Source organism: Cupressus sempervirens, chromosome 1 (assembly GCF_028749045.1).
Source record: "Cupressus sempervirens isolate cs-2001-9-10 chromosome 1, ASM2874904v1, whole genome shotgun sequence".
NCBI lineage: Eukaryota > Viridiplantae > Streptophyta > Pinopsida > Cupressales > Cupressaceae > Cupressus > Cupressus sempervirens.
In genome coordinates, this window is record NC_143118.1 from 539,720,563 (window position 1) to 539,864,741 (window position 144,179).

Below are 144,179 nucleotides of genomic sequence, written 5' to 3' on the forward strand. Positions count from 1 at the left end.
TCATGACATGTCCCTAATGAATCTTTGAGATTAAAAATTTCACACACAAGAAAGCTTATATTTACAAAATAAAATACATCACAATGAAGCTTTTGAATCTTCCAAAGTTTTTCCTTGGCCAATGATGTTCACATAAGTTTGAAACTTATTTCCCCCAAAGATTTCCATGGTTCCACTTCCTACACACTAACTCAAGCATCATTAGTCCAAGGAGGTCATATAAAATACATATCATAAATGTATATGTTACGTAATCCATATTAACATAATTCAATAGAATTCCTTTACTTAGTCATTTCAAATAAGACATTCAAAATGCTAAAATATCAAACTATGCACATCACATTTAATCATAAATCATCATAATCAATTTAACATTACGCATCAGATCATAATCCATTTCCTATCATAATGATGAAATGTTGAATCTATATTGCTAAATTAGCCAACATGAAAATTAGTCTCGATTACATACCTTACATCAAAACCACCTAAATGTAATCATCACAACTAGTATACTTGATTTAATTAAATACAGTTTGATTACTAACACTATCTCATTATATTTATGAGATATTACATGATAAGGGACATGCCTCTAAAATCACTAATGTCAGGAAATTGAGATGTTTTCAAAATCATATCTACATAGGTTCAAAATTGGTCATAGAATAAATCCATTACATTTTATTGGGCCATATAATCTATCCTTATGAATATCAACATATCTGCCAAATGCTACTTGCACAACAATTGGATTATTGCATTACATCATACAAAGTTCTATTGTGTAGACCATTATCCAAACTCAATAACAACTTTCAGCTATGACTATCTGTAATATTCATATGTGTGGGTGCTGATTTATTCAATTATCCTAGTAGGCCATAAGATAACATGATTCTGTTGACATGATATCTTGAGCCTTTATTCCATAGGGTCTTAGCTTATCAAACTAATGCTATTTTGAATATGATACTTAGCACAAAAATTACTAGAATGTATATCACTCTTCATAAGATCTCAAGTTCATATTGGTAAAGAAAATGCCATTCATGGCATATCTAAATCTCAAAACCTATTGACCATAATTCTACCTAAAGGTTTATGGTAATAGTATACAATTCACATACCTTGCATGAGAGACAAACACATGACATATCACCTCCTTGTGTTTCCTAGTTTTGACCATATTCATGTTATTTAGGGTTTATAATATGGTATTGGGGAAAAGGCTTTTGATGCAAGAGCATCCTAGGTGCAAGGACAATCTTGCATCTCCCAATTTTATTTTATTTTAAAGTCTTTTCTATTTTAATATGGACTAGTAGATAGAGTGATTACTATTTATGGGAACTTACTATTTTTAGTAAGTTTTTCATAGGGGCTCAAAATGTTCTCATTTTCTACAGGAAGGTTCATTTTAGAGTTGTAAGCCTACCACAAAAATCTCCTTGCTCAAGCATTAGTATCAGAGAAGTTCTTGTAGATTTTTGGTGGAAAAATTTGTAGAAAAATCTTTAGGCTCACTATTGGAGGCCTTAGAGTGCCCAGATGAGGTCTAAAAACTTAATGGAAGGGCACTAACATGATTCCAAGACTATAGATCATGAGCTAGAATTTCCAAAAAGTCGCTATAATAGCCAATCAGAGCAATGATTTGTGAGTTATGGTCTTAAGAAGTTGGGCTACCAAAATTTCCAAAAAAAATTGGCAAAGATGTATTTGGCCGACTCTGTGTGTATTGTTAGGGTCTATCGGCCCAAGGTATTAAGTTTTAGCATCTAGAACCTTCCTAGGTGACATAAAACTACCTATTTAAGAAAGGTTCAAACATTGTCTAGGTTAGCTCTAGGTGATAGTTCACAACCTATCTTGTAGATTATTGTAATGAGGGCACCCATGTCGGTTAGCATATTGTATTTATGAATTCTATAATTCCACATTTGCAGTCAAAATAAGAAGTCCATATTTTATTCTCAAATTTTCTCTTGTTTCTATTTTTCTATTATGAAGGAAGCTCCCTACATCAAGTTCTATCATAGCTAGAGTTCTTAAGTGTGTGGACAGATTGCCAACTATGAGGCAGTTTGCACCAAGACCATGGTTTGGGCTAAGTGTCTAGATAGACTACCAATTGAGAGGTAGTCTACACTAGGGTTTCAGTGGAAGTGCAAAAATGCCTCCACAAAGAGAGTGTGGTAGAAGAGTTGTAGGTGTTACACTTGAGAGTTTTTTATCCCTCTAAAGAAAAATGCAAGCATTGAAAGAACAAATGTATAGGGGAATGAATTGTTTGATAAGAGATGAAAGTTAGGATGAGGATGAAGTAGAAGAAAATGCCAAAGTGGAGGTAGTTCTAAATCCAAAGGAAGAGAGGCTTTTTAGGGCCATCTCAAAGATTGGAAAAAGACCTAAGTTTGAGGTTCCCACATTTTTAAGAAATATTAATGTAGAGGAGCCGATCAATTGGATCAATGAACTAGAGAAATATTTTGAGTATGAAAATATATATGATCCTAATAGGATCAAGTTTGCAAAGGGAACACTAAAGGGACATGCAAAGATCTAGTGGTAGGAGGTTCAAATGGAGCAAAATAGAAAGGGAAGGGAAAAAATCACTTGATGGGATCAAATGAAAGATAAACTGAAGTGAGAATTCATTCACATGGATTATGCAAGTAGGAAAATCTGTTCAAGAGTATACAAAAGAGTTCTATCAAGTTCTCATTAGAACTGGACATGTGGAAGTTGATAAGGAGAAAGTCACTCATTATCTTAATGGGTTAAGGCCTAACATTCAAGATGAGCTAAGTCTAGTTGGAATGAGTAGTATAGAGGAGGTATATTAGTTTTTCCTAAGAGTTGAGGAGAAACTGAGCAAGAAGTTTGACAATAAGAATAGTGGAAGAGGTTGTGGTGGAAGATTTGGTGGACAATCTTATGGTGGTTGTAATGATGATTAAAAGAACAAGGATGAGGCTAGAAGTAGTAGTCAGAACTAGAGGGGAAACAATTTCAATCATTTCCATGATTAGAACAATAGAGATCAAAGAGGAAGAGGTAGAGGACAAGGATATGGAAGAGGAGGCTTCTATGAAAAATGTTTTCACTATGGAGAAGAAGGGAATAGAGCATTTGAATGTACCCAGTGCCAATGAAGGATAGATTGAAGAATAGAAGGTCATGCTAGAGCTACACATGTTGATGAAGATGCCAGATCCTCACATTCTAAATATGTTGAAAGAGGAGAAGTCATAGTTAACCAAAGAGTCCTGTTGAGTGGTGAGAATGAACCTAAGAAAAGAAGGAGCTTATTTTGTACAAGGTGCAAATGTGAAGATTAGTGTTGTGATGTGATCATTAATGGTAGAAGTACTAACAATCTGGTGTCAGAAATGATGGTCACCAAGTTGAAGTTGAAGAGGTAGAAACACTTGCATCCATATCATATTGCTTGGGTGCAAGATGACCATAAGGTCATGGTCAATGAGTAGTGCTTAATGAAGTTCAAGATTGGAAGCTATACGATGAGCTATGGAGATATGTCATATGTTGTTGGGTAGGCCATGGTAGTTTGACAGGCATGTTGTACATGATGGGTGAGAAAATACCTACACTCTAACTTAGGATGGAGTGAACCATAAGTTGAAGTCATTGAAGGATAAAGAAGAAAAGGTATGTAGTGTTGCTAGAATATGTTTTGTTGATGGAAAAGAGTTTCTTAAAGGTATGAAACATGAGCATATGTGTTTTGCTATTATTCATAAGGATAGTAAAGAAGAATTAGAGGAGGTCCCTATATATGTTATAGATATGTTAGAGTATCTTTTTGATATTGTATTAGATAATGTACTTTTTGGATTGCTCCCAATGAGGAAGATCAATCACCAGATGGATTTGGTTCCAAGAGCCAATTTTTCAAACAAGGCACTGCATAGAATGACACCAACAAAAAGTGAAGAGTTGAACAAAAAAGTTCATGAGTTGTTGCAAAAGGGGTTGATTTGAGAGAGTTTGAGTCCATGTGTTGTTCCAGCAATATTAGCACTAAAGATGAATGGAGAATGAAGGATGTGCATAGATTCTCATGCTATCAACAAGATCACAATAAAGTATAGATTTCCATTACCAAAGATGGATGATATTATGGATTATTTGAGTGGAGCTAAGTATTTCACAAAGATAGATCAGAAGAGTGGGTACCATCAAATTTGTATCAGAGAAGGTGATGAGTGGAAGACTACTTTCAAGACAAGGGAATGACTATATGAGTGGTTAGTCATGCCTTTTGGGCTAACAAATGCACCAAGTACTTTCATGAGGCTCATGAATGAGGTACTGAAGGAGTTTTAGGGTAAGTTTGTCATTGTTTACCTAGATGATATACTGATCTTTAGTAAGACATTAGAGGAGAATTTGATTCATATTCACAAGGTGTTTGATAAGTTGAGGGAAGAGAAGTTGCTGATAAACCTAACAAAGTGAAATTTTGTAGAGGAGTTGTGTACCTAGGATTTGTAGTCTCAAGAGAAGGTCTGAAAATGGACCCAGAGAAAGTGAAGGCTACCCTATAATGGCCTACTCCAAGGAGTGCAAAAAAGGTAAGATCTTTTCGTGGACTGGCTACATTTCACAAAAATTTCATAAGAAGTTTTAGCAATATTTGTGGACCCTTAACTAAAATAATTAGAGGGGATAGGAAAGAGTTTAAGTGGATTGTAGGAGCAGATAAGAGTTTCAATCTATTGAAACACAAAGTTACTGAGAAACCTATTTTAGCACTTCCTAATTTTAACAAGGTGTTTCAAGTAGACTATGATGCTAGTGGTACTACAATAGGAGCTGTTTTGAGCCAAAAAGGTAGACATGATGCTTATTTTAGTGAGAAGTTAAATGATTCAAAAAGAAAATATTTTTTTTATGATCAAAAATTTTATGCTATAGTTCAAGCATTGAAGAAGTGGAGAAACTATCTTCTTCCTAAAGAGTTTGTTTTGTATACTAATCATCAAGCTTTGTAATATTTGAATAGTCAAGGAAAATTGAACCAAAGGCATTTAAAGTGGGTTGAGTTTTTGTAGAGTTATACTTTTGTTTAGAAACATAGGAGTGGGAAGTCTAACAAAGTTGTAGATGCTCTTAGTAGAAGACAACTTTTGCTAATAGAAATGAAAATAGAGGTGGTTGGGTTCAAGGAACTCAGTACATTACATCCAGATGATCCTGATTTTGGTGAAGCATGGAAGACTTGTGCAATACTTGTTACACTTGATAGGAAAAAGTGGTTGGATTTCATGATCTGGGATTATATATTGTTCAAAGGAAGCCAATTGTACATTCCTAGAAGTTCAAGGAGAAGCATAGTGGAGGATTGGCTGGACATTTTAGCAGAGATAAAACCATAGCTTTTCTTGGTGAAAAACTATTGGCCACAATTACAACAAGATGTGATGAATTTTTTACAAAGTTGTAGAGTATGTAAGATGGCGTAAGGAGTGAAGCAAAATACAGGGTTATATCAGCCATTACCTGTACTAGGGAAGCTATGGGAGGATATTAGCATGGATTTTGTTCTTGGATTACTAAGGACACAATGTGGGAATGATTCTATTTTTGTGTTGGTCAATAAGTTTTCAAAGATGGCACATTTTATTCCTTGCAAGAAGACTAGTAATGTTGTTCATGTAGTAGAGTTGTTTTTCAAAGAAGTGGTGAGATTACATGGTTTGCCAAAGAGTATAACTTCAGATTGAGATACCAAATTTGTTGGATATTTCTAGCATACATTGTGGAAGAAGTTGAAGAAATATTTGAAATTCAGTTCATCACATCATCCACAGACTAATGGACAAATAGAAGTTGTGAATCGTAGTTTGTGAAATTTGCTAAGATGCTTCATTGGAGATAAACCAAAAGGATGGGATATGATTTTACCATTGGTAGAATTTTCATATAATAATTTTTTCAATAGGAGTACTGGTAAATCACCATTCCAAATCATATATGGGAGTAGTCCCAAAAATTCTTTCAAAACTGAGGTAGTTGGATAAAGGAGAGATAAGTAGTGCTGAAGAAAAAAAAATGCTAAACATTTAAGATCATCCATGAGGAGGTGAGGAAGCACATCATAAAGATGAATACATAATATAAGGCTAAGGTAGATGTGAAAAGGAGATATAAGGAATTTTAGATTGGAGATTAAGTCATGGTTCATTTGTGAAAAAAGCATTTTCTAGTGGGTACATATAATAAGTTGAAGATGAAGAAGTTTGGACCATGCAAGATAGTGAAGAAGCATGATTCTAGCAATGTGTATGAAGTGGAGTTGCTTGCTAAATTGAATATTTCACCAATATTCAATATTTCATATTTGATAGAGCATTATGAAGGAGGTTATAGAGATGAAGTTACAAATGCGTAGTGGAGAATTCCAGTAGCTAGTTTGGCTACAAAGGAGATTGAGGAGATACTAGATAGTCGTGTTGGAAAAAGTACCAAAAATAAAACTTAGGAGGAATATCTGGTCAAATGGAAAGGGAGACTAGTTGTGGATTCATCATGGTTACTAGAGGAGGAGTTTAACCATCTTGGTTTTCCTCTATACACCTAAGACATGACGAGGTCACTTCTCAAATTACCCTAGGTGTTTGATGCAGGAGCATCCTAGGTGCAAGGGAAATCTTGCATCATCCAAAAATATTTTATTTTTTGAGTCTTTTCTATTTTAATAAGGACTAGTAGACAGAGTGGTTACTATTTATGGGAACTTAGAATTTTTAGTAAGTTTTTCATATGAGCTTAGAATGTTCTCATTTTCTACTAGAAGGTTCATTTTAGAGTTGTAAGCTTTCCATAAAAATCACATTGCTCAAGCATTAGTATCAAAGAATTTATTGCAGATTTTTGGTGGAAAAATTTGTAGAAAAATCTTTAGGCTCACTATTGGAGGCCTTAGAGTGCCCAAATGATGTCTGAAAACTCAATTGAAGAGCACTAATGCAATTCCAAGCTTGTAGATCATGAGTTGGCATTTCTGAAAAGTGGTTATAATAGCCAACTGGAGCAACAGTTTGTGAGTTATGGTCTTCAAAAATTGGGCTAAAAAAAATTTTTAATTTTTTTTTGTCAAATATGTATCTAGCTGAATCTATGTGTATTGTTAGGGTCTGTCAATCCTAGGTATTAATTTGGAGCATCTAGAAACTTCCCGAGCAACATAAAATTACCTATTTAATAAAGGTCTGAACATTGTCTAGGGGAGCTCTAGGTGATAGTTCACAACCTATCAAGTAGATTATTGTAATGAAGGTGTCCATGTGGGTTAGCATAAGGGGTGCTATTAGATTTATATCAAAGATATATATGAAGAGTGGGTACCATTAGATTCATATCAAAGAAAATGATGAGTGGAAGACTGATTTCAAGACAAAAGAAGGATTGTACGAGTGGTTAGTCATGTCTTTTGGGCTAACCAATGCACTGAGCAGTTTCATGCAACTCATGAATGAGGTACTTAAGAATTTTTTGGGTAATTTAGTCATTATTTACCTAGAAAATATTTTAATCTTTAGTAAGACATTGGAAGAGAATTTGATCCATATTCGCAAGGTGTTTGATAAATTGAGGGAAGAAAAGTTGCTAATAAATCTAAAGAAATGCAGTTTTGTAAAGCCAGAGTTGGTGTTGTAGAACCAGAATCAGTGTGCAAAGAACATTAACAAATAAAGTAAACATTCACAAACCAAAAACTAAATTCACATATATGCTTAGACAAAGAAAGCAAACAAGAAGTGCAAACCTCACAAGAGAAAACAATCCATGCTTTCTTGATTCTGTAGATGTGTCCTTTTGCTGTGCATGTATGCTCAAGATGCTCAAAAGTTGCTTCAATGGAGATGGGTAATGGAAAATTGGTAGCTTTGTGAGCTCTCAATTTGGCATTATAAGGGTAATATTGATGGCTTTGGTTCTCAAAATAGCATGGTAACTTTAGCTCAAAGATTGTTGATGAAATGGCTTGGGATGGGATTCAATTTATAGGCTAAGGGGTAGAGGGATGGAGGGCTTAGATGCAAGGATGGATGAAGGCTTAAGGAGGGATAGGATGCACTCAAAGGAGAGCACATGGATTGTGCTTGTTTAGCACCAATGGGAAGGTGACACTTGTCACAAGGAGGATGAGTGTGAGAGGGTAGGGTTAAGGGTTGGTTAAAGTCATGATGAGTGGGGTTGAGTATGTAAGAGGGATGTAAGAGGAATGAGTGTGGAAGAGGGAAGAGTGTGGAAGATGGGTGTAAGAGTCATGAGTGGGCTTGTAAGAGTCTTTATGTTTTGTAAGAGCACTCATGACTTAGTGGTTGAGTTTTTTTGAGGGGAGACTTTGGTTTGGATTAGGAAAGTCTTAAACTTGTTTAAGGAATGTGACAACATTAGGGGGTGGATTAGGCTTGGGTTTAGGATTAGATTAGGGATGTTAGAGATGTTCAAGTGGATGGCATTAATGAGGGTGGGTGAGTTAGTGGCTAAGCTTGGTTAGTATGGGTGGATGGGGTGGATTAGGCTAAATGGAGGATTAGAGATAGGTTAGGGGTTTTTGAATTTGAGGATTTCATTTATCAAATAGATTTATTTAATAAATGGGGATTTTTGGAATTAGATAGAAGAATAGGATTTAATTGATAAATAATAGATTATTTGATTTATCAATTAGGACTATAGATGATTAATTAAATTAATCAACTAGGGGATGACAAAGGATTAATTAAATAGAAATTTAGTTAATAATGCCTTTTTAGATAACTAAATAGGATTACTAAAATAGTGTAATCAAATTTAGGTGTCTACAGGTGTCCCTAGGATTTGTAGTCTTAGAAGAAGGTCTAAAATTGGACCCAAAGAAAGTGAGGGCTATCCTTGAATGGCCTACTCCAAAGAGTGCAACTGAGGTAAGATATTTTCATGGACTGGCTAGTTTTTATAGAAAGTTCATAAGAGGTTTTAGTAATATTTGTAGACCCTTGACTAAAATAATGAGAGTGGATAGGAAAGAATTTAAGTGGACTATAGGAGAAGATAAGTGTTTTAATTTGTTAAAATAGAAAGTTACTGAGAAGCCTATTTTAGCACTTCCTGATTTTAAAAAGGTGTTTCAAGTAGACTCTGATGCTAGTGGTACTATAATAGGAGTTGTTTTGAGCCAAAAAGTTAGACCTATTGCTTATTTTAGTGAGAGTTTGAATGATGCAAAAAGAAAATATTATGTTTATGATCAGGAATTTTATTCTATAGTTCAAACATTGAAGAAGTGGAAACACTATTTTCTACATAAGGAGTTTGTTTTGTATATTGATAATCAAGCTTTGCAATATTTGAATAGTCATAGAAAATAAAACCAAAGGAATTTGAAGTGGGTTGAGTTTTTGTAGAGTTATACATTTATTTTGAAATATGGGAGTGGGAAGTCCAACAGAGTTGTAGATGCTCTTAGTAGAAGAAAACTTTTATTGATAGAAATATAGATAGAGGTAGTTGGGTTCAAGGAACTCAGTACTTTGTATCTAGATGATCTTGATTTTGGTGAAGTGTGTAAGGCTTGTACAAAACTTGTTACACTTAACAGGATAATGTGGTTGCATTTCATGATCCAAGATAGTATGTTGTTCAAAGGAAGCTACTTGTGCATTCTCAAAAGTTTTATGAGAGAGAATCTCATCAAGGAGAAGCATAGTGGAGTATTGGCTAGACATTTTGGTAGAGATAAAACTATAGCTTTAGTTTTTGATAATTATTACTGGCCAAAATTGTAGAGTATGTCATATAGCGAAAGGAGTGAAGTAGAATATAGGGTTGTATTAACCATTACCTATACCAAACAAGTCGTAGGAGGATGTTAACATAGATTTTGTTCTTGGATTACGAAGGACATAGCAAGGGCATGATTTTATTTTTTTGGTGGTAGAAAGGTTTTCAAAGATGGCACATTTTATTCCTTGCAAGAAGACTAGTGATGTTGTTCATGTGGTAGAGTTGTTTTTCAGAGAAGTGGTGAGACTACATGGTCTACTAAAGAGTACAATTTTGTATCGAGATACCAAATTTGTTGGGCATTTCTAGTGTACATTATAGAAGAAGTTGAAGATGGATTTGAAGTTTAGTTCATCACATCATCAACAAACTAATGGACAAATAGATGTTGTGAATCACAGTTTGGGAAACTTGCTAAGATGTTTGGTTGGAGACAAACCAAAAGGATGGAATCTGATTTTTCCACAAGAAAAATTTGCAAATAATAATTTTTTCAATAGGAATATTGGTAAATCACCATTCCATATTGTATATGGGAGTAGTCCTAGAAATGCTTCTAAATTGAGGTAATTGGATAATGGAGAGATAAGTAGTGTTGAAGCAAAAGAATTTGTTGAACATCCATAAGGAGGTGAGGAAACACATCATAAAGATAAATACATAGTACAAGGCTAAGGTAGATGTGAAAAGGAGGTATAAGGAATTTTAGATTGGAGATAAAGTCATGTTTCATTTGAGAAAAGAGCATTTTCTAGGGGTACATATAATAATCTAAAGATGAAGATGTTTGGATCGTGCAAGATAGTGAAAAGGCATCATTCTAGAAATTCTTATGAAGTGGAGTTGCCTACTGAATTGAATATTTCAATAGTATTTAATATTTTAGATTTGACAAAGTATTATGATAGAGGTTATGGACATGAAGTTTTAGAAGTGTAGTGGAGTATTCCAGCAACTAGTTTGGCTACAAAGGAAATTGAGTAGATACTGGACAATCATGTTTGCAAAATTACAAGGAACATAACTTATGAGGAATAGATGGTCATAGAAAGAGAGGCTAGTAGAGGATTCATCATGGCTAGCAAGGGAGGAGGTTACCCATCTTGGTTTTCCTCTAAACACCTAAGACGTAATAGAGTCACTTCTCAAATTAGATAGGGAGGTTACTATTTACGAGAACTTTCTTTTTTTAGTTAGCTTTTCATACAAGCTCAAAATGTTCTCATTTTCTACATGAAGGTTCGTTTCAGAATTATAATCATACCATAAAAATTTCATTGCTATAGCTTAAGGATCGAAGAAGTTATTGTAGATTTTTGGTGGAAAAAAATTGTAAAAAAAATCTTTAGGCTCACCATTGAGGTTTGAAAACTCAACGAAAGAGCACTTGCATAGTTCTGAGCCTATAGATCAAAAGCTAGTGTTTTCAAAAAGTGGTTATAACATCCAATTGGAGCAATGGTTTGAGAGTTATGTCCTTCCAAAGTTAGGCTACACAAAATTCCTAAAATAAAAGTCAAAGATGTATTTGGCAAACTCTATATGTATTGTTAGGGTCTGTTAGCCCTAGGTATCAAGTTTGAGCATCTAAAACCTTCTTAGGTGGCATAAAATTGCCTATTTAAGAAAGGCTCGTGGTAGTTTGTAGCTTGTCTTGTAGATTACTATAATGAAGACACCAATGTGGGTTAACATATTGTACTTGTGAATTTTGTAATTTTACATTTACGGTGATTAAGAAGTCCATATTTTGTTCTTGCATTTGTTGTTGTTTCTTTGCTTCTATTATGTGTTTATGGTATTAAGGGGAGCACTCTTCATCATTAACTCCTAATTACCTATAACTCCTAGAAATATTAGATTTTGATCCATTTCAAACATTTTACAAAATTTTAATCTTCTTTAACCATATTTCCTCCCAAAATCCTGAGACCTTATACTTTTAGATCTTATGGTACTTTTAGGACCATTAGGACAATTTTCTAGTACATTCAACCAGTTACATCTAAATACCATTATAGGATTTAACAAATCATAGTTGACTCCTTGTGATCTCTTGATGTTCATGATTTTCCAAGTTTTGTGATGCTTTGCTAGGTGCTCCTACACCACAACTTATACCACTATTAAGGATTAGAAAACAAGGTGGCTATCTTCTAGTTTAGGGGATATCATTAATCTACCCCATTTTCTATTGTCCAACTGCTCTCATTTTGAACTTGCATTTGGTGCTTTTGTTATCTTGTTCTTTGATACTCATGTATCTAGATAGATAGATTCTTTAATGATTTAATTATTGCATTGATTATTATGGTATCATTGAGTACTTATCTCCTTAATCTGTGTGTATTTGGTACTCTTTGGTGTAAAGGTTGCTTTACACATTTTTCTTCCATTGTAGTTTCCTTGTTTTGTATGGTATTTTACCACACCCTTGTTGAGCACCATATCACAAGATGAAATATTATTTTACATCTCATCATGTGTAGTTATCTCATTTCATGTCATACATTGAAAACATTTCATTGTATGATGATCCATTATATCACATCATTTACTAGAAAAAGATCTCACCACTCTTTAGCATCCTATTGCACAAGGAGATCTTGTATCATTCCCTTTTTTTTTATTGCATGATACCATGGGGAAATCATCACACATTAGAAAATGAGCACTTTTGGAAATCTTTCAAAGTTCACAAATTGGGTTTTTGGATTCCCATTTGGATGTTATATATTTTCATTTCCAAACTAATCTAATACTAGATAATTTGGGTTGGTTTGTACAAAGTTTTGTTTTATTCTCGTGTTTACTCAAAAAGGAACTTGTATGTTTAATTATTAGACATTGTTATTTAGGGTCTAAAATAAAGATTGTATATAATGCTAACTTTGATAATATAATTAACCTTGCATGCTTAATCACCTAGATAGAAATGTATTTATTTTGCAAATAGTGAAACACTGGGGAATCTTTAGTATGTTGGTTAAGTCTTTCACTGTCATCATTATGATCGATGTATGTATGTATTTATATTTTAGTTAATAATAAAATATGTTAGAGTATTATTTTATCCCATTTTCCAAGGATTCCTAGGTGGGGAATTACATTTTCTATCAAAGCCTATGTTCAAACATTGGGATCTCTCTATTATGCTCCCTTTATTTTTATGTGTGAGTGTGTGTGTGTGTGTGTACATATATAAATAAAAAAAATTTAATCACCTAAAAATGGTACAATCAAAAAAGTGCCCCTAATCTCAAAAATTAAAAAAAATCATCAAAAGTCCTACCACAAAAGGCAATCTATTTCTATCACTTAATTTGATCATTGTGTCAAATTGCATAGAGCCCTTAAAATGTATTAATCCTAAAAAAATCTATTATTTCCTAAATATACAATGATAATTAGCAATAAATCACTATGGACTATTTAATTTAATTCAAATTTCCTAGGACATTATTTAAATTAAACCCATTTGCTAATTACACATCAAAAATAAATTTAAATTGTTTAAATTGAATTAAATCTCAAAAAAATCAATTATTGAATTAAATATTCAATAAATTGTAAGAAATTGACTAAAAGATATAAATATAAAATTATCTATAATTATCCTCTCAAAAAATGGAAAATTGATTAAAATAAGGATTTGAGTTGAGTTCAAATATATAATTAAATTCAATTATCTTCTCAAAAAATAGAAAATTGATTAATAAGAAATTGAGTTGAGTTCTAATCTCATAACATAGAAATAAAAAATTAGATGAAATAGTTAACTTGGCCATGCAAGAAATTAAAGGAGACTCTCCCACCATTTTAGGAAGTTAATTGGGCAATCTAACCCAATCAACTCTCAATCACTCCCAATTAGGGATAGTGAACTAGTTTGTTATCTCTTACAAAGACTTTGTCTAACATAAGGCGTGTGGAGTTGAACTCAACTCTTCCTAATCTTGGAAATCTATATAAAATAAAACCTTCTAACCTTCATTTCTCATGGATGAGATATGTATGTGCAATTGAAGAGTAAGATTACAATGTTGGAATTTCTCTAGACATATTGTGCATCACAATTTGTCTAGATTATTGCTTTGTTAGATCATATAGATTCCATTAGCTTTCATCTGTCATTCATCTAGTTTTCATACATATTTGCATGCAAAAATACAAAAATATAGATTAGAATTGCATTCATACTAAAATCCTTCATTTCAATAGTGTTTATCACTGATACAACTTTAGATCTGAGAGCTACAAACTCCAATTGATTAGATGGCAATAAGTCACTTTTCCATGGTGTTTTCATATTGTTTATTTTTAGATTTGGGTAACCATGGATGTAATGACTTATTGAAGCATGGTGTTTATAGATGTAGGTACCATATTTCACACACATTTCTGGCACCCACCATGGGGCTAAACATGATATTTAGCTTTGAATTCTCACTTTTCAAATCACTTAGATTTATATGCTGATTAATTTTTACCTACAATTTCTTAAAGTTTTTTTCATATCTCCTAAAAAAAATGAAATGTGTTAATGAAATTTTTTTTATAGGTTTATCTCAATTTTACAACCTACAGGAAAAAAATCAGATTTTTTTGGATTGATTTTTTATTTTTTATTTTTTAATGAATTTTTCATTAAAAAAATCATGTTGGGCACAAATCATTAAATTGGAAAATGAATTTTTTTGTAGATTGATATACACATGCGTAGCTCAAAAATAAATCATTTTTTTTTGGATTGATTTTTAATATTTTTTATTTTTATGATATTTTTCATATAAAAAATCATTTTGGACACAAATCATTGACATGAATAATGAATTATTATTTCTATAGGGTGATATGGATATGCACAACTCATAGAAAAAATAGTCAATTTTTTTGGATAATAGTTTAGTTTTTTGTAAAAAAAATTTAATGATTTTCCATGCAAAAAATTCAATTTGGGAGAAAATAAAAGAATTTACTGATGACATGTGTTTTGTAGGTTTTTACTAATGTGCCTCATAGGTTAATTGGAAGCCTCATGTTTTCATTAGCTAAAAGGCTTGGACATGAACAACTCATGTCTATTGTGTTTGGAAGTTAAAAGTATTAGGGATATGCCCTCATTCTTCTTAGGGTGATCAGACTCTTGACCTTCTTTTGGTTTCATTCTCTTTCTTTCAAATAGGTAGATTAATTTGAGCTATAAGGGCATACTTCAGGTGAGATTTTCCTTAATAGAGCTGGTGAGAGGGAAAGCCCAAGGACCTTCATGCTTAATGGGGTAAATGAAAAATAAAATGTAATAGCCTTCCTATAGTAGTCCCCATAAATTGTGCAAAACCTCCTTGGCATTGTTGGGAAGCTCTCAAAAGAGAGGTAAAAACATGCTCTTTGGACGGTAAATTGACTAAATCCTTGTTAATTAGAAGCCACCTTTTTTAGACATGTGTAACCAACATTTACCTTAAGTATATTTATGCAAGATCTTTTTTTGTATTATACCAATGTAAATCTCTTAAACATACACATGATGTTCTATTGTTGAAAAGTTTGACATTCCCATGCGTGTATTCCATAAAGTTGCTTTGTCCCTTATAGAATTGTTTTGAGATCATTTCTTGTGTCGCATTCTTCTATTGAAAACTCTATTCTAGTATCTCAAAAATGGATTGACAAGAGGATTGTGTCGAAAATTATCTTGAAAACTAGGCAAACTAGAAACTAGTTTGAAAACTCCCTTGACCTTGTGAGAAAGCTCATACAAGACTATCTGAAAACTGCAAAATAAGGAGCTTCAAAATTCACTAGTTTGGTACTCTACCTAAACTAATCAATTTCTAAATAGCATATGTTTCCTTTGTTATCCTAAAAGATTACATGTAAATCTAAAATCATCAATCCAAAGTGGTTAAAATCTTGATCTACATAAAAAATGAGTCTCAAAATTTGTCATTTGCATACTGCTATCTATTGTATCATCACACTTGTTGTAAGAGTTTCCAAATCATCTATTTAGCCACTACTTTGACATCTCATGTCTTTTTTTTCTTCATCCTGCTATCTTTACACCAGCATCTAAAACTAAGATAAACTTTGGAATGCAATCTTGATCTACACCTATCTTATGATTTCTATCATACATCTTTATGTCTATTCAAACTAGAATCTCTCATTAACATTATGAAGAGAGAAATAAAATGGAAAAATTCACAATGATTGAAAATGAATGGACTCTATCCAATGTTTCTAGCAAGGAAGAAGAAATTCTAATTGCAAACATGAAAAAATAACTCCAATCTTTGAACTCTCAACTTTAAAACCTAAAGGAAGAACATGATACATCATTAAAAAAATGCTTGAGATAAATTCTCCCTTCCTCATATGACAACAAAAAATCAATTTCCTATGATCTTGAATCCAAGATATTCAAGAACACTTCACAAACACCCAAGAAATCTAGAAATGTCTTTAAGGAAAGACCTTGGGTGCCTAGACTAGAGTGTGATTTCACCCCTTTGGGACAATATTATAAATCAAATTTGGAAGATATTCTTAAAAAAAAAATCATTGTTCTACCTCAAACCACTTCATATGGAATTTGGTTTTTTAGCAACTATTGTGCCTATTATAGAAACAATGTGCATAAAACTTCACATTGCATAGACTTGAAAATAAAATCCAAGATCTAATTGATGATGGATTAATTCAAAATCCTAATGAATCATCTCATAAAGATACTACTCTCAAGATTGATCAACATCATGAACCCATGTATAGTAATGGTTTGAATCAAACTTCTACTTCTCCCAAAATGCAATCACCTTCTAAAGAATCTAAGTTATACAAAGGTCCTCCATTGAACAAAAAACCTAATGCTTTTCATATTTACTATGTCTATGCTCAAGGTTTGTCTCTAAAATAAATTCAAGCTAACTTACCTCTTGCTACAAATCTTCTCCATAATGATTCAACACCTATCAAAGCTATTCCAAATGATCCTTCATCATCCTTTCAAACATATTTCTCTTAGATTCAAAATTCTAACTCACCCTTACAAGTGGCTCCATGTCAAGAGGTTAATCCCAAAAATAAACCAAGTCTTAATAAATACCAAGATCAAGATATCCTTCCTTATTCAATTGTTGACACAAGTCTTATATCCCAAGAACTACATGGTAAACCAATTATAACCTCTAATTTATTCAAAGAACATATACCTGCATCTTGAGAGCCACATAACCCTCCATCTCTAATGCCTTAACCTTCTAAGAAAGATCAAGATATTTTATTTCATCACCCCTACTGAGAACATTTAAGATCAAGAGAAAAATAATTTTCATGTGCTATCCAAAGAAACATGTCTAGATCGAAGTGTCCCATCTTGTTATACTTCTTCATATCCACTTCAAAACTATGCTCAAGCTTTTAATATTCATACAAAAGGTATTTTTCCTATCAAAGATACTTGTGGTTCTATTGATGTTCTTGACCATGTTACTCACTCTAAAGATGTTGATATTCCTATCCACTATCCCTTTGCATCTCCTAAGTCTACCCTTGGTCCTTATCCATCTAAGCTAAAACATTCAAACCTATCTTCCATATTAGTACCTTATGCTCCTCCATCTCCTACTTCCACTCCTAGCATATCACCAACTTCTCTTATCATACCTCAAGATCAACAAAGATAGTCATCCTTGAACCTTTCATGTCCACCTTTCCATCTAAACTAGTCATATCAGCTTTATTCATCGACAAGTTCCAAGTTTTTTGTAAGCAATTTGGATGATCAAATTAAGAATAAAATCAAGAATCCAATTAAAAGTAAATATTGTTATGTCTTCTCTAATAGACATTTGAATACAAAGGGAAAGTAAAAATTTAAGAGACCACAAAGGTCCACTAAACAAAGAGAAAAATCAAAGAAAATAAGGGTTCCTAAATATGTCATTCAAAAAAATGCATTCTAAAGCATTCAAAGGAAAAGAAAAGTCAAAATCTATATGGATTCCCAAATCTCTTTTGAAAGACTTAAACTTTGAAAACAAATCAAAGTTGACATTCAGGCTTCAAAAGGCTTACACTTTGTCTTCTTCTAGTCATCTTCCTCAAAATATTCTAAAGCCTTCCACTCCATCTTCCTCCAAAATTATTCTACCACCTCATACATCTAAACCTAAAGCTCTTTCATCCATATTTCCTATGTCATCCTACTACCATTCAAAGTGTGTGTCAATGTTGATCTTTCCCACTTTTTCTTCTACTCTTGCACATCGCTTTCAATACCCTATCCACTCCACTTTCTATCCTCTAACCCTTTATCCTTACATCCCATTTATCTCATGCAAAGCCTAAAATCTTATACTCCGTATACCTTTCCCTCTATCTCCTTTTCTTTTCTTTTTTCTGACCATCTCCCTTCCATTGTCCTATCAATAATTTTGAACATATCTCTCTATGGCCTTGGCTTATTATAACTTATCCTTCCAATAGGAGTACTATTCAAATTGACAAAAGGCTTCAATTCTTTCCAAAAAATGAAAAAAGAAAGAAAAAAATGTACCTTGGTGAAAACCTCGAAATAGGCACCTTGGTAGAAAAATTAAAGATAAATAAAGCCATCCCATGGTGAAAACCACTTCTTATGGTTCCTTAGAAAATTACCATAATGAAAATCTATTAAACAGACATCATGTGTAATTCTTCCATCCATGCTACCCTATCATGATCTTTCTTATTCCTCAAACATGCTGAGTCCCAAAATCATGCAGTCATAGCCTCCATATTCTTTATTTTAATTGTGTTATCCTATCCATGTATCCTATCAAAATTGACCCCTTGGTCTTGATCAATTTTTTAAAAAAATAGGCAAAATGAGAAATTATTATCAAAAGTCTCTTGACATATCCCTATTGAAAACAAATTAATATAAGTATGAAAATGTGTTTCAATCATTTTTTTTTCACTAATGTCAAATGTCCTCCTTGCTAGTAAGATAATTGTTTAGTTTATTTGAGTAATTGATGAGGAAGTTTTGATCAAATGGCATAACAAAAGCACCTAGAAAAAAGGATGAATTATGGTATGTAAAAAGGAGTACAAAGATCAGTTAAGACAATGATGATATAGTGCATAGGTTGTCTACTTAAAGTTGCAAAGGTTGGATACACTAATTAGTCTAGAAGAACGAGTAAGTAAGAAGAATTGAGTCTGCCAAGCTTAACTGAGTGGACAGTAGGTGCCAAGAAAAGTTAGTGCAAGCCAAGTAGAAAAATAATTGGAGATGAACAAAGTCAAATTTCTATTGAAGTTGATGAAAGATCAACCCCACAGCTCCCAAGAATCACTTGTATGCAAACACCTATCATAGAAAGAGAAGGAAAAGCTATGGAGGTTGGAATTCCCAGATCCATAGATGAGACATTCTTGATGAGAAAAAAGAAGATTTATATTATCAAAATTAAATTAATAAAATTAAAAAGAGATCAATCCTTATAAAAGGACATCAAAACCCTAATAGGATAAAATCTAGGTTGCATGATAATAATTAATAAAATAATTAATTATTATATGCTTAAAGTTTAGCTTAAGTAAACTAGAGATAATAAGTGAATTAGTAATTAAATCAAAATGATTTAATTAATAAGGCTTTATCTTATTACTCTAACACCTCCCCTTAAGATAAACTTAGGGAGTAGCTAAAAACATAGAAACCACTACTGAAAGGAAATTGGGTCCCAGCAACAAGGCCTGATGGGGTACCTAGGACAACCAAATCTATGTAAAGAGGAGAAATAGAGAAAACCACATGGGAAAAACCCTACTCAAAAAAGAGATGGAAAGAATGTTTCAGAAGATAAGAACAAAAGATGATTCTGAAGAACACCACTAAAGCATGAATCAACAAACACTATCAAATTGTTAATCTAAAGAACCTCCACTAAATAGAACATAACTATGTAGAGAAGACTAACTTTGAAGAGTTGATCAATTAAAGATGGAAGGTATCTTCATGACCTCCAAAAATAGGAATGAAAGAATGTCCATATGGTAAATGATCCATCTGACTGAAATGTATAGGTATCCAACCACTGCAATCGTCTAGTACATAGGATCAAATACTAAATACATAGCTCACTCCATCAAACCAAGAAATCAATAGAACCAACGTAGCCTCCATATAATGCTGAGAGGTAAGACATGAACATTGAAATTGAATGCAACATATTTTTTAGAAAGAAGAACAAGGAACATCAAGAGTGCAAAAGAAGTACAAATACCTATAATGACACATGTCATCAACACATAATGGGGATAATGTTATGAAAGGAACACTCACTTGACAAAGGAAGTTGGAAAATATAACCAAAATGAAACCCTCCAAGGCACTTTATAATGTAGTGCAAGTACAATAAAACACAAAGATGTGCAAGATCCCAAAATGCAATAGAGTGGCACTTTATCTCAGTGTGTTTGCAAAAAAACTACAAAAGGATGTCAAAAAAGATCAAAAGAGACATAAAGCTGATATAACAAATAGTAAAATCCATGCAAAATCATCTAAAATAAAAAAATTGATCCTCAAACCTAAAACAATCAAGATATCCATCAGAATGCAGAAAAGCCAAAAAAATGAACAGGATGTGCCTGGAACATAATCTAGAAAGAATATCTCAAAATATGTCTCTTAGAGCGCAAAATATCACTAATCAAATTGAAAGAAAAAATAGGTCACCAAATAGGGTTATTAATTAAAATAAACTACACCATCATGATGGGCTCAGAATCATCTTTCTGGTGCTTCTTTCAGATTGAAAAACGGAGTCTGGATGAGTGAGTTATGGCAAAAAATCACATGCAAGTAAAAAAAGAGCTAGAAAAGAAAAAACCAAAAGTTACCACCTTAGGATCCATGTCAAAATATCTCAAAAAGTTTGTCTAAATAGCACCAAAAATTTCCTCAAGAAACATGTGAATTTTGTACCAAAATTGTCTCAATTTGCATACGCCAAAATCTCAATTTACATGCCCCAAAATCTTGATTTTCATAAAAAATACAAAATTATAGCCTTAGGAAACATGCCAAAATATCTCAATTTATGTGCCCCAAAATCTTGATTTGCATTCAAAATGTCTCAAAATTTGTGCTAAAATTCACAAAATTAATGCCTCGAGAAATGTGCAAAATTCTCAATTTTCTAAAAAAATCTCAATCTGTGTGCCAAAAAAATGAAAATTTTTGCCTCAAGAAACATGCCAAAAATTAGAAAACTTTCACCTCAGGAGACTTGTCCAATCTAGAAGCAAAATTTTTAGCCTCAAATTCCAATTGTGTCGAGATTGGACAAATTTTATATGAAAATAGGGATTTTTGGGTGCTTTAAGCTCAATAGTAATGTCTATTTGGGCTCAAAGTTCACTAAAAAATGATGACCCCCCAAATTCAATACAAAAAAAATCTAAAAAATGAAACCCTTTGAATAAAAAGTACAAATCTAAAAGCCAAGAGATACTTCTCATAAATAGAACAGGGGCATGAAGATCTAGAGCTCTGGTAACATGTTGAAGTTGATGAAAGATCGACCCCACAGCTCCCAAGAATCACTTACATGCAAAAACCTATCGCAGAAAGAGAGAAGCAAAAATTATGGAGGCTGAAATTCCTAGATCCATTGATGAGACATTCTTGATGAGAAAAAATAAGATTGCTATTATCAAAACTAAATGAATAAAATTACAAAGAGATCAATCCTTATAAAAGTAGATCAAAACCCTAACAAAGTAAAACCTAGGTTGCATGATAATAATTAATAAAAGAATTAATTATTATATTTCTAAAGTTTAGCTTAAGTAAACGAGAGATAACAAGTGAATTAATAATTAAATCAAAATTATTTAATTAATAAGGCAATATCTTATTACTCTAACAAGTTCAGTGTATGCCGAGTGATATAGTGTAAGCAGAATAAAGTTTAGTTGATGCCAAGTACCAGTAAACATTAATGTTTGATAAGTTATCTAGTTGATGTCAAGTGGAAGGCTACTATGGAGGTTGGGTGACAACATATTGATGCCAAGTGCCAATATTCATGTTAAATCATGGATTTGATGAATCTGAGCTGACTATTTTGTTTTCTTGAATTTTGTGAAGCATGTGGAAGATAACTATGATGATTTGGTGGCACAAAATTCATGGTAAACTATTTTGAGAAGAATTCAAAGAAGATTGAAGAAGAAGTTTCTAGAAGGGAGTAAAATGGAAAGGTGGGTAGATTCATTGAATGGGTGAATGAATTATCCAAGGTCTAAACATACAAATAAAAATTTTCACAACTTAGCAAACCCATATCCATAAAACATATTCATGCATGCATCCATTAGAGCATAGAATTTCTTAAACTTTGTAGGTTACTATCAAATCAACTTTGCATAAATGTAAACATGAAACATAATAGATTCAACAACATATCTGACACAATGATTTAGGAAAAACCACCAGTAACATGCTACTCATTCTCACTCTTCTAAAGTTATGCCCTATGAAAGGCCAACCCTATTAAAGGTTATAATACACACTATTAAATGTGACCTAGTTAGAGGATTTCAATCACCCTATTAGCAGTGAGACTTATTAGAGGACTTTAGATCATTCACTTGGAATTTCATCCAGTTAAAAGATTTACAAATGACTGTTAGGTCAAGATTAATCCAAAAGATTTAACCTAAACTGGTACAATGATTAGAGAGTAACAATAAGGCTTAATCTGATAATAACTTACAACTCACTTGTAGATTATGGATCTATGTTTTATCCTCTATTATTCTTGTCTTTCGCACACTTCAACTCTGATAGTTTGTTCACCCTTCAAGAATCCATACCCTTAAGCCTTCTTTCTTTGCTTGCCATTAGCAGTCTCTTTTGTTCGGTCTCTGAATAAAGAAATACCTTAGACCTCTTCTCTAACTTAGGTTATCACACATGAAAACCTTTGCTTCTGACCAACCATCTCTATAAATAGAAAATTAAGATATTTTTTTGTTCATCCTCTATTGTCCATTTTAGGGTTAGGTAGGATTATGTTGGATTCAATGAATCTACCCATCTTTTCATTTTAGTCCCTTCTAGAAATTACTTCTTCAATCCTCTTTAAATTTGCCTCAAAATTGTTTACCATAAGTTTTGTACCACCAACTCATCATAGTTATCTTCCAAACGCTTCACAAAATTCAAGAAAATAAAATAGTTGGCTCAGATTTTTCAAATCCATGATTTAACATTAATATTGGCACTCACCATCTATATGTTGTCACTTGGCTTCCATATTGGTCTTCCACTCAATATCAACTAGATAACTCAAAAAACACTAAAGTTTGCTATTGCTTGGCATCAACTAAGCTTTACTCATCTTACACTATATCACTCAACATACACTAAACTTTGACTTTTCTCAGCTCCAACTACTTTTTTGGTCATCTTGCACTAACTTTTTTTTTTGACACCTATTGTCCACTCTATCAAGCTTGGTGTAATGCCCTACCAAGGGATCCAAAAGAATTAACCTAAAGTTTTACTAAGTTTGCTAAAAAAAAATTTCTTTTTTTGAAACAAGAAAGATAAACCATACACATGAAACACTTAGTAGAGGAAACAATAACATACAATCAACCAAAAGCATACATAACAGGTTACATTCCTTAAGGATCCCAAGATGTTGAGTTACATTTAAATTAATTAATTCTAAGTTTAACAACTACCACATCCACATGAAAGAATAATTAAAATTCCAAAGTCCATAATATACATTTGTTCTGAATGCCTCTTGGAAAATTAATTTGGAATGCTCAATCATCCACTGTACATGCCACAGGGTATGAAAGGCTAAAAGAATATACATAGGTAGAAATAAAGATACATCATCCTCCTCAAATCCATGATATAAAGTACTATAAAATAAATGAAACCATCTACCATACATTATGCATCCCTCCATCATAAAAGATATAACATCCAACATGAAATACAACTATCCATCATAAAACATAACTAAGTGCATGGTTCCTCCCAACTGTCAATAGCATCATTAGACCATTGTGGGCCCTAGCCATCCCCCATACGTAACATCCCACGTCACCGATAAGATCATTGGTACTATAGTAATAGGGATGTCACTACTAAACATACTACAACATAATCATAAGGAAATCTAACATACAAGAATACAACATAAGATGATCCTACAAACAGATAACATCACCTATCACATGCTAATCATCAATATAAGAAAATGCATCAATAAATAACATCATCTAATCATGATAAACAAGCATCCCAAGAAGCTCTAGCCATAGTGACTACGAACGGATCTCAATGGTAAGAGTAAAAAGCACTACCACCCAATCACATGGAACCTAAATGACCCACTCCCACCAAGCTGAGGAGATAGGCTCAAGTCCCAAACATGATATCAAATCATTTTACACAAATACTCTCTAAGTCCATAAATCCTAAAAGTATACTAACTTAAAGGTTCCAAAATAGATTGACATCTTGACCTAGAGGCACACAAAGACATGTAGGAAACCTACTATGTAAGCGAGCAAGTGTCATTGCATGAATCATGTAGGAGTTACCCTAGTAGTTAGCTTAGGACTCCAGGGTCCCTAGTGATCCCTATGTAGCCACTATTATCCTCTCATACTGATGAGGCATGCTATGGAATGCAAGGTCATAACTAAGCATTCTCTCTACTCCCATCCTAGTCTGTACTAGCACTCGAGGCATGTGTGAGAACATACAATTATCTTATTAGGTTCATTTTAATCTCCATTTAGTGTATTATTTTCACTTATTAAAACAACTTACAATGAGTTCCCCTAGTAGCCACTTAGAGCCCTGTCCCCCATTGCAAGCCACTTCCCGACACTACATATAGATTACCTACCCTAGGCTCATAAATCACAAATCCATAATCATATAAAAATCACCTCAGCCCTATACAAGCGATTGATAAGCATCAAAAAATAATCCACATTATTCACATTAGTTCTCCATGAGCAACTGAAAAAGCATCAAATGATAAATCACAATATCCATCAGTTCTCAACGAGCAACCAAAAAGTATCCCAAAATAAATCACAATATCTATTGGTTCTCAATGAGCAACCGAAAAGCATCCCAAAATAATATTGATTGAAGACTCCAAAATGTTCAAGTCAAACATGTCACAACATGACATCATCAAGAAAAAATTATCTAAAACACCTCAGTCCTCTCAAAGTGACTGGAAAGAAAATCAAATATAATTGATTGATGACTCAAAAATGGTTAAGTCAAGTATCTCATAAACATACACCTCAACTTCACACTAGAAGACTAGAAAGCAAAAGCAATCAATAATCCACACACATCATAAAGCATGCCATTGCATTACCATGGTTGGGTTTTAAAAAGATCAAGATCAATACCTCATAACATCACATTCTCAAAACCCCCAAGCCTCTGGTAACAACCTAAGACTGGTCAAACTAGGTCAAACCCCAAAACCCAAAAACACAAACAAAAAGTAAAACAATATAGTTTCATAATTTGGGTTTGATTTGAAAGCACAAAGTTGAGTTAAATGTAAGGTTCCAGTTTCCAATTTAACGTATGTTTCAAGTATCTAAGTTTCACACTTTACCTTATAGGTTAACCCATTCGTCCCTTCAAATAGAATATAAAATTACTCCATCTATATTAAGCCATTTTTTGTGAAAATAATCAAAGGATAAATAATTATTAAAAGTAAGTTTTCGATTGCCTATGATTTACTATTTAACCCTTACAATTTTACCCAAATCTTAAATTAGAATAAAAGTTCAATTACCCTTATCAAATTTACATGTTCCAAATACTTTAAAAGCAATTGTTTATAAAATTATTAAAATATTAATTTTTGATTCAAAGATAATTTCTGTATTATTTAAAAATCAAATAACAATACTAATAATTAAGTAAATTTAGAATTTATTAATAATTAATTCAACTTAATTAAAAACTATATTCAATTAAATTAATTAATAATTATTAAACGAACTATATTATCATATATATATTATTAAGTGATAATTAATTAATATCATTACTAAATAATGATATATCTTTTAACAATTAAAAACACAATTTAATAAAATTCTTATATATATATATATATATATATATATAATTTATAAACAAATTTAATAAAATAAAATAATATATATATAACAAAGTTTAATTTAAAATATATTTTAAAAAGGCATTTTTTTTAATGGCCTGCTAACCATACTATTAACATAGATGTTGTGCAGCGACAGTCTACCTGCTGCCACATGCGGTAGTATTTAATACTATTGTTGTGGCAGCAGTACAGACTACACCGCAGGCAATAAGCCGCAGGAGGGAAGGAAGGGGGGTGGGGATGTGGTGGACCTCGCCCCCAATTTTATATATATATATATATATATATATATATATATATATATATATATATATATATATATATATATATATATATATATATATATATATATAATTGTATAAATCATTTTTTTTAAACTAAATTCATTTCATTAAATTTTATTAAATTAAAATTTTATTAAAGCAATTTCCATTTTTCACATTAAAACATATATATATATATATATATATATATATTTAAATGTATTTTTTTATAACATTTACAAAACTAGTCTAATAGGAAAAATAAGTTGAACCATTCAAATTCTTAATTTAAAAATTTCCTTTTATAAATCTCAAACCCTCCCCGATTTAATATCTAAATTCTTTACTTTACAAAATGAGGATCTTGATTACTTCTCTAATCTTCATGTATACAAAAGATATTGATGTGCATCTACTAATTACAATATTGAAATATTTAATTGTTCATCATAGAGAATTCAGATTTACCATCCACAGGCACGGAGAAGAAAGGAAAGGAAAATTGCGTAATTAATCAGTGATCAAAACACAAGACCCTACGTGAACCTGATGCTAATATGCAACCACCCAAAGATTGTGAGGGAATTCGCTTCCATCCAAAACTTCTCTCTAAAACTTTCCCAAAATTCCTTCCTAAAATTTGCTTCCAAAATTTGTGTCCAAATTCGTCTCCCTCCAAAATGAACCCTTCAATTTGAGATATGGAGTTTTCTCCTTAAATCGGGGTACTAATTGTGCATTCACCTGGGAGAACTCCATGCTCACAAGACTCCAACTCTAAATTAACTTTTATTAATCTTTTCTTTATCTCTTCCCATGCTCGTTAATTGCATTATTAATTATCTTTATTAAATTTTCACTTGACTTCTTTTTAATTAATTTATTAAATCTAATCTCATGCACATATCATGCGAACATAATCTTTTAATAAGTTAATATATTTTCACTTTTTAATTTATTTTTGAAACTTAGTTGATAAAATATTTATTAACTTAAATAATAATAATATTTAACATTTATTTAGAAATGAACTCTAAATATATTATTATTAAATTAAATAAATATTATCACATTCTAAAACTTAAACTTATAACTTTTATCTCTAAATTTAATTCTTTTTATTTAATTAATTTCCCAATTAATTAAATATAATTAAATATTAAAATGTCATAATAATTTTCCATTAAATTAAATCATTAATTTAATCTTTTAATTAGACTTAATTAATAGAAAATACACCAAAGACTCATAAAACAACATACAACCACCCATCATAGAAAAACATATACAAAATCAAACTAAAGGGCTATAATCATGAATTAACGTCATCTGACACATTCAGAGAGTACACAACTCAGATACTTGTCCCAATTTTCAATTAGGACAAATGGCTTAAAGGTTTAGGATCTGGACTTGAGAATTTATCTCATTGAGATAATGTGATAGGTATGGTCATCTTGGCAATTCAGGGAAGTCAATACTTGGTACCTGCAACCTGCATTAAAATCCACACATGTACAAACACAATATTCTAAACTAAATAGGCAATGGCAGGAAGTGATGCATCATGTAGATCCTGACTAGTAGGTGACTACGACTCCCTTCCTTAACCACATCAAAAATTACATACATAAAGAAAACAAACGCGCACAACATACACATGTAGTATGGGGTAAGTATCCATAAGAAATCATGTATGATGATCAATCTAACTAATCACCATTAATAACTGAAAATATTGTACTCATCATCATACATACATGAATTATAGAGTATAAAGTAATCTCATCATATAATCAACTAAATGTAAAAATAATATCTGATAATCTCAATATAATGCTACTAATCATCAGCATAAAACTAGCCTAAAAGAGTTTCACAATGATAACAAAAAGGAAAACTAGGGGAAGACACTACACTTGGAAGACTCAATTCTTCTTACTTATCCTTATAGACTAATCAGTATGTCTAACCTTTGCAACCTTAAGTAGATAATCTACGTACTATATCATCATTTTCTTAACTGATCTTTGTACTCCTGTTTACAAGCCATAACTCAACCTTTTCTCAAGGTTCTTTTGTTATCTCATTTGATCAAAACCTCCTTGTCAATCAAACAAATGATAGTACTCAAATCAACTAAACAATTGTCTTACTATCAAGTAGAAGGTTTGACATCAGGGACAAAATAATGATTGAAACACATTCTCATACTTATATCAATCTATTTTCAACAATCTCACTCTTTGACATTAATGGAAAACTAGTACAACCAAATCAACTAACAATAATACCAAAAATAAAATAATTCTTTGTATTGAAATCTCACCCTCTATCAACATCTTTCACTTAGGTTACAAATTTCTATTCTGATCAACAAACAATCAACTCATCCTTATGACTCCCACTTGATCACTTCTTATATTTCCCTCAACACTATCTCCCTCTTTACTAAGTAGATGTTATAATTTCTCACTCTATAGTAATCATGAGGTACACTATCTCCCTTTGAGTAGATATTCCATGTTTCTTCACTTTTGTATTTCTCCCTTTGTTGTATTTAATTGTTGGAATTCTTTAGAATAATTGAGAGGAGGTGAATCAGTTATCCAAGTTTCAGATGTACAAATAATTTTTTTTATAACTTGGTGAACCCATATCCTTAAAGTATATTCATGCATGCATCCATTAGATCATACAATCACTTAAACTTTATAGGTTACTATCAAATCAACTTTGTAGAAATCTAAGCATGAAACATATCAGATTCAATAAGACATTTGACAAAATGATTTAACGTGGAAACCCAATTTGAGAAAAAAACATCAATAACATGCTACTCATTCTCACTCTTTTGAAGTGATGCCCTATGAAATGCCAACCCTATTAATGGTTACAATACATGTTGTTAAATGTGACCTAGTTAGAGGATTTCAATCACCCTATTAGGAGTGAGCCTTGCTAGAGGATTGTAGATTATTTACTTGGAATGTCACCTAGTCAAAGGATTTACAAATGATTGTTAGGTCAACTTTAACTCAAAGGATGTATTGTAGGCTAGTACAATGATTAGAAAGTAATAGTAAGGTTTGATCTGATAAAAACTTGCACCTCACTTGTAGATTATAGATCTTTGTTTCAATCCTTCATTCTTCTTCACTTTCACACACTTCAACTCTGATATCTTGTTCACCCTTCAAGAATCTGTACCCTTAAGCCTTCTTTCTTTTCTTTGCAATAGCAGTCTCTGAATGAAGTAATACCTTAGACTTATTATCTAACTTAAGTTCTCACACATGACAACCTTTGCTTCTAATTAGCCATCTCTATTAATAGAAAATTAAGATCATTTTTTGTTCATCCTCTATCATCTATTTTAGGGTTAGGTAGGATTCAATGAATCTACCCATCTTTTTATTTTAGTCCCTTCTAGAAACTTGTTCTTCAATCCTCTTTGAATTCACCTCAAAATGGTTTACCATCAATTTTGTGCCACCAACTCATTATAGTTATCTTCCACACACTTCAAAAAAATTCAAGGAAAAAAATAGTTGGCTTAGATTTGTCAAATCCATGATTTAACATGAATATTGGAACTTAGCATCAATATGTAGTCACTTGGCTTCCATACTGTTATTCCACTTGGTATCAACTAGATATCTCAACAAACACTAAAGTTTACCAGTACTCGGCATCAACTAAACTTTACTCATCTTACACTGTATCCCTTGGCATACACTAAACTTTGACTTTTCTCAGCTCCAAATACTTTTCTACTTGGATTACACTAACTTTGATCAACACCTACTATATACTCGATCAATCTTTGCAGACTCAATTCTTCTTACTTATTCTTCTAGAGAAATCAATATATCCAACCTTTACAACCTTAAGTAGATAGTCAATGCTTTATATCATCATTTTCTTAATTGATCTTTGTACTCCTTTTTGCATACCATAACTAAACCTTTTCTATAGGTTATTTTTTTATCTCATTTGATCAAAACCTCCTCATCAATTAAACAAATGATATTACTCAAATCAACTAAATAATTGTCTTACCAACAAGTAGAAGGTTTGACATCAGTGACAAAATAATGATTGAAACACATTCTCATACTGATATCAATTTGTTTTCAATAATCTCCCTCTTTGGCATTGATGGAAAACTAGTACAACCAACAATAATAATAAAAAGAAAATAATTCTTTGTATTGAAATCTCTCCCTCTATCAACAACTTTCATCTTATGTATAGGTTACAAAATTATGTTCTAATCAACAAAAAATCAACTCATCCTTATGACTCCCTCTTGATCACATCTTATATCTCCATCAGCACTATCTCCCTATTTTTTAGGTAGATGTAATCATTTCTCACTCTGTAGTAATCATGAGGTACACTATCTCCCTCTGAATAGATATTCCATGTTTCTTCCTTTCTATATTTCTCCCTCTTTAAAAATAATGCCAACAATTTTTCATCATAGTATGCAGATATGAACATTTCTATTTCTCCCTCTGTCACCTAGCTTGTGATTTATTTGTAGCTCCAACTCTTTGATTACTTTAGGTAGCTCCTAAAGTAATATCCACTACATTAGTGTATAACATATGTCAATCATCTTAGTTTATGTAGGGTACTTCTAATGCTTCTTAAATAGCCTTGGATAGGGATATCACCCCTAGTTTATCTCTTGGATACTCATGAGCATCCTCAAGTAATTCTTTTGTGAAGATATCAGCTATTTCCTCTTTTGCATTCACGTACTCTATCTTTGCTTCTATATCTTGAACTAACTCTCTCAAGTAATGATACTTGATTTCAACGTGCTTAGTCTTTGTATACATAATAAGATTCTTTGATATATTTATAGCACTTGTATTATCACAATAAAGTATCATAGGTTTAGTTGTTTTCTCCTTCATACCTTTGAGTAGTTGTTTGATCCATACAATGTTTGTACAATTTATTGCAACAATAATATATTCAGCTTCAGCAATAGATTGAGATATGCATTTTTGTTTCTTGCTAGTCCATGTAACCAGACTTTTCCTAAGAAAAATGCTCCTTCACTAGTTCTCTTTCTATCATCAATATTTCCAACCCAATTAGCATCAATGTAGGCTCTTAACTCAAACTTCTCATTTTTCTTGTAGTAGAGACCATATTGTTCTGTTCCTTTTATATATCTCATTTTTCTCTTAACATCCATCAAATGATTCTCCCTAGGATTAACAAAGAATCTTGCAACTATTGGAAATATTCTTAACTAAGCTAAGTTACTGAGAGGGGAGGGGTGAATCAGTAACTTCTAAAACTTCAACAATCCAATTAGTATTTAATCATTCACATATAATCTGATCTAATTCTATGCATAAGAAACTAAAAACATGAAAGCATTCATAACACTGTGACACAAAGATTTGGTGACCCAAAAACCTTCCAAATAGAAAGAAAAACTAGGGTTGAGATGATACCCACAAGCTTTAGTACTATAGTATAAAGTTGGCTTGTTAAGGATTACATTGATCACTTCTGATGATCTGTCATGTTAAGAGCAATGAGGACTAGTAGGTCCACCTTGTGAAACGATTCACAAACATACAATGAAGTATGCACTCTGTAAATAGATTTACAAAAGACTATTAGGTCTACCTTGTTAAAGGATTTGACTGATCCACTTGTTAGGATGAAATAGTAGCTAATCCCTAATCTATAACTTGGTTTGTTGAATGAGATTCCTTTAAGTGTACAAATCACCTTACTATGATAGATGAATCTTTGCTACTCCTTTATACTATTGTAGCCTTTGTAATTTGCTCTTTTTTCTATTCTATAATGATCACATTACTTCCTTATTTATTCTATATATACTTTATATGTGATACAATACATTACATATATACCAATCCAATTATACAACTTACAAAGTTGGCCACAATACAAGCTTACATAGATATTTTAAAGTCAGCTCAAATAAAGACACTCAGGTTCTGAATACTTACTTGGTGAGGTTTTGATACTTGACATCCACTACCGATGCTCAAAATCATCATGCACTTAGTAGACATAGAAGCTTGGTCCATACTAATCACTAACAAGTAGTCTTGAACTTAGTCTACACTACTGACTTGGTGAATAATGTAAAAAATTTCATATATATTGAATCACTTGTTTACCATTGAATAGCTCATTAAACACTATCACCTCAAGCTCAGTATAAACTAAGTCACTTGGTTAACACAGAGTAGATTGGTTAAATCTGGACATGCATCACATAAACTACAAACTTGGTAAACACTAAACAACTTAGTTTTCTCTAGCAAAATTGGCATATACTGAGATGCACAGTTTACACTGTTGATCTTCATAGTAAATGTGTAACTTCTTGATAAACACTAGAATTTGTCCAAAAGACACAGTCCCAACTGTAGAACTCGATAACAACTGAAATGCTTGGCAAACATTATTATCTATATAATAAGCTTAGTAGCTATTTACAATTTGAATAAGTGTATTGTCATGCCCAAAAAACAAGGGCAAAAACACACAATTTTTTAAAAATAAATTTAATAATAATTAAATTTACTAAGTCTTAAGAGTTTGGTCCGCAAGTGAAAGTATAAGTTCACTACATTACATCTTAAGTTTTAGAATCATGCGAAGGGATAAGCCATTAAATTTAATCTCTCATTATAAAATTGATAAAGACATTAGCCTTGCTATTACATTACATGTACAACATTATAGTAAAAATTTTAGAACTAATTTAAATTAAATGACACATCTAACTTCCACGTAAACGTACTTTATGTAAATCACAATTTTTATTTAAATCCATGCTCTTTTTAAAATTAAAAAAGAAAAACAAATTAACCATTAACTATTAGTCTAACATAAACATAAAATTACTACTAAATCAAAACAATTTCTAAATTAATCTACAAACTAAAACACTTTAAACTAATATTAATTAACAATTTAAACTAACTTGAACTTAAAAAATTTATATAAATGAAACATATTGATACTAATATTTTAAAACATCTAAATTAACTACATACTAATACTATCCAAATCTTAATTCACCACTAATTAATACTAATAAACTAACCTCTTAAAGACATACAATAAGAAACTATATTACTAAACATAATAACTCTTGGCTAAAATTTAAAACTTTATCAAAATTAATAAAAACAAAAAGAAACAAAAAAAGAAACTATAATCTAAACTAATCTAACAAATTCATTAAAATCTAACCCCACTAATTCTAACCTACCTCCCCAAGCTCACATACTTCCCTCTAACTATCACATCTTCCCATATTAAGTCTATGCACTTTTCCAAGCACTTACCAAGGAGAGACCTTCTGATGCCACCACTGAAGTGCTGACCTTAGGGGCACCTACCAAGGGTGATGTGGCCAGGCATTTAAAAAGGTGTCCAAGACACTTAATACAAAAGCTTGCATGAAAGAAGATGTCGCCCATCCTAAAAAAAGATCACATGCATGGAAAGGACTACTCTACCAGAGCATATGGTACATGGATCCCAAGGACACCAACACTGGCAGTACAAAACAAGTGTAGGCATGGGAAGAATAAGGTAGGGTTTGAATTTAAAAACAATCTCCTACAAACTTATAACTACCTAGTGCTGCAACGGTGATGACACCCAATGAATGCATCTTGACTAAGGTTAACACTTACTCATACCTCTTTTAAAGAGTTGGCACCTATAAGGATGGAGGGAGAAGTAAAGGCAAAAAGTTAAATTGGTAGAGATAGATATTTGCTTCAGGCATTGATATTATATATATATATATATATATATATATGTATATATATTTATTTGCTTATTTATTTTTAGTTATTCAAAAGAAAATTTATTTATTTTATTCAAAGGGGAATATCTAAGAGATTCATTAAAGATTCTCTGTTACAAGGGGCATTAATCCTTTCCCCCATACAAAAACCAAATAGGATTTTTACTCTAAGAATAATTTGTTTTTTGAAGGCCACTTTTTTTTCTAAGTATAAATTTAATACAATCCATTTTTTTTGTAATTTCTAATAGAATGTACTAGCTACCTAGTTACACAAAGAACTTGAATAATTCATTTTACCAACATTACATGATTGATCTTATTTCCTTATAACTATGAAAGTGAATTAACATTCCACACATAACATAATTTTTCCTTAACATATTTGAAAATTAAAATTTACATAATTGTACATTACCATTTTATCTCTTTTTTTTTTGATACACATACATATAACTGAAAGTATGAAAACCTCAAAAGAAATGATATTACTCATTCATCATTTTATTGACCACCTGATTCAAAGGCTCCATCAGGAAAGAATCAGGAAGAAAACTCGACATTGTTGCCACTACAACAAAGGTTTAAATTACATTTCTACACAAGATTTTAATCTCGAACATAATTGAATTTCAACAATGAATTTAAATTTCCTTCATGGCCCTAATCAAGGGATCCATATCATTATCTACAATGCATCGCTAAGATTGTGGAGGGAACGAAAATTGACTAGGTGACAAACAAGCATAACAAGGAAAAAAATCAAACATTCATTTCCATATTGGGTGTTCACAACTGATTCGACATTGAAACAAAACTAGCGAGAAGGTGGATTTTTCCAATAGGAGATGTCAGACATAACACCAAAAGGGTGCCCAATCTGGGCTATATTTCAAGAACTTTCGTTCTTCCATTCTTTTATGCCAAATTTCATACGTGGTTTGTGTTGATAGGTAGTGGCCCATAACACCCTACCCTCTCTCCCTCTTCTCATCTTGAGAAGAGAATCTACACTATTGGAGTCCAACTCAAGACCTTTCTCTAGAAATGGCCACTTCTTCCCTATCCGAGGGTAAGTAATGCCAAACACCCACGAAAGAAAACTTTGAAATTCATAACAAACACAAAGGAAAAACATTGAAGTAAAAGTGACTCCAGTCCCTCTCAACATACTCAACACACATACAAACATACATAATTAACAAAACCAAAACATGGAGCACTACAAGAAACCAAAATGTGGTAAAGTATTCCTACCTTCAAAAAAAAAAGGTTATGGCAATGAAAATGTTTGAGAAGAGGTAGCTTTCCTCTCCTTCTCCTTCAATCTTGAAAATCCCTCTAAAACTAGAGGTTGGGTTTACAACCCAAACCTCCTAAGAAAAGCCTCTAAATAAGATCAAAACTCAACTACCTCTCTCAAAATCCAATAACTCCCCCCAACTTTCCTAAGGATCTAGAGGTTCCTAACTCAGCTAAACCTAAGGCTAACCTCAAGGTGGGGTTAGGGTCATTCAATCCATGGTGAAATCATTCTATTTTCGCACTAAAGAAAAAATGGACTTTTTGAGTGACCATAGAGTCAACAAAAGGGTCTAGGGGGCTAGAAAATGCCCCCATCCCATACCCATACCCCTTGGGTATTAAGATTTCATGATTTTAGGCCTTAGGGATCAATTTGGGACCTAACAAATGCTAGAAATTTTTAGGACTAACAAACAAATCCAAAATGCAGATTAAACACTAATCCAGATTAGGGGTAAATAATTGATTAAAAATTGATTAGCAAAAAGGTCACTAACTTAGTCTGACTTAGGTCCATAGGTTACTCAGTTAACTCTAACTAGCATGCTAGAATACATAACAATTCACAAGTGTCCAGCAACACTATAAAAAAACACTGTTACGAAACATTAACATTTACTGAATACAAAATAATACATTCATACATCTCACGATACAAGTAAAATACAAACAATAGGGTTTCCACAAATGGCACATAGGGTTCAAATTCATTTCCCCATTAAGTCCCTCGGCTAAAATACCCTACACACTCATTGCACACATTAGTAGCTCTAGCAAATCACATGCATATATGTATATAGAATATCAGGGAAATCTCATAAATTAAAATGTTCATCTTTCAAATAATTCAATTGTTTTATCTTGTTCTACTCATATTCTCAATCATTAAAATTTCACAATCAAAGTGTTAATTTTGTATTCACTTACTTTAGTACACAAGTTCATAAAGTGTTAAATAACTAAACCAAATATCTGAAAGTAAAACTTCACACAACATGAAATAATATAATCTGTTCAAAGTATTTGATAGTTTCTCGACATATCAAATCATGAGTATCAAAATAATAATGTATCACTATGCTATTATGGTTTGGGGCAAGGCCTCACATCCTCCCCCACTAGGCATGAACTTCCTCCTAGAGTTTGTCAAAAAGATAAGGGTACTGAGATTGCATCTATCCTACATCATCTCACGAAGCCATCACCTCATCGTAACAATCCCACTGGACCCTAACCTAGTCCAACTCTTGTCCTCGAAGAGCTAGGGTTTGTCAGGCAATAATATAGATAGGCTCCAGTCCTAGCTACCCATCTGACTCCACCTACAAAGCATCCCAATCTATAATATGAGTCTCATCATAAATGTATCCTCTAAGTACTGAAATGTGAAACACATCATGGATGCATGACAAGCTAGGTGGAAAAGCTTAATGGTATGCAATAGGTCCTATCCTCTCTAGGATCTCAAATGGTCCAATAAATTAGGGCACCAACTTAAAGCCCTTTTCGAATCGAATTAGACTCTTATGCAGTCACACCCTCAAGAACACTCTATCTCCAACATAATACTCTTGATCTATCCTCTTCACATTGGCATACTTCTTCTGCCTCTCATAGGCACTATCTAATCAAGGTCACTTATTGCTCCATCTCCTTTACTAATTAAGGACCAATAGATACTCGATCCTCGATCCTATCCCAACTCAAGGGCATTCTACATTGTCTTCCATAGAGGAATGGTGTCCATTATTATAGAAAAACTCAACAAGATGTAGGTATTCCTCCCATTTGACCTGAATTTCCATCACATACATACATAACATGTCCTCCATCACCTAATTCACTCACTTAGTCTAACCATCGATCTAAGGATGGTATGTTGTACTAAAATTAAGTCTAGTGCCCAAAGCTAGCTACAACTCTCTCCAAAATGATGAAGTGAACAAGGAATCTCTATCAGAGATGATCTTATGGGGAATGCCATGAAGTTTAACAGTGTCTCATAAGAACACCTAAGCTATGTCTCATGCTATGTATGTAGTGCGCACAGGTGAGAAATCAAAAACCTTGGTCAACATGTCAACTATCAAAAAGATGGAATCATGGTGGCAAGATGACATGGGAAGACAAAAAATAAAATCCATAGATATAGCATCCCACTTCCACACTACAATCTCATGAGGCTGAAGAAGCCCACCAAGATGGTGGTGCTCTACCTTCACCCTCTTACACTCGAGGCATCGTGTGACTATGTTAGCAATCTGTACTCTCATGCCTAGCCAATGATACAACTATCTCAGATCTGCATGTAACTTCTTAACACTGGGGTGCACTCCATAAGGTACTCTATGAGCCTCAAGTACAATAAGCTCATGCAAGCCCCCAATGGAAGGTACATACATACATCCTTTATGATGCAAAATTCTATCAGACTCTAAGGAAAACTCTAAATACTTTCCTTCCAAGGGTCTTTAAGAATGCATTATCTGACACACTTCTGCATAAAGCTCATCTATTGGTAAGTGTTGTAAGATCTTCTCTCTCAAGTCAGTGTAAGTAGTCATAGATGAAAGCTCATGGTGCCATATACTTAGGGCATCTGCAACCACACTCTCCTTTTTCTTGATGTAATGAACATCAAAATCATACTCACAAAGGAAATCCATCCACCTTCTTTGCCTAGCATTAAGGTTTGGCTGAGAAAAAATGTATTGCAAGCTCTAGTGGTCAGAAAGAAGTTCAAACCTATGACCTAGAAGGAAGTGTCACCACCTCACTAAAGCATGAACCACTACTGCAAGCTCTAGGTCATGAGTAGGATAATTGAGTTCATGAGTCTTCAACTTACTAGACTCAAAGGAAATAGGTCATCCATCCTACATAAGAACTACCCCTATACATCCAAAGATGCATTAATGCGCACCACAAAATTTGTAGAAGGATCTGGTACTACAAGAATCGGTGCACTCATGAGGGCTCTCTTGAGCTCTAGAAAAGCTCTATCACACTTCTCTATCCACTCATACTTCTTCCCCTTTTTCTAAAGAGATGTGATTGGATGTGCCAATTTAGAGAATCCTACAATGAAGCGTTGGTAATGTCCTACTAGCCCCATAGAGCTCCTCACTTTAGTGACACTAGTGGGTGTTGGCCAATCCATGATGGCCCTAATTTTTGATGGGTCTACTGAGACACCATCACCTAATATGACATTACCCAAATAATGTATCTCAGGTCTATAGAACATACACTTTGAAAAGCTACCAAACAATTGATTCTCTCTCAACTTCTACAATACCCGCTTTAGGTGCTCTTTATGCTCTTTCTCATCATGAAAATAAATTAGAATGTCATCAAGGAAAGCAACCACAAACTTATCCAAAAAAGTAAGAAATACTCCATTCTTGAGGCTCATGAATATAGCTGGAGCATTTGTGAGGCCAAATGGTACCACGATGAACTTGTAGTGACCATACCTTGTACGAAATGCACTCTTGGGGATATCACTATCCACAATCCTCAACTGATGATAACTTGACTTCAGATCAATTTTTGAAAATACTTGGGCACCTTGCAACTAGTTAAAGAGATCATCAATTCTAGGAAGAGGATATTGGTTCTTGATGGTCACCTTTTTCAATTATTGATAATTAATACACAACCTAAGTGACCCGTCCTTCTTCTTTACAAAGATCACTAGTGCACCCCAAGGTGACACACTAGGTCAAATATGCCCCTTCTCTAAGAGTTCCTCCAACTAAGCCTTTAGTTCACTAAGCTAATGAGTGGTCATCCTATATGGTGCTCTTGAAACTGGCTTGGCTCTTGGCACAAGATCTATATGAAAATTCACTGCTCTCGGTGGAGGCATACTAGGGAGCTCTGAAGGGAACACATCTGCAAACTCCTGTAGGATTGGAAAATCATCAAGGGATTGCTCCCCCTCTAAATCTTCCTCTTTGTTAGTAATGGTTATAGTGAACAACTGACAACCCTTTCGCATGCACCATCTAAGTTGCATAGCAAAAATCATATGAAGGGATACAGGTCTCTTCACTTTGAAGATCTCCCTAGAGATACCATCTTCATCGACACATTCCACCCTCCTCTGTCAACAATCCATCTTGGCACTATGGGCATAAAGCCAATCCATGCCAAGAACAACATCATAAGAACCTAAAGGGGTAATGTGTAGATTAGGCATCGTGGACATGTCTCTAATCTGCATTTGGCAATTATGCACCATGGAGCTAACTGACAGTCTGGTTCCTAAGGCTAACTCTGTAAGGAAACTCAGGTGCAGAGATAGCTTCCTACACTAATCTCATAAGAAAAGTATGGTGCAAATCCTTTTAAAATCTTCTACACTTACAGATTCAATATCATGTAAACACCAATATAGTAGCCAACCATGCATACAGAAAATAGACAGAGAAAGAAACACACAACACAAAGATTTTTCGGTGGGGAAAAACCTTGCGGTAAACAACCCCACCCCTCCAGAACCTACACAATGTATTATCTTCAACAGAAGATTACAATACACTTGCAATGCAAGTTCAATAGCAGCAATAGAAGACTCTAGCAACACTTCAGTACCTGCAAACTTTCATCTATCCTACTATTGCATTACAACATGCAATACTCATTTTATGAACATCTTAAGACCCAACAAAATGCCCACAAAGGAGTTGGGTGTTTTTCATGGCTCAACCACCAAGAAACATGCACAATGCCACATGTACATCCAATACCAAGAAAAGGGCATCCATCCCTTGAATAGACAATGATAGCTTGTCATAGAATCCGCCAAAAATAGCGGTCACAAGAGAAGTGTAAGGGAATCCTTCATACCAACCTATTTTTGGCATATTCTCTTACACACACCAACCACTTATTCTTGGGTGCCCAAATAGGCCTCATGTCATAAGATGCTCTTACACCTGTCATATCTTATTTCTTAAATAGCTCTTATGCATCATAGGAATCCATCATAACCATTTCAGCCATGATCTCCTTCACACACTTCAAGATGCCGACAAATGTAAGTGATCAACATGCCAAATAGACATGTAAATTCACATTTACATATTATTTGCAAAAATACATTTTACAAAACAAATAATAATAAGAATAGGAATTATACAAGGTTGAGACACCTTATTCCTAACATTCTCCCACTTGTCAAACACCTTGTAAGGGCAACAGGAACATAACAGGAACTAACCACTATAGGCTGAAAGGCCCATAAACTCCGAACACCATCTGAACTTCTCAGTGCCCACTAGTTTCGTTAATGCATCTGCAACATTCTTCACAGTATCTACCTTCTCCAAATTTACCTTTCCATCTTCCACCATATCTCTCACAAAGTGAAACTGTACATCAATGTGCTTTGTTCTGGCATGGAAAGTTGGATTCTTCGCAAGGAAAATAGCACTCTGACTGTCACACCAAATAGTAATCTATTCTGCATCAATACCAACATCAAAACACAATCTCTTAAGCCAAATGGCTTCCTTAAAAGCATGATTAGTAGCCATGTACTCAGCTTCTATAGTGGACAAAGCAACCACAGGTTATCGCTTACTCATCCAACTGATGGCACCACCAAACATAGTGAACACATAACCACTAGTGGATCTCCTACGATCAATATCACCTTCCCAATTTGAATCCACAAACCCATGAATACAAATTGAATGTGGAGATCCAAAAGAGTTACCATGATAACATATGGAGTAATCTGATGTACCCCTCAAATATTTGAATACTCGCTTAACTGCATCCCAATGTATCCATTTAGGATTAGCCATAAATCGACTCAGGACTCCCACTGCTTGGGCAATGTCTGGTCTAGTACAGACCATAGCATACATAATACTACCAATTGCACTAGCATAAGGTACTCTACTCATGTCCTCCACCTCACTAGGAGATTCTGGACAATCATCTACAAATAACTTTGTTCCCACTGAAATAGGAACACATAGTGGTCTACAATCTGCCATGCTGAACCTGTCCAACACAGACTTCACATACTTACTCTAACTCAACCAAAGTTTTCTATTAGACCTGTCTCTACTAATTTCCATACCCAAGATGTACCTAGCTTCCCCAAGATCTTTCATCTCAAACTATGCTGACAACTGAGATTTAAAATCAGAAATCATACCCTTACCCTTCCCAAATAGCAACATATAAACAACATATAATGCAACAATAAGAAGGCGATCATTTTCAACTCTGAAATAAACACAATGATCTGATTTCAATCTTACAAACCAATTGACAACACAAAGGCATCAAACTTAAGGTACCACATCCTAGGAGATTCCTTCAAACCATATAGAGATTTCTTCAATCTATAAACAAAGGATTCTTTACCTTTAATAATGTAGTGCTTAGGTTGTGACATATAAATCTCTTCCTCCAAATCATCAGGAAGGAAAGTTGTCTTCACATCCATCTGTTCTATCTCTAAATCATATGATGCAGCAAGAGATAACAAAAATCTAATGGATGTCAACTTTGCAACAGGAGAGAATATTTCACCATAATCTATTCTCTCTACCTGTGAATACCCCTTTGCAACCAATCTAGCTTTGTACCTTTCAACATTGCCATCTGCACAAAATTTCTTCTTGAACACCCATTTACAGCCAATAGATTTTCTCCCTTTAGGAAAAGGTACAAGGTCCCAAGTTCTATTTTTCTCTAATGAAGCCATCTCATCATCCATAGCCTCAATCCAAGAACCTGCATCTTCCATGCCCAAAGCCTCTTTCATAGATCTAGGCTCATCAGTGTTAGTAATCAAAGCAAAAGCACAACTAGAATCTAACATAGAATGACCAAACCTTTCTGGTTGCTTTCTTTCTCTTATGGATATCCTCAAGGGCTAAGGTTGAGGTTGTTCTTCCTCTTCTTCTGAACTATCAAAGTTGTTAGAGCTCTCCTCATCATTAGACCCAACATGGTCTCTCTATTTAGTCTTCTCAAGGGTAGGAGGCAACTGAAAAACATCTTTTTCCTTTTCTTTTTCATCTGGTTGTAGCACAATAGGAGAAGATGTTAGCTCTCTAAAAATAAAATTTTTGCTATACAACACCTTACTAGTCACAGGATCCCAAAGCTTGTATCCTTTCACACCAGCATTGTACCGAATGAAAATACATTTAACAACTTTTTTTTCCAACTTAGATCTTTTCTCCTTTGGAACATATGCATAAGCTTCACAACGAAAAACACAAAGATGTCTAATTGAAGGCTTTTTACCAGACCACACCTCCATGGGTGTCTTACCAACAAGGGCTAATGTAAGAGATCTATTAACCAGATAGCAAGCAATGGCCACAGCTTCGGCCCAAAACCTTTGTTCTAAACTAGCTCCACTAAGCATACTCCTAGCCTTCTCCATCAGTGTCATGTTCATTCTCTCTGCAACTCCATTTTTCTCTGAAGTATAAGGAGTTGTCTTATGCCTCTTGATACCTTGTTCTTTACATAACTATTCAAACTCTTCTGAGAAAAACTCACCACCATTGTCAGTTCTCACACACTTAATCTTCTTACTAGTCTGATTCTATACAAGGGCTTTAAATTCCTTGAATCGACTAAAGTCTTGTGTCTTACTTTTAAGGAAATAAATCCATGTCCTTCTACTATAATCATCTATGAAAGATACAAAAAATACAAACTTGGAGATCAAAAGAACTTTTACAGGACCAAATACATCAGAATGAATAAGATCCAAAACATCAGGAGATTTGTGAGAACTAGCATAAAATTGAACACGATTTTGTTTACCATATACACAGTGTTCATAGAAGTCGAACTCGAGATTGCAATCATTTAACCCCTCAATGAGATTTTTGTCTTTTAGGGTTATGAGACCCTTCTCACCAATGTGGCCAAATCTCATATGCCACAACATTGTCTTTTCTACAGGAAGCTTTCCTTCCAAAGTGTTTGCATTGCCATCAGAACCAATAACCATAGAATTCTTCACTGCTCGTTCAGATGGTGAGGATGAAGAACTATTACATAGAGGAATACATGCATCTAGCTGAAACAGAGTACCTCTCCTAGTACCCTTAGCAAGCACCATCGATCCTTTAATCATCTTACATCCTTCTTTCGAAAAAACAACTTGCACACCTACATCGTTCAGCATACTTACAGATAATAGGCTTCATGCTAGACCTGGAATGTGCATAACTCCATTGATTCCCTTTACTCATCCATCAAGAAATTTGATAGTGACCCTTCCACATCCAACTATCTTCAGGTGAGAATTACACCCAAGTACACCTTTCCACCATCAAACTCTTCATATCTTGAGAACCAGTTTCGATGAGAGGTCATGTGAAAAGATGCACCCGAGTCAACCAACCACACATCAATAGATGCATGGGCTTCCAAAGCTATGATGAATGGATCGCCATCTTCTTGAGATTTTTTAGAACCAAAATTTGAGACTTTCTTCTTCTTCTTAGGCTCTTTACAGTCTTTATGAAAGTGCCCAGTCTTATCACAGTTCCAACATTTTGCCTTGGACTTATTGGAAGTCTTTGAATTCCCATGGGATTTGGATCTACCCTTATTGTCAAACTTATTGTCATTTTTATTTCCTCTTTCCATAGATCTCCCATGAATAGCAAGGGGTTCTTTTTTCGAAATGGAAGCCTTTCTCCGCATCTCCTCTGATAGCAGCAAAGACAACACATCATCCATTTTGAAGGTGACTAATGTGCTTCCGAGAGCCATCACAAGATGGTCCCATGAATTTGGTAAAGAACACAGAAGTGTGTAGCAATGATCCTCCTCCTCTAACTTGACACCAATAGATGTCAACTGTGTAGCCAGCAGATTAAATGCATTTAAATGATCCATTAAGGATCCACCTTCCTCCATTCGCAGAGAATACAACTTCTTCCTCAGGAACAACTTGTTCACCAGAGATTTGGCCTGATACACGGCCCCAAGTCTTTCCCACAAACTATATGCAATTTTCTCATCTAGAACATTCAGAAGGACTACATCAGTTAAATAGAGTCTTATGAGACTCTTAGCTTTATGATCTTTGATATCCCAATCTGCTTGAGTTATAGTTTCTGGTCTTGTAGCACTTGTAGTCACTTCCCATAGGTCACGATCTTCCAACATGTCTTCCATCTTGAGTTTCCACAACTCAAAATTAGTGCCATTAAATTTCTCCACCTCCATTCTTCCATATGATGAACTCACCATCTCAATCTACAAATAAGATTTAGGATACTCTGCACAAGACTCCCACTCAACTTGAGATTAGCTCAAAAAACCCAACCCAACAACTAGGATCAAAAGTTGATTAAGCTTTGATACCACTTGTAAGGAAACTTAGGTGCGAAAATAGCTTCCTACACTAATCTCATAAGGAAAGTATGGTGCAAATCCTTTTAAAATCTTCTACACTTACAGATTTAATATCATGTAAACACCAATATAGCAGCCAACCATGCATACAGAAAATAGACAGAGAAAGAAACACATAACACAAAGATTTTTCGGTGGGGAAAAACCTTTCGGTAAAACAACCCCACCCCTCCAGAACCTCCATAATGTATTATCTTCAACACAATATTACAATACACTTGCAATGCAAGTTCAATAGCAGCAATAGAAGACTCCAGCAACACCTTAGTACCTGCAAACTTTCATCTATCCCACTATTGCATTACAACATGCAATACTCATTTTATGAACATCTTAAGACCCAAAAAAATGCCCACAAAGGAGTTGGGAATTTTTCATGGCTCAACCACCAAGAAACATGCGTAATGCCACATGTACATCCAATAACAAAAAAAGGGCGTGCATCCCTTGAATAGGCAATGACAGCTTGTCATAGAATCCGCCAAAAATAGCGGTCACAAGAGAAGTGTAAGGGAATCCGTCATACCAACCTATTTTTGGCATATTCTCTTACACACACCAACCACTTATTCTTGGGTGCCCAAATAGGCCTCATGTCATAAGATGCTCTTACAACTATCATAGCTTATTCCTTAAATAGCTCTTACGCGTCATAGGAATCCATCATAACCATTTCAGCCATGATCTCCTTCACACACTTCAAGATGCTGACACATGTAAGTGATCAACATGGCAACTAGACATGTACATTCACATTTACATATTATTTGCAAAAATAAATTTTACAAAACAAATAATAATAAGAATAGGAATTATACAAGGTTGAGACACCTTATTCCTAACAAACTCTACTTCCCAACTAACATCCTGTCTAACTACCACTAGCTCGCAATGCTCCACTACATATGGAGATATAAATGAGTTAGTAGCTCTAGAATCAAATAAAAATGCAACCATATGGCCCTGTATAATACCTATAGCCTCAATAACTATGGCTTGATGTTCAGCTTGGCAGTTGTCAACCACTGCAAAAACTTCGTGGGATCTGCCCAAGTCACCAACTGTCGGCTCTAAAAAAGGTCATCTCTGACCACCAAATGCTTATCCCTATGGACACTCTCTAGCTATATGACCCATGCCACCACAAGTATAGCATGGTCCTCAGGTATAAGATTGTACACCCTATGATCCAGACTATTGTGGGCCTCCTGACTTGCTAGATCCATTGTATCCACCCCTAGAAGACTGTTGAGTCTTCATTGACTATGACTATGGGGCCTATACCTTCTGATCCTACTTGGGACTTTGAGACTACCACTACTTGGGCTTGGAGCCCTGATAACCCTATCAAAGTTTTTGCTACTACTGCTACGGTCTCTACTGCTAAGACTATTGGCCCTTAGACAACCCTACTGTATAATTTTGATTCCCTTTCCAAGGGGGTTTCTGCTAGGTGGAGTTTCAATTCTGAGACCAATCCTATGATTCCTATCTACCTCAAGTATCCTCAGCAACTAGTGCTATCTCCACTACCTATCTAAAGGTGGTAGGGAAGGCCAAATGGACCAGACCCTAAAGTGAAAAATTTAGTCCCATGATGAAGCAATGCACTTGTAATTTCTCATCCTTCATGTATTCAACATAAGAAAGGAGCTTGAGAAACCTTCTCTCATACTAAGCTACTGTAAGACCCCTCTAATATAGAGAATGAAAATCCTCTATCTACTTTTGTCTGAAGTGCTCTGACAAGTACCTCTCCCAGAATCTCTCCAAGAATAACTCCCAAGTGAGGGTATCTGTCCTCACTCCTCCTATAGTCTCCTCATGATGCCACCAATTGGAGGCATCTCCTCTCAACTGATGGATTGCTAGACATTCCTTTAGATTACTCCCATAAATATGTAATCCAAAGCACCATTGTAGGCTTTGTAACCAGTCCTCTGCTATTGTTCCCTCAATGGAACTGGTAACAAATGGTGGCCTGAGTTGTATCAATTACCTGATATCATCTCCTATATGCATAGGAGGTCTGTCAAGAGGGGGTCCTCTCTAGTGTATTGACTCACCCTCATGCTCACCCTGTCCCTCTAACTACCTCAGTGGGGGACTCCTAGTCCTATCTCTGCTTCTGGGCCCGCCTCCTCTGGGTCGCTCTGCTTCCACTACGAGAATCTGTTGTCCTGGCTAAACTAAATGTAATACCCTCTACTGAACTACAACAATCAATGTCTGAAGGGCATCCAAAATGTCTTGGTTCGGGTTTGATGGTGGTGGAGGTGGTGGAGGTTGTGGTGGTCCATCCTCCTATCCTACTCCACCACCTCTCACCCTCCAACCTCTGCCTCATTGGTTGCTTTGAGTAATAGGAGGCATCCTATACAATTCAACGTTTTAGTATAATTTTCAGAAGCATAATGGTTTTAGGTTCCTAGTGTTGAAACACGGGCTCTGATACCAAAATGTCATGCCCAAAAAATGAGGGCAAAAACACACAATTTTTTTTTTAAAATAATAATTAAGTTTACTAAGTCTTAAGAGTTTGGACCGCAAGTGAAAGTATAGTTTCACTACATTACATCTTAAGTTTTAGAATCATGAGAAGGGATAAGTCATTAAATTTAATCTCTTGTTATAAAATTGATAAAGACATTAGTCTTGCTATTACATTACTTTTACAACATTATAATACAAATTTTAGAACTAATTTAAATTAAATGACACATCTAACTTCCACGTAAATGTACTTTATTTAAATCACAATTTTTATTTAAATCCATGCTCTTTTTAAAAATTTAAAAAAACAAACAAACAAATTAACCATTAACTATTAGTCTAACATAAACATAAAATTACTACTAAATTAAAACAATTTCTAAATTAATCTACAAACTAAAACACTTTAAACTAATACTAATTAACAATTTAAACTAACTTGAACTTAAAAACTTTATATAAATGAAACATACTAATACTAATAATTTAAAACATCTAAATTAACTACATACTAATACTATCCAAATCTTAATTCACCACTAATTAATACTAATAAACTAACCTCTTAAAGACATACAATAAGCAACTATATTACTAAACATAATAACTCTTGGCTAAAATTGAAAACTTTATCAAAATTAATAAAAACAAAAAAAACAAAAAAAGAAACTATAATCTAAACTAATCTAACAACTTCATTAAAATCTAAACCCACTAATTCTGACCTACCTCCCCAAGCCCACATACTTCCCTCTAAATATCACATCTTCCCATCTTAAGTCTATGTGTTTTTCCAAGTGCTTACCAAGGAGAGACTTGCTGACCCCATCACTAAAGCGCTGACCTCAGGGGTGCCTACCAAGGGTGATGTGGCCAGGCTTTTAAAAAGGTGTCCAAGACACTTAATAGAAAAGCTTGCATGAAAGAAGAATTCTCCCATCCTAAAAAAAAATCACATGCATGGAAAGGAGTGCTCTACCAGAACATAGGGTATGTGGATCCCAAGGCAACCAATGCTGGCAGGACAAAACAAGCACAAGCATGGGAAGAATAAGGTAGGGTTTGAATTTGAAAACAATCTCCTACAAACTTATAACTACCTAGGGCTACAAAAACCTATGGAAGGGTACAAGGGTAATGAAACCCAATGAATGTATCTTGACTAAGGTTAACACTTACTCATACCTCTTTTAAAGAGCTGGCACCTATAAGGATGGAGGGATCTAAGTAAAGGCAAAAAGTTAAATTGGTAGAGATAGATATTTCCTTTAGGCATTTATATTATATATATATTTTTTAATTTAGTTATTCAAAAGAAAATTTATTTAGTTTATTCAAAGGGGAATATCTAAGAGATTCATTAAAGATTCTTTGTTACAAGAGGGATTAATTCCTTCCCCCATACAAAAACCAGAGAGGATTTTTACTCTAAGAATACATTTTTTTTGAAGGCCACTTTTTTTTCTAAGTATAAATGTTTCAATACAATCCATTTTTTTTGAAATTTCTAATAGAATGTACTAGCTACATAGTTACACCAAGAACTTGAATAATTCATTTTAACAACATTGGACGATTGATCTTATTTCCTTATAACTACAAAAATGAATCAACGTTCCACACATAACATAATTTTTCCTTAACATATTTGAAAATTGAAATTTACATAATTGCACATCACCATTTTATCTCTCTCTTTTTTTCATACACATACATATAATCGAAAGTATGAAAACCCTAAAATAAATGATATTACTCATTCATCATTTTATTGACCACCTAATTCAAAGGCTCCACTGGGAAAGAATCAGGAAGAAAACCCAACATCATTGCCACTACAACAAAGGTTTAAATTACATTTCTACACATGATTTTAATCCCGAACATAATTGAATTTCAACAATAAATTTAGATTTCCTTCATGGCCCTAATCAAGGGATCCATATCATTATCTACAATGCATCACTGAGATTGTGGAGGGAATGAAAACTGAGCAGGTGATAAACAAGCATAACAAGGAACAGAATCAGACATTCATTTCCATACTGGGTTTTCACAACTGATTCAACATTGAAACAAAACTAGGGAGAAGGTGGATTTTTCCAATAAGAGATGCCAGACACAACACCAAAATAGGTGCCCAATCAAGGCTATATTTCAAGAACTTTCTTTCTTCCATTATTTTATGCCAAATTTCATACGTGATTTGTGCTGACAGATAGGGGCTCATAACACCCTACCCTCTCTCCCTCTTCTCATCCTAAGAAGAGACTCTACACTGTTGGAGTCCAACTGAAGAGCTTTCCATGCAAATGGCCACTTCTACCCTATCCAAGGGTGAGTAATGCCAAACACCCATGAAAGAAAACTTCAAAATTCATAACAAACACAAAGGAAAAACATTGAAATAAAACTAACTCCAATCCCTCTCAGCATACTCAACACACATACAAACATACATAAGTAACAAAATCGAAACATGAAGCACTACAAGAAACCAAAATGAGGTAAAGTATTCCTACCTTCAAAAAAAATAGGTTATGGTAATGAATGAGTTTGAGAAGAGCTAGCTTTCCTCTCCTTCTCCTTCAATCCTGAAAATCCCTATAAAACTAGAAGTTGGGTGAACAACCCAAACCTCCTCAAAAAAGCCTCTAAATAAGATCAAACTCAACTACCTCTCCCAAAATCCAATAACTCTCCCCCACTTTCCTAAAGATCTAGAGGTTTCTACCTCAACTAAAACTAAGGCTAACCTCAAGGCGGGGTTAGGGTCATTCAACCCATGGTGAAATCATTATATTTTAGCACTAAAGTAAAAATGGACTTTTGGAGTGACCATAAAAGTCAAAAAAAAGGGCTAGGGGGGTGGAAAATACCCCCAACCCATACCCATACCCCTTGGGTATTAAGATTTCATGATTTTAGGCCTTAGGGATCAATTTGGGACCTAACAAATGCTAGAAATTTTTAGGACTAACAAACAACTCCAAAATGCAAATTAAACACAAATCTAGATTAGGGGTAAATAATTGATGAAAATTTGATTAGCAAAAAGGTCACTAACTTAGTCTGACTTAGGTCCATTGGTTACTCAATTAACCCTAACTAGCATGCTGGAATGCATAACAATTCACAAGTGTCCAGCAACACTATAAGAAAAAACACTATTACAAAACATTAACATTTACTAAATATAGAATGATACATTCATACATCTCATGGTACAAGTAAAATATGAACAACATGGTTTCCACAAATGGCACATAGGGTTTAGTTTCATTTCCCCATTAAGTCTCTCAACTAAAATACCCTACACACTCATTGCACACATTAGTAGCTCTAGAAAATCACATGCATATATGTATATAGCATATCAAGGAAATCTCATAAATTAAAACGTTCGTCTTTTAGATAATTCAATTATTTTATCTTGTTCTACTCATATACTCAATCATTAACATTTCATAATCAAAGTGTTAATTTTGCATTCACCTACTTTAGTACACATGTTCATAAAGCGTTAAATAACTAAACCAAATATCTGAAAGTAAAACTTCACACAACATGAAAGAATATAATATGTTCAATGTATTTGATAGTTTCTCAACATATCGAGTCATGAGTATCAAAATAATAATGTATCACTTTGCTATGATGGGTTGGGGCGAGGCCTCACATGTATATCACTAATAAAAAACTTTGCTGATATGTCAACAATCTCCCCCTTTGGCATTTGTGACAACAAGACTTATCATCCAAAGTTGAATTCAAAAAGTTTCTTGATTACCTTTTATCCATCACCTTGTGATACTAGCTCAATAGCGTATACTATTTTTGAGACTTTTCAAAATTGATTTTGTAAGATATATATATCTATACATGGTAAGGTTCTTTTATACAGTATACTATACATCTTTTTTCTATATACAACATATACTTACTATACATATTTTTCTCCCCCATTTCTTTTACAATTTATTACATTTTCTCCATTATAACTCTTTACATCTTTGTCCATCTGTCTCCACCTATACATCTTTCTTATATCTTTTTATATATAGTATATACTCCTCGATAAATATATCTTTCTCGCCCCTTTTGACATTAATGTCAAAAATTTATTCTATTTATTTACATGTTAATACCAAAGTTAGATTAAAAATTTGAATGTGCCTTGAGTATGATTGCCAAGGTCTTGGCCCAATCCTTTTGCAAGACCTTACTTTGGTGTAGTGCAATTTGCACTTTTGCAGACAACTCTATCATATGGTCTACTATGGAGAAGTTGTTGTCATGGATGAGAGTTTTAGAATGTGCAATGTGTTTCTACAGTGCATCCATGTTGGGAAGAATCATATTTTTTATATCTACTAATGTAGATCTGATCCTTGCTTCTTTTCTAAGTAGTTCAGCTTGCATATCTATCAAAACCCTTATATTCTTGAAGTGTGTAGAAGTTGAACTAGAGTGTTGCAACTATTGAGCACTTGCCTTAAGGTCTTCATTGATCTTGGATAGTTTTTCCTATTTTTCCTTGGTAAAATTAGAAACATCACATAGCTTACCAAAAAGTGATGATACATTTATACAAGATGTTTCCAGAGAACCCAAAATTCTAGAAAGTTCTACTTGATAGATAGCTATTTGTTGAGTAATGTGCTCCAATACTTTGTTTTCAAATTTCTTCTCTACCTTCTATAATAACTTATCCTACCCATTAGTATCTTTATTGAAATTTAGAACTACCTCTGCTAATTGATATAAAATTGGTTGTGAAGGATCAATGTCTACACCTATAGCATATGCAAAAATATTCTTTGCATCCTTAATAATTTCAAATTCTTTATTCCTTTCTTCTCTTAATCTCTATTGTTTGGCTTTCTTCTAGAGGAGTTCACCAAATGTTTGAACTTGGTCTAGATTAAGCTTCAAGATGTCCTAATAAGGGATTACAATTTCCTCATCCAATTCTATTTCTTCCTCCATCTTTTTTCCTTTTCTTAGAAGTTTTTGTGCTCAATTGAGACTTGGTCTCAACTATCATTGCACTTATTGCTTGTGTGTTGCAATAGAAATAATTGTAGACATACTAGGACTAGCTATAAAAAATGATACTACACTTATTAAAGGAATACTAACAAAAATACCCGAAGAATCCAAAATTGATGTGGCAATCATAAATGTGTCCAAAATTATTGTCCTCAAAACTAATGTATTCAAAATTTATGTAGCCAACTCGGTAGAAGAGGGAAGAGTCTGCAACTTGGTAGGTGAAGTGGAGGTCACTTTAGTCAATGATGTGCTGAGCTAAATTGGAGAAAGGATTTATTGGACATTTTTATTCACAATGGTAGTTACAATCAATCCTATTGAGGTTGTCTCTATGCTTGGTTTTGTCAATAACTTTCTTGGAGAGTGAGGAAGTGAAGCAATAATTGGTACAACAATCTTGACTAGATTAGTTTCCTCATCTTTTTCATCATCTTCTTGCTTTTCTTCCTTGGTAGCCTCTTGCTCCTATTCCTCTTCATCATCAATGTTATCAAAATGAGTTGCTTCTTCAACATTTTCTTCTCCATCTTTCTCTTCTTTATCATCATCATCATCATCTTTTACATCAATAGGAAAATCACTTAGTTTATGTAAAAGATATACATTTTTCCATGTGTTTGTTGCATTCCTTACAACATGCTCAATGTCTTTCATGAGAACCAAGCAAGTGTTGAATTTGAGAGTTAATTTTTCTTCATTTTTCTTTAGAGATTCTGCAATCTCTTTATCTGTTAAGCTCGGTAAAAGCTACCTCAGGGTTTTCCCATAGATGTCTTTCATAGTTTGCATGGAAAACTCCCATCTTGGCTTGATCTTATCTAATAAAATGTTAGGGAGCTAACAAGTAAGCTGGCCTGGTGAGTATTTCCACTTACCCATTTTGTCCATTACCAAGTCTTCAATCTGCTTCTTTTCTTTCTCAGTCCTAGTTTCATACCTTAATGCCTTAAAAAAAACTATATCTACTCCTTCTTGCAGTTCTTTCAGTCTATCTTGGAAGGTGGGTGTAGGTTTCCTAAATATTATATCTCCTCCTTCCTTATCAACTTTCTTGCTTGATCTCCTGGTAAATAGAGTAATGGATGACTTGGTTGTCTTGGTAATAATTGCCTTGCCCTTTTTCTTTAGTGGCTCCTCTTCCTCTGATTCTTCTTCATCCTCTACATCTTTATCCTTACCTTTGCCCTTGGTCAACAAGAGAGTAGAACTTTTTTTCAATTTAGTAATTCTTTTCTTTTCTTTGTTAAATGCCTAAGGAAGCTTGATCTCAAGTTCTATCCTAGCTTTAGTTTCATCATAGGTGCTAAAATATGTAGCCTTAGGATCAACTAGTTCATTAACAAGTGCCTCAATGATGTCTTTGCTTTCATCAATATTAACCTCATATCCAAGAGGTTTCACCCATGCTATTCTAGGCATGACTGCCTGAATGTATACTTTTTCACTATCCACCATGAAACACACATCATCCTTATAATCTTCAACAAGTTTCTTGGGAATTTTATACCTATTATTCATTTTCTCCTTAAATGCAACAAAATAGTTGTCCATAATACTATTATAATTCTCACCTATCTTAGCAATAAACTCATTGATTTGATATAGCATTAGCACATTGTTTCTCCACACAAAAAATCCTTTTGAAGGGAATAAATTTTTAACATAAAAGAATACGCATGTTAATAGGGAGCCAAACTTACACGAGTTATTCGTTGATGTAATGATTCTTTCCATGTTCTTGTTTAACTATCTCAAAAATAGCTTAGAAAGGTCAAAAGATAGACTGTTCTTCACTTCCTTGTATGCAAGGTCAACTACTTCACATGACACACTATTTAACCTGCTTGAGCTGTAAATATTGTGTGCAATGTTATGGATGCCAAACTTTAGTTACACATCGATGACACTGCTTATTTTCATGCCTTTATTATCCCATTCTGCTAGGGTTTTCTTTTTAAGTCCCACCCAACCTAGGGTTTTTGTCATTTTAGCTTTGGCCAACATTGGGAGACCAATAATTTGATGAATCATCTTCTTTGTGATCAATACTAGTTGCTACAACCAAAACTACCCATTGTGCACCTGACTAAGGATAAACCTAATCTAGTTTACTTGAAATTCATAGGGCATGTGAGCAATGTGAGTTAACCCTTTAGTTTCTAGGTGTTGGTGTTCAGGTTTCAAAACTCCATTTACACGTTATTTTTCTAGGGAATTATCCATTTCTAAAGTGCCAATTTCTTGAATAACACATTTAAAGTGATTTTGGATATTATTGATCAATAGTACCTTTGGAGGGATTTGTGACTGTGCTCCACTTGGATCTAGGTCTTCCACGATTGTAGGGGTGAGCTTGAAGTCTAGTGCCTTCCATTCACCATGAACTAGCATATATGAACCTAGCTTTTCCTTTCTATTTGTAGATGCCATCTTCACTCTATAGGGTTTGAGAGAATTTGAAAACTTTTGCTAACATGCTCTAAAGATTGCACTTCACAATAGCTCTCAAAAATTTTATGGTAAAAATGACTTCAATTCCATCCTTTTATCAAATTTCACCATAAATGATCAGTATGAAAGGTAGAGTGATTGATATCATGTTGATAGACTATCATCCTCTTTTCTTGCATTGATTACTTGGTAGAGTCTTTCATTACTTGGCAACCATATAAAATTTAGTTACTCTCATCCTTGCTCGATAAAGTCTGTGACCTGACCTCACTCGGTAAGGAAAATAACTTGGTAGTACATAGTACCCCTTTTTACTTGGTGATCCCTTTGTATCTTGAATATAGATAGTGACCTTTTTTACTTTTCAACTAGAACTAATTTGGATGTCTTCTTTGATAGCCTAGTTCTAGTTCTCCCTTGAGAACTTAAGTAGAAATGGTAGAGTCACCCAATTCTTGAGCGACTTGATCACCATTGCTTGGACTTGTATTCTCAATATACTCTGGAACCCATTGTTGTCTCATTTATTTTTAGATGTTATCAACTCTAGCCTTCTTCTCGTCTTCTATTCTTCTAGTATTCATACAATTCTTGGCAAGATGACCAAGTTCTATACAAGTAAAACTTGTTTTAGTGGTATCTCTTTTCCTCATATGATGTTTTACACAATTTATTCCAATTTGTCCAAATTATCCATAGTAATGACATCTACACCAGGTTTTGTAGTCCCAACCAAATATTACTTTCACAATTTTCTTTGTTGGATTCAATATCTTGGTTCTGCATTCTGATGACTTGTGTCTATGTTTCTTACATTTATGACATTTTCCTTCAAATATTGGTTTCTCTTTGCATTAATTAGCCTTATAACCATGCTGATTGCAATTGTAGCATTTCCCATTGAATTTTTCTTTTCCATTGCTCCAACATTTATTTGATGTATGACCTATCTTACTGCAGTGATTGCAAGTAGGTTTTTTATTCTTTTCAACTCCTTGCTTGGATGATTCTCCTTCTTTTGTACATCCAATTCCTACTTTTTCTTTTTTTATATAGAGATTTTTCTCATTCAATTAATTCATGTCTATTTGGGATTTTATCATTAATTCATTGATTTTCCTTTCAGAGTTTAGATCATTTCACAATCTTTCATTTTTAGATCTTAGGCTCATGATTTCTTCATTTGTGTTGGAGAGCTGATTAATAAGGTCTACTTGTTGAAGGGATTGGTTCTAGATTTCATTTCTTTTTCCTTCTATATCTTCTTTTATCTTATTCTTCTACTCGATGATTTCACATAGCCTTACTGACTAAATTTCTTGTTTTCTTCTTAGTTTTCTTACTTCTTCTTGTAGGGAACCATTCTTTTCTAGGAGTTCTTTGATTGCTTCATTGGCTTCATCTTGATTACTTGAATGAAGATATTCAACCTTTTCTTCAATGTAGAGATGATCATTCATTTGAATTGCAAGTTCTTTTCTTCTTTTCAAGGATTGGGAGAGTTTCTCTTTTGCTTTCTTGAGTTGGGAAATAGCTATTTCTAAATCTAGCTTTTCATTATCAATGGCTTTGTCAAGTTTGATTATCTCCATTGCTTTGATCTTTGCTCAAGTTGTTAAGCTTTCCTTATGAGAACCACAATGCTCTGATACAAATTATTGGAAATATTCTTAATTAGGATATGTTACTAAGAGGGGAGGGGTGAATCAGTAACTTCTAAAACGTCAACAATCCAATTAGCATTTAATCCTTCACATATAATCTGATCTAATTGTATGCATAAGAAACCTAAAACATGAAAACATTCATAACACTATGACACAAAGATTCGGTAACCCATAAATCTTCCAAATAGAAAGTAAAACTAGGGTGGGGATGATACCCACAAGCTTGAGTACTACAGTATAAAGTTAGCCTCTTGAGGCTTACATTGATCACTTCTGACTATCTGCCTTATTAGGAGCAATGAGGACTGCTAGATCCACCTTGTGAAAGGATTTACAAACATATAATAAAATATGCACTTAGTAAAGAGATTTACAAAAGACTATTAGGTCTACCTTGTTAAAGGATTTGACTAATCCACCTATTAAGATAAAACAATAGCTGATATCTAATCTGCAACTTGGTTTGCTAAATGAGATTCCTTTAAGTGTACAAATCACCTTGCTTTAATAGATGAATCTTTGCTTCTCCTTTATACTATTGTAGCCTTTGTAATTTGCACTTTCAACTCTTCTATGATGATCACATTACTTTCTTATTGATTCCATGCATACTTTTTGGATGTGATACAATAGATTACATATATACCAATCCAATTATACAAATTATAAAGTCATCCACAATACAAGTTTACACAGATATTCCAAAGTTGGCTCAAATAAAGACACTCAAGTTCTAAAGACTAACTCGATGAGGTTTTGATACTTGACATCCACTATCAATTCTCAACATCATCATGCACTTAGTAGATGTAGAAGCTTGGTCCATACTGATCACTTTCAAGTAGTCTTGAACTTGGTCTACACTAGTGACTTAGTGAATACTATGAAACTTGTCATATAAATTGAATCACTTGTTTACCACTACATAGCTTGATAAACACTATCACCTTGAGCTTAGTATAAATTGAGTCACTTGGTTAACACAAAGTAGCTCAATTAACATCATGCACTTAGTAGATGTATAAGCTTGGTCCATACTGATCACTTTCAAGTAGTCTTGAACTCGGTCTACACTAGTGACTTAGTGAATACTACGAAACTTGTCATATAAATTGAATCACTTGTTTACCACTACATAGCTTGATAAACACTATCACCTTGAGATTAGTATAAATTGAGTCACTTGGTTAACACAAAGTAGCTCAATTAACACTAGACTTCCATCACATAAACTACAAACTCAGTAAACACTACACAGCTTGGTTTGTACTAGTAAACTCAGCATACACTAAGATGCATGGTTTACATTTTTTATCTTCATAGTAACTGTAACTACTTGGTAAACACTAGAATTTGTCCAAAGGACTTGATAGCAACTGTAGAACTTGGTAACAACTAAAATGTTTGGCAAACACTATTATCTATACAATAAGCTTGGTAGCTATTTACAATTTGAATAAGTATATGTCAACAGCAACTATCCCAATAGATAATGCAATATTAGGTCTTCTATGTACTACATATTGCAATTTTTGAATCATAGACCTATACAATGTTTGATTCACTTCAGCTGAATCATCATTCTTTAACAATTTGTGTCCTATCACCATAGGTGTGCTTAGTGGCTTGGAATCTTCCAATCCAAAAAAAATTAGTATCTCATTTACATATATTGATTGAGTGATGTATATACCATATTTCATCTATTGTACTTGCAAACCCACAAAGAACATGACCTCTCCAGACATAGACATCTCAAATTGTTTCTTCATTTCATTTGCAAAAGCATTACATGAAGTGTCCTGACCTCCAAATATGATATCATCAACAGAAATTTTAGATAATAAAATACCTTTGCCTTTTTCTATCTTCAAGTATAAATTTATGTTATCATTAGTCCTCTCAAATCCAATCTTCACAAGGTTATTATGAAGCCTTTCATACCATGCTCTCGGTGCTTGCTTCAAACCATATAAAGCTTTGTGTAGTCTACATACCATGTTTTTGTTGTTAGCATCAACAAATCCTTCTGACTATTCTATATAGACCTCTTCTTCCAGTATGGAATTTAAAAATGCAGGATTAACACCCATTTGATAAAATTTGAAACCTTTGTATGTAAAGTAAGAAAGCAGAGTTCTTACTCCTTCCAATCTTGCAACAAGAGTGAATGTTTCTCCATAGTCTATCCCTTCTTCTTGTGCATACCCATTGCAAACTAATATTTCTTTATTCCTTGTGACTTCACCATTTTCATCTAACTTGTTTCTGTACACCCACTTGGTACCAATCACATTTTTATCTTCTAGTCTAGGAACTAGAGTCCATATCTTGTTCTTTTCAATCTGTTCAATCTTGTCTTTCGTGGCTTTACTCTAGTCCACATCTTCTAAGGCATCTTTCACTATTTTAGGTTCATGCATGCTAAGATGACATGTATCATTTTTCAACTGATTCCTTTTCATTGGTCTTGTATCTTTATCTCTAATAATTTGTGCAATAGGGTGATATCTTTTGACATACTTTGACAATCTTGGTTCTACTCTATTTTCCTTATTTGTTCTATCAACTTTTGAATCACTATATACTTATCTATTAGGTAATTCAACAACTCTTTCATGTATAGTAACCTCAAAATCATAATGTGCCTCAACTTCATTCTGTAACTTGGCACCTGATTGTAGCTTGATTCCTGAATGCAACTCGATATGCATTGTGTATGACTTAGTAGTCATTGAAACTTGTTGTTGATTGTAACTTGATTTACAAAATCTTCATCAATAGGCATACCTTCATAAAAGTATGCAAATTATTTGTATTCATCTGGTTCCTTCATAGGTTTAGCCTCATGTACTTTTGTATATTCATCAAATTTCACATTTTTACTTTCTACAACTTTATTAATGTTAGTATTTAAACATTTATAAGATTTACTTCTTGTGGAATAGCCAAGCAATATACCTTCTTCACCTTTTGAATCTAATTTACCATTCCTTAAATCTTTGAAAACATAACATTTTCATCCAAATACCTTAAAATATTTTACATTGGGTAAGTATCCATACCATAGTTGAAAAGGTCTTGGGTAATACCCCGCCAAGGGATCCAAAAGAATTAACCTAAAGTTTTACTAAGTTTGCAAAACATTTTTTTTTTTTTTTAAAGTAAGAAAGTATAACATACACATCAAACACATAGTAGCAGAAGCAATAACATGTAATCATCAACAAACATTCATAACAGGTTACATTCCTTAAGGATCCCAAGACAATGAGTCACATTTAAATTTAATTAATTCTAAGTCTAACAACTACCATATCCACATAAAAGAATAATTAGAAAGTCCAATGTCCATATAATATACATTTGTTCTGAATGCCTCTTGGCAACTTAATTCAGAATGCTCAATCATCCACTGTACATGTCACAGGGTATGAAAGGCTTAAAAGAATATAAGTATGTAGAAATAAAGATACATCATCCTAAAATCCATGATACAAAGTAGAGTAAAAATAAATGAAACCATTCACCATACATGATACATCCATACATCCATAATGATAAAACATCCATCATAAAATCTAACCATCCATCATAATAATCCATAAACAGAATGAAGGTAAATGCCAACTAAGAAAGCTCCGACCATGGAGACCACGGACGGATCTCAATGGTAAGAGTAAAAAGCACTACCACCCGACCACGTGGAACCTAAATGGTCCACTCCCACCATGATAAGGAGATAGTCTCAAGTCCCAAACAAGATATCAAAACACAAAACACAAGTACTCTCTGAGTTTGGTAAATGCTAAAAGTATTCTAACTCAAGGGTTCTAGCACACATAGATTGACATCTAGACCCAGAGCCACCACAAAGACATGTAGAAAACCTACTATGCAAGCGGGAAAGTGTCATCACATGAATCACATTGGAAGTTACCCGAGCAATGCCTCAGGAATCTTGGGTCCCTAGTAATCCTGCAGCCACTAGTATCCTCTTGTATTGACGAGGCATACTATAGAATGCAAAGGCCAAAACCAAGAATTCTCTCTACCCCATCCCAGTCTGTACTAGCACTCAAGGCATGGGAGAGAACATACAATTATCTTATTAGGTTCATTTAATTCAGTATTTAGGTGAGATGTTTTCACTTATTAAAACAAACAACTTACAATGAGTCATCCCCAGAGCCACTTCGGGTCTCTCGTCCCTCATTGCAAACCACTTCCCAACACTACACATAGATAACCTACCCTAGGTTCATGAAATTACAAATCACAAAATCACCTTAGTCCAATACAAGCAACTAAAAAGTATCATAAATATAATCCACAATAATCACATAAGTTCTCCACGATAAACTGGAAAGCATCAAATAATAATCATAATGATCACAATAGTTCTCTCTTAGCAACTGAAGGCATCCATGATAAATCACAATATCTAATGGTTCTCAATGAGAAACTAGGAAATATCCCAAAATAATAGATCATAATACTGATCAAAGACTCCAGAATGGTCAAGTCAAACATGTCACATCATGACATCATCAAGAGCAAATCACTTAAAAGACCTCAGCTTCACACAAGGAAACTAGAAAGCAACAACAACTAGTAAAATACATCCATCATAGAGCATTATCAACACATCACCATGGTTGGGTTAAGAAAGATCGAGACCAAATCATCATAACATCACATTTCGCAAATCCCCCGAGCCTCTGGTAACAACCCAAACTGGTCAACACTAAATCACCCCAAAACTCCCAAAGCATAGATAGTACAAACTAAATAGTATAGTTCAAGTCTGAATTTGATTTGAAAGCATACAATTGAGTTAAAGGTAAGGTGTATGTTTCATGTAAATAATTCTCATAGTTCACCCTTTCAATTAACCCATTCTTCCTTTTTAAATAACATATAAATTTACCACATTTATATTTAAAGTCAAATAAATCAAATTTAATAAAGCTAATTATTAGTTATTTATAAAATAACTAGATGATCAACATTTAATTAATCATTATAATTTAAATCTTTTAATAAATTTAATTATAACCTACAACTATATTAATATTTTATTAATTATTAATTACTTAATAATTAACATACTATTTAATAAGAATTATTAATAACTAAATTAAAATAAACTATATTAAATTTTATTAATATTAATTAATTTAACACTTATTTAAATAAGTATTATTAAAATCAATATTAATAAATTTATTTTTAATATAACATAATATAATTTAATTAAATATAATAATAAAACAAAAAAATTAAAAAAAACCTAAATACCTACCACGCGTTTAGGGCCCGCTGGCTAAATAAAGCCTTGCGGCCCTTTATATATATATATATATAACAAATTTAAAACTAACACCCCTTCCAAACATGTATAATTAAATTCAATCCCCTTTCAAATCGAATAATATATGTAAATCATTTTATTTATTTTTAAATCGATTTTAATTAAATTAGTTCTACTAAATCCTTTTAGCAATTATAAAATTTAAATACAACAAAATTCTCAATTAATATAATAATTTTTATATACGTATTTTCCATCCTTACTCTGATAGAGAAGATATTACTAGCTATCTAAATTTTTAATTTAGAATTTATATTTTTTATTTTATTATTTTTTTTATTTTTTATTTTTTTTAAATTCAACCCCTCACAAATTCCATCATATTTTCTTTGAGCTAGAAGATGAGGGTTCCTAACTGATTTATTTTTCTTCTAAACATATTTTTAACAATACCCTATCATAGATTCAGAACCAAAGAACAAGAGATTCATGCGATGAAACCTAGAGACTTGATTTTATCAATCACGAAGAAGATAGGAATCTCAAATTGCATAATTTAACCAGTGATCAAAGCACAAGACCCTATTTGATCCTTATGCTTATACGAAGTCCCCCAAAAAAAATTGTGAGAGGATTCGCTTCTCTTCAATATCTTTCCTCTGAAAATCTTTCCTAAAATTCTCTTTCTTAAATTCGCTTCCAACAATTGTCTCCCAAAATTCTTGTCTCCAAAATTTGCGGTTTTCCAAAAATGAACCCCAAAGTTGTGATAAGGAGTTTTCTCCTCAAATCGGGGCACTAATTGTGCGTTCACCCGAGAGGACTCCCTGCTCACAAGACTCAAATCAAAATTAATTTTTTATTAATCTTTCTTTATCCTGCATTAATCTTTTCATGCACATTAAATTGAATTATTAAATTACTTTATTTAATTTTCCTCTTGACTTCTATTTTTAATCTTTATTACTTTTAAACCCATGCGCACTTTATGAAATTAAAATAACATTATTATTTTCACTTATTTTATCTTTTAATTAATTTCTTTTATTTTCAACTCATGCTCGCATCATGCAATCTAGAAACTTTTAATAATTTAATATCTTTCCACTTTTAATTTATTTTAGAAACTTAATTGAAAAAATGTTTAATTAACTTAAATAACAATAATATTTAGAATTTATTTAAAAATAAACTCTAAATATATTATTATTAATTAAATAAATATTATCACGTTCTAAATTTATACTTAAACTTTTATCTCCAAATCCAATTCTTTTATTTAATTAATTTCTCAATTAATTAAATACCATTAAATATTAAAGTGTCATAATAATTTTCATTAAATTAAATCATTAATTAAGTCTTTTTCAATTAAACTTAATTAATAGAAATTCATTAAGGACTCATAAACAACATATGAAAACCCATCATAGCAAAACACATACAAAAACAAACTAAAGGGTTATAATCATGAATTAACATCATCTAACACATTCGGAGGGTACTCAACTCAAATACTTGTCCTAATTATCAACTAGGACAAATGGCTAAAGGGTTTAGGATTTGGACTTAAGATTTATCTTCCCTCTCTTACCATTGAGATAATACAATAGGGTATGCTCATCCTGGCAATTTAGGGAAGTCGATACCTGGTACCTACAACCTACATAAAATCCATGCATGTACAGACACAATATTCTAAGCTAAACAAGCCATGACAGGAAGTGGTGCATCGTGTAGATCCCGACTAGCAGGTGACAACGACTCCCTTCCTTAATCATATCAGAAACACCATACATAAAGTAAACAAACACGCAAACCATACACATGTAGTATGGGGTAAGTATCCATAAGAAAACACATGTGATAATAAACCATCTAACTAATCATCATCAATAAGTGAAAACATTGAATAATCATCATACATGCATGAAATATAGAGTACCAAGTAATCTCATCATATAATCAACTAAATCTGAAACAATATCTAAAAATTTGAAAGTAATGCTACTAAACATCAAGTATAAAACTGGCCTAAAAGTGTTTGGCAATGATAACTGAAATACGACTTAGGGGCAGGCACTACATCCACCCCCCCTAGACTTAGGCTTACTCCTGGAAGCCTAAAAGAAAAGAAAAGCTAAGGACTCACTGTATGGGCCCCATTGGACCCTTTCCCCCTGTAGGAGGATATGACTCCACTGAGTACACTCTTTGAGCTCTACCCATGTCACCAACTGTAGGTTCAGAAGCTGTGGGTCCCTGGCCTAAGAACTGTGGTTTCTTTAGAGCATAATGAGATGATTTGTGTCCACATTATCCACATGTGAAACACTCTCCATCAAAGCTCCTCTGAACTCTAGGTGCACTAGACTGCTAAGAACTACCCCCACTAGGATAAGACTAAACACTCCGAGATGGCCAATCATACTGGTTGGGCTTGTTGCGATGAGCCTTGGGATAGTTCTTAGCATTGGAACCACCGCCACCACTCTGTGCTGGAGGATAAGTTCCTTCTTGCCGCTGATTAGCCCTAAAAAGAGGTTTCCTATTACCACCTGCTCCCTAACCACCCTTCAACCCTGATGCTAAAGGTGCTCCTACAAAACCCCCATGTCCTAGGTTTACACTATGCTCTACAAGGATAGCTCAATGTACCGCATCCTTGAGGGTTTTAGGTTCAAACACCTTAACACCCCCAAGTAAACGTTTGTTCAAACCTCTGATGAAATGTTGTACCAACTCTGCTCAGTTGTCACTGAATCCTGAAAAGGGCATGAGCTCAAAGAACTTGTGCACATACTCTATAATGGTCATAGTGTACTGTCTCAAGTTATGAAACTCATCTGCTCTATGTTGCTTCCATTCCTCTAGTAGGAATCACTGACGAAAGCTCTCTAAGAATAACTCCCATGTGACATTGTTCATGGTTAAGCCCAACTTCTTTTCCTCGATTGTCCACCAAGTGGCCCCAAAGAACTCTAGGTTGGTGATAGCAAACCTTGCTTTGACATTGCACTCAAAGTCCTGCATAGCAAAAATACTGTCAAGGGCAATAAGCCACTGCTCAGCTACATATCCAGAACCCTACCCATCAAAGGGCTTGACCTTGGACCTCTAAAGGTCCTTCATCTGAGCAGATACAATGGATCTATGTCGATCCCTCGGAGGGCTCATAGACCGAGGTCTATGCTCATGTCCTACCCGATGTGCTCTATCTTGATCATGAACAGGAGGTAGGTGATAAATGATGGTTCACATCATTTGCCTCATATCAACCTCCTCTAAATCAGCATGTTCCTCTCTATGGGGGTGAGTGCAAGAAGTTGGGTCTCACTTTTGGCTAAAAAGTGGAAGTGTTTTTCCTGTTTTTGAAATATTTTGTCAATTGATGCCAAAATTTGAGCCATTTAGAGATTAAATATAAAAAAAATTTAGGAATAAAAATTGTAGTGCCTAGAATATTCTTTTTGAATATGTAATTTTTTTGTATACCCATATGATAGATTATTTTTTTGGTATGGATCTTTAAAAACCACTTTTTCAAAATGCATGTTTCAGGACCATACCATGCTCGTGTATGGACACCATAATTTGACACAAATGAATGAAATTTTGTGAATCCTTTTAAATGGAGTTACCTAACACACCAAAGATTGATGAGAATATTTTTCTTGAATTTTTTAATGAATTTTTTTTTTTTATTAATTTTTAATTGGCTATAAAGGAAAATTTTAAAACCTCTCATGTACGGACACCATAATTTGATCAAAATTTCACTGTTTTCAAATTTTTTTTTTTTTAACTTCAAAAGAATTGAATGTAGATTGATTTCATATAAATTAATTTAAGGAAAAATATAAAATAAAAAAGTTATTAAAGTTTTAGTGAATGTTGCTATTTTACAATTAGGTACCACCTTTGATTAAATTTTTTTTTAAAAAATAGTAAATAAAATCATAACTCTATAAAATTTATATTTTTGAAATTAGGACAGTAAGAGCTCTAATGGGTTTTTTTTTCGTAAAAACATTTGATCAGGAAGACCCTCTAAAAATTATAGCAAGGTATGAATTTGTCAGTGCCTTAGCCAAATCTTGAGAGGCCAAGGCATAGGCTTGGTTTCACCAAGCCTGTCCCAAACCAAATTCTGAGGCAGAAAAAAAAATCTCGCCTCATGTTGTAAGAAATGGGCACCTGTTATTTGAATTTCAAAAAATGGGTACCCGTTTTGAAAAGCTAAAAGCGGCATGTAAAATCCATTGAAAACTTTAAAAAAAGAATTTTTAAGAAACAGATACCCGTTTTTTACTTTTAAAAAATGGATAACCATTTTTTATTTTTAAAAAATGGTTGCTCGTTTCTTAAAAACTCAATTTTTTTATTTTTTTAGAAATGGGTACCCATTTTTTGAAAATAAAAAATGAGTACCCGATTTTTAAAAATAACAGGTGCCCGTTTTTTAAATTTAGGGTTGGGCACCCGAGCCAAAAATGGGTGCCCATTTTTTAAAATTGGGTACCCATTTCTAAGAGTCTCATTTCACGGATTTGACTTTTGCAGAATTACAATCCAACTTTGTGCATTCACCCATGGTTCTCTTCCTGATAATCACTGACATGCTCTACCCTATCCTCTTCCTGATTAAGGTCTTCGTGGATAGACTCATGGACACTGATAGCTCTACCTCATCCATGGCCCCTACCACAACCTCTAATGGAAGACCTCATCCTAGATACCATCCTACAACAAGATACAAGATACTATAATAACCATAAAACATACTACTGAAAAGCATAGATAAAAGACACATGTTTTGCAAACAGAATAGTTTCAATTTTCAGTTTGCCTATAATTTTGGTTTAAGGATAATTTCAGTTTTAAAATCTAAGTGTTGAAGTAGGAAAAATATGCAACTAACAGTTTAAGTTATGTTTCAATTCAACTAGTTTCAAATTTCAGTTCGAAAGAGATACACATAATAGTTTAAAGTTTTCATTTCTATTCAACTAGTTAACACTAGTGGCATTCCAATATACCCAGAGCTCCCAATGTAGAAACTCGAGCTCTGATACTAGATGTAACGCCCTGCCAAGGGATCCAAAAGAATTAACCTAAAGTTTTACTAAGTTTGCAAAACATTTTTATTTTTTTTAAAGTAAGAAAGTATAACATACCCATCAAACACATAGTAGCGGAAGCAATAACATGTAATCATCAACAAACATTCATAATAGATTACATTCCTTAAGGATCTCAAGGCGATGAGTCACATTTAAATTTAATTAATCCTAAGTCTAACAACTACCATATCCACATAAAAGAATAATTAGAAAGTCCAATGTCCATATAATATACATTTGTTCTGAATGCCTCTTGGCAAATTAATTTGGAATGCCTAATCATCCACTGTACATGTCACAGGGTATGAAAGGCTAAAAGAATATACATGCGTAGAAATAAAGATACATCATCCTAAAATCCATGATACAAAGTAGAGTAAAAATAAATGAAACCATTCACCATACATGATACATCCATACATCCATAATGATAAAACATCCATCATAAAATCTAACTATCCATCATAATAATCCATAAACAGAATGAAGGTAAATGCCAACTAAGAAAGCTCCGGCCATGGTGACTATAGACAGATCTCAATGGTAAGAGTAAAAAGCACTACCACCTGACTACATGGAACCTAAATGGTCTACTCCCACTGCGTTGAGGAGATAGTCTCAACTCCCAAATAGGATATCAAAACATGAAACACAAGTACTCTCTAAGTCTAGGAAATGCTAAAAGTATTCTAACTCAAGGGTTCCAGCACACATAGATTGTCATCTAGACCCAGAGGCACCACAAAGACACGTAGGAAACCTACTATGCAAGTGGGAAAGTATCATCACATGAATCACATTGGAAGTTATAGACACCTAAATTTGATTACACCACTTTGGTAATCCTATTTAGTTATCTCTAAAGGCATCATTAATTAAATTCCTATTTAATTAATCCTTTGCCATCCCCTAGCTGATTAATTTAATTAATCATCTATAGTCCTAATTGATAAATCAAATAACCTATTATTTATCAATTAATCCTATTCTTCTATCTAATTCCAAAATCCCCATTTATCAAATAAATCTATTTGATAAATAAAGCCCTCAAATCTAATAAGCCCCTAACTTATCCCTAAATCCCCCTTTTTAGCCTAATCCACCCCATCCACCCATACTAACCTAGCTTAGCCACTAACTCACCCACCCTCATGAATGCCATCCACTTGCAAATCTCTAACATCTCTAATATAATCCTAAACCCAAGCCTAATCCACCCCCTAATGTTGTCACAATCCCTAAGCAAGCTTAAGACTTTCCTAAGCCAAGGAAAGTCAACAATCTCAACTCCCCTCAAAATATCCCAACCACTAAGCTTTGAATGCTCTTACAAAAGCCATAAAGACTCTTACAAGCTCTTACAAGCCATAATGAAGGGTCTTTATGAAGATATTATCCTTTGAGCCTCCTTTGTTGACTCATCCTTCCCCTTTCCTCCATCCACTCACCTTGTGACATGTGTCACTCCCTGATTGGTGCTAAAAAAGAACAATCCATGTGCTCCCCTTTGAGTGCATCCTAGCCCTCCTTAAGCTTTCATCTTTCCTTCCATCTTAGCCCTCCATCCCTTAAGCCCTTACCCTATAAATTGGATCCCCTCCTAAGCCTTTTTAATCACAATCCATCAAGTAAAGTTATAATGTCATTTTGAAGCCAAATCCATACTTTTGCATGCATCCACACCAAAAATCCCAAAAATCTCCATTGAAGCTAGTTTGAAGCTTGAGCATACATCTCAAATTCTATCAAATAGACTCATCCCTAAATCAAGTGACCATCCTCATTGGGAGAGCCATTCCATAGCTCATATTCTCATTTGAGGGTTTCACTTTATCTCTCATATATGTTATGGTTTTTATGCTAGTTAATGCTTTTGTTCTTTTAATAGATTAGTATTACTTGCTAACATATTTATCATATACATTTTGGCATGCCTGGTGGGACCCCACTATGGGTCATTTAATCATCCATTTTCATCTATATGTTTTTTTTTCTAACCATCTAATGTTTGTTATTGTTTGAGTGTGTTGTAGGGTGTTTTGCTTGTTTTTGCAGGTTAAAGAATGCACTTAGGAAGAAGAAATACCATCTAAAAATTTGAAAATAGCAAAAAATTAAAAAATTTCTGGAAAAAAATTTGCGTTTTTCAGCTTTTTTTGCACAGTGTCGTCTCTGCAGTTTGGCGTCTGCGCCTGCAAACTATCATCTCCGCTAGCTACTTTGTCATTTGCACAACCAAATCGATGTCTTCATAGTTCGGCGTCTCCGCCTAGTTTTCTGCTGTCGGTGTTTCCACTAGACTATCGTCTGCGCATTCTCAACTATCGTCTCCGCAGATCAGCATCTCCGCTAGCTACTCTATTGTCTCTGCAACCTGAACTGTCATCTTCACCGTCGCCAACCTAGACTGTCATCTTCCCAAATCAGCATCTCCGCTTGTCTCCTTTTTTTTTTTGGTGCCGCAAAACTGATCGGTCATCTCCGCTTCTTTCTCTTTCGTCTCTGTAGATTGGCGTCTCTGCAGATCAGCATCTCCACATTTTGGCGTCTTCGCTTTTTGAACTATCGTCTCCGCCTATTCATATTGCATTTCTACTTTAAAATCTTTATTTCTGCACTTTGTAGTTAATAATTTTTTTTTTTTTTTTTTAAAAGAGTATAAATCAAAATTTGACTTTTAGTGGTTCCATAGGATTTAGACCATTTTAAGCATTTTTACGCATAGGAAAAACAACAACAAAAAGTTAAAATGTTTTTTCCCATAGTTAAGCTTTCCTTTTGGAAGATTTTGGGTGACTAATCAATTTTCTTTTTTTGTCTTATTGTAGGTTGGAGCAACAAACTTAATCATGTCTTTTAGGTTATTCATGGAATGAACTTGCATGTTTAAACACATTTTTTCCTTTGAATGTATGTTGCTCAAACACAATCTTGAATGCAATGGTTTAAAATCAATCTTTCTTGGAATGCATGCTTAAAACAAACAAACACAATCTTGAATGCAAAAAATCAATTAACCATTGCAATATCATCACACTTCAAGTTTGGGCACTAACATTGAACAACTATTGACGTGGAGGGCCTCCGGGCGCGCGCTTGAAATCGAATCACACACCTTTGTTTTGGGCTTACAAAATCACACCAACTCTTGAATGCTTTAAAGGAAATTAATCGATACTTGACGTGGAGGGCCTCTGGGCACGCAGGTTTACTTTTTTGTTGACCCTAACTCCTCTTCTTGTATTCATTCTTTGCTTGATTTTTCTTTTTTGGTGCATTTCAAAGTTGGAATTGAACATTGTCTCTTAAACATGAGTGCTTGCAAAGTCTAGATCAGCACACATAAGAGTCAGTTGGTAAAAAGAACAAGCATGTTTTTTAGCCCAAGGTCATCCAAGTCTTCTCTCCCCTTGTCATCTTTCGAGGCCATCTTGGGTGCATAAGAGTAGGATCCAAAACCTTGTTTTTAGTTTTAGGAGGCCTACTTGAGGATTTCATCACCCCTTGGGATGACCTCAACTCCAACGTTCTGGCGGAGTATAAGAATCGGGAGGTGAATCGAAAGACACCTCTCTTGGGATCAAGATTTTGTCACTCAGGCTAAGCCTCAAGGAACTTTATACCCTTGAGAAGTGAAAGAGGAGAAGTGGGTTACCGCTCCTCTCAGCTGTGTGACATCTTTTTGGTTTCATCTATGGATATGGGCCTCATGTACCTTGGGTATATCGAGGACTCCCTAGTTATAACAAATTTCATCCTTGTAGAAAGCTTCCTAGGATGTTGGTGTGTTTGACATGCTTGCTCCAAAATTTTGTCTCCTTGTTTATTCATAGCCTTTGAATGAATGTTTGCTAACTTTGGTCAAAATCTCAAAAAAGCAGAAATCTCCCAGCTCAAGGCATACTTAGCGTAGTCACTGCCTCATCAAAAAATCATCCAAGCTCCCTTAGTTCTTTGCTTTAGAAAAATCTCAAATCCAAAGTCCATCCAAGTCATCCCCCCCAGCCAACTAGCAACCCAATCCAAAATCACACCCAAGCCTTTAAAGAGATGTTGTCACTTTGCTAGAATTTGCTATCCAATCAAATCCTACCAATCAACCAATCTCACCAAGGTTATCCCTCTGACAGAGCATTGTCTAGGGTAACCCAGCTTTTTTACTTGTATCCCTCATCACCTTCAGCTAAAGGTTGGGATCCACAAGTGGTCAATCTCGTGTCATGCCCATAGGATCATTAGTCTATCCTTAAGTTGACACAATCTCCACCAATCCAGCGCATAGGAAAACAAAACTCTCACTTTTTGATAGCATGCCCTTCAAGTCTTCCATCCACAAGAAAGCCAAAAATCTCTAGCCAATCCTCCTTAGGTTTGTCATACAGCTTTGACTCTCCCTAGGAAATCTTTCATTAGCCAATCCAAAATCTGAGCTTAATCCAAATCCGACCATGAGCTTCCGTGTTCATCCATATGCAAGACCCCATCCCCATCAAACTCATCGTCAAAGCATGAAGTACCAATCCTATCATGATGTGTTTGGTCATATTGTCCTTGCTCCTACCACCTCCTATTCCAATGATGATGAAAATCTTGTTGACTATGAATGGTATCTTGAGAGCCTTAGAAACATTCCACCAACCATCCCCCAAAATCCAAGAGTTATTCCAAACTATCTAGTCATGCCATCTGATATTCCAGCTTCTCCTCCATCACCCAATCAACCAAGCTTCCAATCTCCCACCCCCATCACACTAGCTATTCCTGTCAATTCACCTCCACCTCTGACACACAAGTCTCCAAAGAATCTCCCAGAGGAAATACAAAAAAAGTAGCCTCCAGTAATCGATAAGACATGTCATCTAATCCAACCATGTGAAGTAGTCAGTAATGAAGCTTCCCCATCCATAATGTCGTCTCCATCTCCCATTGCTATCATCCCTATACAATCCATCAAATTGCTTAAAATCCTTCCACTTCCCACAAGCATCAAAATCCCACCATCTGTCAAAACCCTCCAAATCCTATCCACATCACCTCCAAGAATTTCCCAAATCTCCCATAATGACCCTTATGCATCCATCTTCTACTCACCCATCTCGACTACTGAATCTCCCATCTATCCATACGCTACCTTTGAAGAGTCCATCCCTTCACCTCCTATCGCACCATCCACTCCAAACCAATCCTATCAAGATCCTACCCAAAAGCATGTTGACATCCCTCAAAGCATAAATGAAGATATCATAATACCATGTCTTCCATCCATAGTATAGTCACTATCCCCTCCATCTCCAAAACCTCAAGCCATACCTCCTCTACTGCAGGATATCTTTTCATCCCATCAGCTAAATCAAGATCCTATCTTACCATCTCCTCCACTCCATGCTTCCATCTTACCACCTATCCAAGCTATTTCACCATCTATAATCTACCCTCTTGGTTCACTTACATTTATCCATGGTCATCTCCTCTCAGCAGAAGAATTAATAACAGTATCTCCCTGTTGCTGTACATTTGATAAAGTACTTCCACCATTTTCTATAAGCAAAAAGTATCCTCAACTAGTTCAAATGCTCAATCGATGGCATTATCAAGGTCAAGGTTTAGGACCACAAGAGCAAGGAATCAGAAAGCCTATTATTGCACAAAAAAATCTAGGATTTCATGGTCTTGGATATGTATCCAAAGGATCACCATCTAAAGGTGTTGGTACACCACACCCCCAAACCAAGCCTATCTCTAAGCCCACCATGCCAGCCTCCCATCACTCCTTCAAGAAATCTTATTTCATCCCCCCTCCACCATCTTTGCAACCTAAAACAACCTACCATATCCCCCCTTCATCCACTAAATCCATTTTGGGTCCCTATGTCCCAAAATCTACCATCCTCCATCCTCCTATCAGCCATCATTCAAATCCTATTCCCTCCATTCCTATGCAAGATCAGCAAAGGAACATATTGAGGCACATCATCCATCATCATCACCCTACACGCTCTCCCATATCCTCTCCATCTCACAAAGCTTCTCCTAACCATCTTCCCAAAGCTTACCATAGCAATATAAATGTCAACTTCAAAATGCATAAAGCTAAAAATCCACATCCTAGACAATCATATGTCTATTCTAAAAGACATACTCCAAAAAGGAAAAATCCAATCCAAGAATGCAAAATAATGCAAAAGCCCATGAAAAGAAAATCCAAAACCATGTGGATCCCAAAGAAAAAAGTTGAAACCAAATGCATAATGGCATCCACCATTGCTAATCCCCCATCTAGTGACTCATTTCCCCCATCTCCTTACTCCATCTTGGGTGCCTATATCCCCAAGCAAACTTCCACAAATCCTCCATCACGCCCACATCTACCATATATCCCCCATATGCTCTTTTCACACATGTCCCAACATGTGCCAATGTTGATCCTGCAAGCATCCCCATCTCATGCTCCTTTTCAACCTTTTCATCCCTCCATCTCCTACCATCAATCCCATCTAATCCAATCTATTGCATAAATCACACATCCGGTGTACCAACAGCTAGCAACAAAATTGAACATTCCAACAGCCAGTGAAAAATCCCAAAAAAAAAAAATGTCAAAATAGCTGAAGAAAGCCAAAATCATTCTAGCTAAGTCCAAAGTCAAAAAGTCAAAATAAAATAAAATAAATAAAGCATCCACTGGTGAAAACTTGGCAATTCAAGCACCTTGGACAAGTACCATGATGAAAACTTCGCAAACAAGCATCATGCATAATCTAGCCATCCCCAGCTTAGCCTATCATCCTCATGCTTTTGGTCACCTCTTGACATCCAACTCCATCTTTGAATCTATCCACCTATCCTCCACCCTCCATCTTCCATCTCACACCATCCGCTTATCTTTTGTAGCTTCAGCCAACCATCCCTAGCTATCATCCATCTCCCTAGCATCTTCAGCTTTTCCATCCTAGCTTCAATCCTATCACATCCATTATAAGACCTCCTTCTGCATGTCATCTTCTAACTGGGGGTACTGTATTCCTTGGAGATCTTGTCTTGTCCATCCTCCTTTGTCATTGGTATCTAGCTCTAGGCTATCCTCATGCAAACCCAATGTCATCTCTTTATATCCATCATAATCCTAGCTATATACCATCCTATCCAGCCATCTCATCCTACTCCTCTAGCTATCCTTGGTCACAAAATCTCTCATCATCATTGGATACATCCTGCCAAATCCATATCTTTTGCTATCACCCCACCCTTAGCTTTCACATCTTGCACAACATCGAACCATCCCGCTATCCTATCATCCTGAGCTTTTGCCTGCTTGTAAATATCTTGATCAGCTTCATCTTGTAAATATCTTGGTCAATCAGCTTGTACATCCTCTTTAGCTTAGTACCATTGTATCTATCCAACTTTTTTGTCAGTTCCTCCTTGATTAGCATCTTGCACACATCGCACATCTTGGTTAGCTATTCCAAAGTGTTATCCTTCTTAGTTCAGCTTGCCAGACGCATCACTCATCTAGATCCATCAGCTTAGGTGCTCTCCGATAGATCCTTGTAGGATATAGCTTTTCTCATGTCTGATCTTGGTCTATTAGTACCTCGTCCTACCCATCTTGTTGGCAAACGGTTCTCTTTTGGATTTTCGCTTTCTTTTGATTTGGAATCTTCCCTTTTGGGTCTTGAAATATCTTTTCCAAGCAATCTTTTTGTTCCCTCCTCAAAGTTGCCACGATTTTCCATATCATGGTATGCTGTGAATGGGGCAATCTAAGTGTAAGGTCTTGATCATGTCTTTTTCTTATTTTTCTTTTCTGCTTGTGGGTTACCCAGTGTCGGTTCCATGCTGCTTCCTCTGGGATTCAGGTGTGATGCTGGGGCAACCCTTGCGTGTTTGTTTTGAGTCAGTTTGTCAGTACTCTGGACGGTTGGTGAAAAGGCCTTGATGTTCTTGGCAACCTTGGCAATTAACCAACAGTCCTATAGAAAATCTAGTGCTCAACTACATGGTGGTACTTCTCTTTGAAGTATCCCCCCGCTCAAAAAGCTTCAATGGACTCCCTTCATCTCCATTATCCCCCATCCATATCCAACATTTGTCTCTCCTACCCCAGCTTGTGCAACTGTATCTCTTTGAATCAACCATCACTCTTAGCTTTAGGGATCCACAATCCTAGTCTTAGGGATCCACCAATCCAAATCAATCCACCAAGCCTCATCTTTCGAGATCCACAATCCTAGTCCTAGGGATCTTTGAAATCCATCTTTCGCCAATCTGATTCTTTGAAATCCTATTGCATCAGCTTTTTCCATCCCATCATCCATCTCCCCATCCTAGATTCCTTTTATAGCACTCCACTCCTTCATCCTCTGCAATCCCTGAGATCTTAAGCTTGCTTTACTCTTGTGCCTCTGATTTCCCTTTATCATTCTCCCATAGTGAGAATTTGAGCTAATTCAGCCCCTTCGCCAATCTGTGTCTCTGCTCATCTCGATTTCTTGTACTTTTCAAGAAGCCGTCGAGCCTCATTTCTCTTTTCGCTGCCTTCTTGAGGGGGCATCATCTAAGTCTAGTCTCTCCTCTTCTTATCCGAGACTAGGGAAACATTGTTACTAAAACATCTTCCTTGTGTCATCTTTATTCGAACTTATTTGAAATAATGTTGTCTCAACACTATGTCAAAGACGGGCAAAATCATCTAAGTCTAGTCTCTCCTCTTCTTATCCGAGACTAGGGCAACCTTGTTGCTAAAACATCTTCCTCATGTCATCTTCATTTGAACTTCTTTGAAATAATGTTGTCTCAACACTATGTCAAAGAGGGGCAAAATGTAGACACCTAAATTTGATTACACTGCTTTGGTAATCCTATTTAGTTATCTCTAAAGGCATCATTAATTAAATTCCTATTTAATTAATCCTTTGCCATCCCCTAGCTGATTAATTTAATTAATCATCTATAGTCCTAATTGATAAATCAAATAACCTATTATTTATCAATTAATCCTATTCTTCTATCTAATTCCAAAATCCCAATCTATCAAATAAATCTATTCGATAAATAAAGCCCTCAAATCTAATAAGCCCCTAACTTATCCCTAAATCCCCCTTTTTAGCCTAATCCACCCCATCCACCCATACTAACCTAGCTTAGCCACTAACTCACCCACCCTCATGAATGCCATCCACTTGCAAATCTCTAACATCCCTAATCTAATCCTAAACCCAAGCCTAATCCACCCCCTAATGTTATCACATTCCCTAAGCAAGCTTAAGACTTTCCTAAGCCAAGGAAAGTCAACAATCTCAACTCCCCTCAAAATATCCCAACCACTAAGCTTTGAATGCTCTTACAAAAGCCATAAAGACTCTTACAAGCTCTTACAAGCCATAATGAAGGGTCTTTATGAAGATATTATCCTTTGAGCCTCCTTTGTTGACTCATCCTTCCCCTTTCTTCCGTCCACTCACCCTGTGACATGTGTCACTCCCTGATTGGTGCTAAACAAGCACAATCCATGTGCTCCCCTTTGAGTGCATCCTAGCCCTCCTTAAGCTTTCATCTTTCCTTCCATCTTAGCCCTCCATCCCTTAAGCCCTTAGCCTATAAATTGGATCCCCTCCCAAGCCTTTTTAATCACAATCCATCAAGTAAAGTTATAATGCCATTTTGAACCCAAATCTATACTTTTGCATGCATCCACACCAAAAATCCCAAAAATCTCCATTGAAGCTAGTTTGAAGCTTGAGCATACATCCCAAATCCTATCAAAAAAACTGATCCCTAAATCAAGTGACCATCCTCATTCGGAGAACCATTCCATGGCTCATATTCTCATTTGAGGGTTTCACTTTGTCTCTCATATATGTTATGGTTTTTATGCTAGTTAATGCTTTTGTTCTTTTAATAGATTAGTATTACTTGCTAACATATTTCTCATATATAGAAGTTACCTGAGCAATCCCTTAGGAATCTCGGGTCCCCAGTAATCCTGCGGCCACTAGTATCTTCTCGTACTGAAGAGGCATACTATGGAATGCAAAGGTCACAACAAAGCGTTCTCTCTACCCCATCCCAGTCTGTACTAGGACTCAAGGCATGAGAGAGAACATACAATTATTTTATTAGGTTCATTTAAGTCAGTATTTAGGCAAGATGTTTTCACTTATTAAAACAAACAACTTATAATGAGTCATCCCCAGAGCCACTTTGGGTCTCCCGTCCCTCATTACAAGCCACTTCCCGACACTACACATAGATAACCTACCCTAGGTTCATGAAATTACAAATCACAAAATCACCTTAGTCCTGTACAAGAAACTAAAAAGAATCATAAATATAATCCACAATAATCACATCAGTTCTCCATGAGAAACTAGAAAGCATCAAATAATAATCATAATGATCACAACAGTTCTCTATCAGCAACTGAAGGCATCCATGATAAATCACAATATCCAATGGTTCTCAACGAGCAACCAGGAAATATCCCAAAATAATAGATCACAATACTGATTAAAGACTCCAAAATGGTCAAGTCAAACATGTCACATCATGACATCATCAAGAGAAAATCACTTAAAAGACCTCAGCTTCACACAAGGAAACTAGAAAGCAACAACAACCAGTAAAATACATCCATCATAGAGCATTATCAACACATCACCATGGTGGGGTTAAGAAAGATCGAGACTAAATCATCATAACATCACATTTTGCAAATCTCCCGAGCCTCTGGTAACAACCCAAATTTGTCAACACTAAATCACCCCAAAACCCCCAAAGCATAGATAGTACAAACTAAACAGTATAGTTCAAATCTGAATTTGATTTGAAAGCATACAGTTGAGTTAAAGGTAAGGTGTATGTTTCATGTAAATAATTCTCGTAGTTCACCCTTTCAATTAACACATTCTTCCTTTTTAAATAACATATAAATTTACCACATTTATATTTAAAGTTAAATAAATCGAATTTAATAAAGCTAATTATTAGTTATATATAAAATAACTAGATGATCAACATTTAATTAATCATTATAATTTAAATCTTTTAATAAATTTAATTATAACCTACAACTATATTAATATTTTATTAATTATTAATTACTTAATAATTAGCATACTATTTAATAAGAATTATTAATAACTAAATTAAAATAAAATATATTAAATTTAATTAATATTAATTAATTTAACACTTATTTAAATAAGTATTATTAAAATAAATATTAATAAATTTATTTGTAATATAACTTAATTAAATATAATAATAAAACAAAATTTTAAAAAAACCTAAATACCTACCACACATTTAGGGCCCGCCAGCCAAATAAAGCCTTGCGGCCCTTTTTAGAAAGGATGCCACAGGCTTAAAAGTCGTGCGGCCCCTGTACATTTGCAGGTACACTACGAATTGTACAAACCGCAGGTTTGTAATATATTGCCCCCCCCCGCCTCTTTTCTTTTTAAATACGTTTTCCCAAAGAGTGATATATATATATATATATAAACAAATTTAAAACTAATGCCCCTTCCAAACATCTATAATTAAATACAATCCCCTTTCAAATTGCATAATATATGTAATACATTTTATTTATTTTTAAGTCGATTTTAATTAAATTAGTTCTACTAAATCCTTTTATCAATTATAAAATTTAAATACAACAAAATTCTCAATTAATATAATAATTTATATATATGTATTTTCCATCCTTACTCTAATAGACAAGATATTACCAGCTATCTAAATTTTTAATTTAGAATTTTTATTTTTTATTTTTTTATTTTTTTTATTTTATATATTTTTAAAATTCAACCCCTCCCAAATTCCATCGTATTTTCTTTAATCTAGAAGATGAAGGTTCCTAACTGATTTATTTTTCTTCTAAACATATTTTAAAAATACGCTATCATAGATTCAGAACCAAAGAACAAGAGATTCATGCGATGAAACCCAGAGACTTGATTTTAACAATCATGAAGAAGACAGGAATCTCAAATTGCATAATTTAACCAGTGATCAAAGCACAAGACCCTACCTAATCCTAATGCTAATACGAAGTCCCCAAAAAAAACTATGAGAGGATTCGCTCCTCTTCAATATCTTTCCTCTGAAAATCTTTCCTAAAATTCTCTTTCTTAAATTTGCTTCCAAAAATTGTCTCTCAAAATTCTTGTCTCCAAAATTTGTGATTTTCCAAAAATGAACCCCAAAGTTGTGATAAGGAGTTTTCTACTCAAATCAGGGCACTAATTGTGCATTCACCCGAGAGGAATCCCTGCTCACAACACTGAACTCAAAATTAACTTTTTATTATTATTTCTTTATCCTGCATTAATCTTTTCATGCACATTAAATTGAATTATTAAATTAGTTTATTTAATTTTCCTCTTGACTTCTATTTTTAATCTTTATTACTTTTAAACCCATGCGCACTTTATGAAATTAAAATAACATTATTATTTTCACTTATTCTATCTTTTAATTAATTTCTTTTATTTTCAACTCATGCTCGCATCATGCAATCTAGAAACTTTTAATAATTTAATATCTTTCCACTTTTAATTTATTTTAGAAACTTAATTGATAAAATATTTAATTAACTTAAATAACAATAATATTTAGCATTTATTTAAAAATAAACTCTAAATATATTATTATTAATTAAATAAATATTATCACGTTCTAAATTTATACTTAAACTTTTATCTCCAAATCCAATTCTTTTATTTAATTAATTTCTCAATTAATTTAATACCATTAAATATTAAAGTGTCATAATAATTTCCATTAAATTAAATCTATTTCAATTAAACTTAATTAATAGAAATTCATTAAGGACTCATAAACAACATATGAAAACCCATCATAGCAAAACACATATGAAAACAAACTAAAGGGTTATAATCATGAATTAACGTCATCTAATGCATTCAGAGGGTACTCAGCTCGGATAGTTGTCCTAATTATCAATTAGGACAAATGGCTAAAGGGTTTAGGATTTGGACTTAAGATTTATCTCCCCTCTCTTACCATTGAGATAATGCAATAGGGTATGCTCATCCTGGCAATTCAGGGAAGTTGATACCTAGTACCTGCAACCTACATAAAATCCATGCATGTACAGACACAATATTCAAAGTTAAACAAGCAATGGCAGGAAGTGGTGCATCGTGTAGATCCCAACTAGTAGGTGACTATGACTCCCTTCCTTAACCATATCAGAAACACCATACATAAAGTAAACAAACACACACACCATACACATGCAGTATGGGGTAAGTATCCATAAGAAAACACATGTGATAATAAACCATCTAACTAATCATCATCGATAACTGAAAACATTGAATAATCATCATACATGCATGAAATATAGAGTACCAAGTAATCTCATCATATAATCAACTAAATTTGAAACAATATCCAGAAATTTTAAAGTAATTCTACTAAACATCAAGTATAAAATTGGCCTAAAATAGTTTGGCAATGATAACTAAAATGTGACTTAGGGACAGGCACTACATGTTGAATGAGTACATTTCTTGAATAGCACATGGTTCAAGGTATAGACAATTGTACTTATAGCCTCTCTCCATTATTTCAAAGAAACATTCTTCTCCATCATGAGTATCCTAGCACAATCCATTATAGATATGTTACTCCTTTCAGCAGTCTCATTTTGTGGAGGGTTCCTAGGGGTAGATGTTTGTCTTTTGATTCCTCTATCATTAGAAAACATATCAAATTCATTTGATGTAAATTCTCCTCCTTTGTTAGATCTCAAACATTTTAGAATATTATGTGTTTCCTTCTCAAATCTTGCTAAGTACAACTTAAACATTTGGAAAGCATTAGATTTCTATTTCATAAACATAACTATCATCATCCTAGAATAATCATCAACAATTATCATAATGTAATTATCACTTTTGTAGCTTTTCACATCAATTGGTCCACACAAGTTAGTATGAACAATCTCCAAAATTATTTTAGAGTTGTGAGTCTTACTCTTAAAACTAGACTTTTTCATTTTGCCTAATTGACATTATTTGTAGATTATATTGTTAGGTTTCTTTAGCTTAGGAAAACTTTTGACTCTTCTCATGTTTTTAATACTAACCAAGTTATCAAAATTAACATGAGATAACCTCTTGTGCCATAACCACACATCATCAAATTCTACAACTAGACAAGTAGCATTATCCATATCAACGTAGAATATATTACCTCTAGTTTGATCACCTTATCCCATTAGTTTTCCATTAGTATCATATATCTTAGCAATTTTATTCTCAAGCTCAACCTTGTAACCTAAACTATTTAGTTGTGACATAGTCAACAAGTTATAGTAAAGTCCTTCAACATAATAAGCATTGTCTTCATCTCTTTTGCTTTTGTACTTGTCTCCACCTATATAGTTCTTCTTCTTTGGATATCTAGTAGTAATATGACCAACCTCATTGCAATTAAAATACATGATAGATAACTTACCTTTAAATTTTCCTTTACCTCTGTGAAATCTCCTTGCTATTAATGCTTCAATTTGTTCTACATCTTCCTCATTTGTATCGCTATCACTATAAACATATTTTACCTTTTCCTTTTTCTTCTCATTAGGTTCCTTCAATGATAGCTTAGCTTTAAAAGAATATTCAAAAGCAGCAAGCCTTCCTACCATAACTTCAAGAGTTAAATTAGAACCTGGTATGCATCTTAGTTCTTGTATTGCAAAAACTCTAATAACATAGATGGGAAACATTGTTCTCAAAACTTTTCTTAAAATAGTCTCATCATCTATCTTACCAATAGATCCTCTTATAGCATTAACACCATCTTTTATCTTAGAGAAATATTGAGGAACATTCTCATATTCTTGCATTCTCATATCATCGAACTGACCTCTAAGACTTTCAAATTTAGCTCTCAAAACATTTGCATCACCTCCATAGATGGTGTGAAGAGCATTCTACATTTTATTTTCACTGTCACAACCCTTGATGTCATCAAACTCAGGATAACTTAGGGCAAAGGCAATCTCCAACATTTCCTAATTGTGTTTTTCTTCTTTTTTAGATCTTTAGCAATTAGGGCTCCAACAGGATCAACATGCTCATTGGTGATGGTAGATTGTGCATGGTCTCCAAGACCTCCTAGGTGTAATACCCCAAAATTGGCTCATTGCCATGATATCAATTCTGGTCTATCTAAATCAGTTCTAAAGTCCTATTTCACTAGGCAAATCTTTGTTCTGACATTCGCTACTTGAATTAATTGTCAAATGCTTAAAACCCTAATCTACATTAATCAAACTCTTTATTTAATTCCTATAGTATTGACTCATATTAGTCACATTAAACCTATTGATTAAGATTTAATTTAATTATTAAATATTTATACTTTAATTAAATTAAATCGCCACCTAAGGCTAATGTACTATAGAATTAAATTTATTTAATATAATAAATATGCCTATTTTAATTAATTAAATAAAATTATTTAATTAAATAGAAAAGGTATTTATGATAGCATATCTCATTTTATTAAATAAATATTCTTTCTAATTCTTCTCTTCAGTTCAAAAATGGAAATTCTAAGTTCATTGCCGATCAAATTAGAAGTGACCCAGATCACTTGTTTTTACACTAAAGTCTATCTAAGCTAACTAACTCTTACACTCAGATCTGAGTTGGCTAACTCCCTTTAATTTGAGAATCTTCCACCTTAACTGATCCTCATCTTCAATCTTGACCGCTGATTGAAATCGATCTCAACCGTTGATGGATTCCAGAAAATTCTATTTAAGAGACCCTCATTTCTTCATTTTGGGGAGAATGAATTGAATTTCTATTGAAGTGCTATTTAAATTCATACTCACATTTTCTCACATTTGCTCATATTTTGCATACATTTGCATCCTTAGTTTAATTTCATTTAGTATAATATGTATATGATTAATCTAGTTTCTTTTACTTGTTCTTAGATTAAATGCATCTCATAATAGATTACTTTGCATTCTCACATAGATTAGTTGCATATAAAATCCTTCATTCTTAGAGGGTCTGGTTGCTTGCACCTTGATTCTGAGGATATTAACAAGAAAAATCCCTTTAGATAGAAGGCAACAGGTTGCTTTGCAGGGAAAATCTTGGGTGAACAATCTCATGTTCATTCGAGGATGAATCTGCATACAATGACCGTGTTGAAGTGTGTGCATTAATAGAGGCCACATATTCACACATACATTTCTGGTGCCCACTGTGGGGCCAAGAAAATCAATTTCTCAGGCCTTTTCTACACTTTTTAAATAAGTTTTCAAGCTCTTTGTCTGTACAATTCTGTGTAGGTTCAAGAATCTTCGCATGAGATAATCCATTTTTGCACAAGGATTCTGAATCTTCGCACAAAGATTCTTTTCGGTTCATGCAAGAAAGTTCCCGAGTACATGAAATTTTGCATGACACCTTGTTTCTTCGCACAGGCTATAAAAAGATTTCACATGGCTCTGCTAGAAATTTCATGCGAGATCTTGTAACAGCAGATTTTGTTTCAAGCATTTTTATTTCGCAATTTATTCAATCTTCTTAACGTACTTTTCTTGGAATTTCTGTTGCTCTATTTCTTTAATTTTTTGCAGCTTAACTATTGTCTACAAGACAATTTGTCGAAGATTCCTTATACAACCCACTCAAACATGGACTAATGGTTTTTTTGTAGGACGCTATCAAAGACACGTTTGTCGAAGACCAATTTTCAAACCCACAAAATAGAGTGTCTTATTTTCTTGCTTTCCAAACTAGATTAATTAGGGCTTGTGAACTTCTTAGGGTGCAAGACAGAAGAATAGGGTATTATGTTCTTCACCACTTGGAGGTCATAACCAAGAGTGAATCAAAAACCTAGATGCTTCCGAAAGACAACATTCTAACAGAGGTAAGCAACTTAGTGGTTCTCCCAAATGAAGCCTTTAATGAAGGGATGATGATTTCCTTTTAAGGAATCAAAGTCTAGGAATAGGCCAAGGTGGGATTGATTAAGATAAGTTGGTAATTAACTTGTTTTGTGTTTTTGGGCGAGAAAGTAAGGTAGAGGAGTATGCTCTTTCCCCTTGAGGGAAATCAGAAACTTTGACCCTTATGATCAAATCACCAGTCTAAGTCAATCCTTTAGAGGGCCTGTCGGAGTGATCCAACCTCTGGGAATGACCCAAGTGAGCACACTCCTTTTTCTAGAGATTCCAACTCACTATAATCAAGATTCTTTGTAGAGCGAAAGACTCCAAAGCTGGATTAATTTCTTCCCCTTAATTCTTGATATCGCATATCAAGGGGAAGCTCTATCTATACCCTAGTTAGTATTGGCCCCTGGCTTGCTAAGAAAGTAGTGTGTACTTTCAGATGTTGATGTGGGCTACTAGCCTCAACTCCACTTGCAGAGCCACCAGAGATTAATTTGAATAGAAGCCAAGTAAAAACCTCTTAGTTAGAAGTCACCTGGTTCACCTTCAAAAGGAGGCATAATCTTTCTGCAAGGAGGGGGAAGAATCTCTCCTGTAGAACTCACCATAGGCATGCTACTAGACATTTGAAGGTGGTATACATGCTCGCCCCCTACCACAAGGGCACTTTTTTAGTGTATACTATTGAGTCCTTTGAATATACCAAAAAAATGGGTGCCCTCTAGGGGTGACACAGCTGTGTGAGGTACAAGCATGCACATAAGATGTGGGACAAAGGTTTTACCTTCTCTACAAATTTTTGTTTCTAGGGATAAAGAATGTTTGTTATCGAGTCCTAAACATGTCCAAACTTGCTCAAACAGACTGAAAGTCAAGACTCCCCTATCCCTCTAAGTTGCTTTGCCTTCAGTTGGATTGTATTCAACTACTGCTTGCTTCTCGTGTCTTGTTGAAAAACACTTGCCTTGTTCAAAATCAAATATTGTTTAAATACTTGAAAATCAACCTTGCTATTTGTCTAAAATTTGCCAAATGAATCAACAATCTGTCTGAATTGTCTGAAAATCTCTTCAAAATCCAACGCTATTGTTAATTTGGTCCTAATTTTTGTGCATACTTGTACTTTTTCATACAAGAATTCATCTTTTCAAGTGAGCCCATTCAGTCTTCATGTGAGATCTTGCATATACTCACACAAAATTAAACCACTATCATTAGTCTTTGCGCGACCTATAAAACTTTCTCGCGCAAAATTAAACCACTGTCATGAGTCTTCGCACAACCTAGTGAACTTCTTTGCATGACTTGTAGAGAATATTCACACAAAATTCTACTCTAAAATTGTCAAAACAGTCAGTTTGACCAATCTGTGATCTTAGTCTTGTCAATTTCCTACACTGAGTTATCCTTTTCTATCTGAAAATAGTCTTGAAATAGCGACACTTTTCCTAGCTGAATAGTTGTGTCTCATACTTTGACTGGTCTCATCTCTTGAGTTATCTTTTTTCTTCATCTCTTAAATGCTTTACATACTTCGTGTTATGATAGTCATAACCATTCACTTTTCTAGCCTTCAAATCAGACTACTCATGCCTTAGTATACAACATTCTTGTCCTACCCTATTGAGACTCAGTTCTAGTGCAGTACTTGTCTAAGTTTTTTCTCTTTGCCCTTGTCTATGACTGTAGTGAAAAGGAGTGGAAATGTGTTTTATCCCCATAACCTTAGATGTGATCATGCTAGGGGTCATAATCATGGTAGAGGTCACTTACCTTTCATTACACAATCTGTATCTAGTTTGGCTAGAGAGGCATCTTCACGATCTCCCTCATCTACTAGGTCACCTCAAATTCGGCAAAATTTTTCCATAAACTTGCAAAAAATTAGGAATCCTTTGTATCAAGAGGACATTGAGACAGTTAGAGGTCCCACATCACCAAACACGATGTTTGATTCCTTTTTTAGAGGACCTTTTGAAACACAACACACTGAAACTGAACAAGTTCCTACAAATCATGAACCTAAACATGGTGGTCATAATAGACATAAAGAACCACCTAGGAATGACAAAGATAAAGAGAAAGACTATGACAATGATGAGGAACAGGAAGAGGTGGAAATACTCCCTAAACATATAGCAAAATTTTGAAGAGACAAAAACTTTCAAAAGGTCATGGGAATCCTACTCAATGAAGAAAAAGAAAAGTAATTTGTCAAACTTGTCCAAGAGGGAGCTAAGCTACCCTCTCATTTTGATGTGGAAACCATTATCACACCTGAAGAAGAAACTAAGACTTCTAAACTCCAAAAATGATTGAAAATTATGCAAGATCAACTAGCTTAGATGATGCATGAGAAGGAAAACCCATGAAGACATACACATTGGACACTCTTTGTCCATTTCCATTTGACAAAAACATAAACATGTCGCCTTTCCCATGAGGCATAGAACTACCCAAGTATGACAAGTACTTTGGTACTACAGATCCCCAAGATCACTTATAGGAATTTGGTGCTTTGTCTATGGATTTTATACACAACCAAACATACCTCATGCATTTATTCCCTAGAAGCCTAGGTTGTCAAGCTTTGGTGTGGTTCTCACATTTACCTCCTAGTATCAAGATGTTTGACAAAATTGCCAATCTATTTGTTTAGCAATATTCTCATAACATACAACACCCTATCAATATTCAAGATCTATGAAACCTTCAAAAAAAATTTGGAGAACCTTTTCTCACATTCCTCCAATGGTGGAGACAACTATACACTAAGTATTCTCACAAAATTCTAGAAATAGAAAAGCTTGATATTTTCACTGATAACCTCCTACCTAATTTTAGATATAAAGTCCAACTTCAAGGTCCATGTACCTTTGAAGAGATGATCATGCAAGCTATTCATATCAAAGAATTTATGGTCAAGAAAGGTGAAATTACTCTTTAGGAGGACATAAAACAAGGTTCCACTTCCAATAGGGATAAAACCAAGCATGTCAACAAGAATTGAGAAATTGTACATGATGGATTTGTTGACAATGTCACACCCAAACCTACTAAAGCAAAATTTAATCTCATAGATGGCCTTAAAGTGGCCAAAAATACTGAGAAACCTCCTCTTGACAACAAAACATCTAGGAAAAAACCAAGAAATTCTTGGAACACACACCCCAATCGAGAGTATATACCCTTGGGAGAACCTTTGGATGTGGTTTACAAAACATTGCTACAACATAAGCTTATTTCACCAATGGATAATCCTCGTCCCTATGATCCGCAACCACATCCACCATGGTGGAATGAAAGCTCATTCTGTGAGTATCACCAAAATAAGGGACACAAAACTAGCCACTATATAAACTTGCACCATAAAGTCCAGGACATGATTGATGCTGGTGATCTTGTGGTAGATGGACATAACAAAAACTCGGATCACAAGGCGTTCAAAGAACCTTTCCTAGCTTATAAAGAAGGAGAGACTTCGAAACCATAACCCTACAACAAAGTCAACTATACATATTCTAATGATGACAATGTTATTCACATGGTTGAACCTATGGATTCTAAATACTATGATGTTATTACCATTAAGGGAAAACAAGATAATGAAAAACCCAAGATACCATTTTTTTAAAGGGGCCCTACTCTCAACACAATGGATAATACACCCTCACAACACTATGCTAGTGCTATCACACGTTCTCGTGCCAAGTTGGTGCTCAAAGGCTCTACGCCTCCTACTTCATATCCTGAACAACACAAATACAAAGCCCTTGTTGGTCCATCTGGTAAAGATGCAAAACCCACAAAAAACTTGATAGCAACCAGTTATTGTGTTCTCAATCAATTGAAACAAACTAATGCTCAGATTTCCATATTTGAGCTACTTCAAATCTCACCTGCTCATAGGCAGATTTTGGACAAAGCCCTTGCAGAGGGAAATGTTCCTCAAGATCTTGATCTTGAGTGATTTCAATCCATGGTAGGTCACCTGAACTCGCCTTATCTCATGACTTTCTCCAAGGAGGATGATAACTTGCTAAGTCACCCATAAAATCAACCCTTACATATCGAGGTTATGATTCATTAGACACGTGTTCATTGGGTACTCATCAATAATGGTCCTAGCCTAAATATTGTCTCTACTTCTCTCCTTAGATAATTGAATTATTCTGAGGACTCTATTGATCCTCAACATAAGATCACTATCAAAGCATATGACGAAGTGGAACAAAAATCTCTAGGTCTTGTGGTTTTTTCCATTCGCGTCAGTCCTGTAGAAAGGGATGTCACCTATCAAGTGCTTGACATTCCTTTGGCTTATAACATTTTGTTAGGACAGCCATGGATACATGAGATGCATGTTGTGCCATCCACATATCACCAATGCATCAAGTTTCCATTTCATGGCTCCGAACTTACTATTCCTACCACTACTAGCTATACTTGCAATATGCTCAAGGCTACTAAAACTTTCATCCTTGCTAACCGTGAGTCCACTAATTATCACGATAATAAGTTGAAACAAATTGAGTAGTCATGAAAATTGAAAGAAACTAGCATGGGAGAGTGTCACATTGAACCAGTGTTGGTATTAACATCTCTCCTAGAGTCTCCTCAACATTATGGGAGACCCTCAGAGACAAAGAAGCCATTCATGCTGATGCCCCAGACCAAGTACAATAACACTTTTGTCAAGGCTACAATTCCCTTAGAAGATGAAAGTGAAAACAAAGCCATTGTTGCATGGCTTTATAGAGAAGAGGCTCCAGTGGATCTAACAGAGCAAGCTTGAGAAATCACTCTTGAGAAATATGGGCCTGGTCTTAGGCTTATGAAGTGTTTTGGTTACAAGGGAACTAACCCTATTGGGTGCAATAACAATGGCCTAATTGATCCTATCAAAGCAAGAGCTCGAAGCAACCATGATACAATTGGCCTAGGGTTTAAGAAGGTTCCTTTTCATTTGGGACCAAATAAATTCATACCAACACCTAAGAGTTCATCTAAAAATGAGTCACAAGATGAGTTAGATACTCAAGAGGAAGAATCTGATGATAAGGATTCTTATCCTCATCCTATCCCTTATGATCTCGCTAAATTCTTTGTTGAGCCAGATGACTTTGTGCCATGTGTTAGCACTATGGATGATACCAGTAACTCTTCTGAGGACAATACTGAGTGACTCAAATATCAATCTAAAAAGGGAGAATCTAGTCAGTCATGCCATGTTGATTATTTGTGTAAGAACCCGGAGGATGAAGGTGACTATGTCCCTATCACACTAGTACATTTGATCCCATTTTTAGACCAAAATTTTTTACCATCTAATAGAATGGGGTCAAATTGGTCATTTTATGCAAGGCAACGTATATAATTTTTTAAACTAGAAGCCCATGTTGGTCAAAATTTTGACCAACACGAACTTACACTATGTCAAAATCCAAATAAAGCTCTTTTTTGCGCCCTAATTTCAATCTTGCTACGCAACCGAAAGAAAGGCTGTGGATGTGCAGTTAATATTTATCATTTACTGCATTTTGTGGTGCCAGCAGAGGAAGGGTTTGAAGATTACGTGCCAACAACATTTTACTGCCAGTGCCAACAGCGTTTGATAAATTTAGTGCAACCTCCGTCAAAATAGTAAGGAAGCTTTCAATAATCAAAACTATATTTGCATTGCTTAATGTGTATGTTTCATATTGCTTCCGCATTGTGTACCATAGCATTGTATAAAATTTTAAGGAAAAAAATAGTTATAACTTAATAGATTAATTTCTGTCAGCTACTTGAGAGAGGTGTCACAATAGCTAGATCATAGTGTTGCTTAGTTTCAATACATTATGTGCAAATATGAACAGTGGCGTGCTTATCAAGAAGACATAGTGTAAATTCTTCCTCATAAATTTTGAGTCAATGTGAATCAATAATCATAAGAAAAGTGTTGATTGAAGTGATAACTGAGTGTAGATCATACTATGCTAAGCTACTTCAGAAAATGATATCTTTTTCAGTATGTAGCTAGAGAAGCTTCATAAATGAAGGGAAGAGAACAATAGAATGCACATTTATTTGGGTATTCTCATTATCTTCAAGGCGATATTCATGCATAATCCATTCTAATTTCTGGCCATGAGGGGCTCTCCTAGTGTAGAAGACTAAGGTCTTTCTCATTCCAATCCTCTTGAAGTTCATATAAATGGCCTTATCATGGCCAGTTGCCTTCCAAAACCCTATAGTTGTTTCTCTATTTGTGCAGGTGCCTGTTGGGTACTTCTTGTCTTTATGACTGAAAAAGTACCACTCATTTTGTGGAGAAGAACCTATCTTGCATCTCTCTGGTTCATTTCAAAATAACAATTAGGGGAAAAAGTCACAAAGATAACAAGTCTTAAAGAAAATTCTATTAAGAAGAAATCAATCCATACCATGGAGGTCCTAAGGTTCAAGCTCGTTAAGATCAACATCAAGGTCAATGATCTCATAGGACACATTTTTCTTCAAATAATAGTGTAAAAGTTCTTCATTCATTGGATGAAACCTGAACCCTAGTGGTACGCATGAGGATTGCCCATTGTTGATAAACCCATCCTTGTAGTACAAGAAAACATACATATGTGCATCAATCATACACTTTATTGCACCTCCAAGAGTCATAACAATTAGCAATACCAAGAAGGAAAAGAGAAGAATCAATAAGTCCATTCAAACGACAGAAGAACATATATTTCATCTTCTCAAACTACTTAGTGTTCTTTTTTCAAAAGTCCTACAATGAAATTTTGTTTTTCTCAGAACTATTTTGAAATGAACAATATAAATTCATCTTTCTTATCTTGGTCTGATGGAGTATGATACAAAATATCCTGAAATATAATTCAAGATATCAAAAGTATCATGAAATATAATCCAAAAGATATTTAAATATATTCTAAATATCATGAAATATGATCCAAAATCCTCAATATTCTGAGGAATTATCTAAATATATATATATATAAATTGAAGTTATCATGGATAGTAAAAATGTCATATTAGGGTCTACTATGTTTGGTGGTGCCTACACCCAGCTCTACTATAAGAGTTAGGTAGCTCACATACTAGTAGACCACCAGACACACCAGTATGTTGTAACATAATACATATATATAGCAATAGAAAACTCTACACTCTGCTATATGTTTTCTTCTTGGAAGAGGAAAGAAACTACTACAATCTTTTTAGAAAGAAAAAAGAATGATACATCAAGCAAACAGAGCTTGATTACATGATAAGCTTATAGTTCTAAAGCAGTCCCCAAAAGGACAAGCCTCTTCCAAGCCAACATGAAGACCCTGGAATATGTGTTATACAAAAATTGGCTGCTCAAAGAAACACAACCATGTGGCCTGAAGATGAAAAACTAAAATCAATTCCAAAACACAAAATTATACAAGTTTGAATCTTTCTTCTACATAATTCCATGCCCATGATTCTGATCCTACAAATTAATATCAAAACCAATTCCACTAACCCCAAATTTAGGCTCATATCTAATCAACACTTAAACCCAAACCCAAACCCTACAAATACAAACATCTCAACTCTAAAAAACATGAAATCTACTTATAAATCTTGATGACTACCTACAAAGTTTTAGTTTTCTCAACTCTGTACACTTTGAATAGATCAGATCAGCATGTGGGTATCAGCCAAAAGTGGTGAATTTGAGCTCCTCCCTCTAGATTCTCTATATCAAGAAACCCAATCGATATGAATCTACCTAGTCAACAATAGAGTGGAGTCTTTTAGACCTTTCTGAAGAAGAAAAAAGGCCAAAAGACTACAAGATTAGCACATCAAGGTTACAAGGTGCTGCAGATTGTATAGAAAAAATGAATGTTATAAAAAGCTAGCACATCTGAAAATGAAAATAGAGCTATTAAAACTGATGGTTGCAAGATTTAGATTTTCAGAAGATGAATGATTGAGATAATAAAATTACTATTAGGCTACCATAGCTACTTTATGACTTGCTGAATCAATATTTGAGATCACTTTGTAACATCGCTCACAAAGTGTGGGATGATCCACAAATGAGCCAACTACCTGAGAGTAGATCCAACATCTTTTGCATTTGGCACCATCTACATGAGATACCCCAATCCACAATTCACCAACTCTTGGTGAAGAATAGATTCTAGTGTAAGCTACACTAGTACTAGATGTGTGTTCCATTGAAGCTAGAACTTCAACCTGAGAAGTTATAAAAATCCTATCTGTGTCATCACCTTGCATAGACATCTCATGGAATCTTTGAAGTAGGTTTACATTAGAGATACATAAATAAACCTTAGCATCTAAACTTGCACCTATTAGCCTTGCACCTTTGGCCATCTCCAAGACTTTGATTACTTCTGTTCTCATCTCAAGACTTTTTCCCAGTACTCAACATTAGGTTTCATTAGCATTAGCCATTCATCACTAATCCTTGGCCATTGTGCTTCAAAAATAAACTCTGATGCTGAGCCATCTTCCTTGAAATGTGTATATGGCATATGCTGCCATGTATCCTTGGCCATGTGACGTAGAATTGGAGCTATAGCCCACACAATGCAAAGTAGATGAGCTGCACGAATAGTTTGACAACCCCTCCTTGTTTGGCTCACTACTACATTTGACCTTATTTTTTAACCAAAATTTTTGACAATCAATTAAAAAGGTTTACGTTGGTCGGATTGGAGAAGGAAAAAATCCTCTTTTTAAAAATCTAAGCCCGTCTTGGTCAAAATTTTGACCAACATAGGCTTAACTTCAATATGAAAAAATATTTTTGATTTCATTGATGTTTGAGTGTGAGAAGGAGCTAGAGCTGTGTAAGGGTTTTCTTCTGGATTGTTTTCTTTTGTGTAACACTTGAATCCTCAGTCAGTGCTTGGGCCAATGATTTCTCTAAGTATAAAAATGCTTTGTGGATTGAAATTTTCTTTCCCTCTCTCCTCACACTGATTTTGGGAGGTTCCTTTACTTGGATTGCATGGGTGGTGTTCGACAGTGACAAGTTAAAGGAGTGGGGAAAAGCTAAATACACATGGCCACGAGTAGCCCTTGTAATAATTGTGTGGACTCTAACAAAGTCAAAAATGGGCATTTCAAAGCCTGTAAGTACTCAACTAATGTAGTACGTGACATTCTCAGGTCATACAAAAAAATATATCCAAGTTTCCATGTTGAAGGGAAGAGTAAATATTGTTGGTGGCACACCAAGAAAGTATTATGGTAATCATAACTCTGATGCAATTATATTGGAGTTTGGGTTATGAGCAGACTTTCTGAGTCTTGATAGTAAGATTCAGCTAGGAAAAATGAGCAGGAGACAGGAAAAAAATTAAAAAACTAAAGCCAAAAGGCTAAGACACTAAAAGGCACCTTTACAACTCTAATTTGCCATTTAAGGATACTTCTGCTTTTTGTTTTAATGCCATGGATTTTATACTCCACAAGCTTTTATACCTAAACACTCGCGAGAGTATATATAGGAAAATGTTGTTTCCCGAAACTCAAATCTTCTTTGGTACTGATTCAATGTAGCTTCTATTTGATTATTTTATTATGTCTTTAAAGTTGGTTAAATGAGGGTTGCATAGTAAAAGACTCAATTTCTTATAAAATATTTTTATTTCAATGTTTTATCAATATATTGAGTTTGAGTGCCAAGCCCGAGTCTTGTAACTAAGCTTTGATGCTTTTTTTGTAGAAAAAAAGACAAGGAAAAATGGAAATACATTACTCAAAGACCAGGTTACAATATATGATGACCCACTAGGCCAATTCAATAGTTAAAAGACTAATTTGCCAAAAGTTCAATACAAAGAGAAGAGCTTATGCTAGAAAGAATCCACCACGGGAATCACCACAAAAGGCCCAGGGGATAAAGAGACAACAAAAAAAATCTGCATCATTGACTGTCCATGTTCACAAAGTTTTAATTTAAGCTGCATACAAATTAAATTCTATGTGCCTAAGCCGATATTGCTAAATGATTATAAATATTCTAGTCCACCCTGTAGTTCTGATCCATTCTGAATGTGTCCTCCAAACCTAATGCCAACCCTAGAATGGAGTGATGCCACCCTGGATGAGGTACAACTAGCCGTGGAAGCTAAGGGAAAGTCTAAAACTTTCTCCTTTGATCACTGATCTGCATACTAGAGTACTCATTCTGCCTGATATAATCCAACTCAATGATTGACCCATTTGAACTTCCTATCTGAGCTCATGCACTTGTGATTGTTGTCCACTATGGTCCATGTAGCCATTATCAAACATTGATTTATTTTCTATCTAGTTGGAGGCATTGTCCTAGGTTACTGTAGTGTTGTAGAGGATAAAAGTGCATACTTAGCACTTCTTTCAACTTCTCTTATACACCCTTCAGCCATTTCATTAAATGTGCCATTCTATTTGATTCAATGGATTTTAGCATTTAATTGTATTCAACCTTATCCTAATCCTTTTATTTATTTTTCCACTGTGGTTGAAAATGTGGATATGATTAATATTGTAGGCACAAATTTGTGCAACTAATCCACATTCTAGTTGAACTTTGCTTGAGTTGGCTTTCCTCCAAAATTGGTTTGTTGCTTGTTTGCTTACCTCTATAATCTGAGAAGACCACCTTTTTTAATAGATCTAGTTGAAGAAAATGGGGAACATGTTAATGAGGAATAGCCTTCAATCTTTCAAGTAAATACTGATTTGGTTTTTGCAAGTGTCCATGTTTTTCTTATGTATGGAAATTGACATAGTTTCTTTCTCTTTTGTTTTTAGGAGGCTCTATTTGGAGGTTCTGATTGGAGCACATCTGGTGGGAGGTGGTGTAAATGCAGCTATTGAGTTAATGCAGTGGATGAATATGGAAGTTGGCATTGAAGTCAAATCAGTAGACATTGCATCCCAACACTCTTTCAACTATCCCAGTGTCTTGGACACAAATTTGGATGAATTGGAATCGTACCTAAATTACCACTTCGTTAATCGATGTCTTTTAGTAGAAGCACTCACACATGGTTCACTTACTGAAGCTGAGGGACCTTCCTATCAGGTACATTTTGTTTCACCTTACCTTGAAAAATCCATATATTACTTTGGTAGTAGTTAATTTAAAATTCTTTTTGTGTGCTGATTTTAAATGTGTAAATTATAATTATGAGGTTCAAATCTTACCTACACCACCACTCACACCTTTGCAATATGAAAAAATCAAACAAATGGGTACCATTTGCAATCGAACATTAAATCTCTCCTTACAACAAGGTTGTCTAGATTATTATTGAAGAAGACAATAAAAAGTTTGTGTGGTGCTTAATTTATGCTCCCATTGCACATTACGAGAGAAATGAGCTGTGGAAATAGATATATGGGCTTCAATACATCCCTTGGATTGTAGGAGCTGACTTTAACATGGTTGAGAGTAGGGAGGAAAAATCTATAGGAAGTTAACAATAATTGACTTAACAATGGCAATAAGAGTTCAAAACTCTTCTTCAGATGTATGAAAGTTAAGAATGTCTGAGAACAAGTTGACTATATATGAGCTGATAATAAATTGCTAAGTGATCTTAAAGAGATAGATAAGAACTTTTGCTGTTCTATAAGATACTTTTCTCATTTCAAGGACATAGTGCAAGAGATCTAAGCAAAAATATAATTCACAGTAAGATTACAGATAATATTGTAGAAATAATTAATATTTAAACTGTATCAGAATAAGAAATAGTAAATGCAATTCAAAAGCTGAATGATGAAAAGACCCCAGCATCAGATAGTCTCCCAATTGAATTCTATAAAGAGAACTTAGATTGGTTTGGAGATGACCTGCTTCAAGCCTCTACTGAAGCCATTAGATAAAGGTTGTAATTTATTTATTTGCCTGATGTTTTCATATTTCTAATCATTTCCTTGTTTTCTTCTACAAGGTTGATGAATTATATGAATGAATGTAATCTTTTATGACTGAAGTGTGTGTGGTGTGTGTGTGGATGCAAGCCATACATCGATGATCTTGTAAACAGGAATGAGTGGAATCCAATGAGCTTCAATGAAATTCAACATGCATGAAGAGGATGATATCAAGCACTTTGTGAACTATGAGTTGTTGTCCATATATGTAAGGCAGTAAGACATTTTTTTAATTGAGCAGTGAGCTCTAGGCATTGTGCCTAAATGCAAGTGCATCCCTATTTGTAATAAGTTAATACTTTTAATAGAGTATAATTTATTGTAGGTTTCAGCCCCATCGTCATCCCTTTTCCCCTCCTAACATGGTTTCCATGATATACTAGAATCTTTTTTGAATCACTAGAACATGATATTAGATCTTACTGGGCTCTTGTGTCAAATGATTTTCTTTTGGACGAGGCTGCTACTAGTTTTGAGGCTATTGTGATATGTAATGATATAACCAAAGATAATAAGAAGACTTCTATCATTTTTAGTAACTCTCATCCTTAGACATTTGATGTGTGCCATATAAGGGTAGGTTGGTTGGGGTTGAATGTCATGAAATCTGATCTAAAGTACTTTGATTATAGTTCCAAGGATGTTTGCGAGGTGCTTGTTCAACACCCTAGGATAGAGAGGGAAGTTATTGATTACTCTTATTTTGTTAAGAATGTTCATGCTAATGGTGTGAAGGTTGTCATGGCCTCTGATTTTTCTACACTAACAATATTGAAGCCTCCTGAGGAATTTGGGGTGGATATCATCTTTGGGTCTTCTCAAAGATTTGGTGTCCCCCTGGACTATGGGGGCCCCTCATTTATATTGCTTGGTTACATCTTAAGAGTAAAAATGAATGATGCCTAGTAGGATTATTGGAGTTAATGTGGATTCCCATAGGAATCCTGTGCTAAGGATGGAAATGTAGACAAGGGAGCAACACATTAGGCAAGATAATGCCACTAGAAATATCTACATGATACAGGCATTAATTACAATATATCTTCTATGTATGCAATCTATCATGGTTTGGCAGGATTGAAAAAAATGTAGAATGTGTACATGGTTTGGCGGGAGCATTTATTAGTGGATTAAAGAAATTAGGCACTATTAATGTTGAGGATGCTCCATTCCTTGATATTGTAAAGGTTATATTCTTATTGTTAAGCAAGGGGAGATGGGCATTAAAAATTCTATCATTACTATCTCAACTCATGGAATGAATCCTGCAAGTGCTACAATGTGTGGAATGAAAATTGTTGTTTGAATTGTTGCTAAAGAAAATGAAGGATGTAGAGGAAAATAAGGAAACCTTGTAGCACTTATGATTACCTATCCTTCAATGCATGGTGTGTATGAGGAGGGTATTAAATAAGATATGTTAAATCATTCATGACAATGATAGTCAAGTGTACATGGATGGTGCAAACATGAATGTGCAGGTTGGACTAACTAGCTCGAGTTGAATTGGAGTGGATGTATGCCATCTCAATCTTTAGAAGACATTCTAAATTCTACATTTTGGTATGGGGCCTATAGGAGTAAAGAAGCATTTGGCACCATTTTTACCATCACAACCTCTGGTACCAATAAATGGAATTACTACTCTTGAATGGAATCCACAACCGCTTGATATGATATCAACAGCACCATGGGGCTCAACCATGATTCTACCAATATCAATAAAAAGGGAGATTACAGAAATTGAGAATGGGAAAATGGACATTAAACATACTAGTTTGATGGAAGATAATGTGTATAGAGAAAAAATTATAAATCCTTATGTTTTGGAATGACAAGCAGGGTAGATAGAGTTGAATGAAGGCTTTGACAGGAATACAAAGAAACACAAGGCAATCAATAGTTGTAGATAGTTCAAGAATTGACTTATTCCTAATATAGAAAATAGTGCAAAACTTAAAGAGAGATTAACATTTATCAAGTGGATTTGATCATCTCAGGGTCAGATAAAGTTCTATTAGTCAGGAATAAAATACAAGATACAACTCCATTGTAAAATAAACAATTTGTAAGACAATATTATCAGACTCCAATTCTTGAGTAAATTAGGAACCAAATGCTGACAAAATATCCTCACAACCCTATTCAAGAGAAAATTTTGACTAACAACCATTGATATGATCCCACAACTTAATTTTGGAGTTACCTGTAGATATTTCAAATGCACTGTCAGGGGAGCTTCCACAAATTAGAGTGGACAGTCCATTTCATGTCTGTCTGTTTCTTTTATTGGAAAATATCTAGAATCATAGAATGACTTCTCTGTCTTGGGTTTAACTGTAGCACTAATTATATTTTTATTAAAAAAATAATTTTTTCTTTCAAATGATTTCATCCCTTTGACTTGAAGAAAATAATAGCCTAGTTCCAAACACTGCATGGTTTTCTTAGCCTTTGATGAGTAGTTGCTAATGCATAATGAATTATGGAAAATAGATGTCTGACACCAACCACAATTTCATTCTGAAAAGTGAAAATTATTAGTTGGGCATGTATAATAAAGTTTCTTGTCTGTTCATTTACTCTTTTATTTTTGATTAATAACTTACTCATTAAAAATTATGCAGATCTTTCACCTCCACATTTTAGCCCTCTTGTGATCTGTGTCTTGCAAAAGTGCCTTCGAGTTGTCGAGTCAAGTTCCAAAAGTTAGAAGCTTGACCACCGGACAATGATTGCATGCATGTCTACCAGGACAATCACAACTTAAACATATATTTGTCCTAGTAGACATGCATGAAAAATTAACAATATCAGATTTCCACAATCCATTTGTAATGCAAGTTCATTTTGGATTTGATTGTGTGTGTTTTTTAGCATCATGGTTTCAGATCACTCTCTGTAATCCATCATTAGCTGGATGAGAGAGTGTAGGATGCATGCAAAATGCCATATCATATGCAAGGCATGTGACTTTTTTATAGAATGCCTGAAAAAAAATTTACACCTACCTGTTGGTAGAAATTTCTACCTTCATTGGTCAAAATTTCTACCTTCATTGGTCAAAATTTTTGACCTTCATTGGTCAAAATTTCTACCTTCATTGGTCAAAATTTTTGACCTTCATTGGACAAAATTTTTGACCTTCATTGGTCAAAATTTCTACCTTTATTGGTCGAAATTTTTGACCTTCATTCATCAAAATTTTGACCAATTCCTGGCAGAACTTGCACCATGGCTATGGAGGTTTTTCGACCAACGTATTGGTCAAAATTTTGACCAAAAAAATTTTGACCAATGGGTCGGTCAAAGTTGGTCAAAGTTTGGTCAAAAATTGGGTTGAATTTTTGACCAATAATGGTCGAAAAATGGTCTCAAATGTACTAGTGTCACTATTGGGGAGTTTTATAATCTCTTGCTATGTAGCATTGATTCTAAGGAATATGAGTTTGACTCTCTTTTAGAACCAACTATTGATAAAGACATTGACCAAGTGCATGTCTATGAAAACCAAATTGAAGTGGGTGAAATGTCTAGGGTTAGGTCACATGGGTCAGATCCAACTAGTTTCCTAGAGTTTTCAATTACTAGCGTTTGAACACACCTGTGGACGAGGTCACCATAGGTCTCAAATTGTTGGTCCAAGCACTTAATGACTATGCTATGAATGCAATTGAACTAGCCACTACTCTCTCACTCACACATGCCAAGCTTATAGAATAGAACCCCAATGCATCTAGCAAAGTCCCCACATTCCAGAATGACTATGCTCTCACCTGTTACCTAAACACTATCGAACCTGTAACATCTTCCACCAATGAGCAGAGTATCAACATGACTGAAGCTGACATCAAATATCTCAGTCATACAATTAAAAAGAAAAAATGCAAAAGGTCCAATGGTGAAAACCACATTGTGGCAGTGTCAGAACCCAAAAAAGTAAAAACAAAAGACATATCCAAGGGTAAAAACCTCTCTGAGGTGCCTGCAGATGAGATATTTGATGCACTTCCTAGTCACTTATAGGAGAGATCATCAGTGTTGATAGAGCCAACACAACCAATTAAGCTAGGCATAGAAGAACATCCTCATATGATACATCTGCAACAATCACTATCACCTGAAGAAAAGGAAGAATTCATTGCCTTTTTCAAAGAAAAGAAAATAAATTTTGCTTGGACATACTCTGACATACTAGGCATCAAACAGTTAAATAGAAGCTTCAAAAAATGCATCCTCATGTTGCATTGCTTGTCAAAGTAGAATTGGAGAAACTTCTAAAAGCTGGTTTCATCCATGCAATTGATTATGCTAAATGGATATCCAATATTGTTCCATTTTCCAAACATGATAAGTCTATTAGGGTTTGTACAGACTTCCATGATCTTAACTTGGCATGTCCTAAAGATGACTTTCTGCTCCCTAATATTGATATGATCATGGACATGATGGTTGGCTATGAGATGTACTCACTTATGGATGGTTTTTCTGGATACAATCAGATAAAAATTGCACCAGAGGACTAGGAGAAAATATCTTTCACATGTGCATGGGGAACCTTTTGTTGGAATGTGATGCCATTTGGGTTGAAGAACACTGGTGCTATGTATCATCGAGCTGTTACTACAATTTTCTATGACATGATGCATAGAACCATGGAGGACTATGTTGATGATACCTTGGTCAAAAGTGCTAAATGCAATTCTCATTTGCAAGATTTGGGGCCCATCCTAGATTGTATGGAAAAATTTAGTCTTCGACTCAATCCTAAGAAATGTGCATTTGGTGTCACATCAGGAAAGTTACTAGGATACATTGTTTCTACAAAAGGAATTGAGGTAGATCCAGAGAAAGTAAAAGTAATAATGGACATGCCACCACCTCAGAATATCAGTAAGATGAGAGGACTATAGGGAAGGCTTCAATCTATTCACAGGTTTATTTCACAATTGGCGGATAGATCACAACCCTTCACAAAGACCTTAGATAAGGGTGTGAAATTCAATTCTAGCTAGGATTGTGAGCAAAGCTTAACACAGATCAAACAATATCTTGTCAATTTGCCAATCCTGATGCCTCCCATCCATGGGAAGCCTTTGCTTTTATACATCTCGACAACTGAAACATCTTTGGGAATCCTTTTTGCTCAAGAAGCTAATGACAACAAAGAAAGAGCTATTTACTAGTTGAGCTAAACACTGGTCTCTTATGAGAAGAACTACAACATTATTGAGAAAGCTTGCTTGACAGTTATCTTTTCTTCCTAGAAGTTGAGACACTACATGCTTGCCCACACTACGAGGCTCGTGGCTAAGATAGACCCACTAAAGTACTTGCTCAGTAAAGTCACTCTCACAGGAAGATTGGCTAAATGGTTTATGATACTTAGTGAGTTTGACATCCAATACGTTGAACTCAAGGCTATCAAGGGACAGGTAATTGTAGATCAGCTGGCCGATGCACCCATACAAAGTCTTCTTCCAATGAACATTGATTTCCTAGATGAGTTGATTCTAACACTCACACATCACACATGGGTTATGTTCTTTGATGGGTCCTTCACACAACAAGGATTAGGTGCTAGATTACTCTTCATTACACCACAGAGATACTCACTACCCAAAGTGTACAAGTTTTTGTTTCCTTGTACAAACAACATTTCTGAATACGAGGCTTTGATCAATGGCATGAAAATTGTAGCTAAATGGAGAGTAGATCAGTTATATATCTTTGGTGACTCTCAGCTTGTCATCAACTAGGCTAATGATGTGTACCAAACAAAGGATGAGAAACTAATTCCTTACAAGTGCATGGTTAATGACTTAAAGAAGTATTTTGCACACATCACCTTCCAGCAAGTTCCACGAATAGATAATAAAGCGATTGATGCCATGGCCACTCTGGCCTCCCTACTAAAAATGCTTGAAAATGATCTAAAACATGAGTTCTTGGTGGAAGTGTTACACTACCTAGCCTATGACACCCCTGATTCTAAGATGATCTATTCTATTATAGGACAAGAATCATCTTGCTACCATCACATTTATTCCTACCTTCACAATCAAACCATTTCAGAAGGTCTAACCTCGAATGAGAAACGTTACCTAATCTATAATGCTTCGTATTATGTCATTATTGTGTATGATCTGTATAGGAGAGGTATCGACGGAATGCTCCTTAGGTGTTTAGAACCCAAAGAGTCCAAACGCGTACTAATTGACATTCACGAGGGCATTTGCAAATCTCATTCTAATGGCCTGACACTAGCTTGCAAACTCCTTTGCACTGGTTACTACTGGCCCAAAATGGAGCAAGAAGCTATCAAGTATGCTAGATCCTACAAGTAGTGTCAACTACATGGGAATCTCATCCATGCTCCAACCATGGAGTTGATGCCCTCCACTACAACATGGCCATTCCAACAATGGGCCTTTGACTTGGTGGGACAGATCCACCCAACCTCCTCTAATGGACATAAGTTCATTATCACGGCTACAAATTATTTCACAAAGTGGGTAGAGGTAGTACCTCTCACAGTTTCTAATTACAAAACTATAGAACTTTTCATCACAAACTACATCATCTGTAGATATGGTGTACCATCCTCAATCATTACTAAAATTGGAGGACAATTCAAGAATAAAGACCTCAAGGAATTATGCAAGAAATTCAAAATCACACAACATTGGTCTTCCATTTATTACCCCCAAGGTAATGGCTAGGCTGAGGCATCCAATAAGGCGATCCTCAAAATTCTTCATCGCATAGTCAACAAATCAGGGAGAGACTAGCATCTCTAGATCAATCCAGCCCTGTGGGCGTATAGGACAAGCATAAAAACTCCAATGGACATGACTCCCTTTGCGTTGGTGTATGGTATGGATGTTGTGCTTCCAATAGAGGTTGAGATTCCTACCTTGAGAATCTCTATGAAGGTCCTTATCACTAATGATGACTATAGGATAGCTCAGCTTCAAGAGCTTGTGTTACTAGATGAACGATGACAAGTGGCATGTGATCATCTACGAGCATATCAACAATGAATGGCAAGAAGCTACAATCAGAGGGTCAAGCCATGTGACTTCTAGCTGGGTGATCTTGTCCTGAGAGAGAACCCTAAGAATCAACAATAGCAAGTCCAAAAAGGAAAGTTTGAACCAAACTAGCTCGGTCCATACATCATTACTACAGTATATGGATCTAGCGTCTATTAGCTTTCCATAACCAAAGGAGAAGTGCTTAAAGAACCTATCAACACTCTTCGCCTTAAGCAGTTTTACAGTTGATCTGATATCAGTAAGCTCTTTGTACATATCTATATGTCCTAAAAAAATCATAAAAATTGAAAAAGTCCTGAAAAAATTGTTACCCTAGTGAAAACCTAGCAATTGTATGCGTGAAAATGTGGGCTTTTGTACCTCACAAATGCTTCAACATAGTCTTTATATGAGGATTCATCCTGGAATGAACATTTGATTGTCCATCCAAAAATAATCCAACAAGCCAACTTGTTACCTTCTATCTAAAGGGATTTTGCCTATTCAATATCCTCAAAATCGAGGTGTGAGCAACCAGACCCTCTAAGAATGAAGGATTTTAAATGAGATGCAACTAATCTATGTGAATATGCAAAATAATCTAAAATGAGATATGCAAACTAGTCTAAGAACATATAAAAGAAACTATGCTATAGATGTATCCATATTAGATCTAGATGAGAATTAAGCTAACAATGAAAATCTATTAGAATGTAATAAGCTTAAATGAGTATGCAATTTGGCAGCAATTCGATGCAAATTCTAATTCATTCTCTAAAATGAAGAGATGAGGGTCTCTTAAACAGATTTTCCTAGAATCCATCAATGGTTGAGATCGATTTCAATCAATGGTTAGGATTAAAGGTGACATTTAATCATAAAGGAAGATTCCCAAATTAAAGGGAGTTAAGTAACTCATATCTAAGTGTGAGAGTTAGTCAGCTTAGATAGACTTTAGTGTAAAAGCAAGTGATCTGGGTCACTTCTAATTTGATCAGCAGTGAATTGGGAATTTCTATTCTTGAACTGAAGAGAAATTAGGAGAGATATTTAATTTAATAAAATGAGATATGCTCTCATAATTACCTTTTTCTATTTAATTTAAATAATTCTATTTAATTAATTAGAGAGACTTTTCTTATTTAATTAAATAACTTTGCTTAATTAATTAGAAATAACTTTCCATTTAATTAAATAATTTTGTTTAATTAATTAAAAATAGGCATATTTATTAAATTAAATTAATTTAATTCCTTAGTACATTAGCCTTAGGACATAATTTAATTTAATTAAAGTGTAAATACTTTAAATTAAATTAAATTGTAATTAGTAGGTTTAATGCGGCTAATATGAATCAATACTTTAGAAATTAAATAAAGAGTATGATGAATGCAGATTTAGGTTTTCTGCATTTGACAATTAAGTCAAGTAGTGAGTAGCAAAATAGGAATTGCGTAGTGACATAGGACTTTAGAATCAATCAGAAATAGACCAGAATTGGTGATCATGGAAATAAGCCAATTTTGGGGTATTACATTTTGCCCCTCTTTGAATGAATGTGTGTACAACACGTTCAATTCAAAGAAAATCAGAAATCATGATGTGAGGATCAAGAAATGAGATTGGTTCCGAAATTGATGATACAAAGACCAATTGATAAGCTTTTAAGGACTATCTCTAGAATAGAGCTTAATCCCAGGGAATCCAAGAAGAATGCCTAGATACCTAAAATTGATAAGCATTTAAAAGGTTTCTTCAGAACAAAGTTTGACCTTTAAGGATCTAGATAGAACACCTAGATACCTGAGATTGAAAGCATTTAGAAGATTATCTTTAGAATAGAGCTTAACCTTCAAGGATCTAGATAAAACACCTACATACCTAAGATTGAAAGCATTTAGAAGATTATCTCCAGAACGGAGCTTAACCTTCAAGGATCTAGATAGAACACCTAGATACCTGAGATTGATAAAAGATAACAAGGTCCAATCATGAGTGGTAGAATCATCCCCAGAAAAAGGCTTGATCCTTAGGAGTCAGGGTTTAGACTATCCCAATACCTGTCCATTGAACTCTGAGAAGAGCTATTATAAGGTTGATCAATTTGATGAAAATATAAGATAGATGGACAAGATGCTAGATAAGAGGGAGCAAGATGCCTTGAGTGATGAGATGCCCCAAGTGATAAGGACATAAGATGGGAACCAGATGCCCCAAGTAATGAGATTCAGATTGAGTTGAATTTTAGTTCAATGATGTAGGGTTGCCTCTAAAAGAAACCCAAGCTAATCTTGACTTGGCTACAAGCCTCTCCCATAATACTCAAACTAAAGATCCAAAACCTTCATTCGTTGCTACTCCCATTATTCCCACTCCAACTAGCACTACACTATCTCTTCAAGAGCCTATCATGCAAACTTTGCATCCTACCTTATCCTTAGAAGTGGATCCATGTCAAGAGGATTTAAAAAAATCTAAAGATCAAGATCAAGAACCCTCGCCTATCCCTCAAGATATCATCCCTCCATCTCAAGAACCATGTAGTCCTCCATCTCCCATATCATACCCCTCTACTAGGCAAGATCATGATATTCCTTCCACCATCCCTAATAAGATTATTGAAGATCATGAGAAAAATACTCCCACAGTGGGCACTAGAAATGTATGTGTGAAAATGTGGGCCTCTGTACCTCACACACACTTCAACATAGTTTTTATATGAGGATTCATCCCAAAATGAACATTGGATTGTCCATCCAAAAATCATCCAACAAGCTAACCTATTGCCTTCTATCTAAAGAGATTTTGCCTATTTAATATCTTTAGAATCAAGGTGTGAGCAACCAGACCCTCTAAGAATGAAGGATTTGAAATGAGATGCAACTAATCTATGTGAATATGCAAAATAATCTAAAATGAGATATGAAAACTAGTCTAAGAACATATAAAAGAAACTATGCTAAAGATGTATGCATATTAGATCTAGATGAGAATTGAGCTAATAGTGAAAATCTATGACAATGCAATAAGCTTAAATGAGTATGCAATTCGGTAGCAATTCAATGCAAATTCTAATTCATTCTCTAAAATGAAGAGATGAGGATCTCTTAAATAGATTTTTCTGGAATCCATCAATGGTTGAGATCAATTTCAATCAACGATCAGGATTAAAGGTGAGATTCAATCATAAAGGAAGATTCCCAAATTAAAGGGAGTTAACTAACTCGGATCTGAGTGTAAGAGTTAGTCAACTCAGATAGACTTTAGTGTAAAAGGAAGTGATCTAGGTCACTTATAATTTGATCAGCAATGAATTGGGGATTTCCATTCTTGAACTGAAGAGAAATTAGGAGAGATTTTTAATTTAATAAAATGAGATATGCTCTCATAATTACCTTTTTTCATTTAATTTAAATAATTCCATTTAATTAATTAGAGACACTTTTCTTATTTAATTAAATAACTTCATTTAATTAATTAGGAAGGGCTTCCTATTTAATTAAATAACTTTTCTTAATTAATTAGAAATAACTTTCCATTTAATTAAATAATTTTATTTAATTAATTAAAAATAGGCGTATTTTTTAAATTAAATTAATTTAATTCCTTAGTACATTAGCCTTAGGACATAATTTAATTTAATTAAAGTGTAAATACTTTAAATTAAATTAAATTGTAATAAGTAGGTTTAATGCAACTAATATGAATCAATATTTTAGGAATTAAATAAAGAGTATGATGAATTCAGATTTAGGTTTTTTGCATTTGACAATTAAGTCAAGTAGCGAGTAGCAGAATAAGAATTGTCGAGTGACATAGGACGTTAGAATCGATCAGAAATAGACCAGAATTGGTGATCATGGAAATAAGCCAATTTTGGGGTATTATAGCAATAGGCACCTTGGTAACACCAAAAATATTGAAAAAATAAAAAATACAAAAAAATCAAAAAAAGAAAAATACAAAAAATTGAAAAACAGGAAAAGTGCCATTGGTGTAAACCTGGAAACAGGCATCATGGTAGCAAAAAAATTAAACTCCTACCAAGAAGGTGAAAACCTAGTAAACAGGTGCCTCTTGTTCCCAACACTCCATCTTGCAGTGCATCTTCTGGATATTCTGTACAATCACTTTCATGCTTTCTCTTTCCTGCTTTTCTTGCTTTCCACTCATGTATCCATGGATTGAGTCTTGTCACAACTCGAGGGCATTCCCCTTCAGTGTCACTACTTTTGAGATTCTCCTCATAGAATCTCCTTCGCAACAGTCACCAGTGGTCCTCACTATGTCTTCCTACTATCACTAGTGTCACTATTTTTGAGATTCTCCTCATAGAATCTCCTTTGTGATAGTCACCAGTGGTCCTCACTACATCTACCTACTGTCACCACTATACCTCATTTTCAAGATTCTCCTCAAAGAATCTCTTTCGCAACAGTCACCAGTTGTTTCAACTATGTTTGCCTACTATTGCTTGGGTTATGTCTCTAGAATCCTTTATGGAAGATCTCTCTTATGTCAATCACCAGTCATCTGGGCTATGTCTATCTACTCTCACTCAGTCCTTCTTAGGTTCTTCATCATAAAGATTCCCCTTTGATGTCAATCACCAGTCATTCTGACTGTGTCTGCTTACTGTCATCATCCTACTAAAGAGATTTCTTTCAAACATGTTATGGACACTGACACTTGACATCAATCCCAAAAAGCATTGAACTCAAAAATGATATACTTGTTTGGATATGCTGAGCATTTTCTTTGTTTGCCTTATTTTTCTTTATCATATCTCCTCGAGCAACTTGATGATGTCATCTTTGACTAGAGAAGTAATGACTGGGGGCATGATCTTTTCTTTGCTTTTTGTCTGTGGTTTAGTTCCAATAAGTTGATATATTCCTATAAAAGGGGTCTCCACTATAAGAGCCTCCATCTTTTATTGGATGGCCATGTGTACCTTGACTCCTTTTATTAGGATACGTCAATAACATTGGTTCTTTTCCTTGTTTTTTGGAGTGAACTCTTCATGCTATAGTAAATACTGATACTCGTCCTATTAAGTGAACATACAAGCCACTGCGAGTGTCTCTAGCACACTTCTATCTCAAGTTGCGAATGCAAGGGTCATTGCAAAAAGAATAAATATTGAATACTTAGCATAAGATGGATCTCCCATGTGTTTGGTGTGTTTTTCATGCAAGAAAATTTCTTGTTATCCTAGCGTTTATACTTTGATGCTTATGTTAACTTGCTCTATTAAAAGGGACAAATGTTTTGGTCATTCTGGCTTCTTGTGCCTCGAATGCTTACATTTAATCCCGACAAACCTATAACATATGTTCTATTCATATTCCCATGATTGCAATGTCAGTGGGAATTTTAGAAAATTTACAAGCTTTAATCTATATCCAGTGATGATAAATTGTCGAGGCTTGGTAACCAGACCTAGGGTTACATTTAATATAGTCTTGCATTACATAATTCACATGCATAAGCACACAATTCGGTTGTGATTCCATTTCTCCCTTGTGTGATGAAGGATTGGGGGAATCTTCAAACATATCAAGTTTCTCCATAGTTGCACAAGCATTTGATTTATCAATTCATGCTCCTCGATGGACTACCTATCACTGTCAGGCAAAAATGCGCAACACTACATGAGATGTCAGTCCATTTCCATATGCATTGTATCCATATACTCAAAATATCTACTCTACATGCTCATAATCACATCACATCACATCACATAAAAATACATTTGCACTCATATCAAAGTATAACATACATCTCATAATCATCATATTGACATCTCATGTACATCAAAGTGAAACAAACTCAAACAATGACATGTACACACTGATATTCGGCTCAAAAATCTCGTATGTATATCTCAAAAGAATGGGTCTATACAAAAATGGGCACCACTCGAGTGCTATCAATCAAAATGATACAAAATGGTTCTGGCACACCAATCAATACATAGCCAGAGGTCAAAAATCAAGAACCAAACACACAACATCTAACTCTGCCCTGTGCTCTCATCTCCAAAAGGAGTAGGAGTAGGAGCTATAGGCAGAGGAAGAGGTGGTGGCATGTTAGGTCTAGTAGGTGGTCATGCACCTCCTGACTCTCAAGCATATTATGAAAATCACTGCACCTATAGAGCCTCATCAAGCACCATCGTCAAATATGTAGCAAAGTAGTAAGCTGCCCGAGCCAACTGAAGGCGGATCTCCTCCTGCACAATCTCCAATATTTGCTTAGCAGTCTTGGTGCACTCTCTCCACCGATCAATCTCTTGCTACCAGTCCACCAACTATGATTCTCGAATAGCTACTTGTATTTGCAAATCTCCCAACTACCGAGAGGCTTGACAAATCTACTCTCAGTAGCGTCCTACTATGTCCTGCACCCCAACTGTAGGATGATCTAGCATATCCTCATCAAGCATCTTAGGTGCCTACCACTATGGTGGTGCCTACTATTGTGGTGGTTCTTGTTGCTATGGTGGCACGTGCTGCTCTCGAGCCTCTTGATATGGGGCCTGCTCCTCTGTCCTCTACCTCCACCGTCCACCATGTCCTATCCCACTACCCCTGGCACCTATATCTGATCCCATATGATGTGGAGGAATCTACATCTACTACACCCGATGCTGGACTTATGGCTAAATCTATGGTTGCACCTATGGCTATGACTGTACCTCCTACTGCTGAGGCACCTATCTCTATGCCTGACCTGCCATCCCTAGTAGATCAGTAAATCTTAGGAATGGATGGCTGATCAAATGAGCCTGATAAGTAGGTGTCATCCCTGCATCTGCTACCTCCAAAAGGTAGTCCCACTGAACTACAACTAGGCTATGCATTTCTATCATGGATCATCCTGGATCCATACATGGAGGCTACCCCCACCCTACATCTCTTGCTAGTCTGGCGTATGCACAGTACTCCTAAGAAATATCCTATGGTCGATTATACTGCCGCCACACCCGTGAAATTCCAAATTTCTCTATGATCTACATAGTCCTGCCTAAGAGTGGCCATGAGTAGAACATCCATGGCAGCTCTCTCTGAGCATCATCCCACTCCTCTATCTCTCACCAGGGCCACCATACGACAAAGACTAGGTCATCAAGATGTGTCCTCCAGTGCTCTATCTTACCTAGGAAGACCTAGGTAATGTGCCCTTGATATCTATAGCTATATGGCTCCATTGTCTCTCGAGCATCCTCATGAATGGGCCTACATATGGGAAGATGCTCCCATGCCTAGATCTATAACACATAAACACTAGTGGCCATAGTATTCTTCTCATGGAAGACTATCTCATTCATCTCATGGAATAGGTGGGATAGCATACACTGACCCTATCAAAAAATCTCAGGCACCTCTACCATCTAGCACAACATCACCCCCCATCCACACTCCAAATTATGTTGTCCTCTATCAAGACACAAGAAACAACTCAAGAATATGGCTAGCACAGATGCCAACCTATGTGTCAGCCCGTATGTATGCATCAGCTCATCCCAGCTAATGGCTCTACCTCGCTACAACTCCCTCTCAAACACAACAGAAAGTGCCTTTGTACCTGCTCAGGGTAATATGTCATAGACAACTCTGGCTCCATGGAAAGCATTCTAGAATATCCTCAAGATGTCCTCTGGGGTGATCGTCATCTCCCCCACTGGTAGATGAAAGGTGTTCATCTCCAAATGGAAATGCTCCACCAAAGTTATGAGCCACCATGATTCACCATCGCAGTTGGGATCTAGCATAAAGAAGATAAACCCAATCGAGTGATATGTGCCCGATTAGCATCATTTAGACTCTGTAATAACTCTCCATATGGTGGGTAATGTGATCTAAATGAAACGTCATCAAAGACCTCCTACATACACAAACAACAATGACAAGAAAATGATCAGTACCAGAACAAAATGGCAAAACAAAGCTAATAAAAATGAAAATTTCGTGTACAAAACTAAACATTTTAACCTCTATTGTCATGAGTTTTCACACGAATATCTACAAATCTCGTGCGAAGATCTCCAGATCTCGCACGAAATTTCCCTCTTCCACACAAAGAATCTCCTTGTCGTGTAAGAAATGAAGTCCTCACGTGAGAAATGAAGTTCTTGCATGTGAAGAATATCTTTCTTTGCATTCAAGAGGTGGGTATCTCTTGTGTGAGAATCCTCACTGACACGTTCGAAGAAATAATGCATCCTATTTCTTCATGGGAGAAGAGAAAATCTTCGCATGAGAAAGGATAGTCTCATGTGAAGACCATTTGGACAACTCTAAAACATCCTAAAAAATGCAATAAATGACCTTGTAAAGCATGAAAGTGAAAGTATGAAGGTGGGAAATTGATGACTCATCGGTGGTCCATAGTCTGCTAGCCGACTATGTCATCTAGAGTGCTCAAAAAGATGATATCTCATGTTCACTACCATGTCTCTCTCAAAGCTCAATTCACTAAAAGAAAAAAAACACAAATGAATTGAAAATGACCCCTTGGGCCCTTATATAGATGTTGACCTAATTTTTCAAAGTGCTTCAATTTGTGCAAAAATCACCTACCTGGCCAATTTGATTATTTTGAATCTATTTTCGAGACCAAATTCAAAATCTGACATACCTAAGTGCCTCAAAAATGTGTTTTAAAATTTTGGGGATTAACACGATCGAACGCTTGTGCAACCCAAATCTTTTTGATAATTTTCGATTCTTAGAATCCTTTCAACTCTATATTCTTCATGCTTTCAAAACTCATTTTGGATATAGTCAACTCAAGTCAACTATGCTCAATTCTAGTCATCTCCTTGGTCAAACTTGGTCTTTTGAACCTTGAAATCACTTTGGATCGACTTCCAATTTTTTGAAGATCGTTCTAATCTCTTCAATTTTTCTCCTAATCATTTTGATCTCTTCTATATTCTTCTAAACCTTGGATTTCTTCTATATCTTTCATTATTCTCCTTACATCATACTTCTTGGGTGTCATCTTTTGATTTCACTCCCGAGGGGGCAGGATGATTACATCATCAAACTTGCATTTCAAATAGATCTGAATCTTCATCGCTTGGGACATCTTGTTCCTATCCTATGTCCTCATCATTCAGGGCATCTCACCACTAGGGGCATCTTGTTTCCCCCTTTCTGGCATCTTTGTCATCTTTTTCATCCTGTCATCATTTGATTACAAGTACTGGGATAGTCTAAACCTTGACTCCTAAGGATCAAGCCTCATTTTGGGGATGATTCTATGACTCATGATTGGATCTTGTTATCTTTTATTAATCTTCTGTATCTAGGTGTTCTATCTGGATCCTTAAAGGTTAAGCTCCATTATGGGGATAATCTTTTAAATGCTTTCAATTTCAGGTATCTAGGTGTTCTATTTGGATCCTTAAAGGTTAAGCTCCATTCTAGGGATAATCTTTTAAATGCTTTCAATTTTAGGTATCTAGGTGTTCTATCTAGATCCTTAAAGGTTAAGCTCCATTTTGGGGATAATCTTTTAAATGCTTTCAATTTCAGGTATCTAGGTGTTCTATCTAGATCCTTAAAGGTTAAGCTTCATTCTGGGGATAATCTTTTAAATGCTTTCAATTTTGGGTATCTAGGTGTTCTATCTGGATCCTTAAAGGATAAGCTCCGTTCTGGAGATAATCTTTTAAATGCTTTCAATTTAAAGTATCTAGGTGTTTTATCTAGATCCTTAAAGGTTAAGCTCTGTTCTAGGGATAATCTTTTAAATGCTTTCAATTTTAGGTATCTAGGTGTTCTATCTAGATCCTTAAAGGTTAAGCTCCATTCTAGAGATGATCTTTTAAATGCTATCAATCTCGATTATCTAGACGTTTTGTTTGGATCCTTAAAGGTTAAACTTTGTTCTGAAGGAAAATTTTAAAATGCTTATCAATTTTGGGTATCTAGGTATTCTGCTTGGATTCCTTGGGATTAAGCTATGTTTTAGAGATGGTCCTTAAAAGCTTATCAATTGGTCTCCATATCATCAATTTTGAAACCAATCTCATCTTCACATCATGCTTTCTAACTTTCTTTGAATTGAATGCACTGCTCGCACATTCATTCAAAGAGAGGCAAAATGTAATACCCCAAAATTGGCTCATTGCCATGATACCAATTCTGGTCTATCTAAATCAATTCTAAAGTCCTATTTCACTAGGAAAATCCTTGTTCTAACATTTTCTACTTGACTTAATTATCAAATGCTTAAAACCCTAATTTGCATTAATAAAACTCTTTATTTAATTCCTATAGTATTGACTCATATTAGTCACATTAAACCTATTGATTAAGATTTAATTTAATTATTAAGTATTTATACTTTAATTAAATTAAATCGTCACCTAAGACTAATGTACTATGGAATTAAATTTATTTAATTTAATAAATATGTCTATTTTAATTACTTAAACAAAATTATTTAATTAAATAGAAAATCTATTTCTAATTAATTAAGCAAAGTTATTTAATTAAATAGGAAGCCATTCCTAATTAATTAAATGAAGTTATTTAATTAAATAAGAAAAGTGTCTCTAATTAATTAAATAAAATTATTTAATTAAATAGAAATGGTATTTATGAGAGCATATCTCATTTTATTAAATAAATATTCTTTCTAATTCTTCTCTTCAGTTCAAAAATGGAAATTCCCAGTTCACTTGCTTTTACACTAAAGTCTATCTGAGCTGACTGACTCTTACACTCAGATCTAAGTTAGTTAACTCCCTTTAATTTGGGAATCTTCCACCTTAACTGAACCTCATCTTCAATCCTTATCATTGATTGAAATCGATCTCAACCGTTGATGGATTCCAGGAAAAGCTATTTAAGAGACCCTCATTTCTTCATCTTGGGGAGGATGAATTGAATTGCTATCGAAGTTCTGTTGAAATTCATGCTCACATTTGCTCACATTTTCTCATATTTTGCATACATTTGCATCCTTACTTTAATTTCATTTAGTATAATATGCATATGATTAATCTAGTTTCCTTTACTTGTTCTTAGATTAAATGCATATCTCATCATAGATTACTTTGCATTCTCACATAGATTAGTTGCATATCAAATTCTTCATTCTTAGAGGGTCTGGTTGCCTACACCTTGATTCTAAGGATATTAACAATCAAGATCCCTTTAGATAGAAGGCAACAGGTCACTTTGTAGGGAAAATCTTGGGTGAACAATCTCATGTTCATTCCAGGATGAATTCGCATACAATGACCGTGTTGAAGTGTGTGTGTTCACAGAGGCCACATATTCATGCCTACACTAGGTGTATCTTCATCAGACTTTTTCATGTAGGAAAGTTTTCTCTATTAAGCTTGGGTACCTCTCTTTTTAACATCTTGATCTTTTTCTTCTAGTACCTTCAAACTAATCCTCTTAAGAAGATGGGTTTGATGTCAATTGTTGGAACGCTTTAGAATAAATGAGAAGGGGTTGAATCAGTTATTCTAAAGAATTCAAATAGTCCCTTCTCGTAGAGTTCTTACTTTTTATGACATCAGGTCATTATCCTACATGCTACCTACCACTACACCATGATCTTATATTCATTTATCCTTTTCCCTAGCTTGGGTAATCTTAAGGAGACTTTTGTTGAGGGTCACATTCACTACGTCATCGAGTATGACATATCCATTTCTACTCCATTAGCTTGCACATTCATTTGTTTTTTCATATCCCTTACTAGACATTGGGAGAAAACCAATGTGATACTAGTTGAGAGAAACTAATGTATAAAAAGTACTAAAAATTGCAAAAGGTCCTAAAAAAATCTATTATCCTAGTGTAAACCTAGCAATAGGCACATTGATAATACCAAAAAATCTGAAAAAATACAAAATACAAAAGAAATATCAAAAAAGGAGAAAAGAATCAAAAAAGAAAAAAAGAAAAAGAGGAAAGAAAAATCTCTTGATGAAAACCTATTAAATAAGCCCTTCTTGTTTCAAATGCCCCATCTAGTAGCACACCTAGCTTATGTACATTGGCTTTCCTACGTTAAGTTCTTTTCTTTCTACTTTAGTTTTCTTCTCTCACCACTCTTAGTTATCTTCGAGACTCTGGTCATACCTAAATGGATTGAAATAAGTCATAGTCTAAGGGAAACCTACCTAGTCTAAGGGACAACACTCTATGTTCTTAAAGGATCTCTCTTGCGTTAGTCACAAGTTGTCCTAACTATGTCTACTTACTATCACTTACTCTACTAATGAGATTCCTCTTAAAGAATATCTCTCTAGGGTTACTCACCAATTGTCGTAACTATGCCTATCTAATGCCACCTTACTACTAATGAGATTTCTCATAAATACTCTAAAATACCAACTTGACATCAATCCACTAAAACTAAAAATGAAATTAAGAAGTTAAAATATTTGAGCTATGCTATGATTTTCTTTGTGTGCTTTTCTTTTTCTTTGTCATTCCCCTTTGAGTAACTCTGGCATGCCTATATCAACTAAGAAGTGAAAGGACTAGGGGCATGAACTTTTCTTTTCTTTCTATTTGTTGGTTTAATTCCAAAGATCTGAGACATTCAAATCAAAGGGGTGTCTATAATGAGATCCTCTATCAAGTGTTGCATGGCCATGTGTACCTCAAATCTTTTTATTTGGAAACTTTATTGAGGTTGGGTTTCTCCCTGTCTATTTGAGTACTTTTTATCATAATTGTAATTTAGATGACTACCCTAAGATGTGAACATATGGGTCACTATGGGTAAATAATGGGCATTCTATCTTGGGTTATGAATGAAAAAGGTTCATTATGGATAGAATAATCATAATTCCATCACATTGAAAGAGATCTAGCATGTTTTATGTGCTTATACACAAGAAACATTCTGGTCATCCTAGCACTTATGCTTTGATGCTTATATTCACCTACTATATCAAAAGGAACAAGTGTTCCAGTCATTCTAGCTTCTTATGTCTTAATACTTACATCTAATTCTGATAAATTATTACTAATGTTATATTCATATTCTCATGATATTTCTATGAGTGAGGCTTATATAACATATTGTGGCCTTACCAAAAAATGATTAATGATGAAATATAAGTTGTGGTTTAGTGATTAAAGTCCTAGACTTGAATTTATTTTAGACTTGCACTTTTATATCCAACATTGTTATTATACTCATTCCATGAAAATGTGAGAAATGAACATAAGAATCCCTAAGCACTATGTTATTGCTCATCATTTTTGGGATCAAAATCACATTATGATATCATTAAACAACTCAAAATTGTACTTTAAAGTTCTAGTACCATACAATCTTCTTCTTTTGTAAGCATCATTATGACACAACTAGAGTCCAAATTGCTTGATATTTTTTTTTCATCAATATTCAAATCATCCTAAAAGAATTCCTCATTTTGGTCAACCCTGATAAAACTAGGTAAAAAGTGCTCAATCTAGCTTAACAAAATTCATCAACTTTCTTCATATACTACTTCACTTCTTCTCAATTGAATCTACCAAATCTCATTGTTCTATACTTTGATTCATCTTTAAAAAAACAATTAATGATATGATTATCTAATTTCACTCCGAAGGGGGTAGGATGAATCCACAACTATAATCTAGCTATTATCTCAAGTCCTCATCACTAGGGGCATTCTTACTTGCAAACTCAAGTCCTCATCACTAGGGGAATTCTTATAATTAGAGGAATCTTAGTTCACTAGACCCATATCAAAGTGAATGTCCTAATCTACATCATCAAATACTAATCACTCTTCAACTTTAGTGATCTTTGACCATTCTGAGTTGAGGTCAACCTATATATAAATCTCAATATGAATTTTGACCATTCTAAATCATAAATTCAAAATCTCTTTCACAATTGACCATTCTAAGCCAAATAATTTATAAATTAAAACTATTTGACCATTCTAAGTTATAAGTTTAAAATATCCAATAGAGCTTTGACTATTCTATGTCAAAGTCAATGCTCAATCAACTTTAGTTTGATCAAGTTCAAATTTATTTGTAATCAATTTCATATCCAACAAACCTTTGACCATTATAAGTCAAAGTCTATGCTTAACCAACTTTAGTTTGATCAAGTTCAAAGCTGTCTTCTTGATAATCTTACCTCAATAGACCTATGCCCCTTTTATGTCAAAGTCGATAGACCTTTGGCAATTCTAAGTCAAAGCTTATGCCTAATGAAACTTTGAACCTCATAAGTTAGAGGTGATTCTCAATGGATCTTTGATCATTCTAAGACAAAGATGATACTTACATCAACCAAACTCCATCCAATCAAGCTCACAGTCGACTCCTTTACTCTCTTTAGAAAAATCTTCATCAAGACCCATATCAAGCTATCATGAACCTCTAAACATCAAAGCTTCTTAGAACAGATGTGTTGGTTGCACATCCATTCAAAGAGGGACAAATATAATCACATAAAAATGGTACAATCAAATAGGTGCCCCTAATCTCAAAAAGTAAACAAAAATTATCAAAAGTCCTAACACAATAGGCATTCTATTTCTATCACTTACTTTGATCAGTGTATCAAATTGCACAAAATCCTTAAAATGGAATAATCCTTAAAAAAATCAATTATTTCCTAAATATACAATGATAATTAGCAATAAATCACCATGGGCTATTAATTTGATTCAAATGTCCTAGCACATTAATTAAATTGAACCCATTTTCTAATTAAACATCGAAAAGGAATTTAAATTGATTAAATTGAATTAAATCTCCAAAAAAATAATTATTGAATTAAATATTCAATAAATTGAGAGAAATTTACAAAATGATATAAATATTCAATTATATTCAATTATCTCTAATTATTCTCTCAAAAATGGAAAATTGATTAAAATGAGTTGAGTTGAGTTCAAATATTCAATTAAATTTTATTATCTTTAATTATTTTCTCAAAAATGGAAAATTAGTTAAAATAAGGAATTGAGCTGAGTTCTAATTTCATAACAAATTAATCAAAAATTAGATGAAATAGTTAACTTGGTCATGCAGGAAAGTCAAGGAGACTCTCCCACCATTTTAGAAAGTTAACTATGCAATCTAACCCAGTCAACTCTCAATCACTCCCAATCAGGGGTTGTGATCTAATCGGTTATCTCCTACAAAGATTGTGTCTAAAAGAAGGTGTGTAGAGTTGAACTCAACTCTCCCTCATCCTAGAAATCTCAATAAAAGAGGGCTTTCTAACCTTCATTTCTCGTGGATGAGATATGTATGTACAATTGAAGAGTAAGATACCAATGTAGAATTTCTCTAGAGATATTGTGCATCACAATTTGTGCATCACAATTTGTCTAGATTATTTCTTTGTTAGATCATACAGATTCAATTAACTTTTATTTGTCATTCATCTAATTTTCATACATATTTGCATGCAAAAATATAAAAATATAGCTTAGACCTGCATTCATACTAAAATCCTAAGTTTCAATAGTGTCTAGCCACTGATACAACTTTGGAACCTGTGTCACCTTTTATAAAGAAAAGGGATATTAGAATGTGATAGTTCAACATTAATGACAAAAAAATGGTATCTGTATTTAGAATTTGAAGATGATGTAAACTGATGAAATGTGTAGAATTGGTTGAATTTTATGCGTATAATTGTTATAATTTTTTTGAGTAAGAATTTATTCATTTTCTTTTATTTTGAAGTCCCTTTTTTAACTATAAAAATACAGGGTATAGTTCCCATCAAACAAGTATATTAAAATTTTCTTTTTATGTTCTAATTTAAAATTATCCTATAGATGGCATGTATAGCTAGGGAACAAAAAAAAAAAAAAAACTATTTTTTATGTATACTCTCCTTTTTATAAGTAGTCAAGATCAACCTTGTCAGAATCTAATAGTTATTTCCTCCCATCAAAACTTCCCTATCAAATCTACACCTTCTTGAAAAAAACTTACATATTCATAAAAAGGACTCTCTCCTCTAGAGATCAATATAATTTTAAAAAAATTTTGGTATGATTTACATTTTTTTTCCTTTTTTCAGGGAGCATCTTCTGAAATATTGAAATATCATCTTATAATATTTTGAAATTATAACATATCATAACTAGTCAAAACACTCAAAAATTTATATAATGATGATATTGAATCTGATATCTATAAAAGGGTATTTTTAGTTTTTGAGAAAAATTGAGTTTTAATATAGAAAAGAGATTTCACCAAAATAGGTTTTGGTATCCTAAACGATGACACAAATCTATGCTTTTACGAATTAATGGAAGGAAATAGGTCACTTTTGCATGGTTTTTTTATATTATTTTTTTAAAGATTTGGCTAACTATGGATGTAATAACTTATTGAAGTGTGATGTTAATAGCTACAGGTACCATCTTTCTCGCACATAATATGTATGTATTTATATATACATATATGCATGTATGTATATATGTCTATACACACACACATACATACATACATACATATGCATGCATGCATACATACATACATACATACATACATACATATATATATTGTTGAAAATGTAAGAGGAGTAACTGAGAGGCAAGGGGTGAATCAATTACCACAAAAACAAATCCAAGTCCCTTATCTATGTCAACACAAACTTTTACCTCTTAAACCAAATACTTTCACTGCTCAGTTAGAACTAGTTGTTCATTATAACTCAGTTAAAAAAGAAATCTTAAGATATTAATGAGTATTAACCTTTAGTAACTTAGTTGTAGAAACATAAACCATTAAGCACATAACATGAACATATGAAACACCAATATTTAATGTGGAAACCCAATTTGGAGAATACCACCAATGCAACTACTTAAAAAATTTCAGTCTTCAAAAGTGAGCCCTATTAGGAGCCAACCTTGTTAAAGGTTACAAAACACATAGTTAAGTGTGACCCTATTAGAGGATTTGAATCACCTTTTTAGGAGTGGCATTTTTAGAGTTGTTTAGACACTTCAATCAATAAATGCTACCTTATTAGAGGATTTGCAAAATGACTATTAAGTGAACTTTATTAAGAGATTTCTTTACTACTACAATGGTTAGAAAGCAATAGTAGTTTGATCTAATTGACGAAGCAACTGAATTTGCAAATTCATACCATTGTTATGGCTTAACCTTTGGATCCTTCTTGATCAAATGTTTCCTTGTAGCTTAACCTTCACACTTTATGCTCTGCCTTTTCTTCACTCACATATCCATCTTTTTATTCAACTTCCATACATCCTTTAATCCCTACAACTTGACCTTTCTTATATATCATATGACAGCAAAAGTTGGCTTGTAAACCCTTCCAAAACATCAATAAGAATGTATTTATTTGACTTGTATTAACCAAATAATTAACAAAAGAAATCTTATGTCATTCAACTAACACTAGACTGAACATTTTGTTAATACTAAACTTCCTTCAATGAACAACCTAACTTGATTAACATTAACTTTTTCTTAGCTAACTAAACAAGATTGCTTAACACTAACTTTCTTCGTTGACTGACCTAACTCTATTTATACTAACTTATTCTTGGCTAATAGTGGAATTTCCTTTGGTGCTTGACTAAAATTTGTGTAATAGTAATGACAATATACAATTGGATAATTCCATTCAACACTCTCCCTCTTTGGCATTGATGGCAATACAACATGTCATTATGCAAAGAGAATTTAGAGCAATATAATGATTCATAAGATTTTATAATATCCTTAGTTTGATTCTTATTCTTTACCATGAGAACTCCCTCTGAGATTCTCCCTCTGACATATTATCATCAAACTCTGTCTAAATCAACTCTCCCTCTTTCTCTTGTACAAATCTCTTCCTCAAATACTTTACTTTGACATGACTAACATCAATGTCTCCCTCTTTGACATCAAATCTCAAAGACTTTATTCAATGAATTTATAATGTTCCTAATGTACCAATTTGTATGCAATGTGTTCTAAAAATCTCACATCAACTTGATAAATCTTCAATACAACATGGTCGATGCATCACTGATCTATACTCTAGCAAGCATCAGATAGGGAAATCACCCTTAGCTTACCTCTTAGATACAAAAATTAATCCTTAGATAATGCCTTCATAAATATCTCATCTATTTGCTCATTGGGTTTCACATATTCCAATCTCACCTCTTTGTCTTGAACCAATTCCCTTAGGAAATAATATTTGATTGCAATGTATTTTGTCTTACAGTGCATCATTGGATTTTTGGATATATTGATTGCACTTTTGTTGTCACAATAGATAACTACTAGTTCCTTGACGTCTTCCTTCATTCCTGACATAAACTACTTGATCCACACTATGTTAGAAAAATTAACTAATGCAGCAACATATTTTTCTTCTATTGTGGATTAAGAAATACAATTATGCTTCTTACTTATGCATGGTAGTAGCCTTTTTCCAAGAAAGAATGCTCCTCCACTAGTACATTTTCTGCCATAAATGCTTCCTACCCAATATACATTAATGAAGGCTCTTAATTCAATATTTCCTTCTTTCTTGTACTATAACCCATAATCCTTAGTTCCTTTTAGATATCTCAGAATTCTTTTGACTGCCATCATGTGATTTTCTTTATTATTAGCAAAGAATCTTGCAACTATGTCAACTACTAAGTCTATGTCATGCCCAAAATATAAAGGCAAACTGCACACAATTTATTTATTTAATTTAATTTAAATTTATTTTTAAAGAACTATGATTCAAAAGATAATATGGTCAACAAGGGTTTAGATGTTTAACTACAATGGAATTAATTGTTCAAGTAGTTTTTAAATTCAGATAACCATAGGTACTTTGAAGATAGGTACAATGACCTAGGCAAGTACCTTGCCTTCTCAAGAAGAATGGATTTAATGCTAAAGTTTTGTTGTTGAGAGATGTCAATAGGATATTCATTTAAATTATTTTAATTAAAAATGCTCTAATTCCAAATTAAAACCTTTAAATTAGAACTACTTTAATGTTCAAACAACAAACACACTATTATATACTAACATCTAAACTAACATGAAAAAGAAAAAATACTACACTTAATTTAAAACCTTAACTTCTAATATTATATGCCCCCCCCCACCCCCCATAACTCGCCCACTTTATGCGCTGACCTCCCACTTGGACAAGACTCACGCAAGGGGGATAATCTGCATTGAGGCAGACCTTGGGGGTAGTATATAGCTGCATAGGGAAGCGGGGGTTATGATGAGGGGAGCCAAGTGGTGGCTAGGCCACTTGGCAAGGGGAGAGAATAGGTAGGTAGTCTAGGATTAGAAATGTTATTTTTATTTTTGTGAAGTGTAGTTGTTAGTTAGTGGATAGATATTTGATTAGTAGTTTAGTATTTTTTTTTTGTTAGTATAAGTTGTTAGTGTTAGTAGTATATAGTTTTAGAATAGTTTACTAAAATGTTAGTTAGGATTTAGAGGTATGTTTAATTTTAAATTAAGTGTAGTATTTTTTTTTTTTTTCATGTTAGTTTAGATGTTAGTATATAATAGTGTGTTTTTTGTTTGAATATTAAAGTAGTTCTAATTTAAAGGTTTTAATTTTAAATTAGAGCATTTTTAATTAAAATAATTTTAGTGTTCTATTAACTAGTTTTATAATATTGTGAGTTAAATTAGATTGATCTCAATATTTGCATTTTAATGTTGAACTTAAATTTTGTAATAGTTTTAAATAAGGTTTAGACTAACTTATAGATTATTGAATTAATTCTAGACTTCAATTTTAATTGTAAAGGATAAATCAATAAATAAGATTGTTATAAGTATGTTGGAGGAAATTATAAATTAAAATATAGATAGTATAACCTATAACAAGTTTACCTACATTGTATGCATACACCTAAAGTTAGATTAGATTTTGGATTAAAGTTTTAAACATAGTTAACATGCGTTAAATAGTTAAATTTTTATTGATCTTCTGGAGTTTCAAATTTTCTTAATGTTAAATGATTAAAATCATAATGACATTCAAGTTATCAAGTTAATGAAAGGATCTAGTTAATTAAATCATTTTTAGGGTTAGTGGTATATTACTCGTAATTAAATTATATCTAAAATGAGATTATGTAATTAAGAGATAGATGACATTCAGTTAGCATGATAGTTTAAACATGTCGAATAAGTGTGGTGATAATCTAGTGTTTTTCCTTAGGAGGTAATAACTTAAAGAATCATTAAAACAATTGTAGGGGTTAGGACTATAGTTTCTTGGAATTTTAATTTCCTAGGAAACATTCAGTTCATCCAAACTATCTATTATACGTAATGTTCCAAACTAAGTTGTGACCTCTTTTTCATTGGCAAACATATACCTATCTTCAAAGTACCTATGGTTATCTGAATTTAAAAATTACTCGAACAATTAATTCCATTGTAGTTAAACATCTAAACCCTTGTCAACCATATTATCTTTTGAATCATAGTTCTTTTTTAAAAAAGATAAAAAAATTGTGCCCGTTTTGCCTTTATATTTTGGGCATGACAGTCTATATTAGGTCTTTTGTGAACAACAAACTGAAGTTTCCCAATAATTAATCTATAAGAACTTTGGTTTACCTCTTTTGAATCATCATCATTTGAGAGCTTATGTCTAGTAGACATGGGTGTACCAACTAGTTTGGAATCTTCCATTCCAAATACTTTCAATGTTTCCCTGATGTATTTTGATTGAGTGATAAATATCCCATCCTTCATTCAATTAACTTGTAGACCCACAAAGAATTTTATTTCACCAAGCATAGACATTTCAAATTCTTTCCTCATTTCTTCAAAGAATGATTTGCATAAGTTATCATGTCCTATAAATAAGATATCATCTACAAATATTTTTGTAAGTAATATCTTATCTTTAGGTCCTTCCTTGATATACAAATTGCTATTATCATTTGTCTTCTCAAAACCAATTTTTACTAGATATCCATGAAGTATTTCATACCATGCTCTAGGAGCTTTCTTTAAACCATATAGGGCTTTATGAAGTTTACATATCATCTCTCTTTGGCTTGGATCTATGAAACCTTTAGGCTGATCAATGTAGACTTCCTCCTCCAAGACTCCATTCAAGAAAGCTGATTTGACATCCATCTAATATATTTTGAATCCCTTTTTTGTTTCATATGCTAGAAGTGATCTGATTCCTCCAAGTCTTGCAACAGGGGCAAATGTTTCCCCATAATCAATACCTTCTTCTTGAGCATAAACTTTGTAGACAAATCTTTCATTGTTTCTTGTCACTTCATCTTTCTCATTCAATTTATTTCTAAATATCCATTTTTACCAATTACATTTTTATCCTTGGGTCTAGGAATAAGAGACTGGGTTTTATTCTTTTCTATATTCTCAATCTCTTCATTCATTGCTTCTATCCAATTTTCATCTTCTAAAGAATCTTTTACAAATCTAGTTTCAACTTCACTAAGTAAACATGTACCTTTTAGTTGGTTCCTTCTCAATTTCCTTTTGACTCCCCTTCAATTATTTGATTATGTGCATGATGCCTCCTGACATATTTGGCAAGCATTGGATCTTTCCTTCTTGGTTCTTGAAGGTCTTCCTCCTTTTTCTTAGGTCCCTTTGGCAGATCTAGTTGTATCCCAGGTGGTACTACATGTGACTCAGGTTGCACTACCTAGGACTACAATTCAGGTTGAACTAACTGTGACTTAGGTTGAACTGCCAGTGTTTTGCTAGATGTACTTTGTTGCTAATTGGCTTCAACCTTCTGAGTTAAGGTTCTAGGTTCTTTATAGTATTAAAAACTTATGTAATCATTAGGCTCTTTGTCATTCTATTCTTCACTTCTTTCAACAAACTCATCAATTTTCACATGTGCACTTTCTATGACTTTGCAAGTAGAAAGATTTAGAGATTTGTATGCTTTGCTTTTATTTGAGTACCCTAAGAATATTCCTTCATCACTCTTTGTATCAAGCTTTCCTTTTCTTACATCTTTTAAGACAAAAAATTTTCTTCCAAATACTCTAAGATAACAAAAATTAGGCTTATATCCATACCATAATTCATAAGGTATTTTGTTTTTACCTTTCTTCAATTGTACTCAGTTTAGTGTGTGAACTGTTGAGCTGATTGCTTCTCTCCAGTACTTTGGTGCAACATTCTTTTTTGATAATAATGTTTTTACACATTACATGATGGATATGTTCCTTCTCTCTATTATTCCATTTGGTTCTAGAGTTCTAGGTGTTGATACCTATCTTTTGATTCCTCTTTCATTGTAGAACCCATTAAATTCATTTGAGATGAATTCTCCTCTTTCGTCTAATCTCAGGCATTTCATAATTTTATCTATTTCTTTCTCAACTCTAGCCAAATACCATTTGAAATTTTGAAAAGCATTAGAATTGTCTTTTAAAAACATTATAATCATCATTCTAGAGTGATCATCAACAAATAAAATAAAATATACATCTCCATAATAGCTTTCTACACCAATTGGCCCACAAAGATCCATGTGAACTAATTCCAAAACATGTTTAGAGTTATTTGACTTACTTTTGAAACTTCTTTTACTAATTTTTCCAATTTGACATTGTTTGCACATTCTTATCTTGGGTTTCTTTAGATAAGGTATACCTCTTACTCTATTATTCTTTCTTATGTTGATCAGGTTATCGAAGTTAACACAACACATTCTTTTATGTCATAGTCAACTTTCTTCAACTCGAGCTAATAAACAAGAGCTCTCATTGAGATCTAGATAAGACAAATTACCTTTAGTTTGATTTCCAATTCCAACTAGTTTTCCCTTTTCATCCAATAGTTTGGCTTTCGCATTCAATCTAAACACTCTTCTACATTTTCTTCATTTTGATTAGCACCTCTTTGATTTCCCTCTTCATCAGATTCATTCCCTTGTGGCATTCCTTGATTATCCATTCATTCATTGAGATGTTCAATCTACCTTTGCATATCCAACATAAATATTTGCATTAGGGTGAGACCTCCTCTTCCTATTCCTCTCCCTCTCCCAGCCATCTTCCCACTCTAATACCAATTGATGTACAACATTTCATTGAATAGAAATAAAACATAAAAGAGAGAAATACAGATGCAACACATCATTATAAAAAATCCATATTTTTTCATTCACCAATCCCCTTCTACATTGTTCTATAGCTTCTTAAATAAAAGGAAACACCCTTAATTTGAAAAAACATAAAATTACCTTTGTTGGCAGATTTTTACAAATCTTGAAATTTTCCATTTTTGGTAAATTTTGAAATTACTTCTAGGAAGCTAAAAATAAAACTAGAATTTCCTACCAACTAATATTTGAATTCGGTAATGCCATTTGAATTTATTACAAAAACACAAATTCTAAACAAAAATACAAAGATTACAAAAATAGTGTTTTGGGGGTCTAGACGGATATTTGGGACCTTATTTTCTAGACACAATGGAGCTGAGCTAAATTACTAGACCAAAAAACTCCTCATAAAACAACCACTATGAAAATTTTAGAGAAAACCCAAGTCTGAGTCAAAAGTTATGACTCCCAAAAGTTGATGCATCACACTATCTATCTTATTATTGTCATTCTCGGCCCATCTTGTCAATCCTATTTACACTGTTATCTTACTTATTGAAATATGTAACTTATTATTGTCTCTACTTGATTGCTTTGTCTCATTTTTAGTACTATTTACTTAATTACTTTGTTTCATTTTCTTTTAGCAACTATTATTTTCAGCTCAAGTAACATTATATTGTATATTGTATATCATACTTCCCATGGATATGAATTGGTACAGTTCCCTAATATAGCCCTTTCATCATTTATGTTTCTCCTTCAATTCCCTTCATCACCTCTGGTGTTCCATGCTAGTGGCCTACAAAACCCTCACATTAGAAAAAAAAAAAAAATGACACCTTGCATTCCATCCAAATTGTATAATTCCCGCTAGGAATTGCAACGTGGGGCACATATTATGAAAGCATAATTATGATGCCCTTTTCAAATAAGATTGTCCCCTAGGTTACACAAGGCAATCTTACAAACCCTAATTCTGCATCAAGGTGCCTTTGTTGATGTAATGTCATGGTGGTCATGGTCCCATTGCAATAATTGGGTGCAGAACAAAGAAACAGTTCCTAAAATGTCCATCATGTCCACTATTTTCCTAACATCATAGTTATTTCAAAAAATTTGAAATCTTTTTGTAGTCACACAATTTACCAGATGAGATAGCCTATCGGCTAATTAATTAATCCTTGTTGATGGATTTTGAATAACCTATAGATTACATTATTGATAGTTAAAATATTAATAATTTTTCCTATTAATTTAGTAAAGGATTATTTCCTAATGAATATTGATTAATATATGAATTTATTTTTCGATCAATAGTGGGTCGAAGTCTTGAGTATTATTTATTTATTATTTGTTGAAATTAATTATTATTATGTATTAAGCTCGAGCAGACTCAAACTCAAGACCTCATGGATGAGAGGCTCACAATTTACCATTGTGTTGTAGGCTCTTGCCTATTGATTAATATATTTATATTTATTAAATATTTAATGACTATTTAAAGAATTAATTATATATTTAAATAAATTATATTTCTTAAAGTGTATATATGTGTATGATTCAATTGTAACAAAAGAAATTTACATATTTTAAATAAATTAATAATATAACATAATTATATTTTAATTTATAATATTTATAATTATTATTAAAAGAAGAAAATTAATTTTTAAAAATAAAATAAAAAAATTTAAAAATAATAGTTATGAAAATCTAATAAATATAATTTGAAATTTTATAGAAATGACGACTTTACTTTTAAATGTAAAAAAACTTTTTAAACTTTTAAATATATTCATTTAAAGTTGAAATAGAGATTATACATAGTTGTATTCATTTATTTATTCTTATATTGAATTTGATAAGTTAATTAAGAACTATTTATTGTTTATTTATATTGTCATCTAGGATAAGATTGACTTAAATATTTTCTTTCTTTTTCTAGATTATAAGATATTTTATATAATTCTAACTTTGTAGTATGTGTGATCCTTGAGTTTTTATGGTATAGGAGAGGGGGGAAACTAGATAAATCATTTCATGCTAGAGGAACCATAAAACCTAAATGCATAAAAAAAAAATCCTAACCTAACATTAAAGATATGAAAAGTGGATAAAATATGAAAATAAATCAAGAACACTCAGTCAAGATGTTCCAATGCTTTTCTTTCTTCTTTAAATTTAATATGTCTCTCCAATGTGACAATATGCACCCATGCTTGGAATTTGATGATCGTATTGGCCATTTTTCTATATTTGAGCTATATATGACAGGCTAAAAATTTGTTAAACTATATTGACTAACATGTTATTTTTTCACAAAATTGTCAATATGATACTTAATTTTATAAACAAGCACCACATAGTGGCTAGTACTTGTCATTAATTAACAGTAGAGCAAGATTATAAAATTGTATTTGTTTTAAAGGATAGAGTTGTAATTTTATTTAGAATAGTAAATTACATCAATAGAGAACAATAGGTATGCATTATGCACAATCACTATGTATCTTATTTAACTAACACAATAAATATAATAAATTAATTTCTTTGTACATCAATTTAACTAAATTAAAAAAAGATATGTCTATGAATTGTACTTACTAGAACAATAATATTTCACAAGTAAGCTTTTAGAAATGTAATTAAAAATAGAAAAAATATTTTAATTTGAAATGTAATGTAAAATGATATTTTAAAAAATAAATTAATTGAAAGAATACAAAGTAAAGTAAGTGAATCAACAACTATAAATCAAAGTAATAAATATGATTTAAAATAAATATTCTTAGTATAATTTAGAATCAATATTCAATATTCTTAATAGTTTTGATTTACTATAAATATTTTCTAAACTTATATACTAATAATTAATTGTTAAAATTACTCATTTATTATTTTATTATTTATCAAACTATTGTATAATTGTTAACATAAAATTATCTTATAATTATAATATTATATTTATTACTTTTATAAAAATATTAATAATTATTATTACTTTATGTAATTTTATTTATTAGTATATACTTAAAGTTCATGAGATTGAAAAATTTACTTAATTTTAAAATAATGATCACAAATATAAGTTAGTACTCTATTCATTAAAAAAATATATATAAATATCACAAAGTAATCACAAACATAAATATTCTTAATATAATTTAGAACCAATGTTCAATATTCTTAATAGTTTTTATTTGCAATAAGTATTTTCTAAACTTATATAGTTTTAGATTATGGTAAAAACAAGTTTTGAAGGGACCCCGAAACTCTTTCACATCCTCAAAAAAGGAAAAAACAAGCCATCCATCAGGAAAGAGTCCTTATGCCTACTAGAAGCAGTACCAAAATTAGGTTTTAGAGGTACCTGAAACCACTAACAAAGTCCAAATAAAGTACCTAGGTTTTACAAGGACTTGGAACCATCAGTATAGTTTAAAAACTAAAAGCTAGAAAATAGGACCAAATACATGAATCGAAAATAACAACTAGCAAACAGGACCTGAACAGGAACCCAACTAGAAAAGAAGACTCAAGGAACTATTGTAGTTCTGTAATCATCTTAACTGCCTCCTTACCAATGTTAGCCATGTCCTGGATGGAGTTAGCAACCAAAGACGTAGCAACAATCAAAGCTTTCTTCCTCGAACTCTGTCTTGTCCTCTTGCTAGGGCCCTCCAAAGATATGGTTCCTTCATTTTCTCTTTTGCCCAATGTCGTCACAGTTGCATAGATGCTTGAGGTTACCTGCTCGATTTCTATTCCACTTTCCTTAATGAGTATTTTCTAAACTTATATAGTTTGTTTACTCATTTTTTATTATATTATTTATCAAACTATTGTTCTAATGTTAACATTAAAATTATCCTATTATTATAATATTATATTTATTACTTTTAGAAAAATAATTATTATTATTATTATTTATGTTATTTTATTTATTATAATCATATGCTTAAACTTCATGAAATTGAAAATTTTCACATTATTATTATTAATTTTAAAATAATGACCACAAATATAATTTAGTACTCTATTCATTGAAAATAAAAATATTAAAACATCACAAAGTAGTCACAAAGACAAATCAAAGTATGCATACTAGAGCTTGAAAATAGAGTAATTTAAAAGATGGATAGAAATATATGATTTTAATATATCTCAATCCACTCTTACCTATAATTTGGAGGCTTTTCTTCACAATGGATTGGAAACATATAAATGTAAATTTAAAACTAAGAAAACTATTAATTTGTATAAAAAAATATTTTTTCTTTTTCCCTTGTAAGACTTTTAGCTAAAATTAAAAGTAATTTAGATTTAGAAATATTTTTGACACTTATTAGTACTTGCCAATAGGCTAAGTACTACTATGTCATTTTTTGGATTACTCATGTTAACTTGTTATTAAATTACCTCTATTCTACCAATAAAAATTCATTTCATTCCATATTTTTCTATAAATATTATGTTTATGAAGAAATATATGTCAATTTTTTAACTTTACAATTTATATATATTAATTTTCTAACTTTTAATTGGATGAATTGATTAGAATCTTATATGAGGATTTGTGAGTTTGAAAGAAGTATCATTTTATAGAATATTTCTATTGTTTCTCTTATTCCTAATTTTTAGCACATTTGTTATCTATTTTGTTCAGAGTGATTTTTGAACACTTCAATTATTGTATATGGATTTTAGAATAGAAAGCTATATATTATAATAATATAATGAATTATTTATACTTCTTATTTTCTAGAACTATTATAAATAGTTTGTTTGATTATAAAAAAATACATTGAAATAATTTTGTAAAAAATATTTTAATCATTTACTTTAATTATTTATTACAACTCTTAGGTGAGTGTTATTCCCTCCAATTCTTCAACTTTTCTTTGAAAGATTTATAATATTTTATTATATTAATTTTTTTAATATAATTGTTATAAAACACAATGTTTTATATTGTATTTATTTCATTCATCCACTACTAATATTTAATAATTGTAGTGCCTGCCCCTAGTTTGCATTTTTGTTATCATTGACAAACACTTTAGGTTAGTTTTATGGTTGATGATTAGTGACATTATTTTGAGAATTATTAGATATTGTTTCAAATTCAACTTATTATATGATGAGATTACTTGGTACTTTAAAGTTCATGTATTTATGATGATTATTTTAGTGTTTGTAGTTGTTGATGATAATTAGTTAGATGATTTATTATCATATGTGTTTTCTTATGGATATTTACCCCATACTTGCACGTGTATGGTGTGTATATTTTTTTTCTTTATGTATGACATTTCTTATGTTGTTAAGGAAGGGAGTCATAGTCACCTACTAGTCAAGATCTACATGATGCATCACTTCTTGTCATTGCCTGTTTAGCTTAGTATATATTGTACTTGTACATACATGAATTTTATGCAAGTTGTAAGTACTGGGTATCAACTTCTTTGAAATGCTAGGATGAGCATACCCTATCGCATTATCTCAATGATAAGAGAGGGGAGATAAATTCTCAAGTCCAAATCTCAACCCTTTAAGCCATTTGTCCTAATTGAAAATTAGGACAAGTATTTGAGTTGAGTACCCTCCAAATATGTTGGATGACGTAATTCGTGATATTAACCCTTTTGGTTTGATTTTGTATGTGTTTTGCTATGATGGCTTTTCGTATTTTATTTTATGAGTCTTTGGTGTATTTTCTATTAACTAAGTCTAATTAAAAGATTTAATTAATGGTTTAATTTAATAGAAAATTAATATGATATTTTTTTAATTTAATTAATTGAGAAATTAATTAAATTAAATAATTAAATTTGAAGATAAAAGTTATAAGTTTAAATTTAGAATGTGATAATATTTATTAATTTAATAATAATATATTTAGAGCTCATTTTTATTTTATCAATTAAGTTTCAAAAATAAATTTATAGTGGAAAAGATATTAAAGTTATTAAAAGATTCTAGATCACATGATGCGTGCATGTGATTAAAATATATTAAGATAAAACAAGTGGATTTAATAAAGTGAGTGCACGAAATTTAAAATTAATAAATTAATTTAAAAAGGAGTCAAGTGAATATTAAATAAAGAAATTTAATTAATAAATTAACATGCATTATTTTAATATTTATTCACATAAGAGTATGCGAACTCTCGTGAGTTGTCATGTTGACAATATAGGAGTTTGCACTCTAATTATGCACATGTTGTCTATAGTGCCTACCCCTAGGTCACATTTTTGTTAACATTGTCGAACTCTTTTAGAGCTAGTCTCATATTGATGGTTAGCAACATTGTTTCAAGACTATCAGATATTGTGCTATGGATTTGATTTATTATGTGATGAGATTACTTAGATTTTGCATTTAATGTATGCATGATGATTATTTTCAGTGTTTGCAGTTATTAATGATGATTAGTAAGATGGTTTATTATCATATGTGTTTTCTTATGGATACTTACCCCATACTTGCATGTGTATGGTGTTTGTGTTTGCTTTGCGTGTTTGCTTTGTATGGTGTGTTTGATGTGGTTAAGGAAGGGAGTCGTAGTCACCTGCTAGTCAGGATCTACACGATGCACCACTTCCTACCATTGCCTTTTTAGTTTAGTATATATTGTGTTTGTACATGCATAGTTTTCATGCAGGTTGCAAGTACTAGGTATCGACTTCTCTAAATTACCAGGATGAGTGTACCCTATCACATTATCTCAATGATAAGAGAGGGAAGATAAATTCTCAAGTCCAAATCCCAACTCTTTAAGCCATTTGTTCCAATTGAAAAATTAGGACAAGTATCTGAGTTGAGTACCCTCTGAATGTGTCAAATGACGTAATTCGTGATTTAAACTTTTGGTTTGATTTTGTATGTATTTTGGCTATGATGAATTTTCATATTTTTACCTTATGAGTCTTTGATGTATTTTCTATTAATTAAGCCTAATTAAAAGATTTAATTAATAGCTTAATTTAATAAAAAATTAATATGGTATTTTAATATTTATTTTATTTAATTAATTGAAAAATTAATTAAATAAAATAATTAAATTTAAAAATAAAAAGTTAAAAATTTAAATTTGGAATGTGACAATATTTATTTTAATAATAATATATTTGGAGTTTATTTTTAAATAAATGACTAAATAATATTATTATTAAAGCTAACAAATATTTTAGCAATTAAATTTTGGAAAACGAAATTTAAAAGTGAAAAATATATTAAAATTATCAAAAGATTCTAGATTTCATGTGCTTAAAATATAAATATATTAAGATTGAAAAGTGGAATTATAAAAGTTAGTGCATGAGATTTAATAAATAAATAAATTAAATTGGAAAGAGTAAAAGTAAATATTAAATTAATTAATGTGCGTTATTTTAATATTTTCTCATATAGGAGTTGGCAAATTCTCGAAAGTTGTCATGTAGACAACACAGGAATTTGCACTCTATGAATGCACAAGTTGTCTACACTTAGAAGATACCATTTTATTTGAGCACATGGTGTCTACAACCTTAAGACTCATCTAGAAGGTTGGAGAAGACTCATGCTTGGTTGTCATGCTTATCTTCTAATTGTTTCTAGAGACACTCTAGATGCATCTTAAAGGCTTTTAAATAGAAACTCTCCTAGTGTGTTTGGACAAGCTTAAATGAAAGCTTAAATGGAAGCTACAAGCTACAAGCTTCAAGCTAAAATAGAAGCTTCAAAGCTTACATTCATTGAGAAGCTCATATGCTTCTACATGCTCATATATTTTTTACATGCTTCTATGCTTCTTCTAGCTGTTCTAGTCACTTGGAAGATTCGATTGGCTTGGATCTTGGAGGAATTGCGAATGATGGAAAAGGAAGAGATTTCTTATGGACTTCTGAAGCATGGCAGATTAGCATCAGTGTAGAAGTGCACTCGTGATATTCGCATATTCTCTTTGCACTATTTCTCTTCCTATCTTCGTCGTGTTTGTTAAATGTGTCTAAATATTCTCTGTGATTGAATCTACAATTTAAAATTGGAATCTAGATATTTTATTTGGTTGAGAAGAAAACAATAGAAAACCCTAGTTTCAATATAGGAAGAAAATTAGATCTAAATCGAGTTTGGGTTCGAATTAGAATCAAGTTGAGAAAGATGATTTCAAATCTATAGTTAAACCTATTAGATGGATGAATGGGTAAATTTAGAGAACAATTACCTTTTAGAAGAAATTCTTAATTCATCACAAATTGTCCTGTCGCTACCCCTTGGATAGACCTAAACTTAGTCATTCATAACCTTTTATTGTGATCGAATTTATTCGATCGCTCCAGTCAAAATTGGCGCAACTTGACCCTCTTCAACATATTTCAATTTCAGCTCGATCCAATGGTTCGTTAGGGAGATATGGCCGTCATACTAAGACTATTTTATTCAAGGATAGCTATTTCTCTATTTTTCATAACCAAGAGTTCTTTATACTTAAACTTCACAAAAATAATATATCAAAGCATGGAATGGATTAAAGATATTATTGCAATCTTCCCTTAGTAGAATCTTATTAATATACATTAGTTTTATATGGTTTATTATCTAATCTAATAAAATTAAATTTAATTAAGATTAGTTAATAGTAGAAGAAGTGTAATTAATTATTAGTCAATCTAAGTAAATGGATTTTTAAATGAGAAAAAATTAAAAGAAAAGAGATTTTAATATAGTTTATATAGTGGACTTTTTATAATGTATATTGAATACTATTTAATATATATTAAACAATTTTAGAGTTGTTTAATAAAGATGATAGTGTTAAGAATTTGGAGATTATTCATGTTAAAATCTACAATGAGTCTTATTGGTTTGTGATAGGGATTTTTTCAAACAACATTTATATAGACAAAATATTATTAGAACAATTAAAAAATGGAGTCTAATGGTTGATTTTAATTAAATAATTGTAAAATGATAATTTATATTATGTTGATTTAAATTTAGAAACTCTGAATGATATTGGATTAAGACTGAATTATTATGTTATTGGTTAATATGTTTGAATACCTTAATGGAGTCAGCCAAATATTAACTAATGAGTTTATGGAAGGATTCTATAGATTGAGTATTTATAGTTTGAGAAGTTTATTATTTATTAATGTTTGTAAGGACTAACAAACTATTAATAAATAATGGTTTAAATAAATATCAACAAATTTGATTAGAGTTAATCTAGTGGAGATTATTTATTGATTGAAGTTTTGTAAAAGATAATAATTTTTGGAGTTGGATTATAATTGATTTTAATCAATTGATATTCATTGAGTTGTCAATATAATTATATTATGCGATAGAGTTTTAACTTGAAATGATTATCATTAATACGAAATCATTAAGAAAGATTAATGTAGTCATTATGAATAAAATTTTCAAAATAACTTGTTAATATTATTATTATTAAAATATTAATATTTGTGTATTGGATTGAAGTTGACTTTGACGTACAAACTATTGTTAGTCAACTAATACTCATTGGGTTGATGGTTTGGTTGTGAAATTATTAATTAAATCAATTAACTAGAGCTAATTAGATTTAATTAATAATTAAGTTATGTAATGGAGATTTAATTGATATAATTCTTTTAATGAGATTGTAGAAATATTGATATCAAGTTGATAAGTCTTATTCTTAACTTGAATAACGACTTTAGATATTTTAATGGTGAAGACTTAGTAATATATAATTGAGAATTATTAGAATGATAAAAGGTCAAAGAATGTGAACTGATGTTAATTGATCATTTTAATAAAGTTATAATTTTTCTATTCGAGGATTGATAATTGGCTCTCTTATAAAGTAGCGAATAGTGATCCTTGATTTGTGTGAAAAGTTGAAGTAACCTTAAAGAAGAGTTAATCAATTAGAATATGGATCATAGTTAAATGTTGATTAGTTTAATGAGTAAATATTTATCCTTAAGTTATTCTTAGAATGTAATCCTTAATAATGGAAGGATAAGGTTATCAGAGAAAATGGGTTGACTTGTAAGTCAAATGATGAAACTTAAAACACTTGAAAGTATACTTGCAAATAGAAAATTGAAAACCTCTACACTTGATTCAACTATGTGAATTTAGTAAACCAAAACATGTGTTTGCATCGTGTATTCTATATGCTTCTTGTTTTGGATTTTTGGATTAACTAGTGTTGAGCAGTCTTAGGTTGTTACCAGAGGCTCGGGGGTTATGAGATATGATGGCATGTTGATCTTATTTGGTCTCGATCTTTATAAGCCCAACCATGGTTATGTGATCGTGTGCTCTATGAAATGTTTGTATCTACTGATTGTTATTGTTCATCAGTCTTCATGTGTGAAGCTAAGATGTATGTGTATGAGACACCTGAGCTAATCATTTTTGAGTCATTGATCTGTTATCTTTGGATTATTTTCTAGTCGCCATGATGGGACTGAAATGTTGATTTATTTCTTGATGATGTCATGTTGTGACATGTTTGACTCAACCATTTTGGAGTCTTCGATCAGTATGATTTTGAGATATTCTTGGTTGCTTGTTGAGAACCAATGGATACTTATGATTATCAGTGATGCCTTCAGTTGCCAATAGAGAACTGTTGTGGTCATAATTTTCTATAGATGCTTTTTCAGATGCCCATGGAAATTTGATGATTCTTATCTTGGAGATTTGATGATTCTTATTATGGATATTTGATGCTTATATTGTGAATATTTGATGATTCTTTTTATGGATTATATTTTGAATTTTCTTTCCAGTCGCTTGTATAGGACTGGGGTGATTTTATGATTCCATGAGCTCAGGGTAGGTAATCTACTTGTAGTGTCGGGAAGTGGCTTGCAATGGGGGTCGGGGCCCTAAGTGGCTGCCAGAGTAACTCATTGTAAGTTTGGTTAATAAGTGATAACATTCACACACTAAATGGGAGTTAAATGAACCTAAAAAGATAATTATTTTGGTTCTTGCCCATGCCTTGAGTGCTTGTACAGGCTAGGATGGGAGTAGTGAGAATGCATAGTTGTGACCGTGCATTCCGTAGTATGCCTCATTAGTATAAAAAGATACTAGTGGCCGCATGAGATCAGTATGGACCCGTGAAGTTTAGCTAACTGCCAGGGTAAATTGTATGTGATAATTGTGATGACACTTTCCCGCTTGCAGAGTAGGTTTCTTACATGTCATTGTTGTGCCTCTGAAAATTAGATGTCAATTTTGTGTGTGTTGAAACCTTTGAGTTAGTATACTTTTAGGATTCTTGGACTTATAGAGATTTATGCTATGTGATTTTGATAGCTTGTTTGGGACTTGAGATTATCTTCTTAGCATGGTGGGAGTGGACCACTTAGGTTCCACGTGGTCGAGTGGTAGTATATTTTCCACTCTTGTCATTTGAGATCCATCTGAGACACCGTGGATGATGCTTTCTTGGTTGATATTTATCTTCATTATGATCTTGGAGCATTATGATAGATGATATACCTTATGATGGATATATTTATTGGTATGTTTCTTATATTGATGATTTGCATATGTTAGATGATGTTATCTTATGCTTTACTTTGCATGTTAGTAGGATGTTTTAGGAGTGACATTCCTACTATGTTAATACCGATGATCTCTTTAGTGTTTTGGAATGTTATGCACGGAGAGATGGCTAAGATCCACAATGGTCTAATGATGCTATTTACAGTTGGGAGGAACCGTGCACTTATTTATATTTGTGATATATGGTTATCTTTTATGATGGATGTTTATATCTTTATGATGATGATGTAACATGTATGATTTGTGGTTTCATTTATGTTATTGCATCATGGATTAGAGTTAGGGTGATGATATACTTCATTTATATGGATGTTTATTCTTTCAAGCTTTTCATACTTTGTGATATGTACAGTGGATGATTGAGCAATCTAAAATGTAATTAAAAAAAAAGGACACTTGTATATGGTTTAAGAATGTTGGATGTATCATTGTTATTTCATAAGGATGTGATGTTAGATGAATAGTTAATTTAGATGTGATACAACCTTAAGGGATCTTAAAGAATGTAATCTATTATGTATGTTATGTTTACTTTCATTCGAATTATTTATATTGCTTCCACAAGTGTTGTGAATGGTTTATCTTTCATGTGTTAAAAAAAACATTGTTTAGCAAACTTAGTAAAATTCTTTGGATCCCTTGGCGGGGCATTACATTGTCTACACTTAGGAGTTAGCATATTATTTAAGCACATGTTATCTACAAAATTCTAGAGACCTTATCATGTCTATCTTCTTGTTGTGGAAGTTACGTGCTTAGTTGTCATGCTTATCTCCTAATTCTTTCTAGACACATTCTAGATGCATCTTAGAGGCCTTTATATAGAGGCTCTCCTAGTGTTTTTGGACAAGGTTACATGCATTTGAGAAGCTCATATGCTTCTACATGCTCATATGCTTCTACAAGAACTTCTAGTCACTTGGAGGTTTTGGTTGGTTTGATTCTTGGAGGAATGGTGAATGTTGGAGAAGGAAGGGATTTTTCTATGGACTTCTGAGGCATAGCAAATTAGCATCAATATCCAGGTGCACTAGTGATTTTTGCATATTCCATTTGCACTCTTTCTCTTCCTATCTTCATCGTGTCTGTTATATGTGTTTGAATATACTCCATGAACAAATCTTCAATTTGGAAATTGGAATCTAGATATGCATGTTAATTTTTATTTTTATTTGGTTGCAAAGAAATCATTAGAGAACCCATTTATAAAACTCTTGTTTCATTTGTGAAAGAAATTAGGCATTAAATCAGGTTTGGTTTCGAATTAAACAGAATTGAAAATTTAATTTGACAAGGGTTTGGAATTTAAAATGAAAAATTCTAAACCTTGAATGCTTAGTTGTAATCTTTCTATCAAAATACATTTATAAACAATATAAGAATAGAAGATATATGAATTAACCTTAATGTTGAAAAGGGAAGATCTATTTTAATTAAATAAAGTCATATTTTAAAAGATGCATTCATCGAAATAGATCTAATATATTATTGTGATTTCAATGCAATATCGATGAGAAAATTGTTCCTTGTAAAGGTTTTAATGCAAATATATCTATATATATATATATATTCATGACGGGGAAAGGAAAGCTTGTTTTAATAAAAACTATAATCGAAATTATGGATTGGGCGGAATAATGTGATTATTATGGAGGGGGGAAGTTTGTTTACATAAATGAGATCATTTAATAATTATATATATAATGGGAGGGGCTTCACCCCCCCCCCCTTCTCACCTCATGTCGGCAACAGATTGTTGACGCAGTTGTACCTACGACTACGGTTGCAGGGCCGACTGCGGCAACAACCATCAGCACACAGCTGCCTATAGATTGCAGGTGGATTTATAATATTGAGTGTTGTTTTAAATTTTATTATGTTTTGTATTATGTGTGATGCGATTTAAGTTGGTAACATGTTATTATATGGTATTAAAATTATTATATGATATATAATATGTATTAATTAATAATGATTCGTTGGTTAATATTAAAAGAAAAGTGATATTAATATAGTGTTATACTTAGAATTTAATAATTAACTTAATTAAATAAATTTTAATTAAGGTTAATTATTAGAGTATATTATAATTGATATGATTATCAATAATACTAATTATAAGGAAACTGTAAATTATTTGATTGAAAATTGACAAGTATTATTTTGATAATTTAATTGATTGATGATCATTGAGTTATTAATAAAGTTAAGTAATTATTAATTAATTTAATTAATTATAAATTAATTAAATTTAATTGATAATTAAGTTATGTAATAGAGTTTTAATTGATATGATTCTCTTAACAAAGTTGTAAAATATTTTCATCGAAGTTGATAAGTCTTACTCTAATGACTTGAATAATGACCTTAGATATTTAAATGGTTGTTAGTGATGATTTAATTATTATAATGATTAAAATTAAGAGACTTAAATTTTAGTAATATTTAATTGAGTTTTAATTAAGTATTATTAGAATGATAAAGAGTCATGAATTGTGTACCTATGTTCATTATTAATTGATTTAATTTTATGATTAATTATAAAGCATGGCATGAAAAGTAAGTTTTAAGATTATTTAAATTTGTTAATTTTATTTTTTATAAAGTTATAATCTTCTTATTCAAAGATTGATAACTGGCTTCCTTATAATTTAAACGAATAATGATCCTTTGATCATGTTGAGAAGTTAAAGTAACATTAAGGAAGAGTTATTCAATTAGTAACATGGATCTTAGCAAAATAAAGCGAATAATTTAATTAAGGGTCAATGAAGATTAGTTTAATGAGTAAATATTTGTCCTTAAGATATTTTTAGAATATTATTTTAATTAATGGAAGGATAATGCTATCGAGGGAACAAACTATAATCACCTAAAAATGGTCATCTAGACTATTAGCTCCCTTCTCAACATTTTAGCTAATTTAATTTAATCATTTACCTAGACCAAATTGCTAATAATCAATTTATTTCATTATAACTTATAGTTTGGCTATGCTATCCTAAGTTCATTATTTGATTAAAAGAACATGTCCCATTTTAATTAAATAAAAGACCCCATTCTTCTAACCCACTTAAAGTGCACACATAAAGTCCTTTTTCTATTTTATAATTAAAAGAAAAGGCTTGTGAGACTTTTTTCTTATGTGACAAGTCAACTTATATTCTATTGGTTGACTTGTGTGTGCACATGGATCACACCTATTTTTGAATTCCACCGTTGATCATCCACCATCTTCATCTTGATCTCTATCATTCGTATGACTTTAAAAGGGGGAGAGCTTTCTCCCTCAAAGGATCCATCCATCTTTTGAATATTCTTATGCTGTAGGTTTTCTAACAGGTTTCTTGGGAGCTTTGTGGAGAACTTCTCACTCCTTGTCTACATTCTCTCATTCCATCATCTAAGCATAAGATCATATGGCATTCCTAGCATAGTTGCATGTTAGTTTAGTTTTCATTCTTGTAATAATCTCACATAGTTTAAATAATGGTATTGTAACACTCCCATTCATATTCTAGCATAGTTGCATCTTGCATTTCCATTCTAGTTTAGTATTCCATCTTGCATTGCATACTTGAGAAATTCTTTGAAGATATTTGCACTCTTGCTCTTGTCTCAAAGAACGTCTTGTTGCATGGTTTATTAGCAAGAAGCACATTTCTAAGGCTTGGCTGAGAGCCTTCGTGCTTGAATACTAGCTTCTTGCACTTCGTGGATAGGGAGCTCTAAAGCTGGCATCCAAGCATTCCAACTCATGGAATCATTTGGATAGAATGGTTTAGAGTGTGACACATTTCTAGTGTACATTTTTGGCACCCACTATGGGGCTGGACTGTATGTTTTGCGCTGCATTTCACTATTTTCACTTGCATTTCCCTTATTGTTCTGCATTTTTCTTTTTTTACAATCGCAATGTTGGGTGACATTTTTCCAGTTTCATACGACAGTTCACAGTACTATCGTGCGATACTTTTTTTGGAAATAGTGTCACACTTGAAGCCTACATTTTGTCGCCCTCTATGAAAAACTCTATCGCATGGCTAAAGAAAAAGTATCGCCTAAAACAAACTGTTGCCTTGCTGTACTATAAAGTATCACACGACATTTGTTCAGTAAAAAAATATTGCCTGGTAATTTTTTGCTTGTTCCTTGAGGGATTTGATCAAATTTCTTCTTAGCTAGCTGACTGTTGTTTTAAAGCATATTTCTAGGCTATTTTACAGAGGTTTAATTCATAATTTTTGTGATTATTTTGTACTAACTTGTGGGCTAACGAGTTGTGATTGTAGGTTTCCCTCTTTGTGAAGAAAAATTGAAACCTTGCATACAAAAGAACGCATGTCAAAGCTTCAAATGCACAAGGACTACTAACATTGTTTGCAGGGCTGACCAAAGCATAAAAACCTAAACTTGCTTTATTTTTAGTTTCCATGTGTGGCATTGACTAATTGTTCATTTTTTATAGGCACATAAAACTTGTGATTAGAGTCTTTTGGTAATAGGAGAGTATGCTCTTCACCCTCATGGTGAATCAAAAATCTTGACTTGCCATTTGGTTTCAAAAGCAAGGGGTAACTGAATCTTCCTGGTGTGTTTGGGAGAAAACGATTGGAATAGGAGAGTATGAACTAGAAATCTTGACTTTCGAAAGTTGATCCACTTTGTGTAGTTAGAATCTTTTAGAGGGCCTACTCTTGGACAACCTGAGAGGAACGACCCAAGTGCGGACAAGCCAATTACCTGGCTCTTCCAACCCACTATAAACTCAAGGCTACCAAGGACACAAAACTTTGGTAGATGTAGTGTTTGTCTTCACCTAGTGTGATCGCTTATGAGATTTTGACCATAGGGAGATCAATAGGCAAGAATGTTTAAGGTACTTTTGTGGTCACAAGATTGGTTACTCATCGCAAGGTGAGGTGTCCCATTAATGGGAGCAAGAGGAACACTATGAATGGAAGCCTGATCTAAAAACCCTAAGTTAGTAACTACCCTTTTTAGCCGCTCAACTTTTTGGTGCAAGGATCGATCCTAGTGGACTACCCAGATCACCCCAAGATTTGCACTCACCATATGTGTTCCCTTGGTTGTGCTTATCGCACTTCCATGACAAAGCCAATATCTCTTATCGGAAACCACTTGGTGTGAGGCAAAAGAGCATCAAGCGTGGGCCAAGTTGTTGAGTAATAAACCATGACTCTAAGGTAGATTTCTTGGCTATTGTTTTCGATATTTTGACCAGTGTTAACATTCTTGCAACATAAACATTTCAATAAAAAGTTGTTAGGAAGGTCATTTTGATATCCCAAATGCATATTCACAAGGTTGTTTTTACCCTTGATCAATTATTTTGAGACATGTTAAAAGACTTACTGTTTGCAAACCTTGTTGTTTACTGATATGAACTAAAACGAAACACTATCTGATTGAAACAATTGTCTGATTGACAAATTGAAATGAACTTCAAACCAAAAATTGACTTTTTTTGTACAAAATTGGCACTCTGTTGCACGCTCTCACGAGAAATATCGTGCAACATATTTTTACCAAAAAATTCATCGCATGTCAGTAGTAAATTTTGTCACACTATCTATAAAATTCTATCACACTCAGTTCAAATATTTGTCACTTAGACAAAAAGTGTCTCACCCATGTTAAAATTTTGTTGCGCGACACTATTTGCTGAACTTATGTCGCCCTCCTTTTGAGAAAGTATCACCTAGAGTCACTTTCGATCAAAAATAGAGTTTGCAGTTGGATTTATTTGGTCTAAGGAGCATCACATTGGTCACCCTTTATCATTGCTACATATCAGTGTGTGAAGAATTTGTCCTAGGTTGAAAAGATGGGTTTAGTTTGTCAAATGTAAGTCTTGAAGCATCTTGATGAATCACTTGTCAAAATTCAGCTATTATTTTATTCTAGCTATCCGCTATTGAGCTTCTCGCTCGTTCGCTCAGCTCAAGTCACCCATGCTATAAGATCTTGAGCACCATTTCACAAGCCATCTATCACATTTTGACAAGTGACTAGTCCTGATCATAAAAGCTTCAAATTCGGCTTGCTTTTCTTGTCCTACTAAAAAAAGACAACTCTTTACATGTCGGTCACAACTAGATATCAAGTTGGTAATGGTAGCCACATGCCTTTCATTTTCAAGCAATTGGAAACACCACCTCAAACGTCCTCGCAAGCAACCTTGTGATAAGAATCTCAAATTTGCTCAAACACAGATGGCCAATGTTCGGCACAACCCACTTTATAGTTTTGAAAATCTATTTGGTACACCCTTTGAGACACCGAAGGATACAAGTGGTATAGTCACTATGGTGCACCCGAATGAAATTAAACGTCACTTAGAAGAACAAGCACGTGAAACCCAAAAGACTTTGGAGGCTATATACACTATGGAGAGAGAAAACCAACAAGCTGAAACTGACAATTAGGCGCGCTATGAAGGATATAAAGGAACTTGTCCTCAAAATCCTTTTGACAACAATGATGGTAATCACATGCCTCCAAGGACTCCTAGAGCTGCCACTGGCACATGTCCTTCACCTAAACCATCTCATCATGATAGTGATGAAGAAGTAACTAGCGAAGACGTGATCAAATTTCAATAAGATGGCTTCACCCAAAAACTAATGCTCAGAGC